At 40.2% G+C, this 144,179-nt stretch overlaps 5 protein-coding genes across 16 annotated transcripts in view; 4 read left to right on the top strand and 1 right to left on the bottom strand.

Annotated features, from left to right (window-relative positions):
* The first annotated feature begins 10,850 nt into the window (after window positions 1-10,850).
* On the top strand, window positions 10,851-21,885 carry lhx3 (LIM homeobox 3). 3 transcript variants are annotated; one of them, XM_063478435.1, is made up of 6 exons: window positions 10,851-11,306; window positions 15,889-16,060; window positions 16,187-16,389; window positions 17,889-18,040; window positions 19,140-19,311; window positions 20,587-21,885. In XM_063478435.1, the coding sequence occupies exons 1-6, from the start codon at window positions 11,237-11,239 to the stop codon at window positions 21,018-21,020; spliced, it is 1,203 nt and encodes a 400-aa protein (XP_063334505.1). In that variant the 5' UTR covers window positions 10,851-11,236; the 3' UTR covers window positions 21,021-21,885. The 3 variants fall into 3 exon arrangements, with proteins under 3 accessions (XP_063334505.1, XP_063334502.1, XP_063334501.1); XM_063478432.1 differs by lacking the exon at window positions 10,851-11,306 and adding an exon at window positions 13,518-13,840 and having other exon boundaries at window positions 16,190-16,389; XM_063478431.1 differs by lacking the exon at window positions 10,851-11,306 and adding an exon at window positions 13,535-13,840.
* Window positions 21,886-57,579: 35,694 nt separating this feature from the next.
* LOC134632044 (transmembrane protein 250) lies at window positions 57,580-60,728 on the top strand. The gene is made up of 2 exons (XM_063480628.1): window positions 57,580-57,763; window positions 58,018-60,728. The coding sequence occupies exon 2, from the start codon at window positions 58,175-58,177 to the stop codon at window positions 58,592-58,594; it is 420 nt and encodes a 139-aa protein (XP_063336698.1). The 5' UTR covers window positions 57,580-57,763; window positions 58,018-58,174; the 3' UTR covers window positions 58,595-60,728.
* Window positions 60,729-64,412: 3,684 nt separating this feature from the next.
* Window positions 64,413-95,865, top strand: LOC134630777 (nucleus accumbens-associated protein 2). Of its 2 annotated transcripts, none has more exons than XM_063478429.1 (8): window positions 64,413-64,914; window positions 85,778-85,959; window positions 86,067-86,837; window positions 88,339-88,515; window positions 89,876-89,981; window positions 90,210-90,307; window positions 90,420-90,920; window positions 91,015-95,865. In XM_063478429.1, the coding sequence occupies exons 2-8, from the start codon at window positions 85,848-85,850 to the stop codon at window positions 91,089-91,091; spliced, it is 1,842 nt and encodes a 613-aa protein (XP_063334499.1). In that variant the 5' UTR covers window positions 64,413-64,914; window positions 85,778-85,847; the 3' UTR covers window positions 91,092-95,865. The 2 variants fall into 2 exon arrangements, with proteins under 2 accessions (XP_063334499.1, XP_063334500.1); XM_063478430.1 differs by lacking the exon at window positions 64,413-64,914 and adding an exon at window positions 84,340-84,727.
* A 1,131-nt stretch (window positions 95,866-96,996) lies between these two features.
* On the top strand, window positions 96,997-126,865 carry nup214 (nucleoporin 214). 7 transcript variants are annotated; one of them, XM_063478428.1, is made up of 36 exons: window positions 96,997-97,150; window positions 97,840-98,035; window positions 98,176-98,330; window positions 98,460-98,658; window positions 98,752-98,822; window positions 98,916-98,979; window positions 99,185-99,288; window positions 101,313-101,419; window positions 101,591-101,657; window positions 102,143-102,266; window positions 104,784-104,942; window positions 106,824-107,340; window positions 107,431-107,558; window positions 107,675-107,763; window positions 108,223-108,306; window positions 109,338-109,487; window positions 109,733-109,891; window positions 110,026-110,129; window positions 110,244-110,417; window positions 110,684-110,766; window positions 110,872-110,958; window positions 111,294-111,602; window positions 111,777-111,941; window positions 112,288-112,399; window positions 112,993-113,056; window positions 113,815-113,884; window positions 113,988-114,072; window positions 114,580-114,632; window positions 114,727-116,250; window positions 116,940-117,007; window positions 117,135-117,351; window positions 117,592-117,744; window positions 122,268-122,439; window positions 123,642-123,787; window positions 124,691-124,724; window positions 126,254-126,865. In XM_063478428.1, exons 1-36 carry the CDS (start codon window positions 97,109-97,111, stop codon window positions 126,288-126,290), a joined length of 6,072 nt encoding a protein of 2,023 aa, XP_063334498.1. In that variant the 5' UTR covers window positions 96,997-97,108; the 3' UTR covers window positions 126,291-126,865. The 7 variants fall into 7 exon arrangements, with proteins under 7 accessions (XP_063334498.1, XP_063334497.1, XP_063334493.1 ...); XM_063478427.1 differs by having other exon boundaries at window positions 117,132-117,351; XM_063478423.1 differs by having other exon boundaries at window positions 117,132-117,351; window positions 123,609-123,787.
* A 12,403-nt stretch (window positions 126,866-139,268) lies between these two features.
* The window catches only part of fam78ab (family with sequence similarity 78 member Ab), an 11,518-nt gene continuing 6,607 nt past the window's right edge, over window positions 139,269-144,179 (bottom strand). For all 3 annotated transcript variants that reach the window (XM_063478421.1, XM_063478418.1, XM_063478420.1), the window contains one exon: window positions 139,269-143,698. In XM_063478421.1, the coding sequence (XP_063334491.1) occupies window positions 143,173-143,698 (526 nt within the window). In that variant the 3' untranslated portion in view covers window positions 139,269-143,172. The remainder of the gene's footprint in view (window positions 143,699-144,179) is intronic.

Genomic DNA, 144,179 nt, shown 5'->3' with positions numbered 1-144,179 from the left:
TGATGAGGCTTCAGTGAACAGTAGATGAATCACCTGATTTTTGCTGGATGTTTTCCTATTTCTTTAGGGGCATGATTTTCAGATACCGCTTTCATATTTTCAGCTCAGCTATAGATATTTTTTTTTAGGTCTGCTACTTCTTCCTTGTTATCTTTTGTCATGTATGTGTTCATTTTTAAGAACACACTGCACACGATACAGAGAAATGCCAAGTTTCCCACTAATAGCTCTTTGGGAATGGCCTTGTTTGTGCAAAAATGCTATTTTATGCCTGTCACACTATGTTATCTTTTACATTTTTTCATAGATTCAACTGAAGAAATGGCAACAAACGACATGTTTTGTGTGTAAAGATACAATTTAAAATTAGTTTGCTGTATTTTATGCGTAGACACAGCATTGGTTCATCCCTTGAGTCACTTCATGGCAGTGCCAAAGATCCAGAATGAAGTACCTTTGTTGGGATAGCCATTGTGAAAAGCTTTTTTCATCCGTCCATCAACTAAAGGAGAAAAGTAAGTGGTCTAGAATGACACCTTTGGACATTCTAAGTTTAGTTTAATATCACCCTCTAACAGACACAAATGCTAGATACAGTAGGGCTCTGAATAAACAAGAAAGAACAAGATGTAAAAATGTGAGATTTGAAGATATATTCATGCAGTGTGTGATTTGGTGCTGTGTAGGGTGTCATATTGCAAAAAATAAAAAGTGTGATATACAGCTCTCTCTGTACCCTTTTATATGATATATTACTCAATATGGTTTCTTGAAATTTTGTTCAAGGTCACCTTTGATCTTGGGTACTAACAATGATGGTCAAGGTCAAATGCTTAGCCAACCTAGGTACTCGTGTCCCGCAAGGCATACTAAATAGTTGTGAAGTTTTAAGACCATCCATAATGGGGTTTTTTAAAAAAACATTTAGTGTAACCTTGACCTTGACTCAATTTTCACTGAAATTAACACCTGTTATTGGCATCTACCATCACACAAAATTTGAAAATAATATCTTCATAACTGTGGATGCTAAACTGCTAACAAACAGACAGACAGACAAACAAACAAACAGAAATGATTACATAATCCCTCCCTTCAAGGGGCGAAAAATGCTGCCACCAAGAGGGAGCTTCTGTTCGTATTTACTAATACAGATACTTATTGTAGGTTGTCTGCATTTCTGTGAGCCATCTCAGCTACCAAGATGGAAAGAAAAGTGGGCGAATTTTCAGTTGCCATCCAATTCAGGTGCAACTTGGAGTTAGTGTCTTGCCCAAACACAATACATTCACTCAGTACATTACAGTAAATTGCCTATTTTCTATTAAGTTTGGTTCTAGTGATAAAGCATTATTTTAATAAAACTGTGTGAGGAAGGAAGAGTGAGAAGGATAAAACAATTTACATAATGGGAAAATCTGACATAATCTTCTTTTAAAATCAGCCTGGGAACTTGAAGAAGATGAAGCAAAGGAGGCGGGAAGGATGTAAGAAATGGGAAAAGTGATGGATAAGCCTTTAAATAATACTCAAAATCAAGCTCCTCTTGTCTCTTAGCTCCATTCTTAAACCTCTTTGAACACCAAGACAATGCTTTAGTCTCCACCCAGCCTGATATTGAAGAATACACCGGTAAGCCTCTGTATTTCATACGTGATTTCTATAAAATCATGTAACCATCAACTGTATCTTGACAATAAAGTTTATAGATAATGTATGCTGCTATTTACATAGTTTGCTATTTACTTATTTGCTTTATTTGAAGTCACAGCATATGGTCAACTGGTATAAGGCATGCACACACGGCCAACACCACTGCTTAGATTTTGAACACATCTGAGTAAATTTACTCCAAAGAGCCAAGGGGTGGCAGCGTTGTTCATTCCTCTCAGGTCTGAGTTTACTCAGTTATTATGTTAGAAACTGCAAACCACATTAAACTGTAGTTATGATATGTTAAAACAATAATCAGGCTTTTGTGCATAAGTCTCCATCAGTGTTCTTCCAGGTTTCCTGTGCCTAATAAAAAGGAATCACGTTTGTTTACTGGCATGCAGCTTGAGGATAGTGACAGCTAAATGATTAGCTTCCATACATTTGCCATATGTTTGATTTACATGAACAAAGAAGTGCATATTTCACAGAACATTAAATGTTTATTTTATTGCCATCGCTTAAATCATATTTACATTTGCAAAACACAGTGTCACTGGCCACAAGTGGAATAAAATAGCAAAAAGCCACGTATACAAGTTTTGAAAAAAATAAAAGATGTCACAAATCTACTTTTTTAAGGGACGTTGAGGTATTGTATTGACCTCTATGCATATGTTTAAGTCAATAATAACCTGAATAACAAAGAATAACTGTCCAAGGCAGACATGTCAGTATTTACACCTATTGTCTATGTGGACAGCATCCCTTGCATGCAGGATATGATCTGGAACACTATTGATTTGTGTAAACAGTTAATACTGAGCCCCTTCTGTTCTACTAAGAATAAGACCCAGTAAGCTGTACACAGAAAGTCATCATCTAATCAGCTGAAACAGAGAATATGGAGATGATTCAATTTGGATAATTGAAACACTGAAATCTGACTGTTGAAGAACATAAAAGAAGTCGAAGAGATTACATGCGTGTCTCTGACACGCATGTAATCTCAAGTTATGATTCAGGTTAGCATCTGGGTGTTTCTGTATGTCAGCTTGTCACATATGTGTCTATATAGTACTGTATACCAGCTTATACACCATCAGTCCATGTATCCGTCTGTGTGCATGTGCCAACGTATGTGTCATTCATGTCTGTCTGTCGGGACGCGTGATAATACTGAGCCTCGTGAAGCCGCTTGCCTCTCTGTTGTGGCTCCTTGTTCTTGGCCTACTTTGGGAGAGGTGAATTGAGGGCAACTCGAGTCTATGGGTAAGGGGATTAGGTCTCCAAACACGCTCCTCTGCAGTTTGGGATTTTGCCTCGATGCCAGACACTTAAAGTCTGCCAGGGATTAAGATAAAGAGAGAAGTAAGAGCTGTGTGTTTTCAGCAACAAAAAAGCAAGAGCAGGGGCGGGTGGTGGTGGTTAATAAAAAGAATAAGAAGTATGGTGGTGATATGATCTAATGCATAATGCAGCATTTGTTGACCTATTTGCCTTCAGCGCGTGCCATGATGTCGGTCAGCATGTTTTCAAGGGATGAGACATAATAGTGGAGAAGCTGTTCTTTTCATTTCATTTCCTTTGTATCAGTGGATGATCTCTGCTTAATTCAGTAGTTTAATTAGGAAATGGCTGAGATCCTTGCTTAAAAGTCTTCCCATTTCCTGATGTAGGTAACAACAGAACTACATTGAATTGGCAGATCATCATGAAGTGTTAAGAATCTTCTCAAGAAGAACCATCTGACATGAAGGCCAAGATCACTCAGCGGCTGTATTTGCCACTTTGTTCCACTGACCGACTTGAATTTTAAATCTTCCAGTAAAATAGAACATCGTCTGCATAAATGCACATTCTTACAAAGGTTTCCTGAAAAAACATGATATTCACGAAGAATCTTAAGCGTATCAGCAGAATCACCTAAAAATATATAAAGTCCTCAACTAACAGATTTTTTTTCCTTTATTTTTCCGGACTGGAAACAAAGTGGCACATCCTCTGAATTATTCATCAGATTGAACTAATAAGAGCATCAGGTTTGGGTATTAGTGTTCCTGAACCTCTTATTTGGCTTTTGGGAGACTTTACAGGAGTCTGCCTTTTCCTTTGTCTTGACAGAGTAGGGGGGGTTGTTCCACCCCTCCACCCCGCGTCTGGAGGCTCCTCATGGGTAAGAGGAGGCTGCTGCTCCATCATGTTTCTCCAAGAAAGTGGGTCATGAGTCTGAGACTGTAGGATTACCGAACATCATGCAGGCGTGTGCCGGGGCCCTTATCCGTAATGTTTAGACCACAAGCACCTACCCCACCCCCTCCCTTCAGTGGAAAAGAAAGACAAAAAAAAGAAAAACACATTATGTCCTCCACTGACAAGAGGTATACAAACATCCATCTTTAACCATTAGTTTGTTAGTCAGAGGCAACTCTGAATTCAGTTTCAAATCCTCTGTCATATGCAGAAACACACAAGCAGTGGTTGAGGAAAGAGTGGCAAATCATGTATCATTTGAACAGTTCGTTTAATTGGTTCTCATTTGCTCATTTACTGTGTCCCTACAAGCAATACAATACAATAATAGCAACTAATAGTGCAGAGACATAATGATAAATGCTAGCTTTAAAATAGCTGACCCCTGCAATACTAATGGCAGGATGGCTGTCTGGTATGCTCTGAAATGGAGTATAATTATTCAGCAAATAAACTACTAATAATAAATACATTCGTTTTGCAGTAGAGTGATTACGAGCATTATCCAAGGTCGCTGTTGCCTCGTATAGCCACTAATCACTGTTTCACTCTCTGCTTTCCATCTAGTTATTGCAATATAAATGGATAAGGCAGTGATAGAGTGAGGAGATTTAATAAGTGGTACTCTATTCACGTTTATAAGGATGTGGTTCAGGTGTTGTATCAGGTTATCTGAAAGTTGGTTCGATCCTCAGCTTCTCCTGTCTCTTCACAAAATACCAAATCTCAGTCACACATACATCACACACATGATTTATTTGATGTTCTGATAGAAAAAAGAAGAATCTACCAACAGGACCCTTGGATTATAGATGGTATGCTTGGCAGCAAGGATGCTTCTTTTGATCAAAACATATCAATATGCATAGTTTGGAAATTTCCCATCTGGGCTAACAAAGCTGAGTAGATGGGCATAACCTGCCCTTTTAAAGCTTAGACAACTGGTAAGCTTTTTAAAACTTCTGATTTCCTCTACTTAATTTTACTTCAAAAAAATGCCACCTACAAACCAGATAGATCCCTGAGGCAGGTCAACATCTGGAATGACACGCAAGGTCAAGCTTCGGCTCTGCTTGAAAGGTTTGAACTCTGACCTTGTAGGCATTATGTCTGCCTCTGGGGTGGCTTATCATTGCTCTACAATGCTTATATTTCCCATCTTGGACAAAGACAGCTAAAACACAATGTAACCGGTCAGGACCCCCAGACAGTGCATCCGCACTGAGTAACAGAATCCCCCGTATAAATGGACAGACAGTTGTTGGCCTTTATTGTCTGAGCATGAAACTAGGGACACATGTTGGGTGGTAAAAGTGTCAGAGCCTGACTGGAGTGCCATTGTACCGCTTTCCAGTGGTAGCATTCAAGCATTGTTCCCTGTGTTGTTCGTCATTAGCATATCAATATTCAAAGGGGCTGATTGGCGGCACTGGCAGGCTTTTTAGCGCAGCATAGACCCTCATACACAAATAATGAAACCTGCATTCAGTTCTTAAGGGCCAGCTGTTGAGTTAACCATATAAATGAATGATCACAATCAATCAAAACATAGAGCTTTAAAGCACTTGTCATTTTTTCCCCAAAGATCATTTTAAATTCTTTGCAGTACACATTTAACACTCCTTCTCTTTGGCATATAACAAAGGGCTAAATGGTGTCACCCATCTTGCCCCACACCACCCTTCAAGCATACCCCCCCCCCAAACTCAACTCAAGCCAGCTGACCTCAAGACTGGCAGGCCAGTGGACAGTTAGCCTTGTGCAGCATTGTGTGTGTGCGTGTTTGTGTATGTTTGAGCAGCAAAGCCACCAGAGAGTGTCGGTTAGTCGCCGGGCCGAGCAGAAAAGCGGTTGGGCAGTTTAGCCAGCTGCTAGGGGAGCGACCCTCAGCTCGCCTGGTCAGTGAAACCTTGCCAGATGGAGCCATTTCAAAACAATGAGAGTTCCTGGCTGTGGTTGAAAAATAGAGGATGGTTGCTCAGAGGGCACAGAAAGTGTAACTTTAACTAAATCATTATTTTCAGTATGTTTAGATGCTCTTAGGGTCTACTCGGTCAATCGGAAACTTTTTGGGATATTCGCTGTAAAGGCTTACTTTTCAATTTCAGGTTTGATTCTCCTGCCTTCCCTGACATCATCCTGCTAATCTTTTATCTTTCTCTCTCTTTTTCTATACCCCTCACACACATCCTACTTCTCTCCAGACAGCAACAGGCTGGGGTGTCTTGGGACTACTTCGCATAGGAGTAACCAAGCCTGGGTAATGAGGCGTGTGATTGGTCTCCTCCCTCCAGGACAAGGCCAGTCTTTGGAGGACATGATCGATCATGACAGGAGCACAATGGCAGACTGGTGTCAGAGGGGTGGCATTGGTGCACACGGACCCCCTGCAGCAACACTCAGCGCCCCAACTCAGCTGTGCATAAGTAGTTATACAAATAGACACAAGGAAGGAAAACAGAGTAACGTTTCTGGATGTATGCAAAGATGTAAAATGGAATAGAGGATCATAGAAGTATTGAAAATTTATCAATTTTCGTGGTGTTGAAAACTACTCCGAATTTTATTGTTACAAATATATGGAAAATATATGACAGCTTGGTTCTATCACTAAAAAAAGGCATTTCTGTGATATCGTTTAAGGATTGTTAACTTCAAATCTTACTGGAGTTATAAATGACCGAGGGGAGAATTCTGCTAAGTGAAGTTTACAACTAAGTTTATTGGCTGAAATATAATCAACTCTGCTCTGTGAATGTGGTCTTTGTTACTGTTTGTTTGTTTGCTTGTGCATGTGAACATACTGGAAGCTTTAGCAATCACCGAAATCCACGGAAAGTGCAAATTTTAGTCACAATAACCCAGTATGCATCAGTTCCACATGTCCCTGATTATGTTCATCTTTGCTTTTTGACTGCCTTCTCACTTTCATGCTCAATTAAATAATCATCCATGTTTCTTTTGTCTTCTGAATTTTCAGAAAAGCTACTAGACAGGGTTCTTCCAAGATGGGTTTCAAATACTACCGGCTGAACCGAAGATGCACTTCTACAGCCTGGAGAACACGAGTTGGCTGAAGGAATGTAATGTGACTTCAGAGTGAGGAAGGGAAAGAAGTGAAAAATACTGCTGTAAGTCTGTGAATTAATTTGATTTTAAAACATTATTTAAAGAGAAAACCTAAAACAAAACAACAAACAGGAGTTTTTTTGTTACTTGATGAACTTTCATGAATGAATTCTCCTAACATTGCCTTTAATTCATCCATATCTATTTGATGCATATAACCATAGATACACCGTGCCCCACCCTCCGAGCCCTTTTCAATTCTTTCACTTCTTTCACTTCTTCACTTCTATTTAGTACATGGGGATTTACCAGGCCCGGGACCAACCACCAGTCCCCTTCGAGGCCTTCCCCAAACCGCAGCTCAATTCATGTTTTAGCCATTCACCTTTATCTACTAAAATGCTGTCAAACCTAAAACGAGGACATGGGGTGAAATGACTAATATAGCTTATCTTCAGTGCTGAAAAGAAAAAATTGTTTTGCCAGATATGGAATTGAGACTGCCAAATATCAAGATACCAACCCCAAGTTGCTCTCCGACACTCCTACATCCTGAATGTAAGCTAGAAAGCACTTACTTACAAAAAGCACAGTGCTGTGTATGAATGGGGGAATGAGGCAAGTTATATAAAGCACTTTGAGCACTCAGAGTAGAAAAGCACTATATAGGAACCAGTCCATTTACCATCTCTTTTCTTTCATGTCAACATTTCTGTCCTTTACTTCATTACAAAACATTCACAGTTGTTTATTTTTCCTTGACCAGTATATTGCATCTGTGTGTGCGAGGGCTTGCAATTCTCAATTTTTCACTTCCACATTTTGGAGCCATTTTGGAGTTTGCATTGCATCTCTGTGTCTGTTTTCTCCTGCTGTTCCTTCTCTTCCTGCATTTCTCTTCCTGTACATCTTTGCAGTACTTCCTTATTTTTTTCCTCTCAGTATCTTGAACCTTACACCACATCTCTGTGTTTAGTTGCTCCTACAGATTCTTCTCCTCCTGCTTACATAGACAGTTTTATTTTTTTGCTGGAGATCTTTACACATGTATTCCTAGTGTTTATTTCCCCCCCTTTCTCCATACTCCTTCTCCAGTTGATGTCCCTGTTAATAAATGTGGTTCATCCTTTCTTCATTTCTGGAGATGCTTCTCTCTCTCGCTCTCTCTCTCTCTCTCTCGCTCTCTCTCTCTCTCTCTTTTCTCTCTTTTTTATATAAATTCAGGCGTTGCACCTCCTGGGTTCAGCGTTGGTTCAGCCAGTATGAACGATCAAATACCCCAGCAGTGTCACCACTCCAGTGAGGAGGGCCAGCATATTCTCTCTGTCTTTGGTAGACTCTTCTCTGAGACCCTGCCAAGAAATGATGCAATAAATGTTTGTTACTGTGATAAAATACTATACACAGCAAAACAAAAGAAAGAGATGCTACAAAATTTACTCCATGTAACAAACAGGCTTGATCTCTGTTTAACTTTACAGCATACTAAAATCATATACATAGTTCGATTAAAATTAAAATTCCATTTTCTATTTTTTGAGTAGTTGAGTAGTAATAGCAGTACTAGTAGGACAAGCAAAATTTACAAATTCAGTGATGCTTCTAATTCAGAAGTAAGTAAGAGGTAAAGGATTCCTAGTTCCCCTGGAGCTCTCTTTTACGGCTGTCTTTCTGTAGATGCTAAACTTACTCGACATCCATGATCACAAATTAATCGAAATAGTCTAGTTTTATATCAGAAAGTGCATTTTTTCCCTTCTATATTCATTAAGGGCTTAGTACAAATTACATTAAATTATAAAACAGCACAAACTGATGCATATAAATATGTTGTGACTTGGTGATAATGTGATACAACATACAGCAGAATCTTCATGTTTATGATTAGTTTGCATCTAAAGTGTCAGCTCTTCAACTCTGTGTCTTCTTTTTATTATTATTATTATTATGATTATTATTATTATTATTATTATCATCATTATTCAGGGAAACAAGCTCCGATAGATAGATAGATAGATAGATAGATAGATAGATAGATAGATAGATAGATAGATAGATAGATAGATAGATAGATAGATAGATAGATAGATAGATAGATAGATAGTGGGGGAGCAAGGTGGGTTTTCCACTCCAACTGGAACCATTTTAGAGAAAAGAATTCAAGTATAAGTGAAGTTGATTTTCTATTACGTTTGAAACCTAACAGATCTGAGTATAAATTTGTGTCCTTCACCAAAACGCTTGCTTGTTCAGAAAAGTGCCTCCACTTGAAGGACAACAGAGGTTTCATGTGAAGCACCCTGTGTGTGCTTTGAAGTAGCCCTCATTTGTCTGACACTTGTGAGCCTCCTGAAGTAGCTCGTGATCAACATATAAAAAAATAAAAAATAAAGTTCTCATAGGTGTAAAAAGCAGAGTCTTATATGGAATCATTAGGAGCTGATTGCAGCTGCTTTCTTAAGTAGGACCCAGGTGTATTACACTTTACCAATTTTCTGTGATGACACTTGAGGTTTCACAGCAGCCAAACAAACAGGGAAAAGAGCCTCGGCATCTTTTAGAAGATTGGATCATAATCATCATAATACTCGTGTGAGGGAGCTGAGGATAGAATAACACAAAAACACTGGCAGAAGAAAAGAAAGTGCCCATGGAAAAAGCTGTAGTGACACAAATTTATATATGGATTTCTGATCGCTCATGAGAGTATCCTTCACATTCCTCCAAAAATAGACAATTTGTGCACTTATAGTATACGGAAATAATAGAATTGTAGAATTAATAGGGATATTAATCAATTATTAATTGTTCCTAACCCAGATCTGTTTTATATCCTATGTGATAAATATGTAATTACATAATTTTATAATGCAGAACACAATCAGAGAAGACAGCTGATGAGAGCAAAAGGAAAGCAGTCCTGTTGTTGTGCTTCTGGTTTAAGCTCCTTTGATGCTACACTGGCTTTAGGAGCCTAGTTACTGCGTTCAGCTCCTTCCAGATTTACAGTTCTCCCTTAATCTGTACAGGGATCCATGCAGCCTTGTTGACCAGAGATTACTGCCCACAAAACAACAAAAAGTCACCCATGAAAACAAGCATCCAACAGGCATTGTTTTGAGCTTAATGTCATGCAATAATAAATGTGAGTGTTTATAGGAGGTTATAGAGGAGATGTGGCGATGCTCAGTTATGATGAATGTGAGAGGGGGGGGAGAGAGACTTGTTGATTTCTTTGGATGTTTTGATGTGTGGACTAATTGCCTCAAGTGGACTAATGAACAGCGTAGTGAGTCTAATTGGCTTACACCACTCATGGGGCTGGGGTGCTGGGCGAGGAAAATTGAATCAAAGCTGTAGGAAATTGTTCAGTGTAGTTATGTCTCATATGGTGCTAATGGGACCAGTTCACAGTCACGAGACCAGCCAAAAAATTTCACATGTTAGCGATGCCCCTTTTTACCACTTTACACTGGAGGAGAAAAACAGCTTATTAAAACATGTTGATTTTATGTATTGTTTTCTGGTTTTAGGCGATTGATGTTTATTTCAGTAAACTAGTCCCAGAAGGAAAAATGTGTTTAATTCAAGCATTTTTTTTAAAGTGAGTTTACTTTAATAAGCTTACATAATGGCATCTTCATTCCATCTACCTAATGCAGTGCCGGTCTATTTTTAATCAAATAAAATGGAGAAGAGCACTGCCCAATTGCCCCATTGTGCGCCTTGAAAGAGAGACACGTGCAACACAACATAGATAAGGAGAGGGAGAGAGAGAGGGAGAGAGAGGGGGGAGGGCAAGTGTGCGTGCGCGTGTGTGTGAGCGCGCTTAAAGATAGCCTCTGGGGATATCTGAGCGGCACACACCCCTCGAGCCTGTTTAGGGAAACTCCCCTTTCAGCACCCTGGACAGAGGCAGCGCTGACCGCTGATTATTTCAGCTGAAGTAGGGTTGCAGGGTGCAGGCTCACTTTCCCACCTCTCATTTCAATGGTATCGACACAACGTTAAAGATCAACTTGATGAATATTCAAAGTTTCAATTCCTGCTGGCTGTCGAAGGGGAAAAGGTCCACGGAAGTTCTTTTTAACTTTTTGCCGAAATTCATCCAGAGTCGAACAAACCTCAGCTTCATCTCCAGAGGATAAGTCTCCAGGACAGTGCGGGGTTTTGAATCCACATACTCAGTGTCGCGTTAGAGGTTTTGTTGTTGCTGCTGCTGAATCACACACGTGAGTCTTCGTTTTGGAGCATCTTCAAAATGCTGCTTGAACACCCGGGATCAAGCTGTCAAAACACCGGGAATTTCTCCCGGTACAATTCTGGCCAAGGTAAGAAAACAGTCTGCCTGTTTTTACTACTGATACAAATTACGCAAAGGGTTTGGAGAAACACAGCTATCAAATACAGTTTAATTGGGCACCGTGGGTCCGTAAATTCGTCACGATCCTGTCCGGCACAGCAGGACTGGAAATTAATTTAAGTGATCTGTAACAAGCATGAAACAGTCGCTGTAACGAGGAAAGCAAAGGCACTCCAGAAAAATGCTAAATATATAAATAGGTGCAAACCTGTGTAGGTATTTCTATCTTAAATAAATAAATAAATAAGACATTTATGTTACCGCATTAAAAAAAAGTTGCAGAAAGACTGCTGGGCAACCCACGGTGGTGCATATAGACTGTTTGGAGACGCCTGTTCTGCACTGCGTGTGGGAGACGTTATGAATCCGTAATGAGTCTTCATTGTTGGAGACTCACAGGAACAGATGTTATGCGCGTGCTGTCATTTCACACCGCCCGTGCGCATGGCACAGGAAGCGGATATGGGGACAGCACTGGGCCCGCTGTGGCAATAGCAGCCTCCGTGAGGACGCACGACAGACTGCCAGTAGGCACGAAGTCGCTCCCACCAGCGGACCCAGCAACATGACACATGCTCAACAGGTGTCCCACCTGCCCTGACAGGTGGGACACCTGAGGCCGATACTGGGGGCTGGTTATGAAATTTAGGCTTTGAATTGTTAGTGGATTGTAGTCTAGAAATGTTATTTAGTGTCCAGAAAAGTCTCATGTTCGATGCTTCTTCATTTCGCTAGTTTCTGGAACAATTTTGTAGCAGTAGTCACTTATGTTATCTGAAATAAAGAATCATTCAAATCTTAAAATATTTTTCAGTCCGATTTCCGCCACATTCCTCACCAGATTTAAACATTTGTATTTTGATTTTTTTTTTTTTTAATACATATTTTATCAACGTTGCAACCTTTTTCCTAACCGACTGGCCACTTCTCTGATGGTTATTTTATGCCTTTGTTGCCACATTACTGTCGGCTCACCCCGTCAAAAGTGAGCGATCAATATGACATAAATATTATTACAAAGCTGAAAAGTAAGAGGGGCACACATGAACCCCACACCTTTCTCCAAAACGTCGTTCATATACTTCTGAAATACAGGCAAATGGGACATTGATTTTAGATTCATCAGCGGGTCCTGGCGGTTGTGGCACTACCCGAGATTTCCCCAGGCGCTCTTTTGTGCCAAAGATCAGTGTCAATAAAATTCATTGGGGTGCTGGCCCGATCAACATGTTATTGAACAGCCAATCTCTCCCCTGAATAAACACTTGTCTTCAAGCAGACACTCAACATGACATGGAGATTGCGTATGCGTGCTCAGTTGTGCATGTGTTCGTGAGTTAGTAAGATATTTAAAATGAATGTAAAAATCTGACCGAGCGGAGGAATGCAAAAAGAAAGCATTCATGAAATCATACAATTTACTCTATTATTATTATTATTATTATTATTATTAAATAGATGGAATTGCTTTAGTTAAAAGCTATTATTCTCTCTTTTACGCATGCATTGGAATCTGAATTAAGGCGTATACTTAGTCGTGTGGCAGTTTTAATCACAGTAATATTTATTTTTTTAGAAGAACATGAACCAATAAATACATAAATAAATAAATTACATTACAAAATTTAATTAATTGGAAGAAACACAAAAAACTTACTGAAAAAATAAAAGCTGAGACTTAGTATACTTACCTTTTCTAGGCGCGCTCCGCTATGGTTGTTGTATGTGATCAGGTTGCACATGCAGGGTTTTTTTTGTTGTTGTTGTTGCTGTTGTTTTTGTATGTTTGCTTTTTTGCAGTTGTAACAACTGAAATAGTTAAATCATTACAATTACCCAGTGAAAAAAAGTTTCCAGGTGTTTCAGTATTTATGGTATTTTCATGCCTAAAACAAACCTTTAAGCGTTTAAAGAAGACATATCAATCAAACGTTATTGCCACAATATTGTGTTGTGTTGGATGATTATTTTTTCATGAAAAAATATATGACTATCTATCATATAGACAAATAGATTTCAGTTCAATAAAAACAAGTGCTTTTTTTCGATCTTTTCTCTTCATGTTTGTAAAGTAATAGGCTACAACATTATAGTGCCTCACTGAGCACAGAACAGCTATTAGCTTCTCCCCTAGCCTCCTGTTTATTCGGATCCGGGGTAAGGTACTCAGTAGGTGATGTTAATCCATCTCCCTGTCGCCTAGGAAACGGCGCAGCGTAATCCAGCCCTGGTTTCAGCACGGGGAAGCATAAAAGCGAGCTCTCCTGGACTCTCGCGTTTGTGTTTCAATCCCGGGCTCCTGCAAGCTCGAATTTGACAACACGTCCGGTGTGAGTGTGTGTATGTGTGTTTGGATAGACACAAGCAAAGCAGGTTTGATTTAATGTAAGTGTTAATCATGAGCAATGGATGGACATGCTGAGCTCAACTCTCCAAAAGAGGCACCAAATAACGCGGAGATGCTGTTCGCTCTGCTGGCCCACAGCGAGGAGTTGCAAAAAGGTAACCAAGGCAAAATATAATTACATTGTTCGTTTTGCACATACGTTTGGATGTGTGTGTGTGTGTGTGTGTGTGTGCGTGTGGCATGTGTTCACACACACCTTTTAAAAAGGCCGTCATATACGGCTACGGGACTGATTGCAGTCTGTTGAGCGTGTGCTATCATAACTGGTGTCTGGATGATGGATGTTCCACAGCTGCAGTCTTTTATTTTGGAAAATAAAACCTTCCAGGACTGACAGCGTGTCATTTCGTGTTGCTCCACATATCTGCAGGAGCAATCGTAAGCACCGGGTTTTAACTTTTGATCTGCCTGAACTGTCTTTCAAATTTCGTTTGATGCTCTGTGTGGAGGGTAAATCCGGTTTAACTCAGATTTATCCACCGTTTGAATCTCTAATTATGTTTTGTATATTTTGCAGTCAGAAATAAACTGGGCATTTTTTCTTGTAAACATTCATAAGTTGTTGTTTTTGTTGTTTTTCATGTTAAATGCACGAACTTTAACATGGTTATATATTTATGACCGTTCATTTTGATCAGTTATCAGATTGTTGACGTGATGCGTGTAATTTCAGCTGGGATGTTCGTGTATCATTTTAGTTTTTTGAAGTGGGCCCTCCAAGGTGAGCAAATTGCTTGGACACCATGTTGGTGTGTGCCGTGAGGCTACAGGCCGCAGCTTTCTAGTTTTACAGAGCTCTCTGAATTAATGATGACCTGGATACACCTGTTCTTGATGTGGCTGCCACCGCACTTGTGCACAGCTTGCTGGTGATACCAGAAGAAATGGTTCGTTCATATTTTATGAACAGCCCGCAACAGAACAATAGGAATGCGATTCCTTGCACGGATGGAATATGAAGTGGTTGAGCTTCTTTTAATTAATAATAAAGAGGACTCGTAAGGTTTTACCTGCCATTGTAGCTGTCCTTATTTTGCCTTTGTGCTGTTTTAATGCTAAACGCTTAAAGCGTCCCTAAAATCTATTCATTTTATAGCTTCATAAGTGGGAAGTGCACTGAAGGAACATTATAAAAATACTTTAAAGTGTAGTGTCAGGTCATGTGAGGCCTCTCTTTTATCCGGGGGATCAAACATGGGAAATTTACAGGCAAACCAGCAATCACTGTTAGTGTGTATGCACATCTCAATCCATGCACATTTATTTTTCTGCAGTTTTAGTGTGTTTTACCTTAAATAAATGAATGTTGTTACAAACTGACGACGTGTGCCTCACAAAGCAGTTTAAAAACATTAATTTTTAGTCGATTTCTTATCATTTTATAGCTTATAACACATCACTTTTAATGTAATCGTTCATTATTCAGTTTTTAAATGTGCCTAATTGTTCGGTTTCAAATGCGATTTTACTACTTAATGCATGAAAAATTATAGTCTCATTTTGCATTTTTCCGTGACTTCTATGAATTTTTTTTTTCAAAAGTGAACAAGATAAAGAGGGCGTCTGTAAAACGCCAACAATTGATCCTCGTAATTACCAAATGAATTGTCCAATTAAATTTTAGCTTACAACTAATAACTGAGTTCAATTTTATGTTATTTAATACGACAACAAAATAAATAATACATATATAAAATCAATGATTGCCAGTGTTTTTAGGCCTAGATCATAAGCATGAACAGGACATAAATGATGCTATTAAAAAAAATTAAAAAACAATTAAAAAAAAAATATGCCAATACTTAAAAAAAAAAAACACCCACACACACAAATAGATGAAAGGGCTAAAAAGCGAAGAATGGGTCAGGTGAAATGAAAAATCTAATTACTATCATTATATTTACAGTGTTTTGACCCTCCCGCTCTTTATTTTATCTATAAAGCGGGACGTTTTCTTATTGGGAGTCTTGCATAATTAAACAGTTGTGTCCATTAGGAGATAATTGTTCAGAGTCTCTTTATATTAAACACAATAAGCATGCCCGGCTGTCATTTTGCGCACCGATTCCCTTCGTGATTTTTTTTTCTTTTCTCGTCTCGTTTAAAAGACTAAAATGCTGTGATTCCATCTTGTCTCCCGCAGAAATCCCAATGTGTGCAGGCTGCAATCAACACATCGTCGATCGCTTTATTCTCAAAGTGCTTGATCGCCACTGGCACAGCAAGTGCCTGAAGTGCAGCGACTGCCAGGCACAACTGGCGGACAAGTGCTTCACCAGGGGTGACAGTGTCTACTGCAAAGACGATTTCTTCAAGTGAGCAGCTTTCAGAAAATAAACCAGTGCTAAATAAGACATTGATTATTAATTATTTCTTTTCAATTTCCATTTTTGGCTTGCTGGATGAGATGTATACTGATGGCAACCTTCTGTTTCCAAAAGGAGATTCGGGACCAAATGCGCAGCATGTCAGCAGGGGATTCCGCCCACACAGGTGGTGAGGAGGGCGCAGGACTTTGTCTACCACCTGCACTGCTTTGCCTGCATTGTATGCAAGCGGCAACTTGCGACAGGTGACGAGTACTATCTGATGGAGGACAGCAGGCTGGTCTGCAAGGCCGACTACGAGACCGCCAAGCAGAGAGGTGAGCTGCAGATATGATTGCCTCACGTGTAACAGATCGGAAAACGGTCAGCAAATCAGTTTGTCAGACTCCAGGCTCCGGCATGTTGTACTTTGTGTGTCTGCTTGTTTTAAGCAACCTGCCATGACAGACGTCATCCTTAAACTTTGACCCACCTGCGCTAATTGCATCATTGCCTCCAAACCGATCGATACTAAACTGCATAAAGCGCAGGTCAGGAGGATTACATCTGCACTCTGCACTTGAAAGGATCAGCTTTCAATAACTCTTATTATAGTGGGCGGAGAGACTCAATAAGAGAGAGATGCATGTATGTCTGACCGTGAGAGACGAATGCATGTGTATGAGTTTGTGCGGGCTTCAGGATTATTTACAGCACGGAAATGATATACAGTGGCGTCAGGAATTGTTCTCCACTACAGTCATTGCAATATATACATGTCTGCATGGATGAATTTTACATTGCAAATGCTGCAAATTGACATTCCACTTATTATTTTTTGTAGGAATAGTTTCTAACGTTTATTCATGTGTATAAATATAAATGAATTCCCTTACGTGATAGATTTTGATTTTTAAAAAGTCCATAATTAAAATTAAACATGCTTCAAGACCACTAAAGCTGTTTCAGAGTAAAAGTTTGCAATTATAGCTGTTAAAAAAACATTGCTTTAACCGTGGCATATAGTTTAATAGGCCTTTCTACATTGTGGGGCACTGATTAATTTGAGATTTAGTGTTAGATGCAGTGTTTATACTGGTTTGAAAAGAACAGCTGACTTGTAGTCATTGAAATGATATGACGTGGTGCAGGCCAACAGCCTAAAACACGTTCACCAGATACTCTGTTTTGTATCAGTGCTCTGCTTTACCTCATATTACTGAGAGTCCCAGCAGGCTCATTCGTGATAGGGCAGAGTGGGCATGGCCGATTTTTATCTCCCCATCTGTTTGTTTGAATTTACTGTGCTGATTTATGCAGTGAGTGAACACAAGTTTTCACCAAAAACACACACGTTTATTTTACTAATGACAGGGTGCAATTACTTGGGCAGCATCCATTTGGATGATGGCTTTGTATTTTGCTGTGCTGGCAAACAGATGTGCAGACATGATGCAGTTATGCACAGGGATCCAGATTTAGGGTTTATGAGCTGAAGTGAATTTATCTATTTATGTAAAATTAGGAGACAGGATGTTATGCAGGTTATGTGCTGTTGGTTGCTGTAATAAGTATGTATATTTATTAGAGATTGTAATGTTGGCAACTGAGGATGTCTGTACAGAATTAGCTGGATGGACTAGACTGGAGCTTATTTCTTTATAGCAAATTGATTGACAGCTGGTGTACAGTTATAAAAATATTCAATTTGTCTTTAAATATTTTTGCCCATTTACAAATATTAGTAACAAATATTGTTACTTTTTCAGATCCACATAGAATCTCAAAAAAACGCCTGCCCAGTGCTGACACTGTATGTTGTCCATCTGTCTTTCAGAGGCCGATTCTACAGCAAAAAGGCCACGAACCACCATCACTGCGAAACAGTTAGAGACACTGAAGAACGCTTACAATAACTCTCCCAAACCAGCCCGCCACGTGCGGGAGCAGCTGTCATCAGAGACGGGTCTGGATATGCGGGTTGTGCAGGTAGAGTACATTATTATCCATTAAAGGCTATTCCATTAGTGTCCTGACTTCATTATCAAGGGACAATTGTGGCTGACCTGGCACAAGTGTACTGTACGAACAAGTGCGTGTATGTGTGGGTGCCTGCTGGGTGGCGTGGGGGGGGGGGCGGATTTACGGCTAGATGGAGTAAAATGAAGTCCGACTGAACGTCAGCACTGTTTAAGTGCAAGCTCGTTAACAATGCTAAGAGGGCCCCTCGCATATTGTCTGCTGCTGAAGAGCCTCCTCCTGGTTGCTGGGTGGTGGTCATATATATTGTTTTATTTGCAAGGACAAAAGTAGAGACAGAAGCCACTAAAATGCTCCTCATTATTCAGTGAAAGCGAAGGGGTGAAGAGGGTTCACTCAGGGCGGAATATCATTAACAAGAATGTAAAACTGCTTTCTGTGCTCGTGGCTGAAATGAATACATTTTGTGTGCAAGATAAAATGAATGAGAAAAAAGAAGTTTTTGCATTTAGTATCAGACTTCACAGACACCAGAAGGCAGTGAGATTACAGACAGCTGCACATATACTGCTGTCTGTGAGCCAGAGTTTGAGCGGATCAAAAGCAAAGCCACAAAATTTCAAATATTAGAAGTCACCGGCGAGATAACCTGTCTGCTCTAAGTTGAGGACGACTTGTAGCTGTCATGAAGGTAATTAAATGCATGATAAATCTGATGCAGGGGACACTAGCAGTGACACCAAACAGGATTACTGTTCGGTGTCACTGCTCAAGTCTCTCACTTGAGCTGAAGTGGGCGTGAAGTGGTGTCCGGACAGTCTCTGAACATTAATTTTGCTTTAATGCTTTAAAGCATAGTATGTGCATCACGTAAGGAGTGGAGGACATCAGATGTAGGAGACTTTGACTTCTTTAGAAGTCATAACGATGAAAAAAAAAGTCTTTTACACTGAGAAAATTAAATAAATTATAGAAACAAAACAAGCTGAAAATGATTTAATTAGTTTAATCAGTCAGACACTGTATTTGTATCTAATGATTTATCATGAAGTATCACAACTTTGACTAAAAAAAATGTCTACTTCTTCTTCTTTTTTTAACCCTGCAGGTGTGGTTTCAGAACAGGCGAGCTAAAGAAAAAAGGCTGAAGAAAGATGCCGGGCGCCAAAGATGGGGGCAGTACTTTCGCAATATGAAGAGGTCACGGGGTAGCTCCAAATCTGACAAGGACAGCATCCAGGAGGAGGGCATGGACAGTGATGCAGAGGTGTCCTTCACAGGTAGCATCAACAATGCAATTACTGAGAGATGAGACAGCTTCTTTTACATGTGCCCTAAGAAAAGCACAACTGCTACTACTAACATAAAGATGGCTCCTTCACTTTAAGTGTAACTGCCATAAAGGTGAGCCAGCATGCTCACAATTAAATTCATTACATGCACTTGTTGCCTTCCTACTATGATATGTTTTCACATGAGCAAGTATGTAAAGAGTAATATTTATAATAATGTATTCTATTTATTTATACCAGTGCTAAACCATCTTTTACATGATCTCATATAGCAGGGAAACTGAATAGACCCATCATTATTGTGGAACTGAACTGTGGAATATTGATAGGCGGTGGATGGCCAATAAAAGTTGTTAGTGATGACAAAAAAGTGATGACAGGCTCAAATTAATTTTTCCTCATATGAGATTGAAGAGTTTTTCACACAATGGCACCAGATCTACCACTCCGGCTACATTTAGCTGACTCCTTTAAAAAGAAGTTGAACACATTTCTGTTTAACTTGGCTTTCTTTTGCAAATGCTATTTACAAAAAACAGATGATAAAATAAAATAGTATTTTTATCATCAGTTTTTATATTTTTTATTCTGTTTGAAATTTCTATTATATTTCTGTGATGATTATTAATAGTTTTTTATTATTATTTTGCTCTGCTTTGTGACTATGTGTCTGTGAAAAGCACTTTTTAAATAAACTTTACTTACTTGCTTACTTAGAGCAAAAATCTGCTTTTCCAAGTTTGCTTTCACATTTCGATACATGAAGCTGTGACGATATTCAAATAAGAATTTAGTGTCTGATATTCCAGGCACATCACAAAGTGCTGCAGTAAAATTTCGTCTTGCAGAAAGTACTTTGTTGACTGGATGTTTATGATGAATTGTTGTAACTGGAAAACAAACACATTAGCTAACTGGAAGCTGGCAGCCCAAGCTGCTCTGATAACCTCCCCAAGCCACTTATGGTTTTTGCTGAGGTGTGACATACAGCATATTCTCTCGTTTCATATTTTTCTCTGGGTTTAGTATATTATTATATTCAAGGAAGGGTTAATAATTAGTTCACCAAGCTAACAATGTGAGGAAGTTACCTGAATCAGGAAAATGGGTTTGCGAAGTCTCATTTGTGCAGCTTTACTTGACTTGAACACACTGCATCAGCTCTATTGAAATTCATTTTTTGCAAACATTTCTGCTATTTTTTATTACTCTTGTAATCTTAATTATCTTAATTATTCCTTTATCTTTATCCTTGTTTGACAGATGAACCACCAATGTCAGAGCTTGGCCACACTAACGGCATTTACAGCAGCCTGAGCGAGTCCTCTCCAGCTATGGGAGGTCGCCAAGCGGGCAACAACCACAACTCTTTCCCCCTTGAGCACGGCGTCCTCCCCGCTCAAGACCAGTTCCATGACATGCGCTCCAACAGCCCCTACAGCCTTCCTCAGTCACCGGGGTCACTTCAGGCACTACCAAGACACCAGCCTCTCATCTCCAACCTGGTCTACCCTGACTCTGCCCTATCTATCATGGCCCAAGGCAGCGGTCCTGGGATCAACCCTGCTGTGAGGGTTTCCATGGGGGCAGCTAACGGCCCCAGCTCAGACCTCTCTACCGGCAGCAGCGGCGGATACCCAGATTTTCCAGCCAGTCCTGCCTCCTGGTTAGATGAAGTGGACCATGGGCAGTTTTGATTGGTCAACAATAACAAGTTTGAGCTTTTTTTCTGCATTTTTTGTGTCTTCTGTTGGATTTTAAGAGTTGGAAAATAGTCTCACAGGGCTGTGATTGTGTAAGGAAAGGAAGCAGATTGCTGTCCTTGGATCACATCAATAGCTGATTGACAGGTTCATTCGGTGTGTGTTATCTGAATGAAAGTAAGGAAGACAATGCTCCTCATTTTAAGGACTTGGCCTAACAATTATCTTTCAGTAGTAATACTGTATGCAAAGTAAGGAGTTTTTCAAAAACTCTCCATTTTCAGACACCACTATAAGCTCTTTAAGAACAATATAGAGACCACACACACACACACAGAAAGTTTAGACATCAACCTTTTGTTTGCTTTACCAACTCTCCCTCTCCACCCACTGCTCTTTGTTAACTAAAGTGTAGTAGGTGCAGAACTCAGTTCAACATTCAAAGTCTTTAAATGTCTGGTTGTTGCCAAATGTCTATATAAATATATATAATGGTTTATCATTGTGGAGACTTTATTTTTATACAAACCCCTTCTTGGACATGAATAAGAACCCACATATGAGGACTTTGTACATTCTTGAACAGGGATATAGGCAAAAATTGTAGATGTTGTCTTAAATGGTACCTAGGGATCCAATTACTTCTATGCATTTGTGTGTTCTCAGATGTAACTTGTTCGTTTCATTCTACCGGAAACCACCCCAAGGAAGAACTGTAGTACCCGGGGTCTGATGTATATGTTTGTTTATGTGGGAAAAAAACTGTTTTATGTCTTATTTATTCTGTCTGGTAATGATGATGATGATGATGATTCCTAATTAAATGGCAGGACTTTAATAAATTTGTCACCTAAATCAAAGTGGGATTCAGTCCTTTTTGGTTGCTGTACAAAACAGTGCATCATACCTTATGAGACAACGAGAGTAATGAGCGCTCATAAAAGTAATTGAGTAAAGTATTCGAAGCGGTTATTCGGAAAACTGAAGATGAAATTTTATTGTTACATTTTAGGTTATTTTTAGCACTTGAAAAATTATTGTTAAAACAGGGAAACAAGAACCAACGACCAAGGCAGTCACCCTTTATTCGTCTTACCTGCAGCATTTTTTATCTTGCATATCTATAGTACATATCGCCACACTGACTGTGAAACCAGAGCAAGCCTGCAGTTCTGCCTGTGTCTGCAAATTGAGTATCTGGCTAACTACCAACACTGTATCAGGGGTTCAACAGCTCTTTAGTGAAGAAATTTGATGCAGTCAACCCATCAATTCAGAGATTACTGGGTCTTGTTTGCCCAAATGTCCCTATGGGAAAGGAATCTCCAATCCATTATCCAAGAAGGGATCAAGTGCCCCTTGTGAATTTCCTCATTTGTTTAGTTATTCAAAGTCAGATTCAATTAAATAGATTAAACAGTAAATGTGTGCGTGCATGCGAGTGTATATGTGTGCGGTTCTTTGTTTACGTGTTTCCTTCTATAAGGGCTTGTGATACATACGCATGGAAACACCTTTGCATCATACAGGTTTTAAATCTTTATGCTTTCTATAGTTTTTTTTAATGGGTGCATTTTTTTTGTATTGATATTTGTGCTCACGTCTATAAGCCATTAGCGGGTAAAGCCATTTTGCTTTACCTGTTTCAATTTCACTTCAAGCATCCTAAATATGTAGATCAATAAACCACAATGGAAGCAATATACTTATGGACACCTTTGAAAACTTTTTTTTTTTCATTTTATTTTTCCATTTTATGCTACATCATGTAGTTTTGCTTAAAATATTGTTTTTTCCTGTTTCGCTACACTAAAAGATCCAGTGAAAAAGGTTAAATTACCAAGCAGAATGTAAAATATTTGCAATCTGTCCATTTTTGAATAATGCAGTCAAAGTAAATACTGCTGAATCTGAGTCTTGTGCATGGTTGTGCGTTTTTGTATGCAGATTTGTAAAAATTTGACATGCACGAGGACAACAGCCAGCTGTCCTCATACCCTTCTTTTGTTTTGAAGTGTAACCTCCAACTTCCTCTGCCGCTAATGGCTGCCTGATCTGCTCCTCGGGTTCCAACAACAAGGGAAGGAACACCAGAGCTGAATCCTTCCAGCTGAGAGGCAGGTATCATTGTTGCATCCCAGGTGTGTAACCTGACCCAGAGAGTGTTTGGCGAAAAGAGAGTAAGGGGGTGAGAGTGAACAGTCAAAGCCTCAGTCAGTTTACCGGGTTGTTTGCATTTGGGTTAGAAAGGCTTATTTGTTGCTTTCCTTTGCTTAAAGGAAAGGTGCTAATGAGTGCAGTAACGTGGCACCTGTGCTATAGCTTCATGCATTTACGCTCTAAGAAGTTCTTTGAATTTCTCGGTCCCATCACTTTTTCACATTTGCACCCTTTCTTTTACCTTCACTTCTTATTACTAATGTGAAAACACACTAGTGTGGACATAGCCTGTCACTCTGCAGGTGTGAGATTTTGGTGACCATGGGGTGAACTCCTCTAAGCAAATAACTGGGATTATGTCACCCCACTCTTTCAGATTGAGTTGGAAATCCACTATTTTCTGAGTGAAAAATTAGATTAGGGTCGTTTATGCAATTTGTCAAATGGGTTGTACAGGACTTGCTACAGAAAGCGTATTCAACAACTTAAGTTGAATGAAGAGTGTAACGCGTAAGTAAATGGTGGGAAAATTCAGAGGAAATAGAAGTAGGTGGGGAAAAGTGTAACGTGATACAGTGGAGTGTACAAAGGTTGCACACAATTTAAGGAAGAATATGACTGAGACAGAAAGAACAATAATTAAATCAAAATTAATTAGGAAAACCAAACTTTACTTAATTGTGTGAATCAGTAGGGTTGTTGTTGTATTGTACACAATTAAAAGCAACTGAAGATTGCATGATTCTTGACTTGTGTACAGGATTTCTAAAAAAAAAGCAGCAACATTTGTGCAAAAAAAAAAAAGAAAAAAAGAAAAAAATAGGGAGGGGAATAAAAGCATCTTAACCCACTTTTATAACAGTTAAAATCTCATCATAAATAACAAATTATTTTATTTCAAAGTCTGCATTCAATATAAATAATCAGCATTTTTAAAAAGTTCTTCTTAAATGTTTTAATTTTTAAGATGAGCATCCAATGAGAAGTTAAATGCCCCTCTCGTTGTCTGCTGTTGCATATGAAGCTACAAACAGGACACAACTAGTCCAGCATAAAGAATGAAAACCAAAAGAAACAGTGCAGTTAAAAACATCTGCTATTCACTGCATCTAAAGCTTATTATTGCAGTGTTATGTATGTTTTTTGTTTTGGGGTTTTTCATCATCATACAAAAAAATGTAAAAACATCAAATTATTGTTTGATGTGGATTTCCTCTTAACCAGTTTCTCCTGCTTACAGCCTTTATACTATGCTATGTTAGCCAACTTCAGTTTATGAGACTGTCAATGATACTTCAGTCTTTTCTTCTAATTTCTGATATCACAGCAAAAAAATCCTTTAATAGTGTATATTTTTATCATGTCTGTAAAATAAAATTTATACAACCAAGACTTAAGTTAATTCTGTAAATTACATTATAACGTAATGCACATTATAATTGTTATTTTCATATCATGGCTTTTTCAGAGCTTTACAGAACTTTTTTTTTTTTCAGTTACAATGAGTTATAATTACGCTTACAAATGAAATTTAGTTACCTTTTTATGACTGCCAGTTCACAGTCATAAACAAGAAAAAAAATTATTTAACAACAGATCAAAAAATTATTTGTGCGTTGCTCTTTCTCTAAAGCACTGCAACCACACCTCCACTTACCGGAGTAAATATCAACAAACTAGCCTCTTTTTTTTCTTCTTTTTTTTCATTCACCATTTAGTTTATTAAATTGTTCACAACATTCTTATAATGGAAATTGTTTTTTAAAATGAGAACATCACACTTAGCTAGTATAAGAAATCATCAGTGAGTGAACCTTTTTTTTATATTAACTGCAGTGGGAAACAGGAAAAAACAAACAAACAAAAATGTTGGATATAGTATTATATAATATGAAAACCATTTGCGATTGGATGAGCCATGTTTCTCCCAATCTTGGACCTTTTTATTTATTTTTATCTCAAATCAAATAAATATAATAAATATTTTTCACCAATGATTGTTAATTGGAGGAAGAAATAAATTCATAAATATAATACGTTTTCTCTTGAAGCCACCAGTGTTGGCAGCATAACGCTCGTAAAATATAAATTACAAGGTGTAGAATATGAAATCCTGATGAGGTTTAAGGCTGCCCATCGCTTTGTGGTTACTGTTAAACTGTTGCTTTTAACAGTCCTTTCTGTAAAGGACTCTAAGCCTGGCTGAACGCCTGTTGTCTCTCGTATACGGCCTCACACACACACACACATGCACACAGGCCCCCCAGCCCCATGTCAGATGGTGCTGAGTAAATCAGGGCTGACAATAACACCTCCCCTGGGTCCCACACATCACAACTACAATTCAGACCTAATGGAGCAGCAACGGAGGGCTGGCTGCTTAGTGTGTGTGTGTGTGTGTGTGTGTGTGTGTGTGTGTGTGTGTGTGTGTGTGTGTGTGTGTGTGTGTGTGTGTGTGTGCAAGAGGCAGTGTGCTCTTTTTCATTTTGGGATCTCGGGGGGGCATAGGGGATTATCTGTGGTACAGATATCAATCAATTAAGGCAATGTGTTAATTGAATAAGGTCCTGCAGTGGGCAGGGCTTTTTATTTTTGGGGAGGCAAAAAATGGGAAAGGAAAAAGTGCTGTGAAATAAATGGTAGGTATGGAGTGAAATTAAAAATGAATTTTGTTTTCAAAATAATATTTTTTTAGCTATATTTGTCAAATTAAAATATGCACTATCCCCAAATAACAGGCACACAAAAAAAAACTTTGTGTTTGACTGAATAGTACAAAAAGATAGAAAGTGTCTCCATGATGGTAGACACACACACAAGCAAACAAACTGCAAGCACAGCAGGGACCAGCATGATACTTTTGTTTATACTGCAGATTAATGGCACCAGCAGCAGCATTAGAGCAATGTAACTAATCAACACAGTCATTAGCGTGTGTTTTCTCTGACAACTTTAATCAAATCCATCACTGCTCCACCTCCCCATTACCCGCAAGCTGCATAATTATTTCTTCATTTTATTATTAGACAGGAATGCAATATCTAGTAATCTGTCTGCAATGGCTGACTGAAATGCATTCAGGAGCGTTCATATTAGAAATGTATTGGCTAATGTATCACTCAGCTCTTCCTCTCAGTGCTGGCATATAGGTATTTGTCATCTTTAATGCAATCATCAAAGCACTTCATACAGGCATTAACCCGGGAGCGTGTGCATGAGACACATACTGATTTTCATGTGTTGTGTTTGTTAACGCATCATCCCTCACGGCGGTTTTACAGCTGCATATGAATGCAGTGATATTTAACATCAACCAATAAAAGGCCATCTCATTTCAGAATAGAATCACAGGTCGGTCTTTTTGTTTTTCAGTATTAAGTATTAAGTTGCAGCTCGGAGTGGACCAGAAAAGTCAGAACTAACAAGAAATAGTTCAAGTATTTAAAAAAAAAACAACAACAACAAACAAACTGTTTGTGATTTATGGAAAAAATAAATAATTGTCAAACGTACATGGATGGAATTAATTTTCTGTGCATCAGCTGTGTAATCATTTCAGCATTAATTGTTTTCCTGGGTAATAAATTTTCCATCTGCAAGTATCCCAGTCAGATTCCCCCAATTCAACAGTGATAATTTAGCCCATGAAAAACTTTGTTTGCAAACTGGAAATAGTGATGCTTTAACCATATTTCTGCTGGGTTTTGCCTCATTAGTACTGTTGTCAGGATTCATAGCAGCACGTGCTTATATGATTATCACAGTGGGATAATCACCTTCTTTCTCATTAGGAGCCTTGGCTCTGCAAAGGGCATTCTCCGAGCCTTTTGGCTTCTATGAGGTGTTAACAGCTCCCTCGGGGAGGCTGTCTGGCTCTCGCATAACCCTCGACCTCCCCACCCACGAGTGCAACACGCACCAAAACCACTCAGACTCGCAGATGGTCGCTACACCAGCAGCCAGCCATCACACTTTTCAATTATTGCTTCGCCTGCGAAAGGCCATTGCTCAGCTGTCACCTCTTAGTGGCACTGCAGATAGGAGAGAAGCCAGCCAGGAATGGGAGACATACAATTCCTGCATCCGGAACATGGAAAGCCCAAAGATGACAGAAAAACAGCCGCAACGTGTCTACAACAGCCATGACAGAGGATCTTTTTAGTACAGATGTTTTTAGAGCCTGCTCGCTCGCTGTATAAGGTGACAAATCACTTAGTATAATTGTTGATTTTGAAGCCAGCATTTAAAGTGGCAAATGAAAGAGAGAGTAGCTGAACCACTTAAGTCTTACACAGTTTTAGTTGCCTGCATGAAAAGAAGGGAGGGGTGAAGAGACAAGGAGGGCAAGCCCTGAATGTTTGGTCTTTAGTGTTTTAATATTGAACTGCAAGGAGGGGGGTGGAAAGACATTAAAAACATCATCACAGAAACGAGTCTCTTGTCTTAAAGCTATGGCCAGGAGATGGCTCCTCGGTTCTGGGAAAGTGTCTGCCTGGTTCTATCTGAAGAATATAAAGATTTTATATTATGTATTTAATTCATATATCACTCAAAGTATAAAAAATATGTAAAGAAATACTGCAACATGTAACTCCCAATTAAACTCTTTATGTGTTTATACATATGGAAAGCTATTCTACAGAAACAGCTTGACCCTGCTGCAAACATACACACAAACACAGTATATGAGGCAAAAACAGAAGTCTGTGAACTTCGAACAAGCCTGAAAGTATTTGGTATAACCACCTTTAATCGTCAGGAATAATTCTCCAAGCTTCTTGAAGGACATTCAAAGCTCTTCTATACATGTCCGCTTCCTTTTTTTTCTTTTTGTTCTCTGTCAAAAAGGTTCCCACGGTGCTTCGATAATGTTGAGGTATGAGTACTGGGGAGGCCAGTCCATGACTGATAGTGTTCAGGTATTCAGGTGTGCCTTTACTCCATTCACAGTGTGTTTGTGCAAAAATGAAGCCAAATACTTTCCACTGGGTACTGCATGGTGGATCAAAATCCAATTTATAATTTCATCATATTAAAGACGTACAGACTGATGATGATTTGAACCAAATATTTAAAATCTGGATGCATTGCTCCATAAGACCTGTTGCCACTGTTTTTTCAGTTCTTGAGAAATTTGACATACCTCAGCCTTTTTTCCCTGTTCCTCTCCTCATGAATAGCTTGTTGACAGCCACCCTTCCACTAAGATCATTTCTGATGATGCTTAACGTAGATGGATGAAGGGCCAGATGCATCTCTCAGGTCCCGTGTCAGGTCATGTCATCTGTTAAATGTCGACAGCACAAATTCACCTTTTGAGTTCAATGCCTTTTTTATGCTCGGATGATTCACTGGTTAGTTTTAAGTGTCTTACCAAACAAAAAATTGCGCAAGACCACTTTCAAAAAGATTTAAAAGTCTGGCTCCTTGGAAAAGAATTGAAGGGTGGCTCAAGACTTTTGCACAATATTCTAGTTTATACTCTGATTTTGAGACAACCTCCTGTTTTGTTAATCTCTAATTTTTTCCTGCAGCGTGAATAAAACTTAATTCCTTCATTATTATCGTCTACAGACAGACTGGTCTTTACCAGTCAGTTCCTTTAATGTCACTGCAGTTGACAGTTGCAGAGTGAATAAAGAGCAAATTTGCTAAATCGATGTTATTTTTCCCACTTTTTTAGAGAATTTCTAATCCTAACTATAATTAACAGTCATCTAACTCACCATGTCCATTTATGTTAAGTGCTGCATCAGATAATCAATGTGGCCAGAATTGCAATGCAGGAGTCGCGTCTTCCCTCATTAAGCCTAACTGCTTAGAAATATTCATCACATGATAAAGCAATAACAGGTTGTTCATAATCATTCTAGCAAAAAGAAATCCTGTTTAGCAGTGGTTTTACACATTAGAGGTAAGGTTCTCTTTTTTATTTCTAATATCATATAGCATACATGTTGTAACCATCTGAAAGTTTTACTTATTGCGTGCCAAGGTTTCTATTTGAGCATGTCTCCAGCTATGCTATTTGTCTTTCCCAGAGGGAAGAAGTAATCCCACTTGAGCCTGGCGACCCCCTCCAAGGTCGCTGCCATCATTCGCCCAATAGTCAATCCAGGTTGGAACATTTGTTCCAGCTCCTGTCTCTCTCTCTCTCTCAGCCCTTGGCTGTTGTTTTTCTTTTCCTTTTTTTTCATAATTCATGTCAAAGGATCTCTGGAGAGATGAGTGAGGGTGGTGTGTGCTGGGGTGGAGGGGGTGGAGAGGACAAGGGGGTGGAGAGGGCATACACTTAATCCTTGGGTCAAGATGTATTTATTGAAGATTAATAACCGAGCAGCAATCTCATCATGCTCTCGATGATTTTATAATTTGGTTTCTGGGGGTAGGGAGGGAGGGAGGGGAGAGATCAGGGACAAAGACAAGAGGGAGAACTATTGTTAATACAGGAGCAGAATACAGTATGGTGTACAACTCTTCATGTTGTCCTTTCTGAAACATCTAGGTTTTTGTTTTACAGGGTGAAAGTTGGAAAGCAATGAAAAGCATGGTGAGGGATGTGCGCTGTAGACACTACGGAAGAGTATACGTGCAAGGAGCTTTTATGTTGTTATATATTGTCTTATAATGTTACATTAACCACCTTCACAGATTGCAGATTTTACTGCATCTATAACGTCGATGTTAGGAGGACTTAGATTATTATACATATAAACACTGTATGTGTTATAATGGCATTAAAGAAGACTATAAAAGTTTTGGGTTTGTGGTGTTTTAGGTATAAGTTGTTTTTTTGGGGTTTTTTTTGGTTTTTTTGTCAATGTATGATGTTATTAGACTCATTAACATTTATTAAAACTGGTAATTCAAATGCTCAAAGTAATTAGGCACATTAAGTATTGCAAATTTTACTGGAAAAACTCTACTAAGCTAAATATTTAGCATTCCTGTGACCTTTTATTTATATACTCTATACAGTACATGGACGTGCTTTCTTAATCTTTTTGAAAACAAATTTGATGAGCCATGGGTCGAGCTGACTGAGAAACAAAGGGAAACTGCACGCAACTTGTCAGTTGGAAGGTAATTCCACTTAAAGCATATTCTCCTTATTTATATACACATGATGTTATTCACAAAATGACATCATGATATATTCAGATGTGAAGCCAGTGACTGATAATATGACCTCATCAGAAAAGTGTTCATCAAGCTCGTGGCACTTCTATACCAACGTGGTTTGTGTTATACAATGTTTATGCAAAATTTATTCAATTATCAACCAAGGTTTATGCTACATGGTGCTTGGTGCTGTATAAATAAAATAAAATTGAATTGAATTGAACAGAATTATTGGTAATTATCAAAACCAATTTTATATATTCTGCAAAGGTTAATCCACCAATATGCACAAGTTCTTTAATTGAAGATATTTTTAATTGCAAAATAATACATACATACATACATACATACATACATAAGTATCATTATTGCTTTTATGATTGATTTCAATTCATAAATTTTCAAATGTACTGATTTACAAAAATAAGCAGAATTAATAGCAAAAAACATCATTTTTGTGATTAAGATACCACATTACATATGTTCACTTGAAAAATTAGTTTTAGTGGTTGAATGTTATGTCTGATTAATTTCTGACTTCTCAGAATAGTCCAGGGTGCACGCTCAAATTTGGGTAGAAAAATCCTATGTTTTCTTCTTTTTTGTGACAGATGGAATAAAACATTTGATAAGCACTGTAGTTTTGACCTTTTATTCTATTAATTTGTCTGTTAATTTGAGTGTACAGACCGACTGTCTGTACAGTTTGCAACCAGAAGAATTCCCTCCTGCTGGTTACAGGAATGATTGCAGGTTTAAGGCACCATCTGCTACAGTCATCTTTTATATACAGTCTGTTGTTTTTCTTTTTTTTGTATTATTTTGGGGGTTGTGTTTTATAATTTAAATTCAGATTATAGCAGACACACTGATGGCTGTTAGCTGATCACCCCTTCACGGTCATTCTCTTGGATGAATTCAGACAGTTTCCAGCAAGCTATATTTAGGTAGCTCTCTGTAAATCCTGTTCTCAGTACTTGCACTGCTGCTCTGTGATTTCACAATGGTCATCATATTGAGGAAAGATCGCCTTCTTTTTCAAACTCAACCCAGTTTCGAATGAAGGATCTTCAGGTGTGATGAGAACTGGGCCGCTGGCTACAACCAAGCAGTTTTTACTTCCTGGGGAAAAATCCAGGAAGTAAGATGATGAGCCAGATTGGCTCACGCTCATCATTTTCCACCAAAAGTTGAAACTTTTGGTGGAGTTTTATAATAATGTCCTGAGTTGTGGGTTGGAGAAAATTCATAAGAACTGACTGAGTTTGTGCTACATAGGACTTTTATTACATTTCTTTTTTTTAGCTGCACCAACATAATCTTAACTTCCTATATTTACTGGGACTGAAAAAAATTATGACGGACTTTTAAACACATTGAAGGTGATTCAGCACATGCAGTAGAGGCACAAGGAGATGCATGTTATGAAGGGGTCTATGGCAGCCATGCTGAAACTGGTATAGAGGTGCATGAGGAGATGTTGAAAATGAGATTAGAAAAATTTGAAACAGTAAAATTCCCTAATTTTAGAGGACCATTCCTGTAACCTTTTGATAAAATACTTTGTAGTGTTTTGTATGCAGGTCTTTTGGGAAAGCTAGTGTGTTGCATCTGCAAATGATAAGTTATTATGTTGAGTTCAGTTAAGTTGCCCAAGTTGTTATATTAACCTAAATGTTAAAATAATTGTGACAACATGAGTGCAGTGGGTTGCTGAATTGTTGATGAATACTGCAGTTTCATAGAAAAAAAATAAACAATGAGATAGATAATTGTATTATTTATTTTGGGTAAGTGATAGCTGCTCAAATATTGGAATTACAGTTCTACACTGTCATATAGGTTACATTGCTATTAGTTATACTATAAATACACACAAGTCAAAAAGTACATCTAGCACAAAATCCAAACACTTATGTTTTGGAGATAATTGTTTATTTATGATTCATCAGCTTAGTCAAATAAAAACAGCTTTATTTTTTAGGTTCTGTCAACTTATTTAGGTTTAGAGTAAATTATAGGAATATATATATATATATATATATATAATTTATTATTATTTTTTAATCTAGTCTAAAAACATTACCTTTGAATATTGCATATGCAGAGTTGCAGTATTCATCTCATTCAGCTAATGGATTTGTTGCCAATGTGGAGCAGAGACCGCAGAAGACTGGGAGATAAAGAGGCTGAGGAAAAGACACCTTTCATCACCAAGCAACAGGGAAAAATGGTGGAAAGATAAATTTCAGCCGAGGGTAAGGGTTCAAAGTTCAAGGAGCAGTCTTCCAAGCAAATTTATTTATACCACTAATAATAATGAGTGGATTGAATAGATTGTTTGTCCCTGACCTTGGTCATCAGGAAAACCTTATGCCACTATATCAAAGCGGACAGGCACACAAGTCTGTGCAATGTGACGGCTGCCACCAAGGTAGGGTGTTGGGAAGGAAGAAAAGGGAGATGGAAGGAGAAAAGTATTTAGAGCAGCAAGATGAGAGGTGAAAGGGCATCTTCTTTGCATTTTGCATAGAATAAGAAGGATGCCTAAGGATGTCTGAAGGACACTTGCTTGTGTTTGTTTGTCTATATCCACATTTGCATAGACTTCTATGATGGTTTTAAAAAAAAGTGAAAATACAAACAGTACTTTCTTAAATCTATACACCAGTATGTAGTATATAAAACTTAAAGCTCTGGTTTCATTATTTTAAAAATTATATTTGGTTCGTTTTGGTCAATCTTTGGCCAGGATATGGATGAATTTTTATAGGAAATGGTTTTAGTGATTTTAGTCATGGCTTTTTTTGCATATCAGCTGAAAAACTAAAAATCTTCTTGTAAAAACAGGTTAAAAGAAAGAAAGAAATAATGCTCATTGTGCAATTGATTCCAGCATCAACCCGCCAAGCTTTCACATCAAATAAACTAAGTCATCACAAAATGACGTACTCAAAAATCTCTTCGGCAGTGCATCCCTCTAGAGAGAAGGCCATCAGTTGAATCTTGAGCGTTACCCATCAAACAGCCATCCCCTGCTACATTAAATGTATTTAGATCTTTCAAAGTGCTCCCCCTTGAGTCCATCACTTCTTTAAATGACTTAAGAAGCAAAAAAAAGGCAGGAGGGGGGAGAGGCCGAGGTGAACAGGAGAAAAGGGATCTTGGGGATTTACTGTGACAAAATGCCAGGGTCAGGCAGGATGTGTGGCAATAGTATTGATCAGCGAGGCATGCAACGCACACACGGCCTAAACCCTGACCCTTAAATAGCAAATGAATCTCAATCCAATAGACTGAAGTGTCTGGTACAGGTTACACACACAGTAAGAGACGCATAAAACACACACACCCCACAAATATTTATGTACAAATACACTCTTGGTCTCACTGTCACACAGCGCACTAACCCGGCAACCTCGATCAATACCAGCAGAGCATGATTTCCACATTATAGATTGGCTTTTTATTAATGAAAGAAAAGGTTCGGATCTGATGTTTGTGCTGTGGGTTTTGTCCTTAGGCAAGCTGCTGACATTGAAATGGTATTTTTAAATGCCATAATGAAACATAAAGGGGACAAAAGCAGAGTGGTTTTTTTAAAGATGCAAAATGAGCAGGTTTTAACAAACACTTTAATCTAACAATGCAGGGGTTAAACTGCTGTTTTCCCTTCATACTCTAATTCCACTAATTGAATAAAAGACCCGCGTGTGAGAAGCAGACTAGCATAACGAGATAATAACATGCACCCACAGGGGCAGGCATGATAAACACACGCTGGTAAATTCTGAAGGATTCATTAATCGAACTCATCTACACACAAGTTTTCCTCATTTTTATTAATGACCTTACAAAAGCTTGAATTTCATGCAGCTTTCTTGAAAGCACATTCTTCTTTGGATGCTATTTGCATCTTTGCTTCACTGTGACATTCTGCACATGACAAATAAAAACAAATACAGAGGATTAAACACAGAAAACACATGTATGTGGTGTATGAAATCATTATTAAAGTAAACACAGCCATGTTAAACGAGACTAAAAATATGTCATTCTACAAAACACACAACACTCTGATTGCATGCAGTTCTCGGCATTTCGAAATGGTATTTTTAAATCCCATAACAAAACGTACTTAACAAAATAAACCACATTTCTAATCTTCACTTATGTTTCTCGGAAGGTTTATCACAGCTGAGGTCATACCACATATTTCACATTACTTAGAGTATTAGAAATTATTGGTGTTTGACCTTTATGTTTTGGCCTCATATGTAAATGGGGCGCAAGGCAAAACTCTCCAAACAAAACCCTGCTTGGATTATTCTAATGCCAATGAAAAGCTCTCCTCTTTATTTAATGCCTCTGTCCACTTTGCATTTCCGAGATCTTGATGCTGACACACATTCACCCTCGACCCTGTAAAGTATGCGCAGGCAGGGCGCAAACAAACATACCGCGTTGCTAATAATCACTTCTTCTTTTAATCCTAAATCTCATCCACACGTCCACATGCGTGCAGACACACACACACACACACATCCCGATCTCCAACAAACAAAAAACCCTTTTACGTAATGAAATTACACAGAGCCATACGTTACATCGTAGGCGAGAGTTATGGGTACGTTTTACATAAAATTCACATCTGGGGTTTTGTCCGGGATGCATGTGTGCATACGGATTTACATTTTAGAGGGTATTAAATAAATGAGCAGTGCGCAGTAAAGAACGGGTGAGGAAAAAAAGGAGAAGGAGAAAAAAATTAAAAAGCACCCCAATTTCCAGTTCTATCATCTCAAATCCAGACAGCCATAAATAACATGAACACACGCACACTTTCTCTTTTAAAGACTTACACACACACACACACGTGCACGAGGAAAGAAATCAAAGACGCATCTGTCTGGTGTGTGTTGACTGTCTCCTTTTATTAATGACATGCATTTGTATTTTTTAGCCAAAATTATTTGCACATTTTTTGGCCACAGGAGTTGAACTAAAATTAAAGAAATATTTAAAAGACTTTAAATTTGAAGACCTCACTAGCTATAACTATTACACTTTCCACACTAGCCTCTCCATCCATCCAGAGGCATGATCACCAGGGGGGGCACAGCCCAGGGCCTTCTTAATCCAACATGGCTCGCCAGATTCCAACAAGTAAATCTCATATTTCTAAACACAGGATTATGCTTTTTCTTTTATTACTGCTGAAGCTGAAGGAGAGTTTTGGGTTAGGGGGGTGAGGCCGAACTGATGGGATTACCAGAAAAGCCAGCGGACTTAAATTTGGAAGGGAGGGAATAGTAATAACAATAATAAAAAAATATATATATACGCGTTCATTAAGATGATGACTGTATGAAAAATCTGAACAAAAGAAAGATCAAAAATAGTGATGGAAGGTAAAAGTAGGTCTGGCACAATAATAATCCAAAGATAAGCTCAAAAGCAGTTCAGCGGCGACACAGAAGACAGCACCCACAAATGATTACACACACACAGAGTGCAGATTTTGCACACACACATGTCGCGTGTGTGTCTCCAGCACTGGACTGTGCATATCAGCTGAACCAAAGGAGGAAGGGGGGAGAATCCGACAAGTACACAAACACGGGCGCCCAGTTAAACCACTGCTCCAGATAACCTTGTCAATGTGCAGCCCTCTGCCATTGCTCCATGCGTATATTTTCCCCATGTTCACACCTTTATGGGTATAATAACAGCGCCATGCATCGCAGTTACCGTGTTAAGAACAGCAACAAGGGGACAGAGAGGGAGATAGACTGCAAAGATCGAGGGTTGCGGGCGGGGAAGGAGATAAAAATGACCTTGCTGGGAATAACAACAGCAGCCCTTAATGTGTTGCATTACAAGATATGTGATAAAACACTTTTATGTGGGGGGCTGTAAATGCTGTGGTCTCATCACACATGGTGCCCACTCAGCGGCCCATCTTGTGCTTCTGTGTGTATGTGAGTGTGCGTTTGTGTGTGTTGGACTGGAGAGGGGTTGGTGTCCAGTGCCAGAGCCAGTTATCCTAAGCGTGGGGGCAGCAGCACTAACTAATTGCCTTTTTTCTCACCTTGGTCGTGGATTTTTTGGGGGGGTGTTTTTTGTAAATAATGTTATTTCCTCTCCTGAGTTATGCAAACCATGCTGCCACATACTAGTCTGTGTGCTTTATATTGAAGGTTTCATGACAACGATGGGTTTTTAAAATTAGCTTAAGGAGGGTTTGTTATGTTGTTGTTTTTTCCTTTTTCTTTTCAGGACTGTGCATGGAGAGCTGATGAGAAACAAAAAAGAATGTGCACTCAGCGTCACCCCCTAATGGATGAGTGATGGAACAACAGCATCCATGGATTTGGCATAGACTGGAGGCTGTTTGGACAATTTAGTTATTCAGTGGGTGGATAAATTGAGGCAACAAAAATGTCAGACTATCACAATACACTGTTGGAGACACCATAGAACACCTTTTTAGATTTAACCAACGCACCAAAACCTAAAGATATCAAATCTGCTGTCACAAAAGATAAAGAATGAAAACAAACTGGACCTAAATAAAAGGTTGATGACTTAGAAATTGTTTTATGATTAACTTATTTTCGAACTCTTTTACCTCTTAACTAAAACAATCTGTTATATATTTGGTGTATTAGATCTTTCTTTAAATCTTTCTTTGCAAATAATCATACATTGCTCCTGCAGTTTTTGTGTTTTTATAAATACAGACTCAAAAGCTTCCCCCATCATAACAGTTAAGTACACTTCTATCTGGTTGGTGTTTAATTTTTGCAGTTACTGGTATATGTTGTTATGTTCATGTGCAGATTAGTGATTATCTTTATTAACATTAATGATTTTGTTTGACGCCTCCTGGCCATATCAATACGTCTCTTCCATCAACAGGATGTTGAAATTCAAACAAGTTTTCCTTTGGTACTTCCTTTCTGATACACCAAACACTTCGCTTGAGCTGTCTGAGCTTGCAATTGTTATTTCTCTATTTTTATTTCTCCTTTGCAACATATATTAGACTGTCATTTACTTTATATTTTTAGTCTTTGAAAAAGAAGTCTATACTGCTTCTCACTGTGTTCTTCTTGTCTGGGAGTCTTTCCTTTTATTTTTTTCTTGAGTATTCACCTTTTTCCCCCGTTTGTGGAGCCTGACACCCCTTCCGGCCCTCATATCCAGGTAGTGGAGATGTTAGGCCAGGACTTATCGATCAGACTATAAATTATCCATGCATCACCTCTCCTCTCCTCATTGCATGTCTCACAAGCCGTCCGAGGCCTTATAGAGAGAAAAAGAGAGGGGAGGGATGGGGAGTCAAGCGAGGAGGGAGAGAGAGTCTCCAGCAAATTGTTAATTAAATACGAATCAATCCTCTGCCATTTATCAGGACGCGCGTCCACTTCACCTTTAAGAGAGGGGGGAGAGGAAAGTGTGGGGGGGTGGAGGGATAAGGAAAATCAATAAGGCAGACTGAGGGGAGGGATAAGTGTTTAATCCAACAATCAAACTATATCATGGCCATTATAGAGAGACAACTGGACATTATGGGGTGAACAGGGTGGGTTCGCAATCTTTCAACATCTTTTAGCCTGCTACGTTATGCTGGGCTGGGGCAGATAAAAGTACTTATAGTACATTTAGGCTTAAATGTTGTATTTTCATAAAACACTTTTTAAAGTTTATAGGCTAAAATCTCCAACCTAAACTGCTGAGCACATACAGAAAATAAGATTACAAGGCTTAGACCCAATAGTAAAGGATATGCTTGGTGCAAGGCCTGAAATTGGTGGAAGGAGCCACCAGTCACATAATCACAGGTTCATCTTAGACGCAATGAATGCCAGATAACTGAGTTTATGGTCATGCAGATTTACTGCAGAGAAATTTCATTAGGTAATTGTTGAAAAGGCACTATTACTAATACTTGTATATGAATACAAGCACTACTATTAGTGTGCATTCCTTCAGAACAGGATCAGGAAGTGAAAACAGATGAAACATAGGGATCTACCTGCTGTGGCGACCCCTTGTGGCAAGGAAGAGAAGCTTTAGCTTAAAATTTTAATGAGCACTAAAACACTGTGATTTTTACTTTCCACAGTAATTAAATAATTAAATCTGAGTATATAATTTGTTTTTTCATTTAAAGGTTTAAATACATACCGTAAAAGAATTACAGTAAACATATACACAGGTGTATGACTGTGTGTGTTTCACTTAATAAACACATAAGTGTAACTTACTGCGGATTTTGTGTCTGTGTTTGTATGTGCCCAGTGATGTGTTAATTAAACACTGATCGTAAATCTGTACAGACTTTTAATACCAAGGCATCTAAACACCCACAATCTGGAGAAGAGTGCTAAAGTTAGCAGAGGCAGGAAAACATCCCTGATAGGGTTAGCACATTTACATCGACTAAATGTTTTAACACAGTAGGTCATTCTGTAGTTTAAAAAACAGCCAAGCAGACAAAAATGTTATCAGTTTTTTCTGCTTCTCTGTTCTGCCCCTTACACAGATGCTTATATCACTTTTGTCCAGGGAATGTGATGTAATGCTTATCCTTTGATGTAACAGCTAACATTAGCATGCTAACGCCCTAAAACTAAAAGCTATGTAGGCACAAAATACTGAAATATCAACATGCTCTTTCTGCATGTCTTCAGTTTACATTTGATTAGGCTTTGTTAGCCTTTCTAACCTTTTGTCATACTTACATGTTTGACTGGCACAAAGCTATTTTCTTAAGTACCGCTAAACCATAGCCAGCTTTCGCTTCTCCTCTCCTAAGAACCCTGGGAGCTTAACAGTCATCCAACATCTGTCTGGAGCCCAGAGAAAGGCAGAGGCCCAGATGTCAGAGAGATTGGTCTTATGGGAGTATGCTTCTTGGCCCCTTCACTAGGCAGCCGAGTTAGTGAACTAGGATTAGAGTTATCTTGGAGCCAAAGATAGATGAACTCTAACCTCAGATTTAGGGTATATAAATATAAGTAAACCTCAGCTGTTCTGTAATTCTTTACGTCACTGGATTTTTAAAAAAATGATATACATATGTTTTGTCCTTTTCTGATTTTCACAAATAAACTCTGTTTTCATGGTTTTCAGTGATTCATTACTGAAGGTAAGATGACCAAAAACGGGGTTCTGAGTACAAACCAGTCATGCAAAGAAATAATTAAGCAGATTTATATCATTCCTAATATTGTGTCTTTCTCTCAAAAGATTTTAGAATAAATTCTTTAAAACAATTTAGAAACTACTACTTTTAAAGCATGTTTTAGTGTGAAGCTTGTATCTCCCAATATCTGTCTGTCTTTTCCCTGTTTTTCCCCGGGTGGGTGGCAGAGCTCGTCCCAGGCAGCTGGATTGTCCTCTATTAGTGCTGCTTCTGTTTCGCCGCCGTAATCCTCTCCACCGAAGCCTCGCCTCGCTCCTAATCTGAGCCACAATCTCTCCTGCAGATGGTTCTCTCCTTAAGCACAGAAAAAGAAGTGAGCTCATCCCTATCTCTCCGGTTATTCCCCCGTTATCGCTCGACTCTGTCATCCCTTTCTCCCAACATTACACTCTCATTCCTCATCCCGAACACTTTTCTTTTTTTTTTACTAAATAACTACAAAGTTTAGAGCACTTTCAAACATTGCCCACCGTCTGTTGGAATGTTTTGATTTGTTTTTAACATTTTTTTTGAATCCTTAAGAAATAAAAAATAAAGTCTTGTCCACACATATATGTTGATATAGATTACATATAATTGATTTCAACCCATACTTTACTGACTACCTCTTGTCATTATTATTATTTTTTTTATCTTTATTCAAAAATGTCACATTTGCAAACCACCTAAAGCAATTGCTTTAAGTCATATTTTAAGAAGTTTGTATTCAAGGATTCTGCATAGCATTGCTTTCCCAAACTCTGTGGTTCTTTTACCAACTCAATTAGAGAGTAATCTCTGTCTCTCTGGAGGACTTTTACTTTTTCTTTCATTCCCTCCCAAGAGCTGGAGCAATAGCTCACAACTGATAGCCCACTCTGATCGGTTGGTCTTAATGCTGAGCCAGGAGGGGCACAGCAAAAGAAAGGGATAAAGGATGAGAGGTGTTGAACAATAAACTGAGGCAGGGTTTCTATGGCAACAAGGAAATGAAGGCCAGGTATGCAATGTGAGTGGAAAGCCGGGAAGCCAGGGCTGTGATCAGGTGCTGTCAGAATACTTGGAAACGAGGAGTGAAGCTCGGGGTGTTAGAAATGGATTGCGGGGCATGATTCACTGCAGAGGGAGAAGCCCAGAAGAACGAGAGAGAGAGAGACCAAAGAGGGTGGGGTGTGTGGCTGGGGGTGGGGTGGGCTTGGAGTGGAGTGGAGATGAGAGTTGCGGCACCATTTTTCACAGCAGACAAAAACATTTGCTGGGATATCAATTTGGAGCTGCAAAGCAGTCTTCCCCTCCTGCCCTGCCATCCATCATCTTTTCGTGCTAACCACCACTTGGGCACTCCACCCCACCTATACGCCGCCCTCCACCCACACACATGCACACTTAAACAGCCTTACCCTCCGTCTACCTCCAGAACACATTTCAGCACACTTTCTGCAAACTCAGGCAGTTGCACAAAACATACATGTAGGAGCTTGGGGTGCATTTATGTGTAATACGCATAAAAGCGTGACCCATAGATGCTGCATAAAAAGAAAATGCAAACTAGAGTAAAAACACAGCACCTTGCTGTAGCTGGGGCTGAAAAGGAGGAGCTGGGCGGTTGCTACAGCAGCCGTCTCTCCTAGTCTTCTCCCATTAACACCAGTAGGGGAGACCCCACCCTCTGGCTGCCCCCTTATTGGCACCTTTGCCTGCACCCCATCACTCATCTCCCAGCCATCATCCATCACCCATTGCGATCAATAGGAGGCCACGCATTCATCAGTCCCTGGGTGCTGATGGGAAAGAGGAGGGTCGGCGAGGGGGGGGGGGGGGAGGGGGTGCAGTGAGAGAGCACATGGCATAAAGGAGAGGCGAGAATACACGAAAGTGAGGAAAAACTGAGGTAAAAAATGAGAAATAAAAGAGGAGGAGGAGTCACGTAGGAGAAAATTTGAGAAGAAGAGCTTCAGTGATAAGCAAAAAGACAGGGGCAGACTGCTATAGCACCGAGACAGCAACAGAATTCTGAGGCATCAACAGGAAAGACATGAACATGGTTGGGTGAATAAGATCTAAAATAATAGAGCCACGCTGAAACGTACAAATAAATACGGACTCTTGAGAAAAGATGAGAGTCAACACTGCAGCAGTGAAGGTTTGTTTAATATGGCACAGTCACATTTTCAGGTGGCAGTAATGAAGGCATCATAATGATGAGTGGCAGTCTTTGCTCTGTGAAGACTGCAGGAAAAAAATTAAAAAGATCCTCTGGAGCAAAGGGAGAAATATAACTTTAATTATGGGAAAGCAAGCACACAAACGTAAGCACACACTCATATGCAGAGCGGAGATGATGGTGCAATGTCACTGTCAGTCATTCGGCGGTTGTCACTTTCCGGCAAGGCTCTGCACTTTGTGCTGACAGCCCATAAGTTGTGCCGGCACACATGTTGGCTCAGCGGCCCCCACCCCTTCACCTCGGCTGAAGGTGGACCGGAATAGATCGCACTTTAAGATGATGGATGCTCCCTCTGCCCAGAAAGGTTAGGGACGGGGCAATAAGTTACTGAGCACCGCATTCAGGGCGAGTCGTAGATGTGGCCAACAAATATACAGTAATTCTGATTGCTTGACAGCTGGGGCACGAACCTGTGTGAATGCTGAACCACAGCATGGCATACTTAGGTATAAAATGTTAAAAGGAGGTTTCATTTTGCAATTGCCCGTGAGGATTCATTGATTGTATATTTCATTAGGCCTCTTTTTTTTTTAAGTTTGCTGTGTGAAGTAATTTTGGATGTCTGTTGGCATTTACTTATTATTTATTTGCAAATACAAATCAAACACTGCATAAGAAAAATACCAAGATGTCTCAACCAGAGCAGACACTTTTGCTTCAACGCCAGGTGAGAGAATATGCTTATACCAACCACTACTTCTGATCCATTTAGTCTTTAACATGGAAACCCAGCAGGGGTCAGGGAGAGTTGTGGGTTAGGTGACATGTCCAGAAGGAACGCCACGGCCACCAACCACCTGAAGACATTTAGTCCCCAGGTCCCCTCTGTGTGTGTGTGTGTGTGTGTGTGTGTGTGTGTGTGTGTGTGTGTGTGTGTGTGTGTGTGTGTGTGTGTACGGGTTCGTACTATCCTGGTGGGGACCAAAATCTGACTTTTACTATCCTGGTGGGGACTTTCTGCACCGTGGGGACCAAAATCCAGGTCCCCTCAGGGTTGAAAGCAATTTTCACACTCAAAATGCGGTTTTACTGTCAGGGTTACAATTAGGTTATGGTTAGGTTTAGGGTAAGGGTTAGGGTTAGGCATTCATTTTTAATGGTTAGGGTTAGGGTAAGGGGCTAGGGAAAGCATTATGTCAATGGGATGTCCCCACGAGGATAGCAAACCAGACATCAGCATAATGCCTAGCAAGATCACATGGCATGAATGTCGTGCTTGTGTTGTGTGTGTGTGTGTGTGTGTGTGTGTGTGTGTGTGTGTGTGTGTGTGTGTGTGTGCATGCGTCGAATGTCACTCTCAGGTTTCGATCCCTAGGTCCCCATCTGCCGGATGCTCTCATTATTCAGGAGAGGCTAAACGCTCTTTGTACCAAGCTGACTGAGACAAAACCCCACCTGGGTAGGATAAGCCACAACAAGCTCTGAAGCAAAGTGCACTATAGTTGCATGAAAACATACAAGGAGAAAGACCTAATTGTCATGTTGGTAAACAGCTCTGAAAATGTGGCTTCTGGAGGCAAAAAATGTGTAGCTCTAACCTTTAATCACAGAGAAAGAGCTGGAGTCTGAGAGTTTTTTTAAGTTGTCTACGCTCAGGAAACTAAAAGTACAAGCTGATAAAAAAAAAAATGAGAAAATTGATGTTCTTTTCATATTACAATATCTTAATTAGAACAAAACAGTCCAAACAACAGCATACTATTTTAAAACTTAAACTAGAAAAGAGAAAGCAGTTTTCACAAGACTTGATCCAGTCCTGTGAAAAATAGTGAAAAGAAAATCACATGAATTAAGAAGGTACGTAGCAGCAAGAAGCTGTGAATCAAATGCACTTGATTAATAGATCATCAGCAAGTGTGAGCGCCTCTATAGAAGCAGACGTTTTGGCAGTTTGCTGGCTGTAGTATATGTTAACACAATGCCAAAGTCTTCCAACGAGTGGTCATCTCAGCAAGGTCAGACTGTGTAATGCTCAGAGAAACTGCAAAAAACCCAAACAGCTACATCTCACACTCTCCAGGCCTCAGTTAGCATAACAAATGTTAAAGTTCATGACAGAACAATTAGAAAAAGACTGATAAAGTGTGGTTTGTTTAGAAGCGGTGCCCGGATAAATTTTCTTCACTGTAAAAAGAACATGGCAGCAGAGCTTAGGTTTGCAATGTTACATCTGAACAAACCACAAGACTTCTGGAACAATTTCATTCGGACAGACAAGACCAAAGCAGAAATGCTTGGCCATCATCCACAGCACCGTGTTTGATGGAAACCAAACACCGCACATCAGCACAAAATCTCATACTAAATGCCAAGCACGGTGGTGGAGGGGTGATGCTTTGGGCTTGTTTTACAGCCATGTGGCCTGGGTACCTTGCAGTCAATGAGTCAACCATTAACTTCTCTGTATACCAAAGTACTGCACAGTTAAACGTGGCCATCTGTCCAGCAGCTTTAGCTGCATGGTCCAAATTGGACCATGCAACAGAACAATGAACCCAAGAGCAACTGCAAATCTACAACAGACTAGTGTAAAAAGAATCCAGGTGTGGCAAGTCCAAATTTCAGCCTCAATAAAATGCTGTTGAGTGCCCTTAAGAGTGCTGTGCATAAATAAAACCTGCAAACTTCAGTGAACTTCACAATATAAAGTATTTTGAGGTGACTACATCTGCGATTTGACACTATATGAATAAAAATGAATTGAACTGAAGCAACATTGTTAAGAAGGGTGCTCCTGAGAGACTGTCATACAGAAATTGATTACTTCAAGTTAGGCTGAGGGTGGTTCCACAAGCTATTATAGCATCTTAGCACTGTTTTAGATGCAATAAGTTGGTATTTTCTAGGATAAATAACTAAAACCTAATTGCATGCAAGCAGTTACAGACCTAATTAGCTATGAACAATGTGATTTAGAAGCCAAAGACCAAGAGATTTTCCCAAAAGAGTGGGTGAAGATTTTGGATGAGGGAGTACCGTGACAGAATTACCAAGGTGTACTCATAATTTATAGGCTTAAAGGGCTTCAAAAAAAATTAACCAACCTGAAAACCTCAACATTTAACTTCTTCGTCTTTTTTTTATTACAACATATGGAGTATATCCCACCTTTCACTCAAGTCTTCAAGCCCCTAATAATCAGCATTGGATTTGTTTTAGCATATGAGGTTGCTGTGTGGCTTAAATGAAGTCTAGTCCAATACTGCATACAACTGGCTATCAACAGCTTAGCAAATTAACAAATTAACATAGAAGATGATGACTTCTCTGACTTTTTACTTTTAGTTTCAGCTGCTTTCGAGTGGGCCAAACAATTCAGAGGCTTAACCAAACCTAACTGGACGTCACATATGCTGTCAGACTGAGACAATCAGAAGATATTGAGAGCTGTGCAGGAGTCAGCCGCAAGATGAGTCAGGCTGCTGGGTGTACTGCTGGAGTCGTGCATGGACTCTTTGGTTTGGCTGCTCATGCTGTCCAGTTTAGTTGCCCATGATGGTGAGTAGCTATGAGCCTTTTTTTTTTTTTTGGGAAAAAATATTCAAATTATAAAAAGCTCAAAAATGTCCTAAAAGAGTGGTATACAGGAAACAAAGAATTTGAAAGATGTAATAAAGGTTCAGTGTGAATTCACTACAATTCAAACCACTGTCATCCACAATCAGGCCTAAATTTATTTACTAATAAATCATGTAGTTAAAAGCTGCTGTCAAGTGGAAATTCTCACAAATAAATGCTGCCTATTTTCCTCTTCTAAGCGCGCATAACCACAAAGTTCCACTTTACCTGCCTCGTCTTTTTTCCTCCTCCTCTTCCTCCCGATGATGTTTACCGCAGGCACTTTACAGGCTATGTGTTTCTCTCCCCTAAATATTTTATTTTGAGCACATTCATTGTCTTTCGTTCACATGTACACACCTACACACATGCACATTGCATGACCAAAGAGAGCGCACGTGCACATGCGAAGGCACATACTTGTGTGTGCGCACTTGCACGTGTATCTTGCATGTATGTGTTCCTGTGTAAATGGAGACCAGTTACAGATAATAGATGTCTGTGTTTAATATTGGAGGAGTTTGAGGTAACCGCAAACCTGCAAACCTGGGGTCACCGTGTGTGAGGCTGGACACCTGATCTGCAGCGCTGCTGAACAGCTATTGTAAAAACAGCAGACTTGTTGACTGATATCCTTAACCTGATTTTTGTTTCATTTATACTTTTTATGTCTGTGTGTGTTTTATTACCAGTGAGTACTGCTTTTACTATGTGTCAGAATTTATTCCTTAGCATATGCTAAGGAATAAAATGCAACGCTGTACCCGTCTTTCAATAAATGGCATACACGTTTGCGGGAATCCCATAAACACCAACTGACTTTATGAGTCAGCAACTAAAGAAATATGAGGTGCTGCTTACATCTGGAGCAAAAGATGGAGATGGGTGGGAGGTGTGGACAGCTAAGAAGAAAATAAGCAGTTCCAGCCAGGTGGAGGGATTAGTATAGACATATAGTATAAACATCTATATTAACAAGCAGCTGCAGCATTTGATTTTTAATGCTAAACCTATAAGAACGTAAAGGTGCCATAGTCCATACTTGCATGTATGTTTTTTGTCTCACTAGATTTGTTTTATGTTCATGTAGTTTTTACTCTAAACCTATATTATAAGCCTAACTGCAAACAGGAAACTGATTTTTAATAGTCAGTGAACCAGATATTTAAGAATGGGTGTAGACAACATGTAGATCAGACTTTGCAGTATTAGGTTGAGGTTAGCTTTGGGTTAGGTCACCTGGTTTCATGACCCTTAACTTTTTGACCCTGGCATCATGTCACTGGGAAAAAGGTGGAGGTATTTCTTTCTGATAGCCCAGGCTTTCTGGGTTTGGCCAGTTAAAGGAAGAGTGGTATCCGAGCTGGGGTACTTTTGTACTTGCTGTATCATTAATGGGCCGCAGATAAAGATACGCAGGACTCCTGGCACTTTGTTACAGGTTAGGAGACGGGCTTAGAAAACTGATGCGTTTATCTTGTCCTTTCTATCTAGGCTTCGTTTTGGTCCAATTCACATGTGGGCCTGGCAGTAACCGATACATCAGTGAAGACGGTTAGAGATAGTTGTATGTTTTGTTTTGTTTTTTAAACCTATCTTAGAAAGCTCACACATAAAATATAATATTTCTTACTTACTGAGCCTGGTTTCAAAAATCCAGCACAAACACGCCATTCCGATGTCACATCTCATGCACTCATATTTTTTCCACTGTGAAATGATTTGCGGCATAAATCTTCTTGCATTAAAATGTTTACACGAGCTGGTCAAGAGGCTTGACAAGGCAGCACAGTCCAAACGTAAATCAGCATAAGTGAGCGGATAGATTTTTCTGCAGTAATGTATCGTAGCCTTGGCATGCACAATAACTCAAGCAAAGGGAGAAGGAGCAAGTGTATCCAGCACCCAGCCCTCTGTTTGCCAAGCCAATGTGGTTGGGTCATCAAATCGACAATGTGATTGACCCATCAATTGACCCCGATGACCTTTCAGGCCAATCAAGCTAATGGTGGCTAGTGGTCCGAGCATTACTTTACTAGTTTCCTTTCACTTGAACCATATATTTGTGAGTCTGTTTACACAAAAACATGCAAACACAGGCTGACATCCAGTCAAATCACACATCCTGGGTTTCTAACCCATCTCAGTTTGTCTGTATCGACACATCCTTAACTCAGGGGCTCTCGTTAGTGCTGACCTTTTTCTGTTTGCAAGCCTGTTAAAATCAAGAAGCCTTGTGGCAGTTTGCTTTATGGCCAAAGACTGTTCCTCTGATTTGAAATCATAATGTTTTTTGGTCTTTTTAACAATTCCCAGGCATATGGGTGTTTGTTCATATTAATCATAACAATAATAATGACTCCCCACATACAATCCAAGCTACCTCATCTGGATCGATATGACCCTGTAGACTAAATCTCCATAAATCAATTATATAGTAAAATTCTTAGACTGGGTGTGTCCAAATGTGCTGACTGGAAGTGGGAGCTGTATTGATCTGATCCAGTTTGTGGTCACTGTATCAGGTTTCCAATTATTTGATGTAATGATAGTGTATGGATTCTTAATTGACAACAGTGTGTACATCAGAGATGCCAATGTGTGGTGGACAGGCTTGTTGATTCAAGTAGGGTAACAAATAGAGACAGTTCTAAAGAGTCAGTATAGATGGCCTGTAGCAAGAGTTTAAAATGACTGTCACCTCTTCACCACCGCCATATGACTATTTCTGACACTTCTACTTTCCATTCTGGTGCCAGTAAAGCTTCATCCTTGAAGTGCGATCCCCACAGATTAAATAACAGCCATATAGCACACAGTAAACAGAGTTAAACAGCAGGCAAGGAGGAGGTAGGAGACATGTGGCAGTTATATTACAGTCAAACTAGGGAAAACTAAAGCAATTAATTTCTATTAGTTCTGTGATAAATTGACAGAAATTGCAAATCTGTTGCCATCTACATACTAAGAAATTCAGATATGTACATTAATTACTTAGATTAAGAGTCCAGACAGAACCTCATAATTTTGAAAAAGAAATTCATACACAAATAGTGACGTAGAGGCAACTACGTCACTGTGGAGGAATTTCATAGTGATTTAACTGCAATATGACATAGCTTCTCAGCACCTCTGCATTTATATAGGAATCTAGCTAGAATACAACCAGCTGGAAATCAGTTGAGCTGAGTCCTCTACTATAAAGGTGTATGTTGCGGATGATTTTTGTTCATCATCGCAGACTGATACAGCAGTGTGTTGAGGATGTGTCTGTTTATAAATTCAATGACAGTTATTTACAAACCAATTTCTCCGAGAGTGTTTGGAGATTGTTTGGAGACAGGTTGCCTTCCACTAGGTGACCTGTCAATTCGTCTTCAGATCAAAAGTCTTTTCCCGGGGTTTAAGGGCACGTTTATGCTCACTGCTCAACCCCGTCACACTGTGGCACGGTGAGGCATTTTGATTTTGTTTCATCTGGACATGCACTTCTTGATTTTTGTAATCTGTCATGTTGTGCCACTGCTAGAGCAGCTGGATTGAAGACACAAGTGCATGACTGTGTTGGGTTTTACAGCCCTTTTAATGATGTATCATTAGAGAAGCTTAGAAATTCACAGAAATTCAAAAAGCTGAAGATGGGTGTGGTAGACACACAGTGTGAAATCAAATCCAACCAGTTTTCTGGCTAATTTTAAAATTTTCGTTATTTCTTTCTTGTTTTAAACTGTTCTCCTGACTAAAAATCAATTATGATGTAAACAAAGGGACTCAACATATGCTCAAAATTACCAATCATTTATTTAAACCACTCATTCTTATGTTATTTCTGCTTTGTCCACCTTCAGAAGCCAAGAGAGCCAACACAACCATTACAAGTCAACTGTTGGCTATAAAAACACGATACATTTCAGTAAAATAATGGCCATCACAAAATCATCATGGATATTGTGGCGAATGTAAAAGCCTTGTGATAAGAAAAGCTCCCAGTTTAACTTGCTTTTAAGTAAAAGTAAAGTTCACCCTACCATTTCTAGAGCAGCAGCATCTCAGCCCTCACTGTCCATGCCAATCAATTTTGTCTCTCTCCCTCCCTCTCTCATATCAGCTGAAATGAACTGCACATCTTTTCCAAACAGAGCAATTTCTCTGCCATCTGTTCTCCAACATAAATCAGGGCTTGTTGATGTAAACCTCCTCCTTCCTCAAACTCTCCCAGTATGAAGTGAAGCGGGCCTAATCCCCCCCAGTCTCCCCTGCTCTCTAAATCATCCATGCATATTTATGTCTGTGCATCACAAGCTAGATAGAAATGTCTCTATATGCAAAACACAAACCCCAAGGACATGGTCTCATTGAAGGTTTGTGATGAGCGAGAACAAAACTGATTTTTTTTAAATAGATGTGTATGGTAGAAAACTGGTAATATAGTTTGATTTGTAATGTGCAAAATTTCAACATTAAAACATCCTTTTTTTTACTTTGGCTCTTTGTTTTGTTTTTGTTTTTTTGTTTTTTTGTTTTTTGTTTTTTCCCCTGTCCCGTTTGGATCTTTAGCCATCAGAATTGTTGTCTTAAGGCCAAGAGAGATGCCAAGCGGATTTACTTTACCAAGTGGATCATCATGGCCTTGCCATATTGGTCCATTTGATTGACCTTTATTATAATTATGTATTTATTTTATTTTCGGTTGTTACAGTCGGGACAGACATGACCGGGGGATAGGACAGGGAGAAAGAATGAAAGAAAGAGAGGGAGAGAAAGAAAAATAGAGGGGAGAAGAGATGGTGAGAAAGGGGAGAAGAAAGAAAGAAAAACAAACAAAACACCTGGATCACCTGTATGGAGAAAAAAACAGAAGAGAAAACAAACAAACAAAAAAAGAGCAACATAATAAATACAGCACCATCACAATAAACTAGCTAGCAGTAGATAACAGTAGATACTAAATATTAAATGTTATTGTGCAGCACGCAAGATAGACAGCGCACAATGTGCTTTGAGGTAGCAGCCAAGAAAGGTGTAGTTTGTGTCTGTGAACACCCGTGTGTACACCTGTGTGGATAAGCATGCTTGTATTCCAAAGGTTTCTCCATGTAACGGTCTGCTAGGGAGTGAGGGGAGCCATAGCCCCGTCCCCCAGGGCATGAAGCAGGTATGGAGGAGATCCAGGTCCCAGTCATCCAGAGGCCCCATAGTACGAGGACCCAAGGAGGACCACCAAAGGGGGGCAACCGTGCCACCCTCCTAGGAAGAGCTGAGTAGAGCCCCAAACGAGAGGTCACCCAGCAGCCACGGAGCAGAGGCCAGAGGGGGTTGCAGTGGCGTGCCCGCGGGCTCTGCCGGCAGCCAGCTGCGCCAGAGAGGACCGAGCTTCAGGCCCAGAGGCCTGAGGGCACCCCACCCCCCGGAAGGAGCCCAGCCGGGCCACAGGCGCCAGGCCAATCGGCCACCAGGAGTGAGCCGGTACATACATGAGCGCCCAGCCCCACTTGACAAGAACCACCAGCACACCAACGTCTGAGGGCATCAGCCACCGGCAGGGAGTGTGGTGAGGGGAGATAGGCCTCCGTACTTTGGAGGGCCTGAGATGTTCCCAGAGAGGTCGAGTCTAAGACCCAACCTGACATATAGACACAGACGAACAGGCGCACGCAGACTCAAATGTGCATTCCCACCCCCATATACACAACCAAATACTCGGCACTTACCCAGCGTGTAGACAGACACAAATAGACACTGCACAGACAATCACACTCCCCAAACATACTCTATATCCCAGGTCCAGGTACCCCCGCCCCTAGAGGGGCAAGCCGCACCTAGACCCAGGAGGTGTAACCCTTCTCTCTGGGGTGGAGGCAAGCGGGCTGCCTCCTTATCTGCAGTAGCAGGGAGGCCCCGCATTCACTTTGGCTCTTACAGTTATCCCGATGTTTCTAGAAATCTGTTAGTTCACACAGCAGCTGTTAGTTCACTCAGCATAACAACACTGGGCTACCACACCACTAAATTTATCTCATAATGTCATCTAAACTAGCTGCTTATCTCATGACGAGATAACAATTAACATTATGTTAGCTAACGATTCCTTTGTTTCAGCCATTTCATTAGAACCAAATATTATTTATACTATACCTTGTACAGCTTGACTAAAACTTTAAAGCATTTGTGTATGTGAAATTGATTTCTTTCCTTCAGTTAGACTCTCAGATTGTAAATAAAGGCTGAATATAGCCACTGTGATGTCAACTACTACACCAAGAATCCTTGATCCTGCTTTTAGAGCAATGGCATCTAGTTATTTTAGAGTAAGAAGCATTGACAAAGTGTTGTTAACACAAAACCACAACAAGTATGCAAAATAGAAACAGTGGGAGGACAATCAAGACCATTTTTAGACTTGAGGATGCTAATTTATCAGCTAATGCTATCTTATTTGGTTAGCAAGATGCATCCATTGATAGCATGTTCATTACAAAGTTACAATATAAGAAAATGCAAGAATTAAACTGTAAAACACACCTCCTTGTATGTGTTATTTGTATTTTCTAAAAGGTACCAACTTCACAAATATGGTGGAGTGGTCCAGACTACTTATCTGAATTAGCTGAGGTCATGCATGGGCTAGCAAACAGCTATTAGCTTAAAGTAGCCACCTAAAACAACTACATGACTAATAATGCCAGTGTGTAGTGAGTTAAACCCTACTGTTATTACATAGGTGGGAAATACTCATAGAGACAAAATCCATTTTTGCGCCAGTTGTAGACATGTTTATTGCTATTTAGAAAATGGATGCATGGGTAATAACATGGACTCTGAACCTAGCCTTAGGTAGCTATTTAAGGAATTGCTGTTTTTTGCCCTTGCAGTCAGCTATATTTTTATCAGTAGTGGTGATCAACAACTCCTTCCTCATGGTACATTAGTTTTCATTCACGCTGTCATTTTTGTCCCAATAATTAATTAAAACAGAAGCGATTCTACAATCTGACTCTCACTTTCCCTCCACACACACCTGACATAACTTCTGGTGCTGTTTCACCATGCCCCCTGCAGGTCATCATACATGCAAGAGAGCCCTTTTTTTCTATGCCTGAGCCTCCTGACCCTCTCAGTCACCCATACAGATGTTTCCACATCCGCTCATAATCCAGCCTAGTACACACATGCCAAGGATTAACACCAGCCTGGACCAATCCAGCCACATGTGTCTGAGGACAGAGAGCAGGACAGGACAACAGAACAGACATGGAGGTGTCAAAGTTAAACAAAAACACTGCTTCTGACACATTAACTTTTTAGTGGTTGCGTTTTGGATGTTTGCTCCAGTGGTTACACAACACAACTCACACAACTTTGAGATACAATAGTTCAAAGTAATATCTGGCCAAATAAATCTGTACCGCAACAGGAGCAGGTTTTAATGCTAACAGATGGTTTGACAGGATTATGAAAGACACAAAGGATGTATGCACTTAAGGGACACACATGCACAAGAGATGATGAAACACCGAACAGGCGTGTAGCTCCTTGCTTAATGGTAATAATTCATCTTTATATAGCAAAGGAACTTGGAAGCAGCCGTGTGACCCAGCTGCGTGTGTCATGTTTTATTTTAATTGGTTTAATTGGGTAGTTACTTTTCTCTCTCTCTCTCTCGCTGAAGCTTGGCATCCTGTACTGTCCTGGAAGTTGGTCGTTTGTTAGGGCCTTTTATCACATTTTCATTTATTACATTTATGTATTTATTTATGATTTGCATTTTTCTAGAACTAAATGATTACTCAACATAAACACGTCCTCAGACCAAGTAACAACTGCACACACATTTTTTTCTATAATATGTGGCCAAACTTTCATCTGACAAGCCCAATAGATCTTTCTATAGAAGATCCAATGAGCTTCTTCATAACACAGCACAGTGCAAAAAAATGGCTTTGATTAAACTTTCACTAATTAAAGTCTTCCTCATCTTATAAGCCCGACTAATTGATTTAATTTGTCTTAGCCCAAACTATTGGCTGTGACCTCTACTTAGTTAATGAATTAATTGATTTAGACCAAGAAGTCAAAGAGGATTTTTGACATGTTGCCCCTTTAATCTTGCTTACTCTGGACACTCTTTGGGTCATAGAGGCAGTGTATTGGTGGAAGGTTTTGAGGGTGGGAGGTGGAGGGCGGATAGCTTCAGCTGTGGATTATTTTTTCCACTCCACCAGGATGCAATTACAGAGTAGATTGGGCCTTCTGCAGTTTGTCAGTGAATGAAGGAGTAGCCAGAGCGAGGACATTTTAAAAGCATCATCCCTCAGGTACTTGTAAACCTGGGGGGGAAGCAGAGAATATTACCCCTGACTAACCTCCACCCTCGTGAAGAAGAGGCAGCGCTCTACCTCTTCTTCATGGTTTCGAAGAGAAAAATATGAGTCAGTAACATTGCCATAATGCATGATTAGAATCAGCAAACATCCATTACAGAGGCTTTTGGATGTCCTAAATCAGTAGCATCTACTTTATTGACATCATTTGTCTTGGTAATGGTAAGATACATCGGAGCTTCCTCAGCACATGGGAAGTTATTAACCAGATGCGGGGGGGAAGCCAACATCTGAACTTGGCACCATTTGGCAGGTGACATTTGCAGCTGTAATGGCACTAAATGTACTAATTTATGAAAGAAGGCAATAACATAGGAGGTGGATTTTGTTCAGAAGAGCCTCAAGGAGGAAAAGAAGAGATAGCTAAGTGCCGTGCCCTTTAGTCAGCCATGCGAGGGGAAACCTGGAGAAATAGCTCCCTCCAGTGGTGATAAATTAAAATGTTTTCCTTCGTCGGCTGACATCCAAGCTGAAAAGTCTCATCCAACAAGGAATAAATGTTTCAGAAAATAAAAGGAAAGGACTGAATAGTGTGGCACACAATTATGTAAAATGATCAGAAAAAGTTTCCAAACTAAAACTCTGCTTGCTCTGTTTAGTTTGATTTGTAGTTTAAGTGACTGATATCAATTAAAAATAAATGTAAATTGCATAAGAGTGAGCTGAATAAGATTTTGAGAGCTAGTGAATGTGTTTAAGATGCAGTAAACTTGGTTTTCCACTAATGAAAGAGTTTTATTGTTTTCATATTTATCTTATTCTGCTCTTTAGTTTTCACACGTGTCCCTTTCTACTGGGCCAGTATTATTTATACCCAAGAACAGGATATGTCTCTTTGCTATCAAGACCTTTTTTTTTTTTTCTAAATGTTCACAATTTATCTTTTAACAAGAACCAGAGAACCAAAGCGCATTAAAAGTTTAAGTCTCAAGAGGAGTTACGGAGAAAGATAGGCAGGAAAGTTTCTCACCAAGTGGAATCACTCCAATAACCTGTGCTGCAGGTTTTGTCCCCAAAGAAATCCAAAGACCCATTTCAAAGCTTGGGGAAAAAAGCGTGTACAGCTAAAGGCGAACTATTGGATACTTTTATATGACTGGGTTGTGATAAAATTGTCCATGAAGAAAAGTGTGGATTCAGCCTCTATCCCTAATGGGAATAACATGCAGATTTAAGGTTCACATTTCCAGGGGTAACATTTTTTTTCTATTAAAAATGAGAATTATCCTTGTTTTTCACCTGAAGCTTTCACAGAAGTTGTCTCTTGCTAAGCCAAAGATCAAGTTTATACATTAGCACAAATGATTACATGAGCAAATGATGATGAAATGCATCATTCAAAGCGTCGCTTCCAATAAACGCTACGGCAACGACCCTGAGCTTTTAAGAGCTCTTTAAGAGAAAACGTTCTTGGTAAATATCTCACTGAAAGAAGCAATATAGGCATCTGTAGGATACAACAATACTGTCTGCAACATATAGAATATAGACGGCTGTTACTGCTGGTGAGTGGGTTTAAAGGCTGCACTAACTTATCTATGCCCACACACACTTTTTACCACAATTGTGATACAGACGGAGATTATACACAACAACTGAAATGCAGGTTTTAATGAGAATAGATTTTATTGTAATTACAGTGTAACTTTTATCAAATATGCGAAGAATGTGGTATAAAGTGTATGGTGCCGTTTTAGATTTATTAAGTAATACAGAGAAAAATTGGGGGGAAAGGGAGATCGGCGAGAGACATTTTTTGATTCAAGGAGTGAAGAGAACCACTACAAACTTATAATGGAAAGCGCTCCGATAACATTTTGTGCCAGTGAGCACAGAAAATACTTTTAATAAGTATACGGCCATTAAATTTGTAAGGTCAGAGCTGACTTCAGACTTTGGCTACCACTCAAATTATTATGCTATGGATTTCATTACTAAAATCAATCATAATGCAAAAGAAAAGCACACAGATTCATATATTCAGCCTCGGTGACAGCTTTATGTTTGTTTGATTAAATATTATAGGTTTGTTTTTCTAATGTTGCATAATACACCTTTAAATTCTCAGCAAAGTGACCCAGATCCCTATTAACAACTGTAATAAACGCCTTTAGAAAAAATAAAAAAAAATACCCCTGCATTTATTATGACTTATGGTCACCTGCTGCCATCTGGCTTGCTGACAGATACCAGAGATGTAATCCTTGGGCTGACCAATAAATCTGCCCAGTGAAGGTTACGTGATATACAGAGAGACTTGACCATGTTTATGTGGCACACAGCTTATGAGGACGTCCAAATGGACACGGATAGCAACAATGTGTTTGGTTTGCAGACTGCCCTTTACAGCGTCTTTTTACTAAAACGGCCGCAAGTCACACGACTCCAATTTGCTGGCTTCTCTAACACACACGTAGATTTAATAGGTCAAGGTAAACTAATGCAGTCTAATGCAACAGTCCTAAATGGTAGCTTTTATTGCATTTGGTGTGGTAAACAACACACCAATCAGATGTTATTGTGATTTTAAATATATATATATTATTTAGCAGTATTCAGAAAGGCTGAAAATGCTTTTTTTTATGCACTAGCAGTGTTCTTGTAGTTTTATATTTTCAATGACATTACATTACTCACATTGTTATTATTTTTGATTATAATAGGTGGGTATTTGTCAAGGGCAAGATTTAAGGAATTCAGAATATTTGTGAAAACATCTGATTAATGAGACACCCAGGTGACTGTGAACATACAGTTAGGTACAGCATTTCTTGCAGTTTTGCTCTATAAACCACCACAGTGGATTTCAAATCAAACAATATGTGACTGTGATTGAAGTGCAGACTTTACGTGTTAATTCAAGGAGTTTTATGCAAAATTCTGCATGAACTTTTTAGAACTGCAACCAGTTTTATACACAGTCCTCCATTTTCAGATGCTCGAATTTAATCAGCCAAACTCACATCAATGTTTATCTCTTATGATCATTTTGGTGTTAGTTAATCTGGGTTTCATCTGTCCAAAGTTTGTTTGTTTGTTTTTCAGAACTGTGCTGACAATGTTTCCGACAAATACAATCTTACCTACTTCCTTCCTAGTCTTGAGTGAGCACTTTGCTGCAAACCCTGTGTATTTCCATTCATGAAGGCATCTCTCGACTTTAGGCATTGACAATCATACGTCTACCTCCTTGTAGGAGTTCTTGACTTGTGCAGTTGTTTTTCTTAACCATGGAAAGAATTCTGTCATCATGCACTGTAGTTACCTTCTGTAATCTTTCACATCTTTTGGCATTGCTGACCACTTCTTGAGGATACTACTAGATTTTTTTTTAACTTGGCCACTCCATATATATATATCATGTAAAAAAAAAAAAAAAAAAAAAAACCAAACCCTTGAATTAAAAGCAAAATACTGCACTTCAATCACATATTATCATCGCTAATTTACAATCCACTGTGATAGTGTACAGAGGCAAAACAGCAAAAAAGAAAGAAAGAAAAACATAATAAAATGGTAATGTGATATTTCCTGGATCTTATTTGCACAATGTAAGGACTGTAACATATCCAGGAACTGCGTGCTGCTTTTCTAAACGTTATTCATGCTGAAGAAATGTGGTCTAAAGGCCAAACGGTTGTGAAACTGTGACCCTTGAAGTTAGCTTAAACTAATACTATTCGCCTTCGAGTTGTAGTAGGCCTACACACATATCTGCAGTCGACATATTGCGCAAACCATACGTAATACTTGCTTAATATGTGGTTGCTAAAATAACTGCAAAGCAGCTGAACATTACATACGAGCAAACAAGCACAAATCCAAACCAAGCTCCTTTTCTTGAGGAGCACTTCCCCTTTAAGTCGGCTTCTGCCGTCACAGCAGGATGACTCGTATATTTTGCGACAGGACGTAAACGCGCCGGCTCGCTGCCGCCTTCACGGTTTATCTTGAGAAAGAAAAAAAATAGGAAAATAAAGCTTGTATGCATGTTGCTGGAAAATTTAAATAATGTGATGCAATCCTCTGGACGTATGCGAGTCAAACAGCCGTGATCTTTTGTTTTGTTGTGGAGGAAGACGTCTCGGTGTTTCATGTAAGATTCTGCACTGTTACTTAGCTCTAGACCACAATATGAAGAAAGGATGCTTTGGGGTTGCATATACTATTGCTGTGGCTATGGTTTAATCATCCAAAAATGATCACTAGCTTAAATTTTTTAAATATACATAGGTCTTTTTCAACGTGCATATCTATGGGTATTGTTTGCATAAGCTTGCCTTTCTTGTAGGTGTGTGTGCCGTTTGAATGTGCATTTAAAAGCATGTTAACCATCTAATTTCTCCACAGAGCCTTGTTCCATTTTTAAAGAGAATCCCTGACTGACAGCAGAGGAAAGCGAGCATCCTGGATCCCCTCCCCATGAAGCTGACTGCCTCCCCTGAAGCAGCTTTCACATCTGGATCAAGGACTCCAGTGCACTTTGTTGGGCTCCTGTAGCCCATCCATGCCTGTGATCCCCATCCCACGGCGGGTGCGCAGTTTCCATGGCCCCCACACCACCTGCATGCACTCGGCCTGTGGGTCGGCACACACTTCAAAGCTAGTGCGGACTAAGTACAATAACTTTGACCTGTACCTGCGCTCACGCTGCATGTACAGCTTCCTCCGCTTCCTCCTCTACTTTGGCTGCAGCCTGCTGACCTCTCTGCTCTGGGTGTCGCTTTCTGCGCTCTTCTTCCTGCAGTACATCAGCGTGCGTGTGCTCCTGCGCCTGCAATACAAGCTGTCTGTCATCCTGCTTTTGCTGGGGCACCGGCGACTGGACTTGGGTGTGCTTAATGACCTGATTATATACAGCATGCAGATCACCATGTTTCTGGTGGGGGGACTCGGCTGGTGCTTAATGGTGTTCGTGGATATGTAGCTCTGTCATGAGAAACATGATAAATGTGGCATGTGATGGGAATGTTTTGCAGAAATACTCTGACTCGGCTCTAGTTAGAAAGGCGCAAAATCTCATTTGGTTTATTGTAGATAAGGTTAAAATCCAATAAGAAGCATCAGAAGCATTGATGCGATCTTTAAACCAGTCTGCGTGGCTTAAACATAGTTGTTCTTTTAAAAAAATGTCAGTCTTGCATACTTCAGAGAAGTTAGAAATGTCAAAAATGAGAGTGAGACTTGTGACTTTATATGAAGTTATTCTTGTATTTTGTGCCATTTGTAAACGGTCTTAATGGACTTTAAAGGACATCTCATCTAGGAATGTGTTTGTTTACAGTTTGTTGCATGGAGGAGTGACTTAACAGATGACTGATGTGCATCGTGACTGTGGATGCAGGTCAGTGATCTGTGCCATAAAAAAGTCATGCTGGAGCACAAAGAGGATGTCATGATACTGTGTATGAATCAGTGCATTTAACTGATGTTGTGTATAAATAAAAATACAATGTAAAATAGAAAGCACAGTTTAAAAAAAAAAAAGAAGTTAAATGACTCCACCTGATAAATAGAAAAAAAAAAAACTTCCCTGGATTCAAATTTGGCCACTGTCTGTTGATTTGGTGCTTGAACCCTTTGCACACTCCTGTGATTTTTAGAATGCTCCCTGGAAGTCTTGTTCCTGCCTGAATCTGGGATGTGCACTGGATCTTCTTCACTGTGTCAAAACTCTGAGTTAGAGTTTAAGGAAGTGTTCAAAGTAATAAAAATCCAAATCTGGTGAGGAGGGCAGATGGAAAGCCACAACTGTGTTGGTATGACCAAAAAAAACCCCAGCTTTGAGGTCGCTTGTGCTGAATGTCCTCCCTTAGACAGTCTGACTCCTGGGGGAGGGGAGAGGAGGCGAACTGATGGTGCACAACCTCGTGAGTGACAGGAAATAAGCAACACCTGTGCTCCTAGTTGCAACCAGCCTTCAGGCTTGGTCTCATAGCTAGATGACAGATGATGACACAGGTATTGACGTTCCCTGTCTGCGCGAGTCTAAAGCCCGTGGAGGGGGCGAGTGTTTAAAACGTAGGACTTCCAGAGAGCAATCTGAAAATAGCAGGAGTCCTGTAAGTGATGGAAAGGTGAACAAGGAGATGGCAGTGGCCAAATTAAAATCAGGTAAGGTGTTTTGGGAGTTTTTTGCCTTGAATGTGCTGCATCAGAAAGTTTTTGTTGTGTTTTTTATATGTTTTGGGCAAAATAGGGCAAAGGGTCACAAACATTTTTTTTTTAAAGCTGTTTAATAAATTCTTTTTTGTCCATGAGCTGGTTTGTGCTTTACAATGCATGGCCAAATGAATGTGTTTACTGTGTAGTCTAACACTCATGACGGCATGCCTCGAGCTGTGTCATAAGAGTGTGTCACAGTTCAAACTGAGAACGGCTTTGGGTCAAGTGTTCCATCAGTCGTTCTTCACATGGTCTCGGAGCTGCTCTGACAGACTTCTCTGTTTAGCTTCCTCCAGCACGCAAACACCAACCACAACTAGATCCTGCTGTTTGTGCCAAGCATAACAATGGAGATGGCTGTGCCCCAATCACCTTATATAGCCTCATTTTCACATGCCATGAAGTATGCCTTACTGGAACTAATGAAGGCACTGAAATGAGCGCTTTAATTCTAAACCTGGGTTTGCTTTGAAGATTTTAACTATTTTTTTGTTCTTGTCATGCACAAGCATCAGGTTGGATAGCCATGATTAGGAAAGCGTGCAAAAGGCTGGAAGTACAGAGCACCAACTTTAGATTTGAACTTTCAGCACAGTGGCTGGTGGGCTGACTGAGACATGCTTCAGACCCACAAGGCCTATAAATGGCTAATCAGAGCAACAATAAGCTTTTGTTCATTGGATCAACACATCATATGCCTCATGTTCTGAGCCAGGTCAATCTGACAGCCCGAATTACACAGAGAACTAGAGAATATGAATTTTCCCGTGATGCCAACATAGCTCTTTAGGTGGGCTTGATGATTAAGTCATTCACTGTTCAGTTTCATTTCTTCATTCTGTATGAAAAGCTGATTTTTTTTTTTTTTTTTTTTGCTTAGACTGAATGACTTGTCAGTTTCGCCGACATTTGCATTTGTTTCTTTTTTTCCAGCTCTTATCTTGAACTTTTAACCCGGCCTTTATGAGAAACGAGAATATGGAAATGCATACGAAACACAAGATCAGGTTTTGTTGTTGGTGCAGAAAGTAAAATATCGTGTGTCAACATTCAGCTTTGTAAAATGACAGTTTACTGGAGCAAACAGCAAAAGCTGTCATTTAATTAGGCTACACTTAGGGCTTTTACTGGTTTGGCTGGGCAGTAAGCCACAACTGGGAAAAACAAAAGTCCTTGTAAAAATGAATGACAATAGGTGTGTGCTTAAATAATAAAAGATCATTGTACCCCTAACCTTAGGAATATTAAAGTGCTACCACAGACTTTTATAACATATATAAACGTATATACGCTTATGCTGAAATAACACAGGACTAAGAGTTATTTGTCATCATGGAATAGGTTAGTATATGTAGCAATGATTGTTGAGGAAACTAATCGAAATACCTTTAAATACTTACACTAACTGTCCTCTTTACTAGCTAAATCTTGCTAGTGCTAGGTTGGGCCCCGTTTTGCCACCAGAAAATGTAATTCTTCGCAGTACAGATTCAACAAGGTGCTAGAAACATTTCTCCAACTGTCATGAGTACAGTACAGCAGTCATGACTACTGCTGTATTGTACTCATGAAAGTGAGTACAGTGATCTCATTGTCATGTTGAAGAAACTAGTTTGAGATGATCTGAGCTTTTGACAGCGCTGGAAGCTGCTTCCAGCAGAAAATGGATACACTGTGGACATGGTGACCAATAATACTCATGCAGGGTGCGTCATTTAAAGCATGCTCAACTGGTACTAAGTGGTCGGAAGATTGCCAAGAAAATAACCCCTGCCCTGTTAAACCACCACAATTGATACATGATAGGATAGATCCACGCTTTCACGTTGTTCACGTCAAATTCTGACCCTTACATCTAAATTACAAAGCGAAATCGAGACTCATCAGACCAGGCAATATTTTTCCAATTTTCTGCTGTTTAGTCTGTGCGCCTCTGTGCTTCAAGGTCTGATGTGTTGTGCATTCAGAGATGCTCTTCTGCAGAACTTTGTTGTGACAAGAGATTATTTGCGTTCCTGTTGCAGCTCCCTCAGCTCGAGGCAGTCTGCCCCACTCTCCTCTGACCTCTGGCATCAACAAGGCATTTTCACCTAGAAAGCTGCCGCTCGCTGGATATTTCCTCTTTTTCAGAACATTTGTGTAAACTCTTAAAAATGGTCATATGGAAAAATCCCAGCGGTTTCTGAAATACTTAGACTAGCCAACAACTACGCCATGTTCAGAGTCTCTTAAATAACCTTTCTTCCCCATTTTGATGCTCAGTTTTAACTTCTGGAGATTGTCTTGACCGTGCCAATATGCCTAATTGCAAATGTCATGTGATTCGCTAATGACATTTGCATTAATGAGTGGTTGTACAGGAGTACCTAACAAATTGGTGTGTGTATATATATCTATATATATAGCTATATCTATATATAAATAGATACAATACTATCCCGTAAGAAAGCGAAAATAACAAGAAATATCAAATGTTAAATTTACAAAATGCCTGCATGGATAAGCATAAAGAGTTGGGTTGATAGAGATGGGCAAAAAATGGGGAACAGGTAAGCTGATTTACACCTGTAGATATTTATACAGCTGAAAAAAAAATGCCCAAAGTGCTGACTTTAACTAATTTAATTACATGTACATTTTTGTTATATAAGTATAGTGTAAGATTTTACAATTAGTGGAATCTGGTCAAATGAAATGTACCTGGTTGGTATTCTTTCAGGTTATAGCAAGTACATTTTCCTTAATGATTTATTATTGAAATAAATAAACCTTTGGTTTTCTATGTTTCAGGTGCTTTTTACTCAAAATTATAGTTTAATGTTTATTAAAGGTGACAAATCCATTTTTGAGGGCAGCAGTTAGATATCTACACTCGTTCTACTCAGTTTCACAAAGATACGTACAATTACTGCATTAATATTTTCTGTTTTTCTCTCTTCTGGCCTCTAAAGATAATCCAGCCACCCTATAAAATTAATTAACTGGTTGAAGAGGTCACCAGTCATTAGGATACTACTACTACTTAGGAGGCTACTTTTAAAAAAATGCGTGAATATACAAATCAAAAGGGAGAAGAACGACTGACTCATATGTATTTTGTAAGTAAATGTACTTGTAAGTGTAAACTCATTTTACATCATACAGCCCTCTTTGAAGTGGGCCAGATCAGTAAAACTAAATGATGGTGGTTGAATTGAGGAAAGAGAATATGAAAAAGATAGTTCCAAGTAGTTTGAGATATTTATTCATGCGTGGGTTATCTCTCTCATGCTACAGAGGAAATACAAAAGACACAGCCTCTCCACATTTACATTTGTACCTGCTGTTGCTCCATACATCTGGTACCACAAAAGGTTATCTCACAGAGAGCCTCCTCTTTGCTAGGATCCTCCTGACCTGTACTCTCCCAGTGATGCTGGTGCCATTACAGAAACAAATCTGTCATGTATGCTCACATACAATAACAGCTTTATTACAAAAAACAGTACTATATGTTGACCCTGCAAACATGGCCAAAGATAGAAGCTCTTCATACGTCCATCAGTATGTGCTTGGCTCACATGTGTGTTCAGGCCTGTGTCTATGCTGTGTTTGCTGTGCCTGTGTGAGGTTATGTGTGTCATGTCTGTGGAGTGTATAGATGGGGTGCACGTCTCTGTGGCTGTGTGCTCATGCCTATATGAGGTTATATATGTACCTAGGTGTGGGTGTGTGTGTTTATCTAGAATAAAAGGTGAAAGGAAACTCATCCTCATCCTTTTCCACATAAAGGGTTCTGGTAGATCACTGCACAGACTAATTATACTATCCTGTAATTATAAATTTAGTATATAAAGTTTTCATTAACTCACAGAAAATGTCCTTGGCAATCGATGTGGGGGTCTTTATCATTAGGAGAAGCTGTAAAACTTGTGAAAATACAGTTAAAAGTTCAAAATCTATGCAGTCCTTTGCATTTTCTAAAGAAGTCTAGTGGGCCGGATTGTAGTCTTTGCCGGGCCAGTTCTAGCCCCTGTGCCTTATGTTTGACATCCCTCATATATGTGTGTATGTATAAACTACAGTTAAAATCACTAAAATGCCTGGTAAAATTACTGATTTTAATTGCTATTGCAGTGTGTAAATTTACAAGTGAAAAGTAAAAATGTGATTGGACGATCATAAAATAACTCAAATCAACAAGGTAAATATAGTATAACATTGGGGAAAAATCTAAATTAACGAATATGGCGATTTCATGTGGTAGACTGGAGGCTCCTGCAGTGATTTATCGTGCTGTGACACCGTGATACAGACCTGCAGTAAAGAAAAGTTGACTTGAGGTCACACCGCCAGCAGTTGGCGCTTATAATTTAGCAGAACGGCACACATGCGCATCATGTAGCCCGGACTGTCATCGCATAATGACACGTGAAGTAACCACACATGTAGACGACACCGAATGGGGTCTCATTGAGCCGTGCAACCCTCCCCTGCCCTACTTATAGCCCCCCAAATGTGCTCCCAAGTGTGCTGTCTTTTCAGGAACACGTTAGTGGCGGGGTGGAGGCGCGCGAACCTGTCCGGTGAGCTCGTTAAAAAGTGTTCCGCAGCAGTCTACACCTTTAAAGCCCGCAGAGTGCAGCGAGTTCATGTGTCCGTAAAGGCGCACGATATGACCGACCGCTGCTGCCGACTGCCCGTTTGCCGCGTAGACTACAGTAGGACAGAGTACCTACAGTAACCTGGCGGGTCCAAAAATGTCTGTGTCTTTAAAAAGAACTATTTGCCGAGTGCTGCATGATGTCAGGCTGAATGCAGTCCGTATACTGTTCATGTGAGCTGCGTTTACTTCCTGCAAAGGGACAGAAGCGGGCAGAGAAAGAGAGAGTGGGATAGAGATGGGGAACGAGCGGCCGGAGATAAAGTGAAAGAGTGAGCCAGCGGACGAAAGGAAACCGGGGCCTGCTTCTTCTTCTTCTTCTTCTTCTTCTTTTTAAAAAACAAAACAAAAAACAAACGCCTCCCAAACTTTATAGGCTATAAGAAGAAAAAGCCTTCCACATCTGGGCCAGCTGATTTTATGGAATAGCGACGCATCGGGTAAATATACCCCCCCCCCCCCCCCCCCCCCTTTCTGTCTCTCTCTCTCTCTCTCTCTCTCTTGGCTTGATATTTACTGAGCCTGATTCGTATGACGCATAGGTTTTACCATGCAGTACTCCCTCGTTTCCCCCTGTCTGTTCATAGCTACATTTAAAAAATATCTTATCTATTTATTTTTGCCAGTCGGAATTTCAGTTATTTCGGCCACCTAAAACTAAGTTAGCGCCTTAAACTTCAGTCGGAAAATGTGTAACCGTACCACGCGCCTCTGAAGGAATTTAATCAGGTTGATAGTAGTTGTAGTTTCTCACCCTAACCTCTTCTACACCCCCCCCCCCCCCCCCCGAAAAAAAAAACCCCCAAAATTTGCAGTCTAATGATAATGTTGGCCATTGCTTTTAACCACAGGAACTGGTGTTGTCATTAGTTTCAACTGTACTGAGTGGTGAAAGTGGCAAGCTATTATCGGTCTTGCGTCACGATGAGGTAAAAAAAAAAAAAAAGGAAAAAAGAAAAAAGATAAATCTCCACCCATAATGCATCTATTGTAATGCTATAGATTTGAGAAGCACAGGATGGATCGAGGTACTGGTGTTGCAGACATGATTTTATTGGTTGTAGTCGCTAAAGAAAAAAACTATAGAATATCAGCTTACATTTTCATGACTGCTGAAGGTTTTCTTTTTGGGGGTTTATTTTTCGGGTACAGTCTGGTTTTAACACTTGGCCTCTTTGGCTGACTGACTGGCTAGCTTAGAAAAGTACATGGCTGTTAAAAAAAGGTGGGGATGAGGGGGCTCTGAAGTTTATGTTTGGCATATATGGGTTGGAAAAAAAATATGTATATATGTTATTTGTGCATGCTGTTGTATCAAATCTGTCAGCCGTGGTTCCATTTACCTTACTTGAACCCCCAGCAGGAGCCATCTGGCTATACATACAAAACAACAACACCCCCCACCCCCTCTTCTCTCTCTTCTCCTTGTGTACATGGGTGCAGTGTGTGGCTACCCGGCATGTAGCTTGTGGTAGTTTTCTTCATTTCCTGTCACTTTTCCTCCCCCAGTACACACGCTTTCTCTCTGTCGCTGTAATTATTATTGTCTAGTCCACTGGTGAGTCAATTGTTTGTTTCTTAAGAAGACAAAATGCTTTTTTTCTTCTTTTAAAAAATCTTAGATACATTTTATCTTACTTTTATGATAACGTGGCAACAAGTTAAGCAATGCAGCCTGCTTTATATTAAGCTTCCATGTCCTCAACAGGTGACACTCAGGTAGGGTTATTAGGTGAATGAACCCTTTCAAACTGCAGTGTAACTTTATGTTTTAACACCCATCTGTTTCTGTGTGTGTATATATAAATATATACCCTGTGGATATAAGAAGGTGTGAAGGTGCATTGCACTAATTTTAAGCTGCCCTTTTAAATCATTATGCATCCATAGGTGTACCTGGTTGCCCTAAGACAACACAGAGACAGATTTTTATGAGGGCAGTTCATCATACCCTCCCTTCATTACGAGGAAATCGGTTCACAGTAATGTTAGCTCACGCTGCCAAGTTTTTATGTCCAGCCTTTAAGATAACATACATGGAAAATGGGAGCCTTTTTTTTTTTTTTTTTTTTTTTTCCTCGTTCTCTCTTTCTCTGTGAACAGAGGCCCTCCGACACCAGTGGTCTTTGATTTGGGCATCTGCCAAAGGGTTCTGATGGCTCTCAACAGCTGTATTTGCCTGTGTGTGTGTGTGTGTGTGTGTGTGTGTGTGTGTGTGTGTGTGTGTGTGTGAGTGAGAGAGAGAGAGAGAGAAAGAGTGTGTATGTATTTGCGTGTGTCAGTGAGTGGGTTAGTGTATGTATGTGTGTGCCTCTGTGTGTGCTCTAGCTGTGTCCCGGGATGCCCTTCCTCCATAGGCCTCTCTCTATACAGCATTCCACAAGGGGGCCGGGGGCTGTGCGGGTAGGGAGTGTCAAGGAGAGAGCGAGAGAGATTCAATAAATAAAACTGATGTGGACACGCTGACAGAGAAAAGGCCGAAGGAGAGGGGAAACGGTGAGATTGTTTCCTCATCGCTTGTCAGACCTTTAAATTAAAAGGTCCTCTGCAGGAAAGTAGACGTTCCCAGTAAATTCTTCTGTAGATTTGCAAGAGATTTGGGGGTGACGTTAACTTCATCACTCGATCAGTGTGTAAAGCAGTCGTAGAAGGCCACCTGGAGGTGATTTCCCCTGTTATTTCTTACAGAGCAAATATTTAAGTAGGGTTAATCCCAAATGTAATTTACAGTAGCACGCTGGTTATCAAACTCTGCAGCTGCTGGCTTTAAAGATCATCTTAACTGCAGATTTGTACCCTGGCTTTATTAAAGAAAAACTAAACAAGGGCACTGTCGACTACATGAAAAATCAGCAACCATCTCTAGCGCTGCTTCATTTACTGTGTGCGTGTGCGCGTGTTCGCCCTCATGCTTGGCGCACTTTCCTCTGTATATGCGTGTAAACTTGTGTGGGGAGTGTGTTTATGTGTCTATGATTTTCCTTTCCTGAGACAAGCATGAGTCATTGCTGATGGTATGCGATACCAACAGTCATACATTGTATTCTCATAGGTTACTTCTGTGCTTTCTTGGTAACACACATGCTACTTGTTCGAGTTAAACCCTGATGGACGAAAAAAACCTGCTCCTACTGGTATGTTCAGGCATGTAGGCTGCTGTTCATGGAACTGAGGTTTAAACAGTTAAGGGTAACTGTGAAGACATGGCATTTCTAGTAAGCGTTCAGGAATTCTGGGAAAGATGCGCATCGGGCGGTCACATATACATTTTTCCTTTAGCTGAATTTATCTACATACACCAGCACATGGTGACATCTAATTAAATGTGGAGGTAAGCTTGTTCGTGCTCAGACTTTAACATTCATGAGTGTATGTGGATCTTTCTGGGGAACATGCAAATGTTTTTGCCATGTAGTTTCTCCTTTTTGTGGTGTTTCTAAAGAATCCTGGAGTAAAATGACTCCTTCCTCCCTAACCCAGTACTGCTAACGCTGTAAAATTGACTTTGGTGTTTCTTGCCAACTAGATGTGCATGTAGAGGGTAAGTGAGGAAAATAATGTCCTTATGCTAATAGTAAGTGCTTTAAAATAAGCAGTGCCTCACACTGATTCAGTAACGGAAAGCAGTGGTCTATTTGGGGGCCGGTTAATCCCCCCCTTTTTTGGTTTTTGTTCAGATTCCCTATCTGTTTGGTAAGTTTTATCCATACTTGCTCAGGAAAGGAATCGCCTGTAAAATTGTTGGTAGTTAAATGCATCTTATGTGAGACTCCACCCCTTCCTCATTGTCTGACTTAAGATTTCACCCTTGATGCTGCCGGACCTTAGCAGGCTCCTGCTTTCAAATGTAAAGCCTCAATTAACGTTGCACACTCCAAATGCAAATTATACCTCAGCTAGGATGACGGCATAAAATGTGCTGTACGGCTAAACAATTTAAATACAGTAGAGGAAACTTAGCATTCTCTGACTTCTGCACAGGCAACTGCCACATGGTAACTCGCTCATTCAGTGTGCCATCCCTCTGGTTTTTAGCTCTGCCCTGATACAGCTGTCAAAAGCGCATGGGCAATTAAAAGCAAATAATAAAAGTAAGCCTGTAAAAACAGGAATTGGGGAAAGACGTGAAAATTCTAAAAATACTGGCAGGGCATGTATGGTTTTTAAAGCTACGTGTATACGTAGTGTGAACTTTGTTCAGACACGCCGGTGGGATCAGCCAAATGCACTGATTGTATTGCCACTCTGGATCAGATGACACCATAAGATGTGAGACTTCCATCAAAGACGTGTAACAGCCTAGCCCGTTTTGACATCACGACCGGCTGGAAAACAACACGGCTCATTCACAGGCACTCCTAATCTAAAGGAAAGAAGCACGAGGGACAGGATTTTTTTCTCCTTCATAGCTTGTGGGTATGTAAACACATGTGTATGTGACAACTTATTTTTGCTAAAAAGAAAGCGGGTTATGTTCTCTTTTAGGGATTAAACAGAATGGCAGCAAGGCGATGGAGCCAGGGTTTATGTAATGTGCGCAACTAGCGCAGATAGTGAGAGTAAAACGTGCCGTCACAGTCAGCGCAGACTCGAATGACACAAATAAACACTAGAAGTATACATTCTGAGTTCATGAAAAGCAGGTAAATGCTAAGCAAATTTGTTGGCCCCAGTGACCGGGCTTTGTCCGCATACTTCCTCATCGGTGAGAGAGTGAAGTTGGGAGTTTCATACATTATGGTGTGTTTGCTGTTAACTACAAAAGGTGTTTGCTTAAGTTGTTTTACTCGTTATGTTCGCTCCCAGTGCATGTGAAGACCTTTAGACTTCATGCTAAAGGCGGCACAAGAAGGTTCACATTTCTTGTCTTGCTTCACCGCTGCTGTTTTACAGCTCAACTATTAGAGTGGCACACGTTTGCAGCACAAAAGGTATTTGCCAAACCCACTAAACAGGGTTGGGCAGTTCCTCGAATCTCCTGCTCATTTCATATGTAATGAGGCCAAGTTTTTTTCTTGGAAAACACCAGTAGGTTTGGCAGCCTTCCTGCCTCTCTCTCTCTCGAGGAAAACAGATTGACGGATAAGATATATCTTCTGGAGGTATGTGTGGCGTTTTTCTTTCTTTTCTTTTTTTTCTTTTGTAGTCTATTACTGTACTAATTTTATTTTGTTATTCCCAAAGCGCACACAGAAGTAATAATGCAGCTGAGAACATTTTTCCACACCTATTGTCATATCCCGTGAACTTACACAACATGCATGTTCGCACAGGGCGAAATAATGCGGGACCAAATGAGAGGGAGAGAGGATCAGCGAAAGCCATTAGGAATCTTGAAATGTTAGTGATTTGGGCCGCTCTGGCTTACTAACTGCTTTTCAGGAAGCCTTCCAAGAATTTAGACAATGAACAGTAAACATGGCATGTTCCTTAGAACAATTCCACATTAGATCTCAGAGATCACGTGTCTGGTTTTTTCTCAGAATCGACTGCCCCCACACCGCACTACACTTGCAGATAACTGTAGCAGCTAAATCTCCTGCTCCCTGTGTATGCACTGTACTTACACTTGACAAGGAGCTCTCACAAACTGACAAATGTGCACAATTTCTCCCTCTCTCCCTCTCTCTGTGTCTCAGAGATTTCTTGTAAGTGACATGTTTGGCCGTTGGCATAATGCCTAGCAAGATCACATGGCATGAATGTCGTGCTTGTGTTGTGTGTGTGTGTGTGTGTGTGTGTGTGTGTGTGTGTGTGTATGTGTGTGAGAGGGAGACTGTGCATGTGTGTGTGCATTTGTTCTTGAGTAGAGAAAAAAAAACGAAAGGGAGCATGTGCACATTTGATTGTTCCAAGTATTTTCAGCATGAATAGAAGCACGTAGCCATGGCAGAGAATTACGGAGTACCAAGAAGTATGACGAGGATGTGTTTCTGAAACGGTCATGGGATCACATTCTCAAACAGGATGGAGAATCTGATTTTTTTTCCTTGATGGTACTTCATAGTGGATGCACTTTTTCACTTCACTTGTGGTGCTGGGCCGTTCAAAATTCATTAAAGCTGCGTAGCCTTGTAGGGAGGCTTGTGTGGCAAGACCACTTGTATGTTTTCACTTACAGTATCTCAAAGTTTTTTGAGCCACCCCACCACCCCGAAAACCTCCGACCCTAAATTCTCTTTGAAAGTGCTTGATTATAACTGGAGACAGTAGCAAAAAAAAAAAGGATTGAAAAGGATTAGAGCAATTTTGTCAGATTCTCAGACTCCCACTGAGGGTACATTAGACTTGCTGTGAAAGTTGAACCTGTAATTCAGAGGATGACGCGCGCGCGCGCACAGTCGCATGCATAAACCCAACAGAATCACACACTCGCACAGGAGCAGACCAAACTGAGAGAGGGAGAGCCAGCGAGAGAGCACCGTGGATGGCATTTATCCTCGCAGCCCCCCACCACACACACACACACACACACACACACACACACACAAAATTTTCCATGCTCTTTCACTGTGTGCTGCGCATAATTAAATTGCTGCAAACTTCAAGCCTCTCTCAAGACTCCTGCCTGTAAACAAAGCTCGCTAATTAGAGCGCAAGGTAATAAGCGAGGGGGAAAGCACCCCCCTCCTCTGTAGTGATGACCTGTCCTGCATGTGCTCTTCATGTCTTAACAGTCGGGAACGAATGCTGGGAGGGGCCAGTGGAAAAAGACAGCAATCCGAGGCGGGTCGTTTTCACAACACAGCCCACCCTCACTCCCTCCCTTTTCCAAAGATAACATGTGCTAGCAATTACTGCTAAATCACAACTTGACTTACCTGATGATTTCACGACCATTGGGCAAGATGTAGAAACCCACTTTGATTTCTTGACTTTTTTTTAAGGTTTCAGCTCAATTCAGTTCAATTGTATTTATATAGCACCAAATCGAAAAAGCAGTCACCTCAAGGTGCTTAATGTTGTAAAGTAAAGATGCTACAGTAGTACAGAGAAAACCCTAATAATCAAATTACCCCCTTTGAGCAAGCACTGGGCGACAGTAGGAAGGAAAAACTCCCTTTTAACAGGAAGAAACCTCCAGCAGAACCAGGCTTAGGGAGGGGCAGGCATCTGCTGGGACTGGTTGAGGGTGAGGGAAGGATTGTGTCAATTCTAGGAATTCCTCTTGGCTTGTGCTTGCAATAATTGTAACGATTAGCCAGTGTTGGGAAACGGAGTGTTAGAAATAGCCGGCTTCATTTTAAAAGTCCAAAAGAAAAGTCCATCCCCAAGCATCCGTAAAGGCCAATCATCATCATGTTTAGCTTGTTTTCTGTTCATACAAAACATGGGGCCATCATCCAGCACATTAGCTGAGATGTGTTTAAGAGCTTGACTTTTTTTTCTCCAAAGTTCATTGAGTCAAGGTGACTATTTCCTCATCTTTGGCCTTGCCAAGTAAGACTCTGGCATGTATAGCCTTGACCTACCAGAGTGGTTTCACTGATTCTTATCTAAACCTCAGCAAAAAGCAAATGCTCTAAGCCCATTGGTTCTCACAGTGTGCTCTCTTAAAGCTGCTACAGGTTGGCTGCAAGACATAATTTGCCGCAAATGGATAAAACGGTTTAAGATAAAAGTTACAATCAAATATAACTGATACAGTTTTACTTTCAGAACTAATAAAACAAAGGCGTGGGGTTTTTAGTTACACATTATCCGTCATTGCTCTTGTGTGATCTACGTGTGTGTGTGTGTGTGTGTGTGTGTGTGTATTGTGTGAGCATTGACAGGGAAAGAGCTCAAAATGGGGGCTATAATAAGGGAAGAGGAAAGATGCTAATGAAGAATCGCTCTCGACAAGCAAGTCAGTTAAAGATCAAACTAAAACTGCTAAAACGCAACTAGTCTGGTGGGTTTATTGAGATTTCTAACTGGGCTGCAGGATTCTGAAGTTTGAGAAAGGCTGATCTAAGGAGGAGAAAAACTCTCTACACATTAACAAGCCTCATGTCCATTAACATTGTGAATAACCTGGCAGACAGAGAAAAGTATTTTGAAGAAAAAAAATTCCAAATGTGATTTTTCTTTTTCTTAACGCTGTCTCGAGGAATTATATAACAGCATGGCAAAGGACCCGTGCATCAAAAGGCAGATCAAACTGATCGGTTCCTGGAAACCTTACATGATGTAAGCGCATTTCCTATATCTGCGTGGCCAACACCTATGCTTCTACACACATTATGTAAACTCCAGGGGATTTTCATGATGTGAGATGGTTATTTCAACGTTCTTTACTCATTTCTTGCCTGAGACAGAGATAAACAAGCGTAGGATCAGCCACAGCCCACTTCAGTGCTTTACCAGTGCGATGAGGTTACCCAAGGTTACATGCTATTTGAGCACATGTGTGCTAGGCTTGGTATGGTGCTCACTGGAAGGTTCTTAGGTCACAGGAAAGTGTGTGTGTGTGTGTGTGTGTGTGTGTGTGTGTGTGAGAGAGAGAGAGAGATGTTTGGTTGGGGAAAGGGTGGATGGGGGGGGGGAGGGGGGGTTGCGTATAAGATCTCAAAATAAACGTGTGCTGCTGCTAGACCAAATGATCTTTTGTGATACACTTTTTTTTTTTTTTGGCATGACCTGTGGCCTGTGCTTGGCTTTCCTGATTCTGATATCAAATGCATTTCAGGCCCCTGCTGCTTTATATATTTATTTTTGCCTCTTGTTTGTTTTTTGGTTTTCTTGTTGTTGTTTTTTTTTTTTTAAGTTATCATTCAGTCTGCTCTAATTGAAAAATGTACTTGGGGCACTCACTCGTTGCAGGGACTGCTTTCTCTGTATGCCTTTGTTTGCGTGGGTGTGTTTGCGTGTGCATGTGTGAGTTTGTATACTCCTGTGTGTAGACAGTGGGGCACTGATGCTGAAAGATGCGTCCTCATTTTTGCATTGCACTGGGCTCCTCTGGCAGCCATGCTGGGCTTCTCTGATGTCACACATGTGCCACTGTAGAGCAGTCAGCTCAGACACAGCAGAGCAGTGTGATCAAGACGCTGTGTTTTTTTTTTTTTTTTTTTTTTTTTGTTTTTTTTTTTCTCCAACCCTCTGTCTACCTTTGTGTCACTCTCTTCCTGTCGCTCTGTGACTCGCTGGTTTGCTGGGAACTTTTTTCTGTCATCGAAAATCCCTCGTAGATTACAATTTTTTTATGTAAATTTTTTTTAAAAAAGTGGTGGTTTTACTAGGTAGGAGGTTTTTTCGTTTTTTTTAAAAACAACTGCTTTTACACTTAAAGGTGTGAAAAACCTTCCAGAGACCTGATCGCGTGTGTTTTAAATTTCTCTCACTTTGCATGCCCCTGTTTGATTGACACCCTTGACGCAGCTGTTATCCACAGTTTTTTTTTTTCTTAATATGTGCAGAACCTTTTCACTGAAATTGTCTTATGCAATATGTCGCTTGTTTCCAGCAAGTTAAAAACCAGCCTGCTATAACCTCTGAAAAGAACATTTATTTAGACCCTTGCAGACACGTTCATATTTGAAATCTGGAACTGGTCCTCAACCCTTAAATTAGAGTCTGGATAGCAAGTTGTAATGTCAATAGCAGAACCTAAATGTGTCCACGTTGCTTCTCATTTATCTTCAGATGATCTCGGTGTTCAGCAATGCTTGGATCAAAGATCTGTTGCATCAGTTCAAACACTGTATTTGTATCTGTTACTGCGCTGAAGGCCAAAAAAAAGGATCATAGTCAGTAGAACCAAAAGGAGTTCCTTGAACTAAAACAACAAATACACCTCCTTTTATAAACCATTTGGCTTTGCTGACTAAGAATATTTGGAGACAAAGATGATGATAATATATGTGGGGTTTTTAATTTATTTAGTCAGTTCTTTCAGTGAGATGTTGACTTTTATCAAGAATTACTGTTAGAAAACAAGATAAATGCCTACAGATTGAATATGAACAGACACCGAAAAATAACATCTGCAAGTGATGTACCCTCACAGGCCACTTTATTAGGTACACACTAACTCCTAATAATAGGTTGGACACCCCACCACCTCCCCACCTTTTTTGTCTACAGAACAACCTTAATTCTTTGTGTCATAGTTTCAGCAAGGTGCTGGAAACATTCCTCTGAGATTTTGGTCTGTGTTGACATGAAAGCATCACACAGTTACTTCAGATTTATCAGCTTTACTTCCTGTGAATCGTTGCTTTTTTGTTTGTTTTTTTATGTCACATCCCAAAAGTGCTCTATTGGATTGAGAACTGGTGACTGTGGAGGTCATTTGAGTACAGTGAACTCATTATGATTTTCAAGGAAATTGTTTGAGATGATTTGAGCTTTGAGACATGGTGCGTTATCTTACTGTTATCAGAAGATTGGTATAGTGTGGTCATAAAAGGATGGGCATTGTCACCAACAATACTTGGGTAGGCTGGGGTTGCGTTAAAGTTAATGTGTGCCAAAGTTTGCCAAGAAAATATCCCCCACACCATTACGGCACCACCACCTGTCTCTACTGTTGATACAAAGCAGGATGGAGCCATGCTTTCATGTTGTTGACACCAAATTCTGGCTTCAACGTCTTAGCTGATGGGAGAGCCACCTGGGGTGGTCTTCTGCTGCTCTAGGCTATCTGCTTTTAAGGTATACCCTTCTGTATACATTGGTTGTAATGAGTAGATATTTGAGTTATTGTTGCTTTCGTATCTGATCAAAGGAGTCTGAACATTCTCCTCTGACCTGTGGCCTCAACAAGGCCTTTTCACTAAAAGATATTCACGGGATATTTTCTCTTTTTGGGGTAATTCTATTTAAACCTTATGAACTGTTGTGTCTTCTGTCCCGTCTCCCTATTGTTTTGCTTTCTGTTTCTTGTTTACCCTCACCTGCAACCGGTTGCGGCAGATAGCTGCCGCTCCCTCAGCCTTGTTCCGCTGGAAATTTCTTCCTTTTAGCAGGAAGAAACTTCCTTTGATCACCTTGTGTAGATCGATTGTCTATTTGTTGCAGTTTCTAACTGCAACAAGGTCTTGAGGTGATTTTTGTTGTGACTTTTTTGTCAAAATTTCTCTCTGAAATGAATTGTAAGAACAACCATGTCACATAAATGACCTTTCTTTCCCACTCTGATGCTCAGTTTGATCTTCAGCAGGTTGTCTTAAACAAAATGTGGAAACAAACCGGAAATAAAAATAATATCTCTCATCCCTTCATTCAGGATCTTTTTCAAAATGTTCAGGATCGCCAGTCATGATCTTTCATGTCCTGCTGTTTCATTTCACGATCTCACGCAGCATGGAAATCAAATCATGCCCTGGAACAAATGCATAGGCAAGATACGCATACACTCACAAACATACAGACTTCCTGTGAAATCTAACCTAATAATAGAGCTTGTGTGACAGATGGTGACACTCAGCAGGACATCTTATGGCCAGTGTATCCCCAGACAATGGTCAAGCTAAAGAGAATATCCAAAGAGTATCTAAGGCAAGACAGCTGGCCAGGTGGGCAAAAGTGAATTATGCTGCTTCTTATATACAAGCTGGCATAATAGATTCCCTCTAAAAAGTCCTGAAGATGTCCTTAATATTAAGAACTGATAGGAGAAAACAAATATATTAACATTTGTGATTTTGAAATGAGATATGTTTGATATTGATGATTGAATACTAAATGTGTGTTGGCCTATAAAAATTGTTCCCATGCCACCTCTAAAGTAGAACTTTCGGGATTTCGGGATATATGAGGAAATACCGAAGCTATCCTCAGGCAGTATGTCAATAACCACAAGTCTTTTGGTCAGCTTGACAACAAAAGAAAAAACTCAATAACCTCACATGCTCCGGAGGGGGATGGGGCTGCCATTTTTAACTAACTTAAGGGCAATTGCATAAATCCAGTGTACTCGATTATCTGGTGCCTTGTAGCCAGAAGTGCTAGCACAGCAACGGTGGCAAACCTGATTTGTAATTGCACTTGTAAGAATAAATTATCAAAGCGCTCTCGATGCAGGGATCAGCTATAAAACCAATTAGCTCCTTCAGCCAGTACACTCCCTGCCATGGCACAGTTATAGTTTGTAAATGAGCACATTAGAGATGCCACAAACGCTTGTCCCGAGAGTGAACTGATGTCCTTGTCAAAGCAGAGTCACATGGCAGGGCTACAACATCCCTACTGCGAGGCCAAGGACAAATTGTGTTTCTTTTATTTGGTATTCTATTCTGTGAGCTTGAGCAGCAACACACGCATCTACCTTGATACGCTGAAAAAAAAATGTATTTTTCAATCTGCTGCTTCACTGATAAAGCCAGACTAAGTCATCCACAGATATTGCAAGTTTTAGGAATACTTAGCTAAAAGTAATTGTGCTTTTACTCACTCCTAGACCTTTGTGGACCTCGGTGTGGTAGCTGCCCGGCAACAGGTCCTCCCTTCATGTGAAAACTAACTTTAGAGTTATAACTTTATAAATTTAGAGTTATTGCTTCCCCAAAAAGTCAGATTACCCTTCCTTCAATCAAAGAAAAAAACTCTGTTTTTCTGAGCAGTAATTGTCCGATTATCTCTAATGGCGTTTTTAAGCTGTAATTGGAGATGATTTGCATTCCACGGTTGACACCAAAGTCACTTTGTTCTCTGTCCATTGACATTTTTCCTGCAACGTCTTGGCAATCGATGAAATCACCAAACAAGACAGGAGAAGGAAAAAAAAAATCTGCCTGAGCCCATCAAAACAGACACTTTGTTGGCAGGAGATCAGTCTGTGCCAGTGTGAAATGACGTCCCTCGGGCTCATAGAAAACAGTCCCAACAGTCACACACTGCAGCTGCAAACCACTCCCAATGTAAAGGGTTTCTATTCCAAAGACAGAGATATCACATGATAGTCATAAGCGCAGTATACTCTATCCTAGCGTTTACACATTCAAGTGTTGTGACTTAACAATCTCACACTGAATCATTTCTTGCTTTGTCGCGTCCTCACTGTCTCTCTCTCTTCCCTACTTTCTTCCTGTGCTGCTTACGTAGCTTCCTTTTAAGTTGGAAATTGGGGGGATTTTTGGTCTTGTGTCAGTATTTGTTCAAAATATCTCCGTCTTGCGTGAATATAGTTTCCTTAGCACACTAACGTCACACTTATATGTTGCTCTAAACTGGAACGGCCCGCGGGCTCCTGTGGTTCTCTAATATGAGTTTATTCTGACTGAAAAAAATCCAACCTGCCTGTTTTTCTTCCCTTTCTTTGTCATCTAAGGATTTACCTTGCTAGAAAATGACAGTCTGGGAAGCTTATACCGTGACGCTGACATTTTAGAGTGAGTAATGTTGAGCGGAGGTCGGATCTCTTTGGATTGGAACAAAGTGACAATTTATCCATATGGCCTGGCTTTGTCTGTTGCCCTGCTTGGAAAAATCGGGGACCAAAGCGCATGAAATGAGATTACACAATATGCTAAGTCGTGCTTTATGGCTGTCACAGTTTAAATGGGAATATTAATATTACAGATGATCAAGTCTGCTGTTTTTTTTTTTTTTTTCCAACTTTTAACTTTTCGTATGCCTTTTTGGGTATTCTGCAGTTTTCTTGTCAACTCGAACACATTCTCTTTTCGAGCTTTACATTTCTGTCAGTTTAGCTTATTTCCCTATTCCTCTCTTTCCCTGTGACTGTGCTTTGTCAACTTCTCTCTTGTTCTTTTCTATTTGCATCTTTCACACACTCGCTCTCTCTCCCTCTCTCTCTCTTTCCTCTCCCCTTTTATTCATTTATCTCCCCACCCCCCGGCCTTTTATCATCTCTTAATCTAAAACGCCATTACGTACCCGTCAGTCTGCCATATCTATCTTTCGAGCACTCCTTTATATATCTATAAGCAGTCAATGCAGTCATGTATATTCAAGGGTATGTGGGTTGATGTTTGGTATACACAGCCGGTCTAGTGTGCTAGTCACCAGAGTTTGGTGTGATGTAGTAGCCACTGCTACTGTTTGTTTGTTTACCTCCCACAGCCACTTGGAGTCCATTAGCAATGCCTTTGCCTCAGGAGGATTACACACACACACACAGATACTGTATATGCTCTCTCTGTCTTTCTTTCCCTCACTCTGTCTGGTTATCACAGCGACTACAGGCTAAACTTACAGGTATCCCCATTTGTCAAAGCTTTTTCCTTAATACTGTGCTCAACCACTGGGAAATGTAAGCATTAACTTCATTCATCGCTGGCATCTTTCCCTGAAGCGGTGCACATGATTAAGATATGTACATTTCTGCGAAGGTGTGTCCGTGTTCGTGTTTACCTCCCTTGATGAGAGTCGATTAGAATGGATGGAGTTGTACTTATCATAATTGACCCTTTAGCTGTTAGATTCTGGAAGAGAGTAAACAGTATCTACTAAATACAGTAGCAGCCGGGAATGCAGTTGGCAGGCTTGATCCGTAGATGCTTTCATTTTGTCTCGCTTACCGATTTTACCTGTAATTTTTCAACAAATGCTAGCCACAACAACCCTTTGGGCAGTATGTTTTTTTTCTAAAACCTCTAGTCTAAACAACTGACAGTTAGAGCCATATGTGAAAAATTTTGAACACACCTCATTACCTAGAACTCCTGTTGTTCAGTCCAGCTCCAGCTGCTTTGCATTGGCTCTGATCTTTTGGACAGCAGTTGTTAGCATATATTTGTTTTTCCAAAACCCCAGAAGATTCAGAATAGTCTCACCTTTTTGCTTTGAATTTGGTCTCTACCATCACATTTTGTGACAGAACAATATGAGAGCATAAATGTCTGCATTGTGGTGGAAAGATGGCGGAAAGATTTTAGCTAATTAAGGCCTCACTCACACAGGCTTAGAGACTGGTTGGCAACTCTCTGGCAGCCTCCAGGTGCTGGGGAAAAAATGTGTAAAATGTACCAACCAGTCGCTGAAGGTTGCTGGCTGTTGCTAGATGAAATTGAAAACAGGGTGCTGGACCAAAAACCTGGTTTTGATTGCTAAGATCATTAGCAGATTGCCGTTTGCATGGAAGACATCGACTTGTCTGCAGACACTTGCTAACTACTAGATGAGCAGCAGTACAACTTTAAAAAGTGTGATGTGGATTTCCGAAAGGCACAACTTTTAATTTGAAGGAAAATGTTTCTTTGCCACTTGGAGAGTAGTTGCAGAGTGTTTACAGACATGTCAGCATCTTTCACTGGCAACCGTAGCAATGTGCTAGCAAATAAAATAATTATAAACAGCACCATGTACCACAACAACCAGCAACTGTTCCACCGCTGATCAAGAAATACACATTGTTCCCAGTGACATATCTCTTGGCATCACTGGGGCTTTAGCAATAAGTTTCAGAGCAACTACCATCAAATTCCAGCAACCACTCACCAACTGGTTGGAGAGTACACATATCTCCCTCATGACCAGTTGGCAGATGGTTGCCAACTGGTCTCTAGGCCCTTAGCAGACCAAAAAAAAATGACTGCTTTTGTCAAAGCAATGCTGTGAGTAGGGAGAGGGGACCAAATGAATAGTCTGTCTGTCACTAAATCTAATAATGTTAACAGTTATTAGATTTATTTTTCTCTTTTTAGACACATTAGTGCATCTTTACTGTAAGTGACAAAATGTGTGTATACTTCAAATTCTTCCCGTCATGGTAGTATTCAGCAAATCCTTTACTTTGAATACAAAATCATCCAACCAAAAAACAAAACAATGATTATTAAAAAGCAATGTGCGAAAAAGTACTTTTTAATATTTAATTTGACCAAACAATTGTGATATGTTATGTTTATATTTGGTTACATCATCCCACCCTCATATGGCTTGTTCTGTGGGACTTTTTGCTTCACACTATCATTTCTGTGCAGACAACATTGCAGTTAAAAACTGGAATTCACTGCTATTTTCTCCTTCGTCAGACCACAAGTTACGTTATTAGTGCATATTGAGTGAGTACAAGTGGAAAGATACCAGACAATATTCAGCCCACAACAAATCATTTCATATTTGTCTCTTTGTTACGTAACTACATGAATCATGGGGAGATTTTTTTTTCTTCTTTTTAAGAAAAGATGATTTTGATCCTGACTATGTGCAGACAACTTCACCCAGCGGGGTCTGTACACAGAGAATGATGTTGCATTATAAGCAGTGATAAGCAGCCTCTCTCTTCCTCTCTCTATTTCTCTCGACATCCCATAATGATACTCAGACAGACTCAGGCAGACACCCGCTCATTCCCGATTGGTAGAACTGTTGCCAGGGAGCGTTGCTGTCTCAACGTGGATAGAATCTGTTGTCTGGTACACTTTAAACATGAGAACAACTGCAGGATCTGAATATTTATAACGAAGGGACTGTTCATATTGAGATTGTATAGTGGCAACATAAGCAATGGAGGACGGATGTGCTCCTCCTCGGCTCGTTTCAGATTTTTGATTTGAGTTTCCTTTTTTTTTTTTTTTCTTTTTGTTTAAATTTATTTCTTTACTTCAAAAAACATGTTTAGCAATGGTATTACTTTTCTGTGCCTTGACGATGATGCCGGCTAACGTATTTAAATGAGGATTTTTGCAACTTGCATCATATGAACCAACTTCACTTTAAGCTTAAACTGTTCCACAAAGTAATAAATGGTTAGTGCATTCAGGGTTGTTTGTGACTTTGATGGTTTTAGGTTTGAATCTTACAGCATTGTCATTTGGTAGACAGCTCTAGTATAAGTAGTAGTTAAAATCGGCGTGTGTGTGTGTGTTTGTTTGCCATCTGGCGAATCGTCTCATTTCTTCATATTATTCAAATATGCCTGGACCTGCTGCTACAGTTAATAACACTGTGCGTAGGTATGAATTCTTGATTAAAATGGATGTAACACATTCCAACAAAAAACAGACAAGCACCATCAGAACAGCATTCGAATCTCATATCTAAACTCACAAACTGTGCCTCACACGCGCACACACAGACACACACATGCGCCTGATATGAAGTGCCAAAAGTCACAGTCGGATATATTATGATGATTATAAAAACACGCCTTGGTATGCAGGAAACTTTGACATGGAAATGCAAACATACGGTAGCAAATGAGGACACAATGTACGGAGAAGCGCGCGCACACACACACACATATATAGTGACTCGTTTGGCAAACAAGTTGAGGGAGTCGGTGCCTTATATTTTTTCATCAGTGATGTGCAAAGTCTATATATAAAGCAGCCATCAGGAGGTTGGAATTTGCATGCGTGTGTGTGTGTGTGTGTGTGTGTGTGTGTGTGTGTGTGTGTGTGTGTGTGTGTGTGTGTGTGTGCGTGCATTTGCATTTGCATTTCTGCATACTTTTGGGCTTGCTGTCATGATGCACATGTATGTGTGCCTTTTGTTTCATGCATACAGTTTCACAGACATGCGGCTGTGTATATGTGCAGTGTGGCACTCCACCGTCCTGTCTGCCTGACTCAACATATTCTCCGCTCACTCTCTCGCCCCCCTCCCCATACTCACCCACCCACTTACCCGCCCTCCCTCTTCCTCTTTTCCCTCACTCTCACCCCCTCCTCTCCATCCCGCTCTGCCTGGCTGGCACGTACATGCATGTCTGTAGACTCTGTACTGTGCTTGCTGCCGTGGCACGCGCCAACCTCACTGCAATGCAGCCCTGTGTGCATTAATTGGCAGAGAGACAGTGGGTACGTGGTATGCAGGGCGGGAAGGATAGAGAAGAGAAAGAAGGGGGGTGGGGATGCGGGGGGGACGCAAGAGGCGATGTAAGGACACAGTAGTTACAATAACCGGTGGATGGATGGGCCCGTGGACAAGCAGTCTGGCAGGTTCACAGAGGGACAGACAGACAAACAAACAGAATGTGTATTGCTGAGTGTGCACAGGGAGATTACCTGTGTGTGTGTGTGTGTGTGTGTGTGTGTGTGTGTGTGTGTGTGTGTGTGTGTGTGTAAGAAAGCAGGAGAGTGTTTGCAGATTTGTTTCTCCTGCGTTTCACTGTGCTCTTTTTGTGTGTGCTCACTCATGTGTGCCTATATGTGCCGTGCAGATATCACACTGCTGGGCCAAAGCTCTCTAAACCAAAGTCTGACTCACTGCATTCAACGCTTTGTGATATCCTCCCTTTCATATTTCCGCTGCAACTGAAGAGTAAAAGTTTGCTCAGTTTAGCGCAACTTTCTCCACTTGAGGTTTCTTTGGCAAAGAATTGAGCACAATGTGCCTTGATAGTTTTTGTAGGGGGGGGAGACGTGCTCACTTTCAGAAAACCTCAGCATCAGCTTGATGTTTTTTTTGTTTTGTTTTTTTTAAGATAAGCGACATGCGCTGAAAGGATGTCTTCATGTCTCGTCACCTATAACACAGCACGGCACTCCGAGAGAGCTGTCTCCTTAGTGTTATTTGTTGTTTTTTTTATTTTTTACTCTGACATGTAAAAATTACACAGCATTCGTTCATGTGCGTGTGTTTATATGCACACACATACTGTAAAAAAAAAAAAACCATTCTCTTACTCATCCGTTATGCATTTATACCCTCCCACACACATCTTTCTGGAACTTATCCTCTCTGGTAGCTGTTGTCCTTCTTTTAGCGGTTGTCCTGTCGCAGGCAGCGACATCTGGCTCCTGTCCTCCTTCATCCAGATCAAGTAACATTTAGGGAAGCGTTCTATGGGCTGGCCAAAAAAAGTACCCAAGAGAAAGCAGAGAAATGTCACCTGAACAAGCCGAGCCACCGAAGCGGAGGCGTAAATTAATCATTTAATTCATCAATTCATGTAGAAATACAAAATAGTCTTGCGTGAAGACAGCACTTCTCTCTGTTTATGTGTAGGTGTTTGGCAGAGATGTCCTTGCATGATTCAGAGAAAATACACAACACTTGCTCAAAAGTAAAGCCTCTCTTTTCTTTTCTTTTTTTTTTTTAACTATTGTCTTACAAAGATGGTACGAATAATGGGAAATACCTTGACACGGGTGATTGTTTTTCGATCAATCTTTTCAGTTCTACATTTAGAAGGATTTAAGGATTCACTGCATTGTGCATGCTATAGTTCGAGTTTAATAAAGCTCTGCTTTACTGAGATGTGACGCATTCTTTCCAGACTTGCGTCAAACTGGGCTCTCACAAGTTTCGCTATTCGATGTCTCCTTAATTAATGGTGGATATGACCCCTGTATGTGCTTCTCGTTTCTCTTTTTTTTCGTCTTAGTCATTCTCCCCCTCATTCTGTTAGACTGTATATACATGTCTCTGCCCAAGTAGCAGAAGTTGCTTCAACCTAATTGTCTTTCTCTACTCGTACTGTCCTCAAATGACTTTCTCTCTGTCTCAACTCTCCCCTCCCGCCCTCCCTCCCTTGATTCTCTCTAGCTCTGCCCAGTCTCTGTCTCCGTCTGTAACTGTAGCCTGTGTTTTTCTCTCCCTCCCACTCCCTGCGACGTATAGATACTGCATTGATCAGACACACGCGCGCAGACACATGCACGGGCGTGCGCTCGCGCACACACTGAGCCTCCCACTCCTTTCATCATTGATTCGCTCTGCTCTGCTCTGTTCTGCTCTGCTCTGCTCTGGCCTCTCTTTCTCTCCCCCCCATTGTCTTTCTCCCTCTCTCTCTCTCCCCCCCTTCTCTCTCTCTCTCTCTCTCTCTCTCTCTCTCTCTCTCTCTCTCTCTCTCTCTCTCTCTCTCTCTCTCTCTCTCTCTCTCTCTCACTCACACACTCCCCCTATCTACAGCGGCACTTGTTGAATTCAACCCTTGGAGAACAGGGAGAGGGGGAGAGAAACACAGAGAGAGCGAGATAATGACAAGGAGGCAGAGGGAGGCTTTGAGACAGTGCTAGAGCAGACAGTTAGCAGGGAGAATAGGGCTTTGGAGGGTATAGAGATTGTAGATAGGCCGAGAGAAAACAGACAGAGAAAAGTCAGTCAGAAGAGAGAATCATCTTTGAGACACTAGGAATGACACTTTAAGTGAGAGAAAGAGTCGACCAGACGGAGTACATCTGAGTGCTCTCCCTCCGTCTCTTAACTGCTCCTCTTCTGTCCTGGTCCTGACTGCTGCTGGCGTGTTTTGTGTGTGTGTGTGTGTGTGTCAAGGCTCCATGGTGTGCTTTAACCAGAAGACTGGCTTACTCAGGTCAGAACTGTCTGGGATAACAGAGTGAGCACTCTTTTTGTGCATTTGTGCATGTGTGAGAGACTGTTAGCAGAGGAAAAGACATGTTCTTGTTTCTCCAGGTGAGTGCTTGCGTGCCAGAGTACACAGTAATTTCCCTATGCAGCTTTTACTGCATGTGCGTGTGTGTCTTCATGCATGCAGGCTTTTATGTAAGTAAGCCACAGTGCATGCCTTTCTGTATGGAGTGCATGAAGTGGGAGAGTGTGTGTGTGAGAGAGAGAGAGAGGCGGTGACATCTTTTTCAGTTTGTATTCCTGGAAACTGTTCTGCAGCATTGCTCAATAATGAAACTAGTGCGTATATGTACGTATGTGTGGGTTGGTGGGAAGACAAAGGCAATTATAAAAGGTTCAGGGCTGGAATGAAGGTGCAAATATATCTGGAGAGTGTTACTGAAAAGGACTTTTTATTTGTTTTGTTTTTTAAAGTTGTCTTTCTTTGGATTGTTGTCTAGCTAGATCTGAGAAAGAGGACAACTGCCACGGTGTCAGCGAAATCCAGGAAAATCTGTGACATGAAAAACAGGTTGCATTCAGTGTGGGGTTTATTTCTGAGAAAAGTTCAGGCGTACAGGCTGTCAAAGTCCATGCTGTGGGTAAATTGTTCTGGATGCATTAAGAGCAATACATGGAAGGAGTGCAAGGTTCTTGGAATTTAAGTAATGTAAAACAACATAGCCTAAAGGTATTTCACAACCTTCTATGCACAGTAGGCGCAGCATTGTGTTCGTGTTTTTTTTTTTTTTTTTTTTTTTTTTTTTTTTTTTTCTCTGTGGAGTGACTCCTCCTTTCTCTCTCCTGCCTCGACTCTCTCACCCACTATCTCTGCATATCCATCTTTCTTTCGCACACCTCTCACTTCTCCCTCAACTGTATGCGTGTTCTCACTTCATCTCAACTCTATTTTCATTCTTACTCTTTGCTTTTTCTAAGAGAGAGAAACAACCTGAGAGGATCTATCTCTCTCTTCTCGCCCCTCTGCCTCCCTCTGGCATGTCTTTTCATCTTTCACGCGTTTGTTTTTTGCTCCTTCATTTGTCAGTGCGTTTCTCCTCTCCAACGCATTTACCATACCTTTTTTTTTGGATTCCTTCCGCTTTGTTATTACAGATGCCTCTCCCGGCGGCAGAGTCTGCAGTGAATATCTGAAGCCCCATCTTCCTTCCACTCTGTGGCCATCATGTCCCAGCTGCTCCATGTGGAGATCCCAAACTTTGGAGCTACGGTTCTGGGTTCCCTTAATGAGCAGCGCTTGCTGGGACACTACTGTGATGTATCCATACTGGTTAAAGGTCAGTTGGCAGAAAAATCTTAATGTTGCTCTGTTAATCACAGATTAACTTGTACAAAGTGCTAACTGTCTTCGTCAATGTTCTCAACTTCTTTTTCCCTCAACCAGGCCAGGCTTTCAAAGCCCACCGGGCTGTTTTGGCCGCCAGCAGCCTCTACTTTCGTGACCTCTTCAGCAGCTCCACCAAGACCCAGTTTGAGTTGCCTTCCTCAGTCACACCTGCTTGCTTTGAGCAGATCCTCACTTTCTGCTACACAGGGAAGCTAACAATGGCAGCTAGTGAACAGCTGGTGGTCATGTACACAGCTGGCTACCTCCAAATTCAGCATATAGTTGAAAAAGGCATGGACCTAATGTTTAAGGCAAACTCACCTCACTGTGACTCGCAGACAATGGGGTCCTTAGAAGAAACGGTATCTGAGCCACAGAGTCCTTGTAATAATGGCAACGGCCTGGCAGTGGCTGCCCTTCTAGGGACCCCGGGATGGTCTTCATCTCTGCTCATACCGCAGCGTAAGATTAAAATTGAAGGAGGTGAGCCCTTGCCCCTGACTGTACCTTCAACGCCAAGTAAGACTTCGCCTTCAGAGCTTGGGAGTAGACTGGGGAGGGCCGGGCCGCTGTTCTACACAACAGCTGGAGGGACCCCTATCCCTGGTATGCCTACTTTCACCCTCCAGGGGACTAGTGGCAGTGGAGCTGGAGGAGGAGGAGCAGCCGGCGGTGACAGGTCCAGCCCCGGAGCTTCCAGTCTGCCCACAACCGACAGTCCCACGTCCTACCAGAACGAGGATGAGGAGTTTGAGGAGGAGCCCTACGATGGGATCACCGAGGAGACCTACAGTCATCTTTATGGACGTTCAGCCAATCCCTACGGGAGTGAGTATTGTGTTAGATGTTTCTAAAGTCCTTAACAATGCTTATTAGTATATGAAACAACAGTGGCATGCCATAAGGAGCTGTGCTTACAACACACCCCCTGATTTTACAGCACTTCGATCCTTAAAGCACGTACTACCAAAGTCCAGGACTCTGATAAAGTCTCAATGGCAACTTTAAATTTGTAGTCATGTCAAGTCTGATTTGGTGCATTACTTTCTCAGCTGCCCTCGGCTCATATGGAGGAAATTAATTTGATAACAGAGCGATCTCAAAGTAAAACTCGAGAGGACTTGGAGAAACTATAAATGTGGGGTTTTTCCAGACCTCTTATCTGTTACGCGTTGTGCAAAAAATTAAAAAAACAAAACAAAAAAACTAGAACCTGATGCACATTCATTTCATCCCAGTTACCTTATTTAATCTTTTATGCATCGTGTGTCCTGCGCATCTTTGAAAAGCAGGTTGTTGTACTTCCAGTGTGTGTGTTTGTGTGTGTGCATGTGTGTGTGTGTGGGGGGTTCTCTCAGCTTAAAGATAGCTTTATGGAGTTATGATTGAAGTGCTTCGTGACCAACAACATCTTCCTTATCGCAGCTACAACAGCCGGACCAGACCGCTTTTCATTATGGCTTTCTGCCACATTTTTTACACTGGTGTAGATTTTTTCAATACATGCAGGTGTAAATGGTTTGCATTCACATAAACACACCGACGGGGTACCTATGGATAGAGATAAACTCACACATGAGTACACATACACACAGATTCTGCTCTCCTTCATTCTTCACATCCTGCAGCTCAAAGGGAGGTTTGTCAAATTCTAGGGTTTCACATATTTATGAAATCCACTCTATCTGCAATCAGTCAGAGCACCCCAGGGTGACATTGTAGGATATTTGAGAACCATGCACATCTTTCCTATATGTGTGTGTGTGTGTGTGTGTGTGTGTGTGTGTGTGTGTGTGTGTGTGTGTGTGTGTGTGTGTGTGTGTGTGTGTGCACGCACGCGCGCAGATGTGTCTGCACATACAAATTGATTAATCTACACCTTTCGCGTGTGGCAGTTATTGGATTAATTTATTTTGTTTCGTGTGTGTGTGCGTGCAGGACGAGTGTGCATGTGTATACACTCACAAGCTGTCTTAGAGGTTTTGGGGTGAAAAAAAGAGTTTTTGAATAAGAACCCAACCCTCAGCTCTGGATATGTCCCCCCCTCCAAAACTAAAGATGCTGATGCTGCACAGTGACTTATCTAGGATGCATCTGCAAATGCTCTAAAACATTCATGAAACACAACAAACTTGTATGAGATTACCCCAACCTGCTTTACTAATTAAATTTTATAGCTTCTATTTTGGTGTGGATACACAGGGGTAGGCGTGGAAAGCAACTTTGTTTAGGGTGTTTTTATTCCAGTAAACTGACGGATACCAATGTGTTTTTATGATGTGAGATTTTAAATAAAGTTTGCATTTCGGTTCTTTGTCTCTTTTTTTAGTCCAAGACAAGCCGGAGATGGCGTCGATGCCCTTGTCCTTGGAGAACCGCAACTGCGTGCTGATCCGCAGGGACCTTGTGGCGCTGCCTGCAAGCCTCATAAGCCAGATAGGCTACCGCTGCCATCCTAAGCTCTATACTGAGGGGGACCCTGGAGAGAAGCTGGAGCTGGTGGCGGGTAGGCACGCACAAAGCAATCACGAGTCACTCACAGCACATTTAGATGCTAACATTTTACCCCTGCAGAATTTCCCAGGATTCGCTTACACACCAAGTGAGTTTGGAAGATATTGAAATTGGATTTAAAAATGAATTTAACTAAATGAATTTAAAGTCATAAATTCAGGAGGATAGAGAGCTCATTGTCAGAGTTTAAAGTTACCGAAATCTTTTAAATGAGGCTTGGGCAAAGATTTAGAGAATTTACCCACAGCCCTGTGACCTTCATTCATAGTGAATGTAAGGGTCAACTGCATGTAATCAGCCCTCTTTGTTCAATATGAGACTCCTACCAGAGAATTACTGCTCATTCTATGACTATGCATAAGTGCTAAAGAATTTGATTAAGACAGTTTAGTTAAATTATGTTTACAACTCAGTGCCGTTTAATTGAATTCATATTCCTAATTAAAAGGCTGTTTGGGAAAACATTGTCTGACCCATGTTAATCCACGGATCAGGCAAGGGTCAGGAAGCCGGCGCCACGTCTCTGTCCGTCAGACTGAAAATGCTAAAATAAAGCTGCAAGTTTCTTTGCAGAGATTTAAGGCTGAGACAGAAGGACCATCTCTGCACCCATCCAACCATCTCTGCAGATATCATCAGTCTTTATGGAAGAGTAGCTAGACAGAAGTCACTCTGGAGTAAAAAGCATATGACTGCCTGCCGGGAGTTTACCAAATGGTCCTTACAGAGCTCTGAGAGTATGAGGGGAAAGTTCTTTTTTTTTTTTTTTTTTTTTTTTTTTTGGTACGATGAGACAAAAATTGAACTCTTTGGTCTGGCTCCCACATTACGCTCTTGGCACTCAGACCGGAGACTTTCAAAGAGAACAGGTACAACTCACCGTGTAGGTAATACAGCTTCCACAAAGGAACGTGACAGAAAACCTTAAATCGATTCGGTGCCGAATCTCTCCAGACAAAAGAACGACATCTGAGTACTTCCCAGCGTAATTCACAGAGAGCTGAGCACAATAATGCGCAAGTCGTGGTGAATAATCCAAAACTCGATTGGTATAAGGGCTCATGCACTGCTGAGGAAGGGATGACGCTGGAAAGAAAGCAAAACCGAGTAATTTAATAGTGTGCTGCTTTTGTCACCGTCTGTTCCTCTTCTTTAATTTCTGACTCCATTTTGTTTAAGTCCATTAAAGATCTCCTTAAACTTCGACTTCAAATGTAGAAAAAGGCTACAAAGTGGATCAATAAAAGGAGCAAAGAGAGGAGGGCCTTCAAAGATAAAGAAAAATGCTGTAATGTCAGCGTGTTTCACACAAGATTCTTTCTTTTCTTTTTTTTTCTTTGTTTCCCACACAGGTACACAAGTGTTCATGACTCGAGGCCAGCTGATGAATTGTCATCTGTGTGCCGGCATCAAACACAAAGTCTTGCTCCGCCGTCTCTTAGCCACATTCTTTGACAGGTGAGCAGAAAAATGTGCAAATAATGAACAAACTGTTTAAGTATTTCGACTCTTAGGCTTGACTTCTGTGTATGACTCCAACACTACTGCTGTTGTCACAAACCAACTTTCACACTCCATCTGTGGCCATGTTGTGCAATGCGGTTTGTTATGTGTGCTCCCATGTTTATCTACTGTATGTGCCTGTTGCTGACTCTGCCCCCTGGTGTTGACTTTGCATCCCTGCAGAAACACTTTAGCCAATAGCTGTGGGACGGGCATTCGCTCTTCTACTAGTGATCCCAGCAGGAAACCCCTGGACAGCAGGGTCCTCAACGCTGTCAAACGTAGGTTTATTGTCCAAACCATCTCATACTTGATAGAAGTAAAGGAAGTTTCAAAGGGGGGCAGTTTGTGCCACGCTGACTTTTGCTGTATTCTTTCTTTCTTTTTTTACAGTCTACTGTCAAAATTTCAACCCTAACTTCAAGGAGAGTGAAATGAATGTGATTGCTGCTGACATGTGCACAAACGCGAGGCGGGTCCGCAAGCGATGGTTGCCCAAGATTAAGTCCATGCTGCCCGATGGCATGGATGTGTACCGTGCAGGAATGGGCATGAGCGCTGCTATAGGTCTGGGTCTGACGCTGGGTGCCCCTCAGTCAGGGTTACCCCTCACTTTTGAGGCCGACTTCAAGACCTTAGAGCAAAGGTTGTATCCTGATCGTAAGGACCCTCTCAGGACTCACCCACCCCTGACAGAAGGCAGCCCCGGGTCTGGGGCGGCTGGAGCAGAAGCTGAAGATGAAGGCGAAGGAGCAGTCCAAGAGGAACAGGAGGAAGATGAGGATGAAGCTAGGTTAGAGGGTGTAGACAGATCACTGGGGGCGATCCCAGGAGCCGAGGCAGGCAACTGTGGCGACACGCCGGCTGAGCAGGAAGCAGAAAACTTTGGACAAGGTGCGAGGGTGAACGGACAGTGAATGTCCTTTTTAGGCTGTCTCTTACATTGTGAAATCACAGCGTTTTCTTTTTGCTTGCTCTTTTACAACAGCTCGTCCGCCACTCTTCCTCCTCCTCTGTGCTTCCTCGACGGGAATTTTGCTCAGCACAAGAAGCCGCACTCACTGATCTTACTATACAGGAATCTGTCGCACATGCATGCGCACACGTGTGCTTGCGTGCTCCCATAATTGCCGCTAGTGGAAGCAGAACACTGTTCTTAGAAGTAGACACAGGCATGGCATTAGCACTTTGAGAAAGTCGACTCTTTCTGCTCCGCCCGTTTCTTGGTACACTCAGTATGTACTCAGTGTTTTGGCATCCGCAGCATTATTACAAAGGCCTGGTAGCAGAACAAATGGCTGTAATGATTCATCATTCAAGTGCAATACAAAAGCAACAGCTGCTTTGCCGGTGTGGTACACTGATTTGTAAAATGATTCCATTTTCTTGGAAAGCTGCATCAGAAACTAACCCGTGTAACCTTGGGGAAAACAGATCTGGAAAGAGCAATGTTGACCGCTTTATGTTACTTTACTGTATTTTGAACGTGTATGAATGTATAGCAACAACAGTTTTGCAATTTAAGGCCATGTACTGTGGTAGCTCCATTAAACAAAACGGTTTTCTCCCTATTAAATAGGCCCATCATTTATATGATCACATTTTTTTTAATCAGTCATGTCTATAGTCCACAGTCTAAAAACAACTCTATCACACGGAGTTGTTTATTCACGCATATTTGCCCATGACATGTTGAATTAGGTTGTCAATGTGATGCCTGTGTCTGCTCCAGACCACTCCTCCCCAACCACACATGCATACAGATAAGACATATTTCCTAACCCGTGGATAATAGCCTTGAATATCTGCGCCAATGTATTCAGAATACATGGTCTAAAAAAAACAGTGCTTTTTAACTTTGGGTAAAAATCATTCTCTTGTGGAGATACAGAGAGAGACTTGAACATGAACATGCACTAAAAAAAAAAGAGAGAGAGAAAGAAAAAATCCGAGCTTGCATGCATTCATACAAACAGTGGATACAAAGAATTCTCGGAAAAAAAACACCAACAAAGCCACAAACCTGCATTGAAATAAGATAACAGCTGCCGTTGCCTCGAGATACGCTGTTAATGCTCAAAGAGGACTCTCTCCGTTTCCCGCTGGACCTGACCGCAGTCTGACGCATGTTAGAACTGATCGGGCTGTGACCCAGGATTTACACAGTAACAGTTGGAATTTCTTGTTGTTGTTGTTTTATTTGTTTTTTGTTTGGTTTTTTTTTTTAAACTAAAGAGTGTGCTGTGCCCATGAGCAGAGGAGACTGGATATATGGAGTAGTAAAGAAGTGCACTACACTGGGCGGTAGAAGAACGAATGTTAGAGAGAAGCACTGTTCCACCTCGATGATGTAGTGGTGGTGGTGTGATATGCACCGATACTACGCAGTCCTGCTTCCTACCTGGCTGTTTGTTTGTTTGTTTGTTTGTTTGTTTGTTTTATTGTTTGTTCTTTTTTTCTTTGGGTGGGTGGGTAAATTATTGAATCAAACTTATACGAGCAATTTATGCTGGCTTATTGCATTTGCACTCAAGAGAAGGTAAAGAGGCGAGACGCTGAGGGAGGTAACGTGGACCTTTTTAATTGAGAGGCTGTAAGGACAACACCTGAAACGAGTCTCTCTGACAATGACTGTTTCTACGTTTTGGAAGGGGGGTGGGGGGAGCAAAGCAATGTCCAACAGGGACTTTAAACCTGCATTCGTCATACCTGATTTCTTCTTTTGATATCTGTTTTTTGCCACACAGCCTTTCTTCGTTGTGCCATGCATAGATCTTCCCTATATCTTTTTTTTCCCCTATCAGCGAACGAAAGCACAGAAAAGACCGTTCATTTAAGTAAAAGAGAAGCCACCAACATTTTGGGGAAAGTGGGTTTCTGCTACAGGATGTGATAGGTTAAGTTAAGAACTGACAGGCTTAGTACTAATGCTATTCTCAAAATATATGCTGTGCCACTTCATGAGCGGGGCCAGACTAGTCTCTGTTTCTGCTCTTGTTTCAGGGTCTGTTAGGGGAAGTTTTAAGATGGCCCTGCACAAGAAACACAGGGTTATAATTGCACTAGGTAGTAACAAAAAGGTTTATAGCGCGTTTATTTTCTTTGGGAATAAGTGCGATCTGCCGTAGATAAAACAAGACTGTGACACGATGGCTGGGATGATGGATGAATGTAATCTGTAGCACTGTTGTGGTGAGGGTCCAAGCTTTGATTTGAGTATAGTAAATTCTTCAAAATATGCCATAATATAAAATTAATACCGACTGTGAGGCTGGGTGGTGTTTAAACCTAAAGCTTTATTGATATAGTGATTTTTTTTTTTTTCCTTTTTTCAAACTGCGAACAGGTCTTCCAGTGTAGTGAACATCGTTATGTGCAAAACTGAGCAAGGTTCACATGCAGTGCAGGCTTTTTTCCCTCTGTTTGATGGTTTTTTTTTAACACAGATTTTGTAAATTGTACCTTCATATCATATGTTTATTATTCTTACAGGTTTTTCTCGCAGTAAAAAAAGAAAACAATATTCAGTTGTCTATTTGAGCCACTTAAATGTCTGATCACTTCTGGTTATGCCAGTCAGAGTAACAGACTTGAGAAATGAATATGTGTAGCCTTTATTTTGGAAAATATAGAAAGTAGCTGTTATAGCTTCAGAAAAAAAGAGAGAGAGAGAAACCTTTCTACTCAGTTAGTAAACTGGGCAATTAGTGTGATATTCTTTGTATTTAATATTTCTCTCTGTGTGTTTTTGTGTAAAATAAATCTTTGATTTTGATCTTTTTGAATAGGACTTTCGCAGAGATACTAAATACATGGGGAATATGAAATCAGCTGCAATTAAAATAAAGCAGTAAATAATAACGGGTGGGAAACATGGATATGTTCCACTGTAGTATTAAAGGGGTGTGGAGCAGTGCCTTAGACTGTGAATGTGTGGGTGTGGATGCATGCCATTACTTTGTGTTCAGAAGCAAACAGGACCAAGGATCTACTAAATATAGCCAGATAACACTTTTTTTTTGGCCATTTTTGAGTTTAAAATTAAAAACTAGTAATCTTTTATTTTAATAAATGATATTAATAACATAGTCATTTATTCACCTTACATTCTTGCTTTATGTTTTCCATCATGTTGGCTCACCAGCCCAGTATTACATATTTACAGCACAGCTCTTAAGAAATCTGGTTGAACACCCTTGGAAGAAATTCAAATGAAATCTCATTCGTAGTATAGTCAAGTATAGTCAAACCTGTTCATCAGTTAATCACATTTAAGGTGTGGCGGGCTTTTGTTGTTGTTGTTTGGGGGGGGTTTTATCTTTCTTTTTTTATGCACGATTTCCTTATCATGCGCCGGTTTTGACCAGCTCATTCACTTTTTCTGCCCCGCTGCAAAACAAAGCCATCAAAAAACCCCAAAACAGAACAATAAGCCTTTAAGACCGCTTGGGGTTGGATCCTTTTCTTGTGCAGGGTAAATGAACGATGTTGCACTATAAATGGAGAATGTCATGGCTAACCCTTGGGAAGATTGACGTGGCCAAAAGAGAAAAGTCCAGTTACATGTATGTTATGTATCGGACGTGTTTCTCATTTATATCAAACTTTTTGTTTTTCTTGGATGGTTATTGAATAGAGGGTATTTTGTTGCAAATAACTTCTTCCTCACTTTGCATCGGGCTCTGCTCACCCCCACACGGACACTGTAGTTTTTTGTTCCAGTGACTGGCTCATCATGAAAAACAATACATTTATATGCAAAGAGACACTTGTACCATAAAATGCATGCCATTCGCACACTCACCGCAACCCAATGAAACCTCTGATCTTTATGCACCATGTATTTTATGCTGAATAACTCTTGTCACTGTTAGTAAACAAAGATCGAGGTGTCCTGTGGTGAGCAGGGCTGGATTTTTTTATTATACAACCTGGCCTTTCGCTGAATGTTTGCATAAAGCTGAATTTCTTGTATTAATGACAGCAAAGTAGTGACAAAGAGTGGAATACAGAGACTAAGTACACAGTTCAGTGTGTTCACAGCCCAGCACACTCAGAAGAAAATGCACTGAAGGTTTGTATGTGTATTTACGTGTCCTTGTACATAACGCCAGCACTTTAGAACTACTTGGAAAGGTGAAAGGAAAAACACTGAGAGCAACCGGGTGTTAGGCAAATGAGGAGTAAATGCAACTTTTAAAGCCATGTGTTCAGAGCGCTGACAATCAGAATAGGAACGAGACCCAAAGTGCACTATGGGACATATGGTATGGTTTGCTATGTGCTCTTGCTGTTTGCTTTGTCTTTCTTCAGCTTGCTTCGGTCTGTGCTAGCTTCCTTTCCAGAGTAGAGGGACATGGTGATGTTATCTCCAGCCTTCTTGGTTATAAGTGTGTGTCTTTAAAACCAGGACTGAGTCAAACTTTGGTGCTTTGCAAACAGAGCTGGACATGGACCATATCTGTCATGCTCTGGTAAGCATGTTCTGGACGTGGTCCTGAGCCCAGGTTTTGTTGATAACCCCCTTTGATGGACAACAACCCTACACCGATCATGGTAATGTTCTTCACTATCAGCTGGGCTTGGATCAGGCAAACTGGGATGGGACAATTTCAGTGTTGATGCCGCTTTGTTTCAAATGAAAAAGATGTTTATGCGCCTTCTGACTCAAGCATCAATAATATATACAACAGAAATGCAAGTTGCCACTTTTGATGTAATCTACCTTTCATTCCCATCATATTTGCCATCACCAGTTTTAAGTTGTATAGTCCAAGAGTACCCAATTTCTTTAAATGCAATACAGAAAAATCTGCTTTCTAATAAAAGTCCTTACTTCACCATATACTGTCTTCTGTGTCTCTTTGCACAAAAGGATGCACTGGAAGTTGCGATTTATTGTAGATCTGCATGGCTTCAAACATGTAAGTAATGAGATTCCAGCAGAAAGAAGACAAATTAGTGACAATAATAATTCTCACTGTCTGTGCCACTGAGCTGTGAAATGCTTGTGTCATTAAAATGGTGTTAAATTTTGCTGGATGAGTCACTGGAGTTCCTTCAAAGATGAATGTAACATACAGTATACAGCCAGTTTTATTTCATAAAGGCACAGGTTTAGAATTGCAGGCAACACTGGATCGATCCAAATCAACCATCTTAACCTATGCATTTCATCTTTATGATATATAAATATTTATATGTATGGGGGGCTCTTATTAAGCTACCCCTCATTCTTTCAATTTTGTTAAATTTATTTTGCTATGAAAATGAGAAAGACTGAAGAAGCAGCAGTTTATTGAAACGCGCATGAATATATGGTATGTGAGGCGAAAGAATGTGTTCAGATCTAACAAGATTGAAAGTCAGTATTCGGTATGACTACTTTTCTCCTTGAACACAGCCTGAACTCTTGTAAATTCTTGAACTAGTCTTCAAGGATAGTTCTCCAGGATCCTCGAAGGACAATCAGAGCTCTCATTTGCTGGCTTTGCTGGCTTTTATTCCATTCCCTGATAGCCACCAGTCCATTTAGATAATTTATGCTGAAGCTTCGAACAGTAGAATTATAGATTAACTATTAGCCAACACTATTATAAGTTTTGTTAATGGCTCATGGAAATCACTTTGTTGGTGGAAAAAATGCTATTCTATTACTGTAAAAAGTGTGACCTTTTTAATAGTAAGTAAAAAAAATGCATAAAAGTTATGTGTGTGTCTGTATGCATATGCGCATATATATATATACACACAAAAACATAACTTTTATGCATTTTTTTTACTTACTATTAAAAAAATAAAATATATACCTTCAATTATATATAATAAATATATATATATGCTTTTAATTCAACCTTTAATTGCAACTCTTAAACATACTCGACTGTATGAGCTCGTGTTCTCTCAAGCTGCTCTGGTATCTACTCGTCATCCTAGCTGGTTTTTGTTTTTTCTACGGAAAAATCGCGCGGCGTGTGTTTAGTTGTCCTGATGTAGCTAACCAAAACTTTCTGTGGTACATACTAGCAAGAAATAAACGAATACAGCAGGTCTTTTGGAAGAAAAACCCTCAAAATTTCACAATGAGTGACGATGCGGACTCCCCTCCTGAGAGGGAAATGAAGGTATGTCTCTGTTAAAGTTGACTTGACAGGTTAGCATGTGTAAGTTACCGTGTCAGTTCATCCTTAATGTAGTGGCTAGTTTAGCTAGCTGGCTAGCTAAACAAGCCACTTGTCGTGGGTTATGTTTTCTGGTTTAGGTATCCTTATCCTCACGATATTTACTGAACTGTAATGACTACTTTGATACGATAAAACATTAAAGACTTTCACAGCGGTTTAAAAGCGTTTAAATTAAAAGTAGTTACGGCAGTTTTGTTCATGCCATATTTTAGCCCGCTACTTAGGGTTAGCACCGTAGCCGGTGTGATGTTGTGCTTGTAAAGTTAAACGCCGCTGTGTTGGGTGGATTCGTCGTATTAAATTATGTATTTGTAAAATAACGTGTTCTAACACACATTGCATTTTTTTGTTTAAGTTTTATATATTGCTGTAACATTACAACAAGCCTTGCACCGATAGCTAACACGATATGGTAACGTGTTAGCATAGTTCTAATTGAGAGGTATTACAAACATTTGGCTTTGAGATCACCCTTCAGGCTCTCCAGCTATCTTCTCAACAATGTTTATTTAAAGTATGTATTATTCTGTCTCGAAGACGCTGCGTTTGCATTTACCGAAGTGGATCCACAGTTGTTAACAGTTCATAACAGGTCACCATGAAATGAAAGTGTTTGCCTTTCGTTTTAGGATTTTCAGTTTCGTCAGATGAAGAAAGTCAGAGTGTTTGACCCCACCGAAGATTTGCCAAAAGACAGATCCAGCCTCCTTGCCATCTCAAATAAATATGGCTTAACTTTTGTGGGGCTTGACAGAACTTTCAAAGTGTACTTAACTCGAGATATTCTGGCTGCTGATAAAGGTGATGGCAACTCCAACGAAATAGGTATGAATACACTGCAGTTTTAAATAGTGCAATAATGACAGGTTAAAAACACAATGTTGTCATGACTGATACACCACATGTTTTATGTCATTAATTTTTGCAGTTTCACTGTCCACTAACATCTTCCCCCCCTATTTTAGTCAAAGGAATACCAGCACTGGCTGAAGTGACCCTGGAACTAGTTTTGCACCACGTGGCTCTCAGTTGTGATGAGCTCACACTGTCCGTGTGTGGCATGTCTGAGGAAGCTGGCTTGTCGCTCACATTCTATGATGTCCGCACGTTCATGAACAAGGTAGTTATTTCAGTCTGTCTACCTAATGTGCTAACACAGTCGAACACCTGCTGCCAAATTTCACCTTGTCTGTTAAATGTAATCATGTTGTCTGATTTTTGTTTTAATTTGTATTCCTTGCTTTTCCAGGGAAAACTACAGAAGCTACCATTTGCATCCCACCAGCCAGCTGTAGCACCTGACGTCTTAGTGCAGGACCTGAAGTGGAATCCTGCGCAGGTGTCTGTGTTGGCTGTCTGCCTCTCTGATGGCAGTATAATGATTTTGGATGTTACTGACAGTGTCAATGTGCAGGCCAGGCTGCCTTCTTCAAGTGGAATTACCTGCAGTGAGTGACACTCTTGACATAATTGCTAAATTTATCTGCAGTCCATATCGCTGATGTGGTTCAGTAGTCGTTTACTTGCTTTGTTTACCACAGTTTGCTGGAGTCCAAAGGGAAAGCAAGTTGCAGCTGGAAAAATGGATGGTACAGTCACACAATATACACCAGTAAGTTATAATAATAAGAATTTTGAATTAAAAGCAAATTGCTTAACAGTCTTTGGAAGCTACAGGAACAGTTTTTTCTCCTCTGTTCTAAAGGGACTGGAGGAAAAGAAAGTTATCCCATGTCCACAGTTCTTCACCCCTGGCGAAACTGTGAAAGGTAAGGTAGCCATACCTATGTATATAAAATTAAACTATGAAAATGGTCCATACACTAAGGTTTTTATCTTGGTGGTGATAGATTAGTAATAGATTGCAGTGATTCCATAAAATATTTCAAATTGTATAGGAAAAGGAGGAGCTGAGTCTTGCTGTTTTGTTGATGTTCCAATGTCTTGTCTCTCTTTCCTATTTGTCTCTCACAGCTGTGGATGTGTTGTGGCTGAAAACCTATGTGTTTGCAGTAGCATATGCTGCTGGAGATGGCTCACTTGAGACCCCCCCTGAGCTAGTGTTGATCTCACTTCCTGTAAGTATGCCAGGCATCGTTTTTTAGATAGGTTTTTATCTGGGTTTATCAGGTTTAACAGACTGATTCTACGGTCGGACTGCTGATCAGCGTATGAAGCTCAGTTAAGACCGTTCATGGGTATCGGGGGAAAAAAATCATCACTGCAGCTCAGTTATGGAGAGTTAAATTTATTATCCACATTTTCATCTTTTACCAAACTTGAATTTTCCTTGCTTGCGTTTCTAAGTTTTATCACGTAAATTTTAAAATTTATTTATTTATCAGTAACTTGACAGTGATAACAATGCAAGTAACAGGGTTAAACACATGTATCTAGCAGATTAGTTATTGATCTGTGAAGTGTGTGAAAAAGATAATCCTGGTTCAAACTGTAACAGTTCAATTTATACTTAAAATATAAATGCACAGCAGTTTTTAAACATTGTTTACAAATATATTTGTCTATTTATGCTTGACGTAAATACATTTGGATTATGGTTAGGAATTCATTAGAGCTGCTTTTAAATCTGGAAATCTACAAGTCGTTTGATCGCAGTCATCTTTATTCAGAAATATTCACATCATCCCCGCGTGAAGTGAAAGAGAGCAGGAATGATCCAGCAAACTGATCATCAGAACATATAATTGTTCATCATTAGTGTTTTATGCCTCCAGAGCTTTATACAGGTTTTAATAATTAAACAGGGATTAATACAGAAATGTTTCAGTGCAGAGAAAATGACCACAGAAGAAAAACAAAGAATAACAGTGTCGATTGTTTGTTTGTTTTTCTCCTGATTTTGAACATTTATCAGGTAGCTCAGTGGTTGCCATTGGCTGCAATGAGTACAAAAAAAAACATTTTTGCATACAGTATTCCTGTATGCCTGGCACAACCAGTCTGGAGGCATGAGAGTGCAAGTGGGTCAGTCAGTGGAGACATTTCTATGACACATCTGTGAAGGAACATAGATTTCCAGATGGTAGAAACAAAGATTTAAAACAAAAAACTTGCTTATTCCTATGAATCTGTGATATATTTATTTATTTATTTCTTAGGCTTCCCTTAGGTTTCAGTGTATGTAGATCTGCTCTGATGACATCACAGCTGTGACCAGTGCTTTGACCATAATTGGGCTTTTCTTCTCATATTTACACTACTGTGCAAAAGTCTTGACTCACCACTCATTTCTTCATATTTTGCTTCCAGTCAGCTAGACTTGTAGGTTTTTTTTGTTTGTTTTTTTTAATGATAGAGAAAGCGTTATGCAGGCTCTCTGAAGGTATTTCAAGGTTTTTCTTTGGACATTGGCTGCTTTTCCACTATTTTCTTTTCCTGTCCAGTCCTTGTATCTGACCATTTTCAGAGGAATGTTTTTGTGTGTAAATTGAAAAAGGCAACCCTATATCAGTCATGGATTGACCTCCTCATTAACAGTGTGGGATCATCTTAACAGAAAATTTAACACAACGCAACCAACATCCAAAGAAGAGCTTTAAATGGCCCTTTAAGCGACTACTTAAAGAAAACACAAAAAAGACTACATCAGAGAGTTCAGGCTGTGATGAAGAATAAAGGTGGTAATACCAAACTGTAACCTTCAAGCTTGTTAGAATTGTACAAAGTGTGTTATATGCTGTATTTCCATTTCTGTTTGCAGATGTTCCAATAAATTGCTGCACCTGTTTCCCGTGGGTAGCTCAAGGCATTTAACAGTGTTAATGTCCAATCAGTTTTATTTATAAAGCTCAGACTTGTATGTGTGTCAGACAGCTTTACAGTCTGTATACCAAGACTCTTGAGGCCTACTCATCCACATTAAATTTGTTTAACAGAAAGCAGATTTAGCACAATAAAACCCCAACCCTGAGACACAGTTTGATGTCACTGGCTGACAGGTTAATGCACATAAATTACTGTATGCATATTGGGGTTCTTTTTCTGGAGTTTACATTTTTGACATAAATTACAGTGCTACTGAAGTATGCCACTTCTCTACTCTAGATTTATTTATTTATTTATTTATTTATTCATTTTACAGAAGAAGGATGAGAAAGTGGAGCCAAAGTTTCTGAACTTTGGTGAATTTGTTTTTGGAAGCTGTACGGAGCGTCAGCACCACTACTTCCTCAGTCACGTAGAGGACTGGTAAGACCGATCCCAACTGATAGATTTGCTCCAACAGTGACCGGAAAGCCTGATTACTTTTAAGCTAAAATGCATTGTTTATGCCCTGAAAGTTTTGCGCTTTGTTTAATGTTAAGGTCATGGTAAATTGAAGCTTTGTCTCATTGATTTTATTTTTTTTCTTTCATCCAGGGACCTTGTGTTTGCAGCATCAGCAGCTTCCATTGAGGTCAGCGTCATTGCCAGACAAGACGATAAGGTAAACGCTAAAATGTGTGAAAATGTTTTAGGTTTGTCTAAATGTAGAGATAAATGAAAGTGGTCTTGAATGTATTGTCATTTTTCTACTTTGTCTCCCATCTGTTTGTTTTACTCGGTTAAAGTAAAATGCTTCCAAAAAATCGAGGAGGGTTGCATAAGTGTTACAGCAGCTTCTACTCAGTCACAACACTTTCCTTCTAAATAATTTAGATTAGCTAAGCTCCCACCAGGTCAAATATCCAATGCTTACCTGACTTTTTTGGTGACAGTTGAGCAAACTTGTGCTTTTGCTGAATTTTTATCAATTAGGTAAACCAATAATTTTATCTGAGTGCTTCAGCATTTTAGTGAATTAGACTTGATGCTTTTAAAAACTGTAAATACCCCCTGCCCCCCCCAAATCTATTAATTTTCCTTGGATTTTGTTTGAATACTTACTCTCTGTAAATGGTGATGACCATGCCTTATTTTTACCCCTTTTAGATGTGGGAAATTTGGCTCCTAGAAGATTCGAGCAGGGCTGAGCTTCCAGTGACTGAAACAAATGAAGACACTTTGCCACTTGGCTTAGCTATAGACTACACCAGCCAGCAGGAAATCCACATAAGTAAGTGAATATGACTTTTTATGTATTTAGTTGCTTCACTTGTCTGAGCAGAAGTTAATTTCATATATATAAAGATTATTACTGTTGTTGTTGTTTTGCCTTGTTTTTGTTTGTTTGTTTCTCTTTTTGTGGCATAACCTTCATAAGGACTTGGGTTATGATTCATGTTATTTCAGAATATATCAGACTTGTTGACTGTGTCAAATAAGCTTGACCAGTCTGCGTACAGTACAGTAAAGGTGATCTGTCTGTGCTACAGTTGTTGACAGAAATACTGCTGTCATTTGATTGAGCAAATGTTAACAGACATAACAACTGTAATGCCTGACTCAATGGAATCCCAAAAAACAAAGCAGGGTTTTAAAAAAATGAGTAAATAAAAAATCATTACAATGTTGGTGTCTCTGCTTAAAGTCACTTTGAAAAAACAAAAACAAAACCCTGACCTCATCTGGCACCTTGCCACGTAGATGTACACCTTTCACAGTGCTGGTGCTAGAAATGAGACCCAACACAGTGAGATTTATAAATATCATTAAGGCTAACATTCAAGTTTAGTGAATAATCATGGATCACGATTTTGACATTTTCTATCATGGTAGTCAAAGCTTCTAAGAATTTGGATCGGCACTGTTGGAAAAACGTGTGGATTGTGTGGGAAAAGTAATGCAGCATTTTGAACACTGGCGAAGCAGTGTAGTGTTAGTGCTCACCATGGATTTATTGTGTTTACGCTGTGAGTCTGGTGATCAGTAGTGAGCTGTCTTCTAACTTGTGTGTCAGCAGAAAACTGTGGAAATGGATGGAAGAGGAATTAATGACTCGATCGCACCATAAGTCAGCAAAACACAGAGGCTCGTGTTAGTTTCGAGTGAATTTCTTTTAGCAGAGACAGGCGCATTATATTTGGTTGACTGTGGTGGGCGCATAGTTTCTAATTCTTTTTTCTTCTTCACCAAGACACATAGTGACAGTCTCTTGTTAAAGAATCAGACAGCTGCGGTGTGAAAAACATCATTCAGCCCTCTTACCACACTCTAAAGATAGGCGACGGTGCACGTCTCCTCTGCCACCAGACAAAAGTTCATTTGGTCATTTTTAAGTTTTAGTTTAATTTAATTTAGTCGGTGTTATCTCTTGTAGCGCATTCCCTTGCCTTTGTTTCAACTTTAAAATGTTTTCTGGTGAGAAGTCCCCTAATGAGCCAGTGAAGCTTAAATCCGTCAGGTTTCTGTGTGCATACAGCATTCACCGCAGTGCTGTATTGCAGCATGTGTAAAGAATAGTGATAAGCTATCGTCTCAGTACACTGTTTTATCTTAACTGGCCCAGTCTGCCAGACATTCACGTAGAGCTGCTGTTGCTGTCTAGTCACATCTCTTCCTGTTCGCTCTACGATTCCCTCCCTCCCCATTACAGGGAAAAAAACCCTGCAATTTGAGCAACATTATGACATGATTGTAGTCTGATCAAAACCTTGATCTAAAGTTAGACATTAGGTTGGAAAAGCAAAGGGAGAGTAGGAGGGAGTTATCTGTAGGGAAAAATGCACTCATTAAAATGGCTCACACAAGCTAGAGGACCATAACAAACAACAAAGCCCAGACAATCCTGTTGCAGAATGCTGATGAGGTTTACCGTGTGCCTCTCCCGTCTGTTCGCTCCCTCTCACCCTCTCTCTGCTTGCGTCTCTAAAGCTTTCAAACTTTAGTTTCATAACAGAAAAGCATTAGATACAGTTTTTTGGGTGGGGTGGGGGTGTATGCTTTCTTTTTGTCTAAAACTTTAAATCGCACCGCTTCTTCAAGTGTATTTCTTGGCATTTTATTTGTCAGTTTGGGTGTGTATTTGTGTGTGTACATTGACACTGATTATCATGCATGTAGCTCATGGGTCAAATAGGTGCAAAGTCGGTGGATATTAATCACACAGTCAGAAAAAGCAACACTTTTTCATGCACTCATGAACAGTTATACTTGATAAATACAGTAGTTTTAGATATACAACGTGGTCACAGAGAAAACAAAGAGGACTGTGTTCAGTGTACTTTTTTGGCATTTCTGAAATGACTAGTATCAACTCTGACTAATGCATCTTTAATTTGTGTCGTGAATAGTCAGTTTCGTTATTTGAATGGTGGTTTAGACATGATTTGCCATTTTCTCTGCAGCCCACAGCATACTGCAAGGCTTTGGAAAGGGCAAGAAAGTGGGTGTGAGGAGCAGAAAATGTTTCAGGGTTTGGCGAGAAGAGAAAGGCATCTTACTCTTTTACCGAATTACGAATCTTAGGACAGTTGTCCCTGTAACTGACCGGAGTATCTTTTTGAAAAGAAGACTGGATACTTTTTTTTTTAACCACTAGAGGGCGTAAAGCTCCAACTTCAGTCAGAAAACTGTAGCGCTAACCTACTGTCTTAGTACTCAAATGTTCTTAAAACTTGATTTTTAATATATTGTGTGGAAAACTGCTCAGTGTCTGACTTTGTTTATATCCAATCTTTCCACTCCCATAAAGCTGATGAGAAGACCTTGCCCCCAGCGCCCACAATGCTAATGCTTTCCACAGAGGGATTACTTTGTCCGTTTGCTCTACTCAACCTCAATCCAGGGGTTAAGCAGCTAGTCGTGGCTCCTTCTAACCTGGCCTTGGAAGGGGAAAGACTTCCCAAACCTGGTAAGAAAACCTGTGAATTGGAACGATGTTTGCCTAAAATATTTCCTCAATGTCCTAATAAGATAATGTATTGATTGCATAGTGTTTGAATTGTTACAGCTCCTCCTTTGGGGATTTGAAGTGACTATTTGTGCTTTTTTTAAATTAAAGTAACTTATAACGTACTGTGTATGTGGCTGAAATGCACATAGATTTGTCTCTATGTACAGCTCGGCCACTGTATTCAAAATGTCAGGGAACACAGAGACTTCCACAACCAGTGCCTGCTCCTATGTATTTTGATGGATTAATTCGAAGTTTATAAGTTCATGAGAATGCACCTGTTTGTTGGAAGACATAATTTCACACTAATCAATGTACATTTGTGAGTACAGCATTCTTTTTTTTATGTTAAATAAACTAAACAAAATGACTGACTTTAAAAAAGCAGATTTTCTGAATATATCCCTCTTGTTGATTTTGATGTCTTCTTTTTGTCTTTAAATGTTTAATAGCCTTAAACTGTGTTCATACAACCCCTTAAATAGCAACTGAACACAAGTCATCACATGGCAGCAACTCAGTGCATTTAGGCATGTAGACATATTGAGCATCAGAATGTGGAAGAAAAAGTGATTTCAGTGACTTTGAACAGGGCATGGTTGTTGATGCGTGTCGGGCTGGTCTGAGTTTTTCAGAAACTGCTGCTCTACTGGGATTTTGACACACAACCGTCTCTCAGATGATGCAAAAAAAGGCAAAATGAGCAGCAGTTGTCTGGGTGAAAATGCCTTGTTGATACCAGAGGTTGGAGGAGAATGGCTAAACTGCTTCGAGCTGATAGGAAAGCAGCAATAATTCAAATAACTGCTTATTATAACCAAAAATATGCAGAAGAGCATCTCTGAATGCACATGTTGAACTTTGACGCAGATAGACTACAGCAGCAGAAGGTCATGGCGCTTGCCAGCCCTGTCAGCTGAGATACTGAGCCTACAATTCACACAGACTCGCCAAAATAGGACAATAAAAGATTGGAAAAAATGTTGTCTTAGTCTTAAGTTTTGCTCCAATATTCAGATGGGAGTGTTGGAATTTGAGTAGTTCTCAACCCAATTCATCTCTTTATTACCACAGTACAGCCATCATCTGCTGGCTGCTTCCAGCAAACAAAGTTCCATGTGACAAAGCTCAGATAATCTCCACCTGATTTCATCTGATCTCTTGAGTTCATGTACTCAAATGGAATCTACAGTCACCAGGAGTGACTCAGTCCAGTATTGCACCATTGGGATGTGGAGGGTTTGCATCATGATTTGACAAATCTGCTGCAACTGTGTGATTTTTGTTATTTTAGTATGGGCCAAAATCTGAGGAATGTTTCTGGCATCCTTTTCTTAAAAAACAAAACAAAAAACCCCACAGTAATTTTAAAGACAAAAAAGGTCCTACCCTGGATTAGCAGGCTGTACCTAATATAGCAGCCGTGGAGTGTATCGTTGGTTCTAGTAATAATTAGTAAAGAGTTTATTTCTCTAATTTTTTTGTTGTTTTTCACATGATGTTCACTGACATTTGTTAAATGTGACCAACTGTTTTTACCATGCAGTGAGCTTTTACTACTTTCTCAAGTGCCTTCTATTTTATGAACAGCTTTTTTTTTTTTTTTTTTTTTGTTCGTTCAGTCAGAATCACTCTTAAAGGGGTCATTTCTGCAGATACCTTTAAAAACTGTCAGAAATGTGATTTTAAAAATGTTTTTTCACCTTTCCACTTTTTTTTTTTTTTTTTTTTTTTTTTTTTTAACTAGTAGAAGCTTGCGCTTGTAGACAAAATTCTGCTTAAAATGTGATGAGATCAAATAAAAGTAATCTTTGTTTGTTTGTTTTTGTTCTTTCACAGGCTCTTTGGCAACCCAACCACCCAAAATTGCTGCCTCAATCCCATCTGCCCCAGCAGCATTTCCAAGCCTTGGTCTTACTCCAGCAGCTGCTTCCAGTTCTCTGTCCCCTGCTACTTCTTCTGCCGCTGCACCATTCAGCATTATTCCAAAAGCTCCTGTGTCATCGGCAGCATCAGGCTTCACTTTCTCCATCCCAACTACCTGCTCCACTTCAGGCCCTTCAGCTTTCTCCCTGGGGGGTTCTGCACCTTTTGGCTCAGGATCATCCGGCTTCTCTTTTGCTTCTAAACCTCCCTCTGACACTCCCTCTGCACCTTCAGCTTTTTCTTTCAACAACCTTTCTGTCAAACCATCAGCAGCACCAGCTCTAACTCCTCAGAGTCTTGCTAAACCATCAGCAGCACCAGCTCTAACTCCTCAGAGTCTTGCTAAACCATCAGCAGCACCAGCTCTAACTCCTCAGAGTCTTGCCACCCCTGTGTCCCAGTCTGCAGTGAAACTGAATCTAAATGACAGGTACTGAACTATCACATGTTTTTCACAGTATTAGTCCTAAGATGTTGATTTTTGTCTAAATGTTTAAAAATTGGTCTGCTTTTTCCAAAGATTTTCAACAGTGGAGACTACACAACCTCCTTTCTCCTTTAACTCCCCACTGTCCAAAACGGTTGCCACAACTTCCAGTAGTTTAACTGCCCCTCCTTCTTTAGCCAGCAAACCACCAGCTATTTTAGGTAAGAAAGGTGTTGTATTTAATGTATGCAAATTTATGTTGTAGTTTTTCTTACAAAGGTCCTCTTGGAATCTTAATTGCAAATGCATGTTGTCTGTTGTTCCAAATGTGTATCAGCTCCAGTGCATCCAGTTCAAACCAGTGTCTCTCCAGCAGTTGTCCAGAAACCTTCTCCTGCTGTCCAGACCCGTACCCAGGCTCCACAGGTCTGATCTCTTTGCAGCAAAGAAAGTTTACTATTCTTATATCAAATAGGTTTCTTTCAGTGATGTGGTAGACTTTTTCAATAGATTAAGAAAACAACCTTTTAGTCACAATTCACCAATGACACAAAATGATGATGATGATGATTGGTGTTAAATTTGGTCACTTCCAAAGGAGGCGTTGTCAGATAGAGCCCTGGATACGTAAGCAATTAACTAATTGCAGCAAAAAATATATTCACAAATCCTAAATAAAGTAACACAAAACAAACTTCTGTTTAACTGTGCAGTAACTGGTTGCTACTGGCAACAGACTTCAACTAAAACAAAGTGAAACTGACAGATTAAAAGTAATATCAGATGACAGACATTTTGATATATTTTTTTTTAGTTCAGACTGTTTTTTGTGTTTGTTGCTAACAGTGAAAAGTAACTTTTGATATACTTTTCATGAAAAAGCAGGCGGGTGTCAGTGTGAAGGCCCTGGAGAAACAGCTACAGCAAAGGAAAGACTCTGATCCCATCATGGCTGGCATATTGGAGGAGGTGAGACATATCATGTACTGTAGTGCCATGTAGCAGTGGTTTGTGGGGAAAAGAAATGCTGGTTTTGTCGAGTGAATGCTTTAAATCTCTAATATATGGGTTCTTGAGCCTGTAGAGAAAAGAAAGTGATAAAATGAAATGCACCATATCAAGTGTGGAAGTCAATCAGAATGCTTTTTAATTATAAAAACTAACAAATAAATTATATAGAGAACATATAATACTTACACCAAATACATAATAAATAAATGCGACTGAGCTGGAGGTAGCAGAGTTGAAGGTGCTACGATTTTCACTGGGAGTAACCAGGAGGAAGAAGATTAGAAATGAGTGCAAGAGGGACAATTCAGGTTGAATGTGTTACTGACAAAACTGTCCAGTATATCCACTATCTCACCTCTGCACATGTCCAAAGCATCTCAAAGGATGTTGAAGACAGAGCTGCCAGGCAGGAGGAAAAGTCCTCAGAGGAGAATTATAGATCCAGGGCATCCAGAGGGTTGGTGGGACAGAGTCACATGCTAGGGATAGGGTTAAATGGAGACAGATCATCTGCTGTATGAACCTGTAAAGCAGCTTGAAGAAAAAGAAGAAGAAATGAATACATTATTTATTTAATTGAGCTAAGTTGTTTCTTTTGTTTTGGGTGCTATAACACAGTAATTTCCCAACATTTGGGATCAATAAAGTACCTTCTTATTATTCACATTAATGTTATATGGAGGGACAAAAGATAACAAACAAGTAAATCTTAATGCCATTATTTTATAAGGACGCATCCAATTAATTATGTGCAATAATGTGTTTTGATAAGTAGAGCAATAGGCATAGGTACATTAGTTAAAAAGTTATATCACCAGCTTTAATGGTGCAGGTGTCTAGTTAGTAACTAGTTCCAAAGACTTAACATACAAAGTTGTAGGATTTACGAAAAGGTAGTGGACTTTATTCAGGACACCATTAAGACAGCATGTTATTTAAATGTGGTGTCTGGCAGAACATTACTAAACATGTCTCTGACTTGCCATCAGATCGCGCACTTCCAGAAGGAATTGGATGACCTTAAGGCACGAAGTGCAAAAGCTGACTTTAAGGTTGGTGCTGATGAGGAAATGAAGGAGTTGAGGAAAGAGTCAGAAGACCTCCATATTTTCACCCTGGAAATCAAGGAAACTACAGAGGTAAGACAACGATTGAAACACTGAGTCCTGTCCACAGACTGCTCTTCTTCCTTTTAACATTTGATGTTGAGAAAGCCAGTAAAAATCATTTCGAACAACCCTAAATTCTGCAACCATAAGACTTCAACCACTGTGACTTTAGAGTCCTGTCTGAAGCAGTGTTTGGAAGATGGTGTCACTCTAGGTTGATAAATCTTTTAAAACCTCCTTTCAAGCCTTTTTGTGTGTGTGTCTGTAATCTTTAGTCACTCCATGGTGACATTGGCACACTGAAAACGTCGCTACTGGAAGGCTTTGCTGGGGCAGAAGAAGCCAAGACCCAGAGTGAACTGAGCAAAGACAGAAATTACAGACAGCTACTTTACAAAAAGCCTCTGGACCCACGCAGTGAGGAACAGCTCAAGGTGAGAAATAAAAGGACAGATGACCCCAACATTGTTTGCATGAATTGACAGTTTTAAGGTTTTACATATTCTTATAAAAATAATCTCCTTCATCATGTATATTTGATCTTTTTTTTCTTTTTTTTTAAATTCAGGAGATTCGAAGGCTATACCAGTATGTTATGTTCACTGTGGAGGATGTTAATGATGTCTTGGATGTGGAATGGGAGAAACACTTGGAGAAGAAGAAAAAGCAGAAGTGAGTTTTAAAGAAAATGGCAGATAATCCCACCAGCAGTTTGTGTGTTGGATAGAAAGAGAGAATAAAAAATTGGATGGAGTATAATTTGTTATTAAATAAATCTCTTTACAGACACATGGTTGTGCCCGGACGTGAGGGTCTGTTCACTACACTGTCCAACAATCTGTACATCATCAACCAGCAGAAGAACAGACTGGACCAGCTGGTTAAGGAGCTCACTTCACTACGCCTCTACAGCAAAAAAAACACTCCTGCTATAAGTCCTGTGACAGCAACGACAGCTAGGTCAGGCCTGGCTGGAGAATGTGGGGGAAAAAACGGGATTTAAGAAGAGATTAGGAGATAGTTATGTGGGGTAGTTTAAGGAAAGACTTAAGTTTTAAGTTAACCATTAGCTATGGTTTTTGAGGTATTAAAAAGGGTTTTAGTCAGCTAAACATCTTGTATGCTAAAGAATGGTTCCAAGCAGCATTCCTTATAATGTATGGATGTTCACACGCTTCCATTTGCTCCTATTGGATAAAAACACCATGTTTTTGTGTTGTTGTTAGTTTGGAAAATGACCTTGAGACTTTAAGAGATGCTCTCCTGAAAACCAGGCTGGACCCTACCCCTTCTAAGACCAAATCTCCAGGTATTGATTTTTTTTTCCTACTGTCTGCATAAAAACAGCACAGGATATATTTAATTATTTCAGTATATTTTTCAGTATATTTCAGTATGTATGATGTCTCTGCAGGCATCAAGATATCACCAGTTAAACAGTCCCAGCTGCGCAACTTTCTCTCAAAGGGACAGATGCCTCCTGTCCGCTCAACTGCACCAGGTACTAGAAATTTATGGTTACATGAAAGTTTTATCCTAAATGTTCAAATGATTGTGGATTTCGCCTTTTGAAAAAGTATACGACAAGCCTGATTTTAAAGTAAAGGGATGTTAATCAAGCCCTGTTAGTGTGTTTCATAATAAATCATAGTAAATCTGAGTGCTAATTTCATGTCGACAGTAGCTTTTTCCTCACAACTGCAAATACCAAATTCAACACCCGCTTCATTTCAGTGATATTAATATTGAAATCCCTATGCTGATGCTCATACTGTGTAATGCAGCAGCACCTCACATATGGGAATCGAAATGTATTTATTCATTTTTCTGTTTCAGCCAACCTGTCTCGCTCAGCCTTCCTTTCACCTAAATACTACGAGGACTTGGATGACGCGAGTTCAACATCTTCCCTGTCCCAGTCCCTGGAGCCTCACCCGCCTCACTTGGAGCAGGAAGAAGAGGAGCTGCAGACACGGCCCCCTCCCATGTCCTCCATACCTCCAACATTGTCCACCCCCCGCCACCCTACCGTTGTGAGGACCCCCTCTATCCAGCCGGCCTTCGGAGCCATCCAGTCCACCCCTTTATCTAAAATTCAGTCAGGACAGGGTATGGGCTTTGGACTCAGCCCTATTGCCAGCCCCAGTAAGTAAATTATACCAACTGTTGCTGTTCATAAAAAATTACGAGGACGCATTCATAAATAATAAATGACTTCATGTTATAATGCCGTATTTTACTGAAAGTAATGTAAAGTGATGTCGCTAGTCTTAGATGTGGATATTTTTATAGATATTGATTACTGCATTAATATTCCAGTTCCAACAAATAAGATCAACCTCAGCGGGGCTGAGAGCACGGCTCTCGCCACAAAGACAGTCAAGCATGGAGCTCCACCAACTGAGAGGACCGCACCCATCACCATCTCTGCCCAGCAGGCTGCAGCCACTGCTGCTTTACGCAGGCAGATGGCCAGTCAGTTGGGTAAGTAACATTGTGCAGCAGTCAAAAATGTATTTATTTGTTTTTAAACAATGAGGAAGATGTGCACATTTGTTTTTAGCTACAACGGGCATTTGGGGATCTTTTAAATATTATTTTGTTATTCCCTCCGTAATTCACCAGGGGGAGACAAAGACTTAGAGAACAAATAATGTGTAACTGTTAGCTCATTACCCCATCCTGCCTGAGGGTAATTTGCTAAAATGTTTCCATGTAAACAGAGCAGGCTTAAATAAACCTGGAGACATTCAGTTTGATTGCTTCTGTCTCATCTGGTCCCTTTTTTTCCAGCTGTGAATTGCTCTAATATGCATTTTTTATATTCCAGCTGTGATCAATACTTCACTGACAGAGTCCACCTTGAAGACTGTTCCTCAGGTGGTCAATGTTCAGGAGTTCAAGGACAAGGGGACTCCTGTGGTGGTTCCTTCCAACATCAGGTAAAACCTAAAACGAAGGTCACTTCTCACCTTCTCACCCCCACTCCTTTAAAGGCAATTGAGGGAAAGCAGATAAAATGTGTCAAGGGTAAACTACAAATACAGCAAGACTATAGCTTCCAAATAAGATAGTAAACCCCAAGTAGAAGTCTCTATTTGTTTTTATTTTTGGTCAGTGTTACAAACTATTCCTCTGTATAACTGTAAACAAGATTACTGGCATTACCTAAGACTTATTATTTGTAGCTATTAAAAAGAATCAGTTGGAAAATCAGTTAATAACCAATTCCTTAAAGATTAGCAGATATTTAGACATAGGTGTGGGACACTTGGTTGTACTTGATCAACATGTAGTTGAAACATTTTTGATGTATTCTTATTTTAATAATCACTAACATAGTCAGTAATATGGGGGTGATACTATAGCTTAACTGGGTGACCAGGCAAGAGATATGGTAAAGGCTGCTGCGAGGGTCCAGGCTCAAGCCCACTTGGACCCTTGCCATAAACATACCACTAAATAATGTATATTTGATTATATTTTTGTGCCATGTGAAAACTGTGCCCTCTTACGGTTCTGCTGATGTCCCCAGCGCCTCGGTACCAGATCCAGGATCTCAGGTCTTTGCAACAGTTTCTTCCAGTCAGGCCAAACGGGTGAGTATTTTACATCCATCACTCACCGACTTGTCATTTTGTGTCTTTGAGTTTCTCGTTACTGTTACTTGGGTGACATATTAATTCAAATTAAATAATCTTTACAACACAAATCTCAGTTGACTTGCATGTGAAATATTTGAAACCATTTTTATCTATATTTTAAGGAATAAATAAAAACTTTAAATTGAAAAAAAAACTTTACCTTTCATGCACATTTTTTAATGTTGAAATATTCACTTTAAGTGGTGTTGTACTTTTCCAAGGAGTGCCACCACGAACAAATGTCTTCAGTATATTTTTATGTGTCCATGTGCTAAATAGTAAAAGTTAGGTATATTCATAGCTTTATGTTCATCTTCTCACAACTTTCAAGAACATTCAGCATGTGAGATTTCACAGTTTGCTGCCAGTTTTTCCTGTGAAGACCATTATCAAGATGGGTGAGAAATGTCCCACCTCCCACCCATGTTGATGTTACAAATTACAGTTGGGTGACAGGGGTACTCCTCGCAGAAATCCTGTTCTTGTGTAGCCCCAAGTTCATGTGCTGCACGATTACCTATAGACATTTGGGTTTTTTTTCTCTATATCTGCCTTAAGTTTATGTCTTAGTGGACTTGAGCTTTCACCTAAAACAATCATGTGTGTTATATTTTTTAAATCGTGAATGCATCATAGTAGTGTTGTTTTTCTGTAAGGTTAACAGTTAAGCTGTAATATTCATTTCATACATGTATTTAAAACTGTCTCTGCAGAATCCTGTCCAGGGTGTCCAAAAAATGCCTGCAGAGACTACAACCATCCCACAGAGCAGTTTTGTTTTTGGTAAGCACTGTCACACACACACACACACACACACACACACACACACACACACACACACACACACTGTAAAATCCTGACATTGACTATAAACTTTTTCTTTCAGGTCAGCCGTCCAAAACTGATGCTTCTGTTGCTCCTCCTAGCTCAGCTGAGCAAACCAGCAGCAAGGGTTTTTCTTTCAATTCAGTGTGAGTTGATGTTTATAAATATAATATATTTTTAATGGCCCAGCAGTATTTGATAGATTATACACTATGTTTGTGATTATTTTTGTCATAAAAACACACTATAATAGAATATTTTAAAACACATTCCTCTAAAGGCCAAATTATTTTTTAGCCTGCACTCGGGGGTGTATATGAAATGCATCCTCTCACAAAGGATTTGGGCCAGCTCACTAAAGCTTTCCATCAGCTTACAACTATGCTTGACTGGGTGGTAATAGCTCCTGGAGCAAAATCATAAGTTGTGTACTGAAAGAGTTCTCTAATGTAACCCAAATCTAGCCTAGTAGGAGACGAAACTGTAGGTGGGGGTGAGCAAGTGTTTACATGGCTGTATTGCTGAGATTGGCTGGTTAATCCAGCATTTTTCACACGTAAATATGTCTTGTTACAAAATATAATGAGCATCTCACTGTTGCTGCATTTAAACTTAAATGGTGTTTTTTTTTTTTTTTTTTTTTTTTTTTTCAGGTCCTCAAGCTTCAGTTTTGCTTCAGTTACACCAGGAGCTGGAATGCCACAAGGTAAAAATGATACAGCAGCTTGTTAGGATAGATGTAGGAGCTGTGAGATTACTGATGCACATTATTTCTGTTTTTCTTTCTCATGTTTCTCCAGTGAAAGATGCAAGTAAATTCTCTTTTGGTGGAAATGGTAAGATGGTGTTTGGCCAGGCTGGAGAAGAGTCATTCTCCTTTACCTCAAAGTCCACCTCCCCTGGTCTTGGCACTGGGTCTCCCACTTTGGCTCCAAACGCAACAGTTGAAGGTGCTAAACCCACCTCGACCACAGCCGCTCTGAGGATAGAGCCACAGCCTCCAAAGACAGCTGGTGGCGAGACTCTGGGCATTTTTTCTGGACTAAGGGTGGGCCAAGGAGAAGAAGCTAAAGATTCCTCCACCAAACCTGCTGTGGCAGCGTTTACATTTGGGGACACTGGACTTGGCAAGGGTAAGGGAGCGACACAGTTTAGTTTTGGAACAGGTCTTCCAAAATCTGGAGAAGATTCTTCAGCACCAGACTTGTCCGAAGGGACCCCGTCAGGCAGTCTGTTTAAGCCTCCTGAATCAAACGCCAAGCCAGCCTTCTCCGTTCCACAGTCTGGCTCAGCCAGCTCAGCTTTCCCCTCATCTTTCAGTAGTCTTCTTGCAGCCGCACCAGAGACACAAGAAGAACCAAAAGCTGTTCCTCAGCCTTCAGTACCTGCTTCGCCCCCTATAAAAGAACCTCCCACCAGCGAACCTGAAGTAGAGAGCACCAGTCGTCCTGTGATACCTGAACCTGCAGCACCTGCAGCCACCACAGAACCCACCACAGCAACCACCCAGACCCCTGCAGTGTCAACACCTGCTCCTGCTTTGGCCACACCTGCCCCTACCCCAGACCCTCCCTCGACTTTCACTGCACCAAAAGAAGTAAACCCTCCAGCACCATCCAGTGCCCCGTCCACAACAGAAACCACCCCAGAGCCATCTACCACTGCTACTGTACCCTCTTCAACTGCTGCCACCGCAGCACCTGTATCTCAGACAGCTCCACCGGCATTCCAGATCCCCACGTCTGACAAGCCAGGCTCCATTTTTACTCAGCCCGCTCCTGCAACTACAGACAGTAGTTCTGTCGGAGTCACACCAGTTATCAACACAGCTGCCCCAGCTGCAACTACTCAAACTTCTACCGTTGTTAGTAGTGCAACAGTGACTGCTGTGAATAACGTGTTTGGGCAATCTCCTGCACCTCCAGCTTCCTCGGCACCAGCATCAACAGGATTCAGCTCAGCCGGGTTTGGTACATCAACTGGTTTTGGCAAATCTGTGTTTGGCCAGGTTAGTGGCTTCGGCCAGCCTGCAAGCAACACTGGAACATCGAGTGGATTTACTTTTGGACAGTCTGCATTTGGAGCGACTTCTAGTAGTGCAACTACTGGCGGAAGTCTTTTCGGTGCTTCTACTGCTACTAATGCAAGTTCTTTCTCCTTCGGGACGAGCAGTGCTAACACAGTAAGCAGCACTGGCACTGGGCTGTTTGCACAAAGCACAAACCAGGCTTTTGGCCAAAGCTCTGGATTTGGACAGGGATCTGTGTTTGGGAGTAACACCACCACATCCTCATCTTCAGGATTCAGCTTTGGACAACCGTCAGGTGAGTCTGATTCTGGACTTGATTGGATCAACTCCAATATGATGTTCAAAGCTTTTAAAGAAATTATTGGCATCTTTATTTAAAACTACTGTAAGTTCCGTGGCTTTTTATAAATTGGAAAAATGACACCAAATGTCAGAAAGAAATTGGTATTGAAAATTCTCTCATTTTGCACCCGCCTAACAGAGACCACACTGTGTCACCGACATGGTGAAATGATCAATAACCAGAGCTTCTCGGCTGTATGCTGTTCAGTCACATTTGACAGTGATGATACTAACACTGTCTGACAGCTTATGAACTGTGATGTCTGTAAGGTTAGTGGGCAGTGGAGGATGTGCAAAGTTTTACACTCGCTCTGGCTGACCTCCACATGTTGTGGTAAATGTGGCACTTGTGTTTGAAATGGTATCATTTTGCAGGAAAGATTTGTGGTGTACTGTCAGCCTGAGTGGGATGGCGGGTGTTGTGCCGTTCCCAAAGCTTCTATAAATTCTCAGAGCAGTATGTGAATGCCACAGCTGATGTCAGTGCATTAACTCAGCAGTTAGTCCCAGCTTGGCATTCCTGATTTCATACTTTATGGGGGGGGTCCCACTTTTCACTCTGTAGTGATGACTATAAAATGGCCAAATGCAGTAATCTGATCTTGTCTGTCTTAATTGAATTTGTCTTTTGTTCTCAAACAGGTTTTGGCTGCTCTTCTGCCAACCCGGTGTTCGGCCAGCAGTCTAGCAGTGGCAGTGGATTTGGACAGGTATGACCCACCTTTTTTCTTTTTTTTTTTTTTTTTTCTTTTTTTTTTTTTTAAACCAACTTTGGGAAATTTCTTGAATTCCCTTTCTTCTAGACAAATTTTTGAATTCATGTTTATCTCCCAGCAGCAGCCGTCATCTGGGAGTCTCTTTGGTTCAAGTTCAGCCAATACAGCAGTCTCATCTGGGAGTCTCTTTGGTTCAAGTTCAGCCAATACAGCAGTCTCATCTGGTGGTGGAGGATTTTTCAGCGGCCTAGGAGGCAAACCAAGTGAGGACGCTGCCAACAAGAATCCATTTGGCACAACTTCCTCCACTGGAGCGTTTGGACAGTCTAGTCAGACAGGTAGGCTAACTCAGTTCTATGAAAATGTCTTCTGAGACTGTGGTAAGATGTAATAAAACTGTAGATTAATTAGAAAATTTGAACAGTAGTTGCCGATTTATGTCAGATTCAGAAATATTTTCATCATTTTCGTTCAAGACTTTGTTCTGAGTCAGCGGTAACTACTTTGTCAAAGAACAAACCAAATAAACCCAGATCATTTTATTGTTGTGTAATTACATTTACCTGTCTGTCTTCTAGGTACCAACAGTCTCTTCGGTAATAGTGGTGCCAAGACCTTCAGCTTTGGACAGTCCTCCTTTGGGGAGCAGAAACCTACAGGGACCTTCAGCACTGGTGCTGGAAGTGTGGCATCCCAGGGCTTTGGCTCATTCTCTACACCATCAAAACCAGGTACAGCTTTCCTTGTAATTTTAATGCATTTGTTCTTCACTCCCTGCTTTTTAGTCTTGATATATTTTCACATGTTTTGAAAGTTGTGCCTAGCTAGTTGTAATTCACAGGTAACGTTTTATAAGATTTATTGCTGCTGAGATTTTAAAACCAGACTTCTTTCTGTGTGCTGTTCCCCATTGCTTTGGAAAGAGAGTACATTTGGTGAAACCTGAGAATTTTTGAGTTATGTTAATTTAAATAGATATTACAGACATGAACACAGGGCTTGAAAGCAGAATTTAAAAACTGTCAATATTTCATTTTGGATTTGCAGCTAAAATACATATGTGCAAACTTTAAGACATATTTAGGAGTTCTTATAAAAGTACAAACATTGACACACACAGTGTGTGTGTGTGTGTGTCAGACACACACACACACAGTAGGCAACAGAGAGACAACAATGAAGACGGTAAACCCAGATAAAACAAAAGAATGTTTTTAGTTGACAGGCACTACATCACGTATGTGTGTATATATATATATATATATATATATATATATATATATATATATATATATAATATACAGTTTTAACAATGAATAAAGAACCAGACAAATGTTATGACATCATGTATTTTTTTTCCTGTTCAAGTAATATCTGTCCACTTATTAAGGATAGACTAAATCATTCAGTGGGCTTTCTAAACTAGATCAAGTGTCATTTGGTGCTCTCCTGCTGGTGGCTGTATTTGTACATGAGTAAAAGGGAAGGTTTAAAAGAAAATAGTGAGACCTACTATGATCTATGGTTTGGAGACAGTGGCACAGGCAAAAGGACAGAAGGCAGACCTGGAGGTAGCAGAGCTGAAGATGCTAAGATTTTGCTTGGGAGTGACAAGGAGGGACAGGACTAGAAATTTGTATATCAGAGGGACAGGTGAGGTTGAGCCGGTGGTTGACAAAGTCAGAGAGGAAAGACTGAGTTGGTTTGAACATGTGTAGTAGAGGGATGGTGGGTATACTGTACAAAAGATGTTGAATTTGCAGCTGCCAGATGGGAGGAAAAGATCCAGGAACCAGGAAAACCACAGAGAAGATTAATGGAATTAGTGAAGGAGGACATGCAGAGAGTTGAAGTGACAGAGGTGGATGCTGGGGATAGTGTGAGAAGATGGAGGCAGATGATCCGTAAAGGGAGCAGCTGAAAGAAAAGGACATGTCTACATTATGTATATCATCAATTAATTGATTTAAATGTTTCTACATTTGTTAGTCACGCCAGAAATACCAGTTGTTAAGCTAAATAATGCATAACAATAATGATTTCATTTTGTAAAACAACAGTTACCTGTTTGTTCAAAGCCGTAGCCCATCTTTTTCTGTGATGGGAACTTGTAAACAAGTGAGGTGGAAACTATGTAGATGACAAAAGTGCAAACCAGTGCATGTCTGAAACTTTGATGTAGAAAGTCAGTCACCGTATGTCGGCTGTGTCAAAGGAAACTGACATATAACCATGAAACTGACATATAACCATGCAACTGAAGCCGTGTTTAACCACACGATGCACGATTATGTGGACAAGAGAAGAGAGCTACTAATTCTACTGCTGCAAACGTTGGGCGGGGGGAGTAAGCATGAAACTGTGATTAGTTCTTTCGCATTTCTTTCCAGGCCCTGGCTTAAGGGCTCTGGTTCATTGATGTGATAGTTCAGTGATAGTTGGATGACTGTGATAGAAACAGTTTTAATACTTGGCAGCCAGTTCTTGACATTGCTCTCACCTTTATCATCTGAGCTACAGTGAACGCTCTTATCTCCTCACCCCTGAGGACAGAATAAACTGTGAGGTTGTCAAAAGCTCCATTGTTCCCCGCAGAATATTATGCAGTGCCAGTCTTCTCCATTGCCAAGTCACAGTGTATGACCTCAAAGAGCTGATGTTTATTTGAATCGATTCATATTTACTACACAAATGATGCGTTTAATCTACAACTATTTATTTATAATGAAATGACTGCAGGGGTACTTCCTCAGTGTCTTCTTTTTTCATGGTAGTGTATCCAATCTCAGCTTCTGCATCTGACATCCTCTGTCACCACAGTGATCACTCAAAAGCAACTATATATAGTAACCTTTCATACCTCTTTAACAACTGCCTCTTCACAAACAGACCATTTTTTCCCAGTGACTGGACACTGAGGTTTTGCTCTCCCATAGGAGGAAGATGTGTCGGTGACATCACGTCTGTTAAGTAAAGGCAATAGCACGTGTGAATAAGCTTTTTGTATAAATAGAAATTTGTTATGGGCGAAAATGTTCCTATAACAAATGAACTAATCCATCCCTACCATGATGGATGATTGCCTTTGCAGAGTGCTGATTTCAAAAGTCAGATGGTTTCTTATACTCTTTAACCTGGGTACACGATGAGTAGGACTTTGAAAAAGAAATTCAAATTTTCAAATCTGTCTCTCAATCAAAGCAAACAACAAAGAGTCATTTAAACCACTGCTTTAACTGCGTACGTTACCTAAAAACTTTCCATTTCTAAATGAGGAGAAGAAATGAGGTGGTTGCTTTTGGTCGCCTCGAACAGCTCAGTAACTCGCTCGCACTTTTGGCACTTTAGGGTTTTAACAGTTAACCTTTTACCAGGAATTTGGATCTTATTTTTGACAGTGGTTTCAAATTCAACCAAGAGATTAGCTCTGTGGTCAAAGCAGGGTTTTATCAACTCGGACAGTTGGCCAAAGTCAAGCCCTATCTACCTTGAGAGAGTTATCCATGCTTTTAATTGTATTTGCCCCAACTATTGTAACTCCCTTTTTGCAGGCCTGGGTCACTCTGCTGTCTGAAGTTTACAGTTAGTTCAAAATGCAGCTGGTCGACATCTTACAGGAGCAAAAATGTGAGAGCACATTTATCCTGTCTTCATCGGCTCCCTGTCCCTTTTTTTAGAATTGATTTTAAGATGCTATTCCTTATATTTAAGTTTTTGTATGGCCTTGCCCCCCCATTTATATGAGCTTTTAAGTATCCACACTCCACTTAGGGCACTAAGGTCTTCCAATCAGATGATTCTGGATGTTCCCAAGACAAGGCCTTTTTGGTTCTAGGCCCTGTGGAACCGCCAACCCCAAAACATCAGATCTGTTTGTAATGCAGAGACCTTCAAGTCTTTACTCAAAACTCACCTGGTCTTCCTGGCTTTTAGCTCGAGTTGAGTACAGACATATATGGTTTTGTCTTTGCATTGTAGCTTTTTAACTCAAATTTGTGGATGAAGCAACAAAAATTGGTGACTGATCACAGCATTCAAAGGGTTCCTGATTTCCACCCCAGAAATGTGTGTTTTCCATGCTGCGCTGCCTGAGGGCCTGAATCTGTTACAGTGTTAACACAAAGAGACGACCACTCACGCTCACTTTCACACCTACTTTCAAATTTAGAAACACCAACTAATTTAAACTCATACATGTCTTGGATATATAATGTAATTTCCTGTAAAAGTTGAACTCCTCATATTCTTTGCAGTCTTACTTTGAGAAACATTTTAAATGGTTCAACACATTGGTGAACCCCACCATATTTTTCTTAATCTATCGAGATGATGCGCTGATTATTTTCAGTCAATTCTTGGATTAGAACTCATTATTATACATTTAAAAGTGGTCTTTATTTTGTAAATCACTTCTGAATAGAGCTGGGGCGCTATGGATAAAAACCAGTGCAGGCGTAGTTAAATGCACCCTTAGAGGCCTGTTTTAAACCAGGAGAAACCCTGTCTACATCACATTGTAGTTTGTCTGAAAACATCATGTAAATTTAAAAACAGATATGCTGATACTTTGCTGCTCGTGGCCATGAGTAGTCATAGTAGTAGCAGTTATTCAAGCTGTACCTCAGAGCCTCTGGGATATTGGTAACCCTCAGCACACTAATTCTCCATCACTGGCCATGCAGGGGGAATGTAATCTTGTTACATTAGCTCAATCAATTATTTACTGGGGCATGCTGCTAGCCAGGCTGTAATTTCAGTACACTCTTTCTCTCCTGCCAATCAGAGGCTTTGAATTGGTGTGAAGTACTCATCGTGCTTATAACAGTTTACTGCTCCAGAGGCTGTGCACAACAATACTGTAAATGCCCACACGTGTACTCAGGTAGCTTCTGATGAGATACAATAGGGGGATATGCAATTTTTTTTAAATTTAAAACATGGCTAAATACTTTTTCTGTCTTTACTTGGGAATTTATTTTCCTTTTGAAAGTGCCAGCATTAAATTCAATGTATGTTTCTTCATATGAGTCCAAGAAGGACTTTAGATTAAATTTTAGTGTTTGCAGTAGCTCTGTTAAAGGGAAAAAACATCTACATGGATGTAATGCCTGATGTAAATAAGACACTTAGCATATAATGTTATAAAAGCTACAGAAATCACTTCATGACTCACATTTCTTTTGTATTTTCTGTGTAGAAAGAACACTGGAAACCAAGTAACTTCCTGCTCTGTTATCCTATTTCCTTCCTACAGGTGGCTTTGGGAGTGCTCCGGTGTTTGGGAGTCCTCCTTCTTTTGGGGGTTCCCCAGCATTTGGTGCTGGAGCATCTTTTGGCTCGAGCCCTTCATTCAGCAGCCCCATTGGATCCTCGGCTGGCAAAGTGTTCGGAGAGGGCACAGCGGCTGCCAACATGGGAGGATTTGGGTAAGCAAGACGAAGTCTTTTTTGAAAGGTTTGATGTGGGGAAAAAAAATCCATCGTTATGTAGTTAAAGCTGACTTTAGAGCAACCTAAAGGTTCAGCCACTTTGATTCAGGGTGGCTGAACCTTTAGCTGAACTTTGTTTACAGAACTTCTATCTACATCTAGTTTGTCTGTAATCTATTTTCTGTGCCTGCTCTTATATTCAAGGTTTAAAGCGGCAAATATTTTCAGTAGAACAACCTCTTATTGACAAAGTAGTGTAACAAAGAACTGTTTTTTTTCTCATCCCACTGTTGCAGACAATGAGTATTTGAAAATGTCATTGTCATCAGGCTATTATTGTCATAATAGGCGCCTTTCAGTGTGCTCAGCACTACAAGACAAACCAGCTGAAAGCAGCATTTAACAACACTATTAAAAACCCCATTAACATTTAAGTGTAGAGAAACAAAACATTTTTATTGGTCTATAGAGTTGTATGAGGCAAATTTGGGAAGTGAGGCTTATTTTTATTACTTTTAAACACACACATTTCTATCTAATCTAATTCCAGCAGTTCTGACTTCAGGCAGGATTTCCTGATTATTATTATTTTTTTAATCCTCCCCTCCTCCTTATCATTTGTACTCTAATGATTTGCATTAACCTCTGGTGTGTTCACATGTGCATGTGTTTTGATACCAGCAACCGTGGTTGCCAGCGCAAAACCAACCCAGCTCTGTGCCAGACTAGATTATTCCCTCCAGATAATCTCAATCTGGGGTCATGAAGCCTGCAGATTAAACTGACATGCTCTCTCTCTTTCGCTCTCTCTTTCCCTGTTTTGCTTATTCTTTTTTCTCTCCCTTGGGAGTCAGTGGGCGTTGGGTCCTGTAGAAAGGATTAATGTATAAATCCCAGCCTGTCAATCCTCACATGCCAAACAAGTTAAAAAAAATAAATAAAGCTAAACAAATTCACATTCACTATCTTGAATGTTCTGCTTTGTTTACATGTTTAACTAACCAATGAAAACATCTTGGACAAACTATTTGCCCACATGTATGTGTGTATAATTATGAATTTATGACTATTAGCCCAGTAACCTAATATTGTCAAGCATTTTGTCTTACCATCCCTATTCAGGTGTGGCTGTCTTTTTTTTCAGTTGTAACTTTTGCATTTTACAGTATCACAACCTCAGCACCTGCTCCGGTTTTCAGGTTTGCCCCACCTCCTAGCACTCCGTCCTTTGGCGCGCTAGCCGGTCAGAGCGCTCCATCATTCGGGAGCCTGGCCCAGCAGGGACCTGGGTTTGGAAGTCAGCCCAGCAGCTTCTCAGGTTTTGGACAACAGCCACAGCCAGGAGGTGAGACTACTACTTTACCTGAATTATTTTTGTTTTTATTTTTTCCCCCTTCCTCATCATCTTCAGCTGCCATCTTGCCTGCTATCATTCTAGTTAAACAGTACAGTGAGTCACTCAACAGAGCCATTCTTCCAGCAACTGTAACATTTTTGCCATTGTACAGTGTTTATCACAAGTTTCTTTACTTTAACTGTCTTTCAAACTTGAAAAAGGAAGATGGCTTTATTGTTGTGCAATAGAAATTTCCTGAGTATTGCTACCAAACAAGTGTTTTGTTGTGTTAATTACACTTTTAGGGTAGATTGTGCATCAGATGAAGATTTTAAAAAGAGGTCAATTTCCTCATTTGGCAACACAATGCAAGTTTGTGCGAAACATATCCAAGGAGTACTTCCCTCTCAAACATGATCAAGTCAGCTTGGTTGCATTTCACAGCCACAAAGGATGGATGAATACATTTTATGTTTCATGGGCTAATGAGACAGAAATGGGTTCACTGTAACGCACTGTATGGTGAATTTGCCTGTCCTGCACATCTATAAACTTTCACTGCATTACAGCTGTTACAGGTTTCTTTGCAGAGATGACTGGTGTGCATCCCTCTGAGTTTTCATGCATGCAAGATCCAAATTATTTTTCCATGCACTCATTTCTTTGATTTTTCTCTCCTTTGTTTCAGTCCTCTGCTTTATTTTTTTTTCTGAAGTTTTAATGGTGTTGTGGATGCACACTATACACATTATGCATACTGTACATAGGACTGTCCACTAACCCACTTCCAACACATAGGCACACAGATCATGTGACTCATGCTGTGAAGTGAGACTTCCTTTAGTCTTTTTTTCCCCCCACTTGCAGTAACAATTACCAAATTAATCATGTATTTATTTTTTATATTTTTAGGATTCTCTGGAAACACCTTTGGGTCTGCAAACCAGTAAGTGTGGTCCATCCATTTAGTTTCAGTTAATCTTTTTGTGTTTTTTTTCTTGTGTGTGTTAATGTGAACTGATAAGTAGACAGACCCACATTTCTCTGTTCCTCGCTGGCAGCACTGCATTGTGCCTGTGGTATTTGAACTCTGCTGAAGCTTCCATCTTGCACCGCAGTGCTCCCTATAGAATCTTTCAGATTTAATACCACCTCATCTAACCTCATTTCTTTCCTCTTTTCCATCTTCTTTCTTTCCTCTGTTCCTCGTAGTCGCTCATATTCACCATTATGTCACTGCATTATCTTACAGTAAATTTTGAAAGCAATTATTATAGGAAAATATTGTTTTTAGTCATATTTAGAAGATATTCAAAAAACTACCCAATGCTGCACTTGCTAAATCTATAGCACATGAAGGGTGTGTGGGTGTGGCTTTTCATTCAGCCCCTGTGAAGCTGGTGCTCCTTACTTGGCTGTGCATGGTTTAAATGTTCAAGCAGAGCTTTCTTACTAATTAAACCTCAGTGATTATTTTTTCCTTCCCGTCCTCTTCTCTATCTCCTCTTCTTTCCTGTCATCCTTCAGTTTCACTTTCTACCTTTTTATACTGCTTCTCGCTTCATTTTCCATGTGTCACATGGCAGCCAGTGTTTCCCCGGGGTGTGTTCCAGTGGAATGCACTCTGAAGTGTGCAGGAGTGTGTGAAGACAAGGCTTAGTCTATTGGACACATTCACATTCTGTTAATAATCCTTCTCTTTCAGTCTTTTCTGCTTTTCTCTTGTGTCTGCCTTCAAAACTGTATGCATATTACATTCTTTGTACAGACAGGATTGTTGCCAAGTCAAAATTGCCTTTACTTTTATTTCTCAAATCTACAAGCGTTATAATTTTTGATTTAATAATATTAACAAAAAACCCTCTGCTACAGTGACACTGGGGAAAAAGACTGAATTAAAATGAAATCCATTCATGATTATCAAGAAATTATTTGTAGGAACCTTGGATTTGTGTTTAAACCTTAAAAAGAACGAACAGAAACATTCCACTGTTTTTATTACCCCGTGCTGTGAAAAACTAAATATCTCCATTGACAACTCTAAAACCAGTTTTGAAAAACGTAATAATTGCTAACAATAAATCTAAATCCTACAATAAAATATGGCATATCAGCGCTCTTAACAGCAGCTCTCTCCAATGTGAAAACCATTCATCATGTACACTTGTCATTGCTGCCAAGACAAAAGGCAAATGGAGGACTACAAAATCAGACACTTTCACTGAATTCAACGCGTTTTTCATTTGATTTATTTCACAACCTGCCTGAAAAATGCTGCGGAAAGCAATTAGGACGACATGATGTCAAATCTATAAGAACACTGGGTGGGTGCGTGGGTGGACAAGGTGTCATGGTGTCTGTGTTTTGATTTGCTCGTTAGAGGTAATTTTAATAGTCCTGCTGCTGACTTTTTAAACATTCAAAACTCTTTCTCAGTAATGTCTCTCCCTCTCTCTCTCTGATCTCTTTTTACAGATCAAATTCTCAAACATTTTCCAGTTGGAGAAGCTAGTTTTTGTCTTTTAAACCACCTTGAGCTACTGTAGATGCCACTGCGACATTTCTTCTTCTTCACTTAAAGCTCTCTGGGCCATACATTGGGAGAAGCGCAAGGCTGCATTGCTCATAGAGCAGACACATGTTATAACTTTTTGTGATCTTAATATTTTCTTGGACACAGTTGAATCAAGTTTTGACATGTTTACAAGTAAAGAGTGTATAGTTGTCTTCATTGTCACAATATACACACATCAAGGGTTGTTGCCTTACAAGTACAATTTTTGCACTTTGAAAAACATGACTTAAAAAAAAAACCCTGAGCTTTACTTTTAAACCTTTCACTCTTTAACTTTGTAAAGCTGTTAAAACAACATCCAGTCTACTTTTACGTTGCTGCCAATGCAGACTTTGACAGATTAGATATGTGTGAAAAATGCAAAACTTGGAGGTGTGTATTTAATAGCAAATACTGATTTTAAATTTTGACTTGTTGAAATAAGACGTTAAAAAAATTGTTTTTTTGTTTTGTTTTTCCCCCCACTAAATCCATCAACTCGGATGTGTATTTTTACATGGAAAACTAAGAATAAATCAAATATTTCAAGTTTTTTTTGTCTACGCTTAATGTGAGCACTGGTAATAATTTGTCTTGCTCTGTTTTCCCATGAAAATAACTGTAGCTGCCTGGATAGAAATCTTTGATGTGAGGTGCTTTCAGTGCCATTGCTAAAGGTGTGTAAAATCGAGCACCGGTCCATGCAGCCTGCCTTTTACAAGGATTTTTGAAAGAATGTGTGGCTCTTAAGAGCGTGGTGCTGTAATAGGATTCCTTTATTTTAGGCCCTCCTTGATATTCTGCGATATTTAACTTCAAGAACTATTGTTACAAAGTAGAATCGTTAAGGAGCTACAGAACCCAACCATGAAGTGGCAGACTACATAAACTTACTGATTGGAGTCACAGAATATCTAAAGGTTGCAGCGCTTTGCTGACTCAATCTTCTGACATTAACATTGGCACAAAAACTGCACCAATAGCTTAATGGCATGTGTTTCCATTGATGAGCATCTTCTGTAGGAATAATGTACAGGTGGCCCATTACTTGTCTACAAATTGTAATATGATTATAGCTGAGAGAAACTTTCCACTCTCATGCCATAAGTATAAAAACAGGCATCATCTGAACATCAGTCTCTCTGCTCAGTGACGTTCATTGAAATACACTGACCACAATATAATTGTGAGGAGAAAACATAAAGCTACACTTTAACACGAGTGGGTGGCATGAAGAACAACATTAATTAGTGAACCATGATATGTACCTTATTTTCTTCTTTGCTTCTGGAAGGATTCCACATACAGGAGCTGAAGGTGGCTGTGGGCAAATGTTGAGGGAGGTCCGTGGCTTGTATCAGAGCCCTGATGTTTGTGGCATGTGGCCCCAGGAAGCAGAGTTACATTGTTAGCTTATGGCTGTGGAGGATGTCACTGTCACTCTGTCAGCCCTTATCTTGCGTCTCTCTGCAAACGGATGGCAGAAGTCCTGGTGGGCCTGAAGTGGCATGGGAATGTCAGGGTCATGGCATGTGGCCTGTAATAGACACCTGCTAAAAAAGAAAAGCCCACATTCTGTCCTCAATAGATAAAAAGAGCAGGCTGGAGCCTTTGATGGCTTTGGCATCCACAAGTGAAGAATAAGTGGCTATAAATGGATTTTATATGCAAGTAATTGGTTAATGAACAATGAAGATCCAAAGAAAATATTCAGCGATTTCAATTTTATTTTGAAGAAGAATCCGATTATCAGCATTACATACATGATCGCACCGAAACCTCTTTGACATCTCAGGTAAAGATTGATAGTTGGACACGATGGCAGATTACAGCAGCACCCGGGCTGTTGCAGAGCCTGAAGTCTGTAATGCTTTCAGCTAAACCGGATGAGCTTATGAGATTTTCAGCACCCACTCCACAACTGGCCTCAATGAAAGCATTAAAAGTGGAGCCTTTATTGTAATTATTATTATTTTACCACCTGCCTAACCGAAATACTCAGAGGTGATGTGTCTTCTGGTGTCTAATGTCATTGTTCCTGGGGATAAGGAGGGCAGGAGAGTCTCACACTCGGGAGGTTGGCAGCTGTCTTCATGGAATCCGGATAAAAATAGTTTAGTCCAAACCAAACACCCACCCATCCCTCCCCCAGCCCCACCCTCATTCTCTGTTGTCTCCCAGCCCAACCCCCCATTCAGTGATGATTAGCAGCTCCTGAGCACATATTCATCATTGCTGCATGAGCCTCGGTGTGTGCTCGTTCGAGTCTTTAGGCATATCTATGAACAGAGTGCTATTTCTACAGTAAATGCTGCTGATTTCGGTCACTAAAGCGGCCCAGGTTGTGCATATTTTAGCAGCTAGCCTGTTTTGAGTCCCTGTTTTGCAAGGTTAGGGTTAACCAAGGCTTTTGTGAGCAGCATCTCTACTGAAGGAGAATGCACAATATGCCCTAATGGGTAATTGTGTTTCTGCAGATAATCCAATAATCCACTAACAGACAACAGAGACCTCACTTCCTATTTCTCCTGCCTTCTGCATGCTTGCTGACTTTGTGGTGCACAATGGATTTACTCCTTAACTATGCTTTTGTGAAATTGTGAAATATTTCAGTATTTAACAGTAACAGAGAAACGATCAAAAACAGACCACTTGGACCATATTCATTATGTTACGTTGAAGGGGATCTGTCTGTAACGGCTGTCATCAACGGTTCGCAGGGTTGGTGTGTTAGTCTGCCATTTTGTTCCACACTAAAATATCTTGACAGCTATCCAATGAACAGCCGTAAAGTGGGGCGCAGATATCGATAGTACTTTGAAGGGATTGAATCAATTCCAATCTCTGTGGTGATTCCTTGGTATTTTCTCCTGTGCCAGCAGTGACATAAAAGTTTTCATCCATAGATCAGTGCCAAATTTTTTACAGACATTTAGGATTTCAAGAGAAATCAATTTAAGTGAAATCTCATAATAACTATTGGATATTTTCTTTTTATAAAAATGCATTTTAGACATGTAGACATGGTCAAGGGTAGTGTACCTAAGTTCAAACTTTGCATCAGAAAGGTTGAAGAAAAGTGATTAAAGTCACTTTGAATGTGACTTGAAATGATTGGTGCCACGGGTCTGACTACTTCAGAAGTTGTTGTGTGTGAAAATGCCAGTAGAGTAGCAATCTGCAGGGTTTACAGACTGGTTTTAAAAAGAGGAAATATCCAAAAACCAACAATATTGCGTAAAACTGCCTTATTGATGCCAGAGATCAGAAAAGAATGCCCAGACTGCTTTCTGCTGGAACATTCAGATGGTCAGTTCAGAATTTGGTGTAAACAACATGAAACTTTGGGGTCATTAGTACCAGTTCATCATTATTTAAGTGCTTCAGCCTATGTGAGTAATGCTGCTGACCATGCCCATTCTTTTACAGACACAGTGTGCCTATCTTCTGATGGCTGCTTTAAGCACAAAGCTCAAATCATTTCAAAGTAGCTTTGTGTAGATGGTAAGTTCGCTGTACTCAAATGGTCTCGACAATAACCAGATCTCAATCCAACAGAGCACCTTTGGGATGTGGTGAATCGGGGAGATTCGGATCATGGATATTTACCTGACAAATCTGCATGATGTTATCGCGCCAGTATGGATCCAAATCCCAAGAAATGTTCCCAGCACCTTGTTTAATCTGTGCCTTAAAGAATTGAGGCAGATATAAAGGCAAAATGGAGCCCAACCCAATAATAGGAAGATGTACCTAAAGAAATGGCCTGTGATTCTATAGAACCTTAAACTTTGCAAGTTATTAGTTAAAAATGTCACATCCTGATGCCTTAGTTTGTGACTAAATGTCTGAAGGTGATACAATTATATTTGTACATGTAACAATTTTTCATTTAAGTCTTGAAGCCAGATGGACTCAACAGGACATGGTTAATGTTACTGAAAAGGGACTTTGTAAAACCAAAATAAAGACTTTTTCTGAAATCAAATGTGACTAAAAACTGAAGAAAAGACAGCATTCTGTCAGAGATGCCTAAAGCCAGAATTCTCTCGCTAGCGAATTAAGTTGGTGAATATAAGCACTAAAACTTGTTGAAAAGGGCAAACTCTCAAAGCTGCCAGTGTGACTGTAGGCTCTTGGTCTTGTTTAGCAGCTTTTTCTGCTTATAGCTGAAAGTTGTCTCATTCTTTACCTAAATAACTCTTCCAGTCATTGATGTAGACTGCAAGAATGATTAAGTGTTTTTTAAAAACATCTCACTGGTACAAGCTCAGCTTTTACTTCATACTCTCATTATATTAGATATTTTAATTTTTTCTTAAATGTTGTCACAGTTAAATTGTTTGAAGCGTCTGTGTGTAGAGCCAACTTGTACACCACTGAACACTCTACTCTTTGTTTCACTCTCATCACCTCCAGCTGTTTTTGTCCTGTAGTTGCAGCAGAATGCAACGGTCACTTTATGCCTATTTCTTAAATGCTACTAACAGCTTTGAGCACTGTAGCAGCACACCGATGAACAGAATGAGTGATAAACAATATCTGAGCCCCCCCCCCCTTCTCTTTTTGTTTTTATTACTTCCCTACTTCAGCTCCAAATCTCCTCTCCTTTTTCCCCTCTCTGTCTTTAACTCATTCGCAGGGATTATGCGAGGCCTGTGTCATCGCTTAATCGCTTATCTTGATACTTCAAAGGATTTTTTTTCCTTTTTTTTTATTCTCCAAGTTCTAAATTCATGCAAATTTCACTTAGTCTTCCAAGTGCATGCAAAGTATTCAGGCCAGCGCCTTAGCCGAAAAGATCAGTAACATGTGAAACCACAATTTCAACACTTACACTGCATGTGAGTGGATTAGTGAGGAAAGGCTTTAAGCTCTTACCTAATAGACATGATCGTGGATGTCCAGTGTTGCATCAGATGTTAGAGGCGCTCAGGTTTTTCAGAAAGGCCAAAAGGCTTGTAACGGCTACTTATGACAGCTGCTGCAGTGAAGCTTTCTGGTGTTCCCCTTTAAACATTATTTTGACCTCACCGGTTTTAATATATGAATGTTTTAAAAATATCCACCAAAAAGTATTCTTTATTTTTGGGTCTTTCTCACCCTCTTTTTAAAAATCCTAAATAGAATCTTAAGATATTTTTAGGAGCCGCTACAAGTGATCTGGTGTTAAAGGAATTTTTATTTGGAGCATATGCATGGGTCTATCAAAATATGACCTTCTCAACACCTTTACTGAAGTGTATCACATGACGAAAGGAGATTTCTTTGGTGAACTGGATCCTCATCAGATCAGCAGACATTACAAATTCATCTCCGAAGAGTCTAAAGTTCACCATTTCACAGTCAGAGATCCAAAAAAAGAAACCTGAAGACCATTGTTACTCACCCAAAATTACTCCAGATTACTCCAAGACAAGAATGTCAGTCACTTTACATCTTTACTTTTACAAATTTACTTTTATGTGAAAAGCTTAACTACACATTTAGTCAGTGAGAGATCTTCATCTAAGAGCAATTTCAGCAGCATCTCTCCGTTTTTCTACATGATAAAGAAATTCTTTTGTATCAGATGAAAGAAACCTGTCAGCATGACTCTTTGGGCTTAAATTGTAAGACATAAATGTGTAAAATTATCAAAATCAATAATTTAATGACTTTGGTTTATTGTGAATGAACATGGGGGAGGTCCTTATCAGCAGGAAAAGCTGTAAAACCTGTGAAAATACAGTTAAAAGTAAAAAAGTTATGTCTTCCTTCCCCTTTGTCTAAAGCCACCCAATAACTGAGATAAGAGTCTTTGCCGGGCCAATACCGGCTCATGGATCTTATGTTTGACACACCCACTCCAAGAGGAAGGTGTTTAGATCTCATAAAGAGAACACTAAACGTCTGTCATTTATACAAACCAGAAGGCTGAATCGTTCTTGAGCAGATGAGACCAAAACAGAGCTTTTTGGTTTCATCAGAACTTTATGCTTGAGGAAATAATATCCCCTCTAATGTATAAGGTGTTGTGTTGTTCCAGGTGTAATAATGGTATTATATGTTGTAATTCTGAATTATTGCCAGCAAATACTAAACAAAGGTCACAACGTTATTCTGTGACCTGAACTTTAAAAGAGAGGACACACAAGTCATTCAAAATCTGCTCTAAAAAAGATTGAATGTTGTGTAAAATACACATAAAAACAGAATGCACTGATTTGCAGATCTTATAAACCCATATTTTAATCACAATAAAACTCTCTCAGGCAAGCTTTCTTGTAATTTCTTTAAAAAGTCTTCAGGAATAGTTTTCCAGGCTTCTTGAATTATATTCAAAGCTCTTGTTTGGATGTCTTTTTTTCTGTTTTCTGTCTCAAGGATCTCACACAGCCTCAATAATGTTGATGTCCGGGCTCTGGGGAGACCAGTCAATGTCTAGTAGTGCTCCACCGTGTGTTTTTCAATCTAGCTTTGCTGTTACTGCATTGACGGTGTGTTTAGGATCATTGCCATGTCTGACTGGCAATGGTGCTATGCAAATCATGCCGTTGTTTTCCACATGGTCCTGCATGGTGGATCAAAATCTGTACACTTTTCACATAATTTGTTCAGTTTTGACAATAGTCCACTGGCTAAAATTCAACCCCAAACAACACACGTTTCGCTGACAGTTTAAACCAGAAGTCATATATTTGGATTCGTTGCTCCATATGATCTGTTGCCACTGATTTTCATTCCAGTTCTTGTGTGAGTTGGGATTCCTCTGCCCTTTCATCCTGTTTCGTTTCCCTAAGGATGGCTTTTTGACAGCCCCCTTTACACTGCTGATGAGGCTTCATTATAGATGGCTCAACTGAAGAGCCAGATGCATCTCTCAAGTCCTGTGTCGGGTCTTTGCCTGTCCAAATGTGTTACATTTGTCATGTTTCACAGATTTAACTGAAGAGTGGGACCAAATCATGTGTTTTTGCAACAGGCTGCTAGTAACAAAATGCCTAAAGATCAAATTTAAAATTGTGTCTTTGCTATCCAATGTGCAAAGAAAAACTTTGAAAACCCTATTCACCTTTTGTATTTCTCACAATGTTAACAAGATTCACTTTTGTAAGTACTATAATAAACTGTACAAGTCCTATATATTATTATATAAATTATTGTTTCTGTTATTAAATAATGCATTATTAATTTACTGGTTATAAATGAGCAATCTTGTAATAAGACCTCTCCAGACTGAGAGCCATTCCTCTGAGCGGTTCAATCAGTTGACCATTTATCTTGTGGAGCATCGTCTATTTATTAACTGCAAATTTTAAATTAATTTAAAAATGAATGTTTCATCAGTTGAATTTTTCATTAGAACATTTTAATGTGATTATTACAAGGTAGAAAAAAACCCAGGCCACTCACAATGTGCTGTCGTTTATAGTTGTTTATATCACCTGCCTACTGGATTTCCAGGCCTTCTGCGAGGTCAATGAAGTTGTGCTACCGTGAGGAGAAAAATTATGACATCAAAGCGCAGTGAGTCTCGTGTTTTATTAATGTGAGCTTAGGGTTTTAATATTAACAGAAGTTAATGATGGACATGTCTGATGAGGTGTTTAGTAGTTGAACTCGTAATTGCACACAGGATCTGGATGCATTCCCTGCTTGAGTTTACTACAACATGTTGGAGGTGTGGGGTCTGTCACATGCTGTAATTACACAGTAGACAGTTAAAGCTTGCCCTGTACTTATGTATCCCTGCCCCAGTTTATTTTTTGCGATGTTCAGCACTCAAAGAGCATCATTAATTTAAATGGAAAATTCCACAATGGTGTATGCTAAGCAGTAATTGTCCTCATTCAAGGCTCAGCTGGACAGCCCAGATGTACATGTTTATAAATCAATCTCTTACATAATTGTAGGGGTTGCAGTGTGTTTGTCAGGGCTAAAGCTTAGCAGTGATTTATCTGCTTTGTTGCAGCATTTTGTTTTTAAATAGATGTTACGTAATATTTTCTGGATGGTTCCTGCAGGCACTGAAAAGTCTTAAAAAGTACTAGATTAAGCTTCCTCCATAAGGGTCAGCTATATGCTTTGATGTTGCTAGTAGCAGCTAGCAGACCCCGCATCTTAAAGTGATAGATTAAAAATGAGCCAGTATTAATTGATGCTCACAAACACAGCTTAGATTTCTTGGCATATCTGGGTCCTTGTTGTGTCTCAGCTCCTCGCCCTGGAGCTTTTTTAAATATTAGGTATATCTCCAACTGTTGCCCTTTGTTGTGTAAAGCCGTAGCTTTGTGAAAAAAATATAACATATAACATTTGTTTTTATTTGTATTTTTCTTTTATTATATATTAAGTCTGTAGTTGTTTTTCCTTAGATAGAGCCTAATAATACTGGAATCAGGCATTTTTTTTAATTGTAAAAGATAACGAATAAATAACAGTCCCACAGTTAAAAATGCTGTGGGAAATCCTTCATGTTCCCAGTGTTTGAAAACCATTTCTACATCCCATTCACAGATTACACTAGGTTGTAGCTCAGGCCGTCCACTAATTGAAAGGTAGGTTGTTCAATTCCTGGCTGCCCCAGTGCCTTTTGGGCAAGATACTGAACCCAAAGTTGCTCTTTGATGTTTTTATCTGTTTGTGAATGTTAAATAGAAAGCACTCAGGTGTAGAAAAAATTGCTTTGTGTGAATGGGACATGTTTGAGTGTTCCAGTAGAGTAGAAAAGCATTTAGTGTGTCCAAACCATGAGAATCAAGATGGTGCAGTTGTTATAAATATGTACTCCAAGCTAGGACTGGGTTTGATCCCCTTCTGCCTTCAGAACTGCTATAATTCTTTGTGCCACAGATTTAACAAGGTGCTGGAAGCATTTGTCAAAGATTTTGGTCCATATTAACACGACAGCATCACACAGTCGCTGTATATCAATGATGTGAATCTTTCATTTCACCTCATCCCAGAGTTGCTCTATTTGTTTGAGATCTGGTGGCTGTGGTGATGATGCTCTTCTGCATACCTTGGTTTTAATAAAGCATTATTTGAGTTATTGTTACCTTTCTATCAGCTCAAAGCAGTCTGGCCTTTCTGCTCTGACCTCTGGCATCAACAAGGCATTTTCATCAAGAGTACTTCCATGTGTTTGTGCAGGGACGTCTCACTAAATCAGCAGAAATCAGCGGAAATACTCAGATCAGCCCATCTGGCAACGACAACCATGCCACATTCAGAATTTTATTAATCACCTTTCTTGTCCATTCTGATAGTCAGTTTGAAAATCGTCAGGTCGACTTGACAATATCTCCATACTTAAACGCTGGCATCGTGGGACTATTAATAGAAATGTCTGGTTCCAAAGATAAAGCGATGCAGTGATTATTTGGTATTACAAATAGGGACAGGTGGATACTGCAGCACCCTCACAGAGACTCTGAACCGTGTAAATATAGCTGTGAATGTGCAGTTCAGGAATGCGACCGGGATAGCATTGACAGTCGAGGCTCAAACTGACTCAAGTAACTGAACACACACAGAGGCTGCTGGACAAAACCCTTTTTTTACACATGGCCTTCCACGCGTCACTCTGGCGTTTCTTTAGTCTCCCGAGACCGCACGTAAGATTTTGTTTCGTAAATGGACATATTTTGTTATTTTAAAGCTGGACAGTCAGTGTCCTCCATTGCAGAGGTGGTTCTCTGAGATATGGGGTCACAAGCGATGAACAGAAAATTAAAAGAACCCAACAAAGACCTGTGAGATGTCCCGTGAGACTCGTGGTGGAGGTGAGAAGGGGAAAAATCCATACTGTTCAGCATATGTGTCCTCTTGCATACAAATTACTTGACTAAACTCACACATTTTGTGCTCATGGGATAGAAAAATAATTCCAAATCCAATGAGAGTTTTGAATGTCAGAATTTAAGTTGATTACTTCTCTGTTAACTGTTTCATTTGCTTTGAAGATGAAATCCTTATGGAAAAGAATTTGGGTTATGCATATATATCTCCAGTTTGGGTGACAGAACACATAAATGAGTAAGGGTGAAGACAAAATTTGTCTTATTGACACAAAAAAGAAAGAAAGAAACCAGTAGTAACTTTTACCTGCATAGCCGACTCAGCTAAAAGCCCCACTTGTAAGAGCACTTGTGTGAACTCTGTTATTGCACTGCATAACACTCATTCTGTCCTTGGGCATTATAGTTTATTCCAAGTCGGTCCCTCATGCTGCAAAATCCTCAAATGCACCAAATATGCATTAATAAGCAACTGAAAGTAGTCCCCAACCAGTGCACATATTTTTCTCCTATTTAAATAACATCTTTAAAAAAGAAAGGTTCCTAGCTGTTCAAAGAAATTATTGAGGACTTATACAAATGCAACTATTTGACAGTGACCCATTTTTAAAGATTTGTGTGACGCAGACAGGAGAAAAGTAAAAAAAAGAATTAAGAGATGGCATTGACTGACAAAACGAAAAACACAGATATTCCCAGCTTAATATTTTATAACTGAAAATATTTAAAAAGTGGGTTTATTCATTCATTTTGTATCTCAGATTTCTAAATCCATGTACAGCTGTGGTCTCCAAATCCAAACAGTCTGCATCGGAGAGCTTTTGATCTGCAATGGGAATAAGTACGATGTATGCCCCTGCACACCATTCATCTGAAAATATTCCTATCGTTTTATAAAGTTTTGGAGTCTTTCCAAAATTCTTTTTAAGCTAATATTGTGCATACAAAAAGTTAGAAATATGCACACAGATTTTTCTATATGATATATAGAGCAATTTGTAGAAAGAGCTCTCAACTCTGCAGGCTGAGAACAAAGTCCCCTGCTAGAGGTTAAAAAAGAAAAAGCATGAGCTTCATGCACTAAACAACAGTAAAATACAAAATAGCTTGAGAGAATTTAGTACACACTCAATTATTTACAATGCAATTTGTGATTTGGAAAATTCAGCATATTAATATGGATGATTCTGTGTACACAAAAAAGTATCTATGAGGTAGTTAAGAACATTTTCGACCCACTTTTTTTCCTCTAAATACCAATATACGTGTGGAAAAAGGCGTACACAGGTTTTTGTGTGTATTTGTGTCTGTCTATACATCTGGCCCCAGGTGTTCAGTAGTTTCAGCTCTACTGACTGCAAAGAAACTTCAGAAAACATTTGTGTTTGCTGCTTTCTTAAATCAAATTCAAGTGAAAATGATATACTGCCTGAGCACACGAGCCCATGCCATATTTTACTGCATTCTTGGCCTTTATCTTTTTAAATCCCTTCTTGTCCTTTTTTTAATGTCCCATATTTACTTTGCTTTACTGCCATCAGCAAAATGTGACATAATTGCATACATAGAGTAGTAATATCCATACCAGTGTTACAAGAATCTACTGTGTGCTCTGCTGTGTATGTGAAGCCTGGGGGATTTGTGCGTATGCATGCAGGCTTTCAAGATTTTTTCAGTTCAGCTCTTAAATTCTGCCTGTCTTTGTTCTGGTTCAGAGCATGCTTGGTCCTTTGATTTGTACACATTGAAAGAAAACACCATCCATCATAGAGAAAAACACCCTGGAGTGACACATGTATTGATGAATGTATGCTGGGCAACAAAGAACCATCAGCTCAGTGGTCTACTAATAAAATCAATACATTTATCAGTGGAAATAATCAGCTTCTTTTTTCTTTCATGGTAAAAAGTACAAGAAACTACACCCTCTTTGAAGTCTAAGGTTTTTACATGTGAGGACTTAATAAGAATAATACTAGCAGGTCTTATGATTATGGAAATGCAACCTGAGATGAACTACAAAACTTATGTGTCATTACTTATTTAACAAAAAAAATAAATCCTGCAGAAGCATTGCGTTACTTTCATAGTAGGGGCCAGGTGCTGCAAATCAAATGCACTTGATTAACTGAACCAGTGTATGCATCTCTATTAAAGCAGAATTTTGGGGACTTTGGAGTATTCAGGAGTGTGTTAACACAGTACCAAGGAGGAAAAACATCAGCAATGATCTTGAAGAAATAGTTATTGGTGCCCATCAATCTTGGAAGGGTTATAAGACCATTTCCAAACAGTTCAACTTCCATCATTCTATAGTGAGGAAGATTATTCACAAGTGGAAAATATTCAAGATACCAAATTTCCCAAGAGATACAGGCCTCAGGCGCTACAGGCCTCAGTTAGCATGTTAAATGTCGAAGTTCATGACAGCACAATTAGAAAAAGACTGAATACATTTTTTTTTTTGTTTGAAAGGGTTGCCAGGAAATGATTCTTTCCTCCAAAAAAAACCCAGCTTACAGCTTATGTTTGCAAAGTTGCATCAAATAAGCTAAAATAAGCTACAAGACTTCTGGAACATTGTCCTTTGAACAAGTGAGGCCAACGTGGAAATGTCTGGTCTTAATCCACAGCACCATGTTTGACGCAAAAACAAATCCAGCATATCAGCGCAAAAACCAGCTATAAAGCACGGTGGTGGAGGGGTGATGATTTGGGCACCTTGCAGTCACTGAGTTGACCATAAACTCCGTAAACCAAAGTATTCTAGAGTCAAATGTGAGGCCATCTGTCTGACAGCTAAAGCTTGGCTAAATTACAGTAGAACAAGAATCCCGAACCGCAAAACTACAACAGGGTGGCTTAAAAAAAGTCCAGATCTCAACCTGATTGAAATGTTTAAGAAATTTGTATAAAGTGACATTGTGTGATGTGTGTTGTTCATCTCAGGTTGTATTTACCTTATCGTAAGACCTGGTAAGGACCAGATAATCCTTTATTAATTCCTTATATATCAAACCTTAAGGTGTCCTTTCTTTTTACCGTGACTATATAGGATTCCTCTCTGAATTAAAATGTATATAAATGTATAAGTTTTCAACATCTGCAGGTAACGAATAGCACGTGTAAATTTAAAAAAAAGCCAGACTGTGCATAATATTTCTACATTTTATTAGGCATGAAAAAGACCTCTTTATATTATATATATTTTTTTTCTGAGGGTTTGTTTCCCCAGTGGTGTGCATTTTCACAGTTTTAAATATTTTACCAGAACTGACCCATTTTCAAGTATTGGTGTAAAAGTCAAAGCGGAACAGAAAAAAATTCCCAAAAAACACATTCGGCCTGAACTATTTCAGTGCTGTATTTCCAGAAAACAAACCAAAAAGAAAGGAGGGACACACTTAGTTGCTCCTATTATCTTTTGGGCTACAAGTGGGGGTTACATTTAAAACGACGACTTATAATCGCTGACACGAGGAGAACAGCAAAATGGAGCAGCACCTGTGGAATACTAACTTTCGTGGGGTATGGCCAAAAGTAAAAGCCGGAAAATGAAGGCAGGTGGTCCTGAGTGTGAACTCAATTTGAATTTAGTTCACTAGATAACTAAATAAGGAAATGAAACAAAGCTAGCAGTCCTCACAGGAACTGTAAAGGGTGTGGGTTTAGGAGAGGAAACACTCACTTGGCACAGCCCTACTAGCATGGCTATATTCGTAATGTTTCTCTGGAAATACAAACGTGCATTCAGTAAAAAAACAACCAAAGAAACAGGTCTGTCACTAAGTGCCAAGAGCTTTTTGAGTTCACGTCTCTAAAAACAATGCATAGTTTTGGCTTTGTCCAATTTTGGCACCTTTGTTTTTTCACCATTTGTACAGCAAAAGTACAACATTGTGGTTTTGTTTTTCTGTGGCTTAGTCAAGGAAGCACATACAGCATTTTCGAAGTTTCCGCACAAACACAAAACACACATTTTCATCTACACAAAGCTCAAAAGATTGAGACACACAGAGAAGACAATTGGTGCCCTTTGCCTTCAGTATTACATAAATGCTGTTGATAGCTGGCAGGCACCCACTCGGTGAGCCCGGTACTTTAATTCTCTCTGATCTTAATACAATACAATTACAATACAATGTTTACATGCTGCGAAGCATTTCCTGTTTTCTAGTAAACAGGCGTGCTGCTGAATATGGCTTGTGCATGTGTTCGGACGGTCCACGTGCTGGGCTGATAAATGAGTTCTCACTGCCAATGTGACACTGCTGTGACAAACAGATACCAAGCCAGGCTGGTCCCTTCGCCTCGGGGTGATTTTGTGTGTTTGTGAGGGCAAGCTCATTTTATGACAAGGACACAACCTTCCCTGCCCTCTGCTTATATGTGTGTGAGTGAGATGGGTGAATAGAGAGAGAAAGACAGAGGGAGGGTCATGACTCAACAACAGCATAAGCACATGAGTGAAACTCCTCATCTTGCCTAAATCCTCCCAGCGGGAATTAAAGCGCACACACACACACTGAAAGTCAGTGACTGCGTGTCAGCACTTAATTACATTACACGTGGTCCAACTTGAGTACGATCCACGGCTTTCCGCGGAGCAGACGGGCCGCTTATTGCCCGAGAGAGGTCGGTGGGTTCGCAGCATGAGCGGCATCACCTTCACTACAAGCCACAAGCTGAAGCAACTTGACATCCAAGTTCTCTGAAAATGCCAGCGTTATTTTAAGCTGCTGCAAAGATCTAAGTTGGATCCGATTTGTTGTCACCTTCACATTCAGCATCCACCGCCCCCGCTCCCCACCCCTCCACCCAGCCGCCTGCTCTTTGCTCGAGGTAAACGCAGATGTTACCCGTCACATTAATTAAACTCCGCTCCTATGTGGAACAGATCGTGATAATTTATATTTGTGTTTGCCTGCTTTCTCACGTGAAAGTGGCTGATGTGGGGCCACTGAAGGACCGGACCAAGTCTGGTGGTATACAGCGTATGATGCTTGGACTCTGAAACAGCAGCAGCAGCCTAGTGACCTTTGTGAAATGCACGAGCAGATCAGACTTGAATGCAGATGATTTCTTTAGTTGGCGCTGAACACACAGAGACTGGGGAGGGGGCGGAAAGAAATTGCAAGATGCTTCGAACAACTGGAAGTGAAAAACTGTCTACACAACCCATAGTTTTTTGGGATACCATTGATAAGTAAATGACTCCCGTCCCCCTCCTCCCTTATTGCCAAATTTAGCCTGTTTCTTCACGCTTTTGCAAGCAGTTTCAGTTCACCACCAAAGCCCTTCTCAAAGATTAGTACTTAAATACACATCGTTTCATCGACCGTCGATCTTTAGCTGACCAGAGCCACTTCCTTATATGTGTGTGTGGGGGGGTTCGTGCGCCAGCGGTGAAATAAAAAAAGACGGGCCCCACATTTCTGCAGCGAGAGCTAAGGAGAAGTGGGTCATCTATATGCCAACTGAGCATCAAACTCGCATGCCTCCTGCTCTGCTTTTGCAGCCTCGACAGCAGATGAAAAAAAAATAAATAAAAGAGGCAGAGAGGAAGTGAACAAGTGAGCGAGTGGGAGGAGGAGCACTGGTGTAGATAAAGATTAGAAGTGATTGAGGGTGAGGGACGGGGGGAAAAAAACAAACAGAAAAGTCTGTTAACATAGAAGACAAATGATTGGATTAAATTAGATGGAAGGCAAATTAATGGCAGCAGCAATAAAAACGCGATACCCGTGAGATGACAAAAAGATTGCAGGAGAAAAAAATAAAAGACAGACTGCTATTTTCATCGACCACTTATTAAAAATTATTTCCCTTCTTATTTATAACAGATATTGATTGCTCAATGTGAGCAATGTGACAAGGAGGAGGCGAGACAGGATGGGTGGAAAAAAAAGATTTGAGAAGGGAAGGAAGTAACAAGGGGCCCTGAGATGGCGTAATATCGAGAAAAGAGAACTTGTTTTCTGCTACTTTGCTAAAATAGTAAAGGTTTGAGTAAAATAAGTGAAATGAGGTCAGCTGTGGAGTTTTTTATGCTCAAGTTGTTATTGCATGTTTTTGTGTTTATGTGTGTGTGCTGAGGGCTGCTGATGAGATTCGCCTCTCTGTATGTCCATCTCCACAGAGCATCTCCTCTCTTGCATAAAGCACTTGAAACACAGCTCAGCTAGTTAGCTCAGTCGTGTAACTGTGTCTGTGCATAATGCCAGTTGCGTTTGTTAAGACAATAGATTCAGCAGGTAAATGAAACCCACAAGCCAAGATCTGAGACCCGAGTTTTTCCTCAGTGCTGTGGTTCCTGTCCTAAACCCACACGTGCCAGCGCCAACAGTCTGGAAGGAGCGGGCATGAGTTTACCACATACTGCATTGCACTTTGTTTAAGGCTAAGAAGTTTGCAGTGGAAAGCAATGTAATGTAAGGCAGCATGGATTGAATGTCTTGCATGTTTTTTTTTCTTTAAAAAGTACTAAAATCTAGTATGTCACCCAATGCAATTTGTCATGTAGAGAACACAGCAATAACATCAAATACAATTAAATACGCTTCTCTTCCAGTCCATAAATTAAAAAAACAAAACAAAACACAACTGATGCTTGTTCATGACCTTTGTGCATATCCACCTGCACACGCATGGTCATAGAAATACTTGAATCCGCCCTGGACTCCCAAACCCTACGTCGGTTGGCTCAAACAATTATACAGTACTGTAAAAAAACAAAAAAACAAAATGCTCTCTTTCGTTTTTGCAGTTTAGCACAGTGAGACCCGACCAAGTCTGAAGGTAGAATAGTTGCATTTTCTCCGGTTTCAAAAGTGCCTTTAGAAAGTGTTCAAGCCCGTACCTCAAAGCAACAGCTGGTCTTTTGTTTTGTTTTCTGAGAGCTGGTTTCATTTTCAAACATGAGAGAATATAGAGACAGAAAAAAAGAAGAGTTAAAGCAGTGAGAGCTGGTGAGGAGCAGGAGTAAAAGAAAGAAACCAAAGAAGATGATACTGTTAAGGTATCCAAGGCCAGTCAGTGAAAGTCAGAGGGGAAACAGGTCAGTATTTAGGTGGGATGACCACCACAGGGTCACCAGTCTTTGGCCGCCACATCAGCACCTGGGCGTCGTTGGCATTGGGCTTGACCATGGCGTTGGGGGGGATGGGCTCATTCTTTCCCAGAATCTGTGGCTGTTCCTGGGCCACGGGCTCTTTCAGAACGGCCCTTTGACCCAGCGGCTTCTCCGGGTCCACTTTTATGTCAAGCCGCATCCTCCAGCGGATCGTCTGCAGGACTAGCGTCTCTGAGGTGGCCTGATTGATGGCCACGAGCCAAGTCGTGAAGCTCTGGTCGCGGAAGATGCTGCTGAGCTGAGGCACATTGCTGTCGCTGACGGGCACTCCCCAGGTCACGCTGGGGTAAAAATTGTCATTCATACTGACTACGAATTTGCTGTCCTTCTTGGTGGGGCCTATGACGGTGCAGGTTTCAGTAGTGTTTCCGTACCACGGGTAGTTGACGCCGTCTGAGTCGCTGATGGCCTGGATCTTGCCGTCACGCAGATCAGGGAGTTCCCAACTTGACCTGGAAGTTGAAAGGAGGCACAGATGAGGATTCACAGACACTGATCCTTTATTTAAAATCATTTGTTTTTGAAGGGAAAACTGGATGTAAGCACATGTAAAATGTTATATAATAATGCTTAACAGGGTATGAAAGACGAAGCACAGTAATCTGACCTTTTATCTTAGGTCATTTGACCCCTTTAAAAAACTGATAAAAATGATGAAGAACAGTAAATAAACAATAAATGGAACCACAAGTGTGGCCTCCTCCTCAGTTGGTAGATTTTTCTGTCTATCTACCAAACGCAGGACAGGAACAATAAATTGGATCAAAGTCTCACAGCTGGATGCTTCCAGCAGTAACGTCCCGCTGAGCTGGAACCCAATACAGTGATGAAATATTTTGACATGCACAGCGGGCGACACCGAACGACTTAAGTGACCCTGCACCTCTGCTCTGTCCACCTATCGATTTTCCGCCCGCAGCAGGAAAAAGATTA

This window comes from Pelmatolapia mariae, linkage group LG7, assembly GCF_036321145.2.
Source record: "Pelmatolapia mariae isolate MD_Pm_ZW linkage group LG7, Pm_UMD_F_2, whole genome shotgun sequence".
NCBI lineage: Eukaryota > Metazoa > Chordata > Actinopteri > Cichliformes > Cichlidae > Pelmatolapia > Pelmatolapia mariae.
The sequence above is the reverse complement of the archived record's forward strand: the minus strand, read 5'-3'. Positions and strand labels throughout refer to the sequence as shown.

What these genes read in the sequence shown, in the direction of transcription:
- lhx3 (XM_063478431.1), top strand. Translation starts at nt 13,744, where the DNA reads ATGGATGGACATGCTGAGCTCAACTCTCCAAAAGAGGCACCAAATAAC. An exon ending in CAGCGAGGAGTTGCAAAAAG is followed by an intron (nt 13,841 to 15,888) that starts GTAACCAAGGCA and finishes TGTCTCCCGCAG; the next exon opens with AAATCCCAATGTGTGCAGGC. An exon ending in TGCAGAGGTGTCCTTCACAG is followed by an intron (nt 19,312 to 20,586) that starts GTAGCATCAACA and finishes CTTGTTTGACAG; the next exon opens with ATGAACCACCAATGTCAGAG.
- LOC134632044 (XM_063480628.1), top strand. Translation starts at nt 58,175, where the DNA reads ATGCCTGTGATCCCCATCCCACGGCGGGTGCGCAGTTTCCATGGCCCC.
- LOC134630777 (XM_063478429.1), top strand. Translation starts at nt 85,848, where the DNA reads ATGTCCCAGCTGCTCCATGTGGAGATCCCAAACTTTGGAGCTACGGTT. An exon ending in TTCAGCCAATCCCTACGGGA is followed by an intron (nt 86,838 to 88,338) that starts GTGAGTATTGTG and finishes CTCTTTTTTTAG; the next exon opens with TCCAAGACAAGCCGGAGATG. An exon ending in GGTCCTCAACGCTGTCAAAC is followed by an intron (nt 90,308 to 90,419) that starts GTAGGTTTATTG and finishes CTTTTTTTACAG; the next exon opens with TCTACTGTCAAAATTTCAAC.
- nup214 (XM_063478422.1), top strand. Translation starts at nt 97,109, where the DNA reads ATGAGTGACGATGCGGACTCCCCTCCTGAGAGGGAAATGAAG. An exon ending in TTCAAGTGGAATTACCTGCA is followed by an intron (nt 98,659 to 98,751) that starts GTGAGTGACACT and finishes TGTTTACCACAG; the next exon opens with TTTGCTGGAGTCCAAAGGGA. An exon ending in CCCGTACCCAGGCTCCACAG is followed by an intron (nt 107,764 to 108,219) that starts GTCTGATCTCTT and finishes TTCATGAAAAAG; the next exon opens with CAGGCGGGTGTCAGTGTGAA.